The sequence below is a fragment of the Esox lucius genome, chromosome 14 (genome assembly GCF_011004845.1).
Source record: "Esox lucius isolate fEsoLuc1 chromosome 14, fEsoLuc1.pri, whole genome shotgun sequence".
NCBI classification, from domain to species: domain Eukaryota; kingdom Metazoa; phylum Chordata; class Actinopteri; order Esociformes; family Esocidae; genus Esox; species Esox lucius.
The window spans coordinates 3,154,174-3,298,352 of record NC_047582.1 but is presented as its reverse complement, the minus strand read 5'-3'; the positions used below and the strand labels follow the sequence as shown (position 1 = coordinate 3,298,352).

General features: G+C 41.4%; 3 protein-coding genes and 1 long non-coding RNA gene across 10 annotated transcripts in view; 2 read left to right on the top strand and 2 right to left on the bottom strand.

The window, feature by feature from the left end:
* The first annotated feature begins 41,245 nt into the window (after positions 1-41,245).
* On the top strand, positions 41,246-42,302 carry LOC117595575. Of its 3 annotated transcripts, none has more exons than XR_004576822.1 (4): positions 41,246-41,287; positions 41,371-41,454; positions 41,605-41,823; positions 42,212-42,302. It is a non-coding gene; the product is annotated as an uncharacterized LOC117595575 (long non-coding RNA). The 3 variants fall into 3 exon arrangements; XR_004576821.1 differs by lacking the exon at positions 42,212-42,302 and adding an exon at positions 41,980-42,067; XR_004576820.1 differs by lacking the exon at positions 42,212-42,302 and having other exon boundaries at positions 41,605-41,936.
* A 16,556-nt stretch (positions 42,303-58,858) lies between these two features.
* Positions 58,859-103,466, bottom strand: znf532 (zinc finger protein 532). 5 transcript variants are annotated; one of them, XM_029125148.2, is made up of 16 exons: positions 101,869-101,895; positions 100,473-100,523; positions 85,466-86,510; positions 76,579-77,007; positions 74,287-74,532; positions 73,818-74,053; positions 73,532-73,695; positions 72,896-73,239; positions 72,523-72,704; positions 71,853-72,029; positions 70,973-71,135; positions 69,289-69,588; positions 68,878-68,990; positions 68,422-68,563; positions 59,225-64,492; positions 58,859-58,894 (listed from the first exon to the last, which is right to left on the bottom strand). In XM_029125148.2, the coding sequence occupies exons 3-15, from the start codon at positions 86,483-86,485 to the stop codon at positions 63,995-63,997; spliced, it is 4,014 nt and encodes a 1,337-aa protein (XP_028980981.2). In that variant the 5' UTR covers positions 86,486-86,510; positions 100,473-100,523; positions 101,869-101,895; the 3' UTR covers positions 58,859-58,894; positions 59,225-63,994. The 5 variants fall into 5 exon arrangements, with proteins under 5 accessions (XP_028980981.2, XP_019909201.2, XP_012992447.2 ...); XM_020053642.3 differs by lacking the exons at positions 100,473-100,523; positions 101,869-101,895 and adding an exon at positions 103,017-103,131; XM_013136993.4 differs by lacking the exons at positions 100,473-100,523; positions 101,869-101,895 and adding an exon at positions 103,381-103,466 and having other exon boundaries at positions 58,860-58,894.
* Positions 103,467-133,139: 29,673 nt separating this feature from the next.
* On the top strand, positions 133,140-134,495 carry grp (gastrin-releasing peptide). The gene is made up of 4 exons (XM_010868917.3): positions 133,140-133,273; positions 133,377-133,525; positions 133,857-134,116; positions 134,239-134,495. The coding sequence occupies exons 1-4, from the start codon at positions 133,158-133,160 to the stop codon at positions 134,257-134,259; spliced, it is 546 nt and encodes a 181-aa protein (XP_010867219.3). The 5' UTR covers positions 133,140-133,157; the 3' UTR covers positions 134,260-134,495.
* Positions 134,496-144,007: 9,512 nt separating this feature from the next.
* Positions 144,008-144,179, bottom strand: part of rx3 (retinal homeobox gene 3) — a 3,144-nt gene continuing 2,972 nt past the window's right edge. Inside the window, exon 3 of the mRNA XM_010868918.3 lies at positions 144,008-144,179. This exon is cut by the window's right edge and continues 899 nt beyond it. The gene's annotated coding sequence lies outside the window, so the exon portion shown is untranslated.

The following is a 144,179-nucleotide window of genomic DNA, read 5'->3' as shown; positions in this document are numbered from 1 at the left end:
GCACGTCTGGATGATTTTGAGTTTTGTTTTTTGCTTCACACATTTAATGGGATTTTTGAGTATGCAGATGTGCTTTTTGCAATACTACAGAGCAAAACATTGGATGTACAATTCTGTCTGTCAAGGGTGAATGAGTTTTGTGAGACCATTGAGCGAGAGAGGGGCCGATTTGATCAGATCTATGAAGCCACTGTGCGCATCGCAGGCGCTCCGAGCGCACGGAGAGGGCCAGCACAAGGAGACCTTCGTGCACACTACCACCAACTCCACAGCACTGTTCTGGACAACATTCTTTGCCAGATACGAAATAGATTTCAAGACCACGAAAAATTCATGTTTCTCTCCCTCCTCGACCCCCAGCAGTTTCAGACATACCGGAAAAAATTCCCGCAGGCAGCCTTCACCAGCTTGACACAGAGTCACGGAACACTGTTCGATCTGTCCCGGCTAAAAACAGAACTGACTGTAACGTATGCCATGACAGACTTTGAAGGCAAAAGTACAGCTGATCTCCTTCATTTCCTTCAGCAGAAAAATCTGTGTGAGAGCATGGGGCAGCTACACACATTGGAATGTTTGGCGCTGACTATCCCTGTGTCCACTGCTTCTGTCGAGCGGACATTCTCAGGCCTAAAGAGAATTAAAACGTATGCCAGAAATAAGACTGGACAGACTCGACTTTCAGCATTAGCCTCCATGGCGATAGAAAGGGACTTATTGTTGGATCTGAAACGTGCAAATAACCTGTACAACAATGTAATTGAAGTCTTCTTGAGAAAAGAAAGGAGAATGGATTTTGTGTACATATAATCAGTTTTGGTGAGTAGGCTATAATGCATTTTATTTAGCCTACATTTGTTTATACAGCGAGTCAACTTTTGGCTAACCTGCGCCCCGTTTTTGCCCCATTTTTTTCGGTGCTGAATATGATTTCTTTTTTATTGTGAATTTATTATCGAAAAATATTTTTTCTTATTTTCATATATTATTTAAAACATTTTCATATTATCAAAATCGATTTTATTTTTTTTTAATGAAAAATACTTTGTATATATCACCTGAAAGAAATGTACTATATTTTAATTGTTCAAAAGAAACATTTGGTAAACTTTTTTAAGAACAATTTATGCTTTTGCGTTTTCTTTCGTAGAATTTGCACAAAAAAACACACTTTGCCTTCATTTAAAATTTAATTTAATTTAAAACAATTCCGTGGTCGGAGAATTCAAACGGTAGCTACTAAAAAATGCACGGAAAACTGAGAGCGGATGCTTCTGCTAGAGATGATGTATGTGGCGCTGCTGTGGCTGCTTGATGGTTGCATAGCAACGACAGACGCCATGGGAGCGCAAGCTCTTTTCTTTTCTTTTCTTTTTAAAGAAAGCGGCGCATTTTTAGATGCGATATGTGAACGGCCCCTAGGGTTTCTTGCTTTAGTAATGGCATTCATTCTCGCTGCGTGAGAGATACCATCTGTGATGCAACAGCCTGTTGTACTGCGTTTACGGTATAATATTGATAGTTTAAAGTCGTGGCGTAATAATGATGGTAACGTTAGCCTATTAAGAGATGGATTAATTCGGGTAGGACCCTACTGAAGGCCTAGGTGTGAAATGCACGCTCCGCCACTGGTTACATCAATACCCTATTTGTTCATTAGTCAATTTACCATTTTAGAATTTAAACTCCATTAACGAGTATCAGGCGTTGGTTTTAAAACAAAAGTATTATCCCAGTTATCATTGGTAACTATAAATAAGAGAAACTATATTATGTAACCAAACTCAATTCAGCATTTAAAATACATAAATTTTTTATTGTGGGGAGTATACTCGCTTTAGCTGTATTACCCTTTTTTTAAGGCTATGACTATATTGGATTCAAATTCAGTCCTCATGGGACACAGCGTGTCTCCTTAAAGTCTATCACCATGTGGATTCATTCATTCTACCACTTATACAATATATAAGGAGAGCGAAAACACAATAAGTTAACCTTTTGTAAGAAAACCATGAGACTATTTTACCAGATTAGAAAATCTCTGTACCAAATTCTAATTCATCATAGGTTTCAGACATACCCACATGTGCTAGAGAACAGCTCAGCACGCAACAGTCGGGTACCACGTGGTGGGCCTTGGTTAAGGCCCACCTACATTGTCATGAGACCCCCCTTGAGGCCTTTACAGTTTTAAACATTATCATCAACCCAATAAATACGTTTGACTCAAAATTACATGAGTACACATGACAAAGCACAACAAAACAGGCTATTTCGAATGCCTATTAAAACATGCTATATAACATTCAAGTGCTTCTCAAACTACATATAATATTCAATTAAATAAGCTTGGCTATTACCGAGGAAGGTGATCAGGATTCCTTGAAAAGTTCCAGCTTCATCTAGTGGTTAGGTACGATACATTTTAGGAAATAAACATTTAAGAACTCTGAATCAATGATTATGAAAGCTCACAGGATCCAATAAAAGAGACTCCATCTTGAGACTACTGTCGTTAGGCCAGGTAGTCAAACACTATGAATCTTCGTCCATTATTATTGTCTCCTTTCTCGGCCATCTTAACTTTCCTTTGTCTTCTCTCTTCGTATGTACCACACTCTCCATCTGTCCATATATAACTTCCTCGGAATCCATCTTGTTTTGCCGGAAAACTTTCTTTTTCTTTCTGTCCATTTCGACACCAGGCATTGTTGTTTAGGATCCTTTTCGTTCTTGATGGTATCCTATTCGCGCCATGACTTTTAAACATGAACGCATCATGTGCGTCAGAGGCTGCAGTCCTCTTGTTGTACTTGTACAACTGGACGGCATTATATTTTTACTTGTACAAGTCACTGTATAATCGCCGAAAAATACTATATCACACTCTAATCCTCAAAAGGAAAATGTAGTGTCATCATACTATGGCGACACGAAATACAGTTCAGCACTGAAACACACCGGTCAACGCCCCAACAAATTGAGACGGACTGTCTGCACACGCAGACAGATTCCACGCAATAAAAATCAGCCTAGTCGGGTCGTCATAGGGCTTGTTTGACAAACTAAGGCTTTTTGCAATCTTGACAGTTCGTTCTATGGCATAGTTTTACGACTCACTGTTCAGTTGTTTTCAGCAACCAGTAACCAGGAAAAACAACTTCTTCTTCGCGATTGCAAATCGAGCCCCTAAGCTCTCCAGCCGAAGTTCAGAAGAATCGTTAAAACATATCAATCCGGGTCACGGCACCGTCGTGTTAGAAATCAGCCGTTTCGTATAGTGGTTGTAATAATTATAGCATACCCATTTGTCAAGGGAGAGAGAAATTAGATTATTTACTGCAGCATTAGAATGTGTTGTTCATGAGGTTACAGACCTGGTCTTCCTTACACAACCTCAATCTCATCTCACTCAATTTCTTCTCCCTGTAATGTTGGTTACAAGCTGATATATACATTGATATATACCTAGCAAAGATCAGGTTTCCAAGACAGTAACCTTCATGCCAAATGGTCAATGTAACATTCCCGGGGTTAGTAGAGCACAACCTACAGAGAGATAATCTAAACAGAGAGGTTTCTGTTGTTCTCATTATCTAGGCACATTCACCTACAATGAAACATACATACACATTGTAATTGTTAATGCTCAGATTCCAAACTATGTGCAGATGATAACGCACATCCCCCAGCCCCATAAGACAAAACTAATCTTTACAGCGTACCGACCTAACCTTTATGTCCACGCCATTTAACATGAGTTTCTCTTGAAAGAAGACATCACTATGTACAGGGCCGATCATTTCGAATGTTGTACTACTCGCTGAATAAGGCAGCCCTTTTCAGATGTCCTTGTTTATCTCCTGCAGGGTCCGTAACATCCATGTGGCCTGCAAAAAAAATATTTTAAAGTATCACTTCCATAATACTCTCTATAACAGTCCTGTAAGGTATGTGTTACTCTTCTGACTAATTAAATTATCACCCAAAGAGATGTCCACTTGTGAAAATAGGGTGGCTATTGGATAGTTGATAACACCAACACATGCTCTGGCATTAATATTAGTTCCGTCCGGTTTAGTGACTTTTACACGTAAGTACAGCAAAGTATTGTTCAGATCAATGTCATCTTCACCATTTCCAGCAATAAAGAGCTGCGTCTGATATTGCTGATAGGGTTGGTATTTTTAAAGTATGTCTTTTTTTCAATAAAAGTCTAATTGAAGGGGACTCTGTTTCCATACATACAGTGTAGGAGTTCCATCTTTAAAAACATTTTTAATCAGTCTTGGGTTGTTCCCTTTGTGTGTCCTCCGAGTGGTATGTTTTCTTTTAACAGCAGCTCTTGTTTTTGTCTCAATCTTCCGTTTTTTACTCTTTGGCAGTCTCCTCCTTGGGTGGTCTCTTTTTTAACACCTCGAGTCACCTCGATCCATCCTGCTGTTTAGTTTGGCGCACCATGACGTTGATGACTACCTCGCCTACTACATTCCTCAACGCATTTTTCAAATGTGGTTTTGTAATTGAGAAAACATGATTCAACAAAGGTGTAGCCATCTGGAAAAGCCCTCGGAAAAGGCCCCCTAGCCCCGCCACACACATTACTGCACTACCATGATAACCCGGGAAACCGTTGCCGGCTGCATCTTATAGTCTAAATGATTGACTGAATGGTCTGAAGTGTAAGCTTTCCCACTACGAATGAAACCAACTGATCAGATTTTTCTTCAATATATATCTCATAAACTGATTCTTGCTAAGAGGTACGTAGTGTGGCTTGTGGTATGTCATTGTGACAACTTTGTCTTTTTCCCCTGTAATATGTACAGTTCTCAACAGCGGGACATGGCTGTCCCCAACTCTTTGATAATCAATTAAATCTGTGTTGATGTATAGGGTGGGGGAATGGTCCGTACCACAGGACGTACCACCATTTGCCTGGTTTTAAGCCTAATATCTGTTCCAAATTTGTACTACATTTTTAACTAAAATGGGGCTCGCCTTTTAGAAACATTCTATTTTTAAATTCATCATACCCCGCCCATACACCATGTGGTTTTATATAAATGTTGAGCTCTGCCTCTAGTTTTCCTATGCCGTTGTAATAACCGGTGTTGAGTTCATATTTCCAAGTTTTGTCATGTTTTGAGTCATGTAGTTCAAATGCGTTTTCACCCCATGTAAAAGTCTTCCACGTATGCCGGTATTGGAATTCTATCAAAGATACTTCACCTTTCAAATCTATACCTTTGGCAAATTTTGTGGTACAGCTCAAACTCTAATTGTTTGGATAGACATGCCTCGACTAGTTACTGGGTAGCATTATGTAGAAACCGCCATCACCAATGCTGATCTTTAGTAAATGTAAATGACAAATCCTAGTGTTTTTACCCTGTTTGTAGGTCAAGGACTTGCTCCGATGCTATCCAACTGTTGAATTTCTCAGGCCAATCAAGCCATTTCACATGACTCATGTTCTTTCCTTTCTGTACTTTCTCATCCAAAACTGCTTCCACTTTAAAAGTTTTATCCTTAGCCACAATTATTTTCAATAATTCCTGTTCATAAAAGGTCCCGACGATCACATCACCATCGTAATCTTTTATTCAATACACCCTAGGAATGCATTATGTTATTGTAAAATATTCATCTGTGTACCCTTTTTCATAACCCTTGGTAAACGCCCCTCCTAACTTTGAGAGTCTCTCAGTATCTCCAACTCGGAACTTATAACCTTTATTTCCATTTCTCATCATTGTTGTGCCATACAGGTTCTTGGGAACTTGTCCAACATTTTCTTCACAAACGTCAAAAGCGTCATCTTAATAGACCGATGGTAGCTATGATTGTAACCATGAACCAAATCTTTAATCACATCAATATAACGATGTGTATTGGCAGCCGTGAGATACTGCCACTTGAATTGTTTTATTAAATCTCTCAAAGATGCTCGCTTTGACATCATTTCCTGTAGCAAAATGTTTTATGTTGTACTTCTTCATTAACAATTCAAAATGTGAATTAAAAAACTCCTTCCCCTTGTCGGTTGGACTTATTTGGGGGTTCTTCCTACTTTTAATGTCTTCAAATGGCCACTTTACCTCGATAGCACTTTTATTTCCAAACACACAAGTCCAGGCGTATTCTTTATATTCAATTAAATTCAATAAATGTATTGCCATGTCAACAAGTTGATAGGAATTTGTCTTGGTACAACTCTCAAACATAAAAACAAAAACTTAAAAGACAAACATCATAACATTAGACCAAAACCCTGCAGACAAAAGACAATACCCCACGGCAATGAAGAGCACAGTTGATAGAGTGCTGCAAATAATCAATGCAAATTCAGATGCCTAATAGCCAAAGAGTAAGTGCTGTCTCTAAAACGTGATGTAGAAGTCTTAATACTCACTATATCTTCTTCCTGATGGTAGGAGATTAAATAGATAGTGATCAGGATGAGAGTGGTCCGCTATGATGTTTTTAGCCTTCCTGATTATTCTGGTGGAGAAAAGAGAAGAAAGTGAAGGCTATGCGTACCACTCTTTCCATCCTGATTTTGTCCTGAGCGGTTGTGTGACCGTACCAGACAAGCATGGAAAAAGTAAGCATGCTTTCAATAGTTGACCTGTAAAAGTGGGTCATGGCAACTCGACTGACTCTAAACTTTTTGAGCTGCCGCAGAGAGTGGAGTCGCTGGTGAGCTTTACTGATCTTAATATTAGTGTTGAGCTCCCATGATAAAGATTCCTGGATTGTGATCCCAAGGAACTGGAATGAAGTGACCCTCTCCACCTCCACCCCATTAATGGAGAGCGTAGGGAGGGGAATATGGGTCCTTCTAAAATCCACTACCAGTTCCTTGGTTTTAGGAATGTTAAGTATCAAGTTAAAACTTTCGCACCATTTCACCAGCCCCTCCACTTCTCTGCGGTAGTCATACTCATCTTCGTTAGTAATAAGACCAACTACAGATGTATCATCAGCAAACTTAAACAACAAAACTGAACTGGTGTGTGATTGACAGAATTGTGTGTATAAAGAATACAAAAGTGGGGAAAGAACGCAGCCCTGAGGGGCGCCTGTGTTCAAGATTTTTGACTGTGAGACGTAATCACCAATTTTAACAACTTGCTTCCTACCACATAGAAAGTTGAAAATCCATTTGCAAAGTGATGTTCTAACACCTAGCTCCTGTAGAGTGTGAATCAACTTTACAGGGACAATGGTGTTGAACGCAGAGCTAAAATCCACAAAGAGGACACATACATATGTAGATCTTAACTCCAGATGTTGAAGGATAGAGTGCAAGCAGAGTGAAACTGCATCGTCAACACTCCTATTAGCTCTATAAGCAAATTGGTGAGGGTCAAATTAAATACTAGACAGGTGTTTACATATCAGACGCTCAAACCCTTTCATAATGACAGAGGTCAAGGCCACAGGCCTATAATCATTAAGACCCAAGATTCCACTTTTCTTTGGAACTGGTATGATCACAGCAGATTTAAAACAAACAGGCACAATACCAATTTGCAGAGACCAGTGTTAATTGATCGGCACAGTGTCTTAAAGTAGCAGTCGTTATGCCGTCATTCCCCGGCGCCTTCTTGATGTTCTGCTGACGGAGCAAGATTCTTACATCATGCCCAGAAATAGTGAGTGGAGGGTCACCCAGCTCTCTATAACAAGGGGAGGGGGGGGCTGGTGACTTCCACTGTCAAAACGACAGAAGAAGTCTTTAAGCCTCCCAGGCAGAGAGGGGTCATTTACTGGAACATGGTGTTTAATCTTATAATCAGTAATGTCCTGCAGCCCACGCCAGACACCTTTGATGTCATTTGCATATAGTTTATTTTCAAGCTTAACTTTATAGGAGGCCTTGGATTTCAACACAGCTCGCTGAAATTCATATTTCAGTAGTTTGTATTGTACCATATAACCACTCCTAAAAGCCAGTTTTTTCTTACATAGCACTCTCACTGCATTATTAAACCAGGGCTTACTGTTATTAAAGACATAAACAGCTCTTGTAGGAATACAAACACTCTCACAGAATTGAATATAGGATGTAACGGTATCAGTAAAGATGTTAATATCCTGACCATCAGACCAGAAGTTACTCCATAACTTCTGGTCTGAAGTGGTTTCGCCACTTTTAGTCTCTGGCGATATTTTGGAATAAGAAAAATAGTGTCATGGTCTAATACACCCAAGGGGGCCCTGGCCACAGCATGATATGCCTCAGAAATAGAAGAATAGCATTGATTCAGTGTTTTATCCTTCCTAGTAGTGATCTGGATTTGTGGTTTGTATCTGGGGAGTGCCTTCCTCAAGGAGACATGATTGAAATCTCCCAGCACAAACATGGCAGCGTCGGGATTATTGTGTTCTACCTCTGTGATATTATACACAAGTTGCTGCAGAGCAGCCATAGCAGAGGCGTCCGGGGGGATATAAATAACCATCAGGACAACAGACGAAAACTCTCGAGGCAAGTAGAAAGGCTTACACATCACAGTGAGAGACTACAACTCTGGAGAGCAGATTTGTGACAAGTTTTTGCAGTCCGAACACCAGTTGCTATTGATGTAACAGCCAACCCCACCTCCACGTAGTTTTTTTGAGCATGCAGTGCGGTCTGTGTGATGTAAAGAAAAACCGGCTAGTTGTAACATGGAGTCTGGGAAACTTTCCACCAACCAGGTTTCCGACAGGCAGATAGCGACGGCGTCCCTGAAGTCTCTCTGTGTCCGAATGAGCATAGAAAGTTCATCTATTTTGTTCGCCAGGGAACGGACATTAGAAAGAATCAGGCTTGGTAGAGCAGAGCGGAAGATGCGATGCCTCAACCGAACAAGAGCGCCACCCCTCGCGCCCCGCTTTCGAGTCACCCAGCACTGTTTAAGCCGCTCCTTGTGTGTTTGGAAATCCGGCGGTTGGTCAAGCAGAAAAACGGGCATGCTATCCCGAACATGAAGTAGTGCAGATCTGTCATATTGAATAATACCAAAGCTGGGTTCTGGAAACATGCAGGACAACACCAGACAAACAAACAAAACAGAGAGTAGTACCGAGTCGGCATTGAGCGGCGCCATATTGGAAGAAACATGTCTTATACATGTTAACATAAATTTCATGTTATCGTTTTCCGCACTATAAGCACTCATGTCGATCAAATCCAGTTGAAATTGAAAATATATATCGTGGACAATAACTCTGTTTCTCTGAAAATTAATAGCTACAGGCCTGTGTAGCGTGTATGTATCCTGAGCCAATAGCCAATCATATGCAACACAATTTTTGAGGATCTACCTGGTTTTCTCCAAGTATACTCTTTTACGCACGTAAGCCCCAGGGTTTGACAGTTCATAGTAAATACTTTTCATAATCTGTTCAGACATCGTAGAGCATTGGGTCAGTAATGAGAAGTATGTTAGATTTTGTCCATTTTTGATCCATGAACAAAATTAATGCAACCGGAAGTCAGGGGAGAGACATCTTTATTCAGCATGAGGCTATGATGTTAACCTTCCATAGTTCTTTCATTTTCTCTCCAGTACTTACACAGTTAACACAGTCTTTTATGCCAGGACACATGGGAGGCGGTCAATGGTCATAACCAACCATTACACACTCCAATAACCTCCAATCATCCTACAAAAGACCCTTGTATGGTATTTTCCAACCTATGATCAATGGGCCTATCCATAGAGCCTATGTCAGTCACATGGGCAATTCCTAGCAGGAGGTATGGACAAGATGTGTGGGGCCCATCAGTAACAGGCGTCACTCCCTATCTATCGTAGTCAGCACATCTGTGTTGGGTTAAGTTGCCAATTTCCTTTCAAGTAAAATGTGACATTTTATTGAAGTCTTTGGAGTTACACGTCATCTAAGAATTTCAGAAGAGTTACACAAACATTCAGATTTCTGCTGATTAGAAAATCTGTAAACATTTAAAAAATACAATCTACATCCAAAGCTTCATTACTCAGCAAGTCTCCTTGTTTTTGTCGCACCAAGACTCAAATGCGTTGCATACAGCATGTATTCATCCCTATTCTCACTCAGTCTCTGTGTGATCTTTGGCTCCGACTTGAGATGGTGCAGAAAGTTCTTAGCTGCCATGTGAACTTCGGTCAGCGGTGCTTGAAAACCAGATGCATTCAAAGCCTTGACCAGCATGTTTCAGTCACGGTGCTAAAACTGTCTCCACAATGTCATCATAATGGGTCTCAAAAAAATAATCAGGCAGGTCGAGACAAGAATGTCATGTCTGGCTCGGGTGGTCCAATGCACATTCGATGCATGCTTTGTGGAGAATGGCTGCAACAATGTGTTTCAGGATCATACCCAATGTTGCTTTGATGATCATTAAAACCTGAGGTGCAAGGCTTTTGTCTCTTGTGTGATAACCTTTGTCAGTATTTGAAAGGTATGATAGATTAAGTTTATTGGTGGGTATAACGATGGAATTGTGCTGTCAGGGTCTGGGACACCATAGCAGGGTTCATCGTTGTCATTCAGGGTGTCACACAGCCAGTCCTCAGCAATTGGTTCTTCAAACTCTGGTTGGTTGCATTCTTGGAACATGTTTTGTAAAGTCTGTCGGCTGCTTGATAGTCAAAGGCGGTCTGTCGGTTTTTTGCTGTGTTGAGGAATGTGTTAGCTTAAGGCAGGGCTTCAGGGTTGTACCAGTGAACTGCTGAAACCCTAATGAACCCGAACAAACAAACAAACAATAATAATAATAATATGAACAATTATAAGAGGGTTCCAGCAACTTTGTTGCATGGCCCCCTAACTAGGAGTGTTATTTGCTAAATTTAATAGCCAGGACACAAAAACCTGCCCATGAGAAATCATGGTAATAACCACATTTGAATAAAGTAAGATTTGAAAAGATGCCACTGAGAGGGATGCAGTGAATAGATTAAATGTTTAAGTAACGTCAGCTTTACCAGCTCAGCTCCCAAAAAAACAGACTGAAGGGTTCGCTTGGAATAATACTTGATGCAAGGAACATTTCTATTGTGCAAGGATTAAAGGTTGATTATTAAACATTTCTCATATTTGCAATGCACATGGGTGTCAAGGTACAGTGAGGTTCAGCGCCACCTTGCCGTGCATCCCCTGTTCCCGTCACTCACAAACACATCATGGCTGTAGTGATAGTATAGTTTGCTATACAGGCACTAACCACTAGGTGTTAGTATTATTACACTTACCTGCAGAAGATACAGACAGGAAGTTAGAAGAGCACATGTGTTATTGTTGTTCCTGCTCATGACCTGAAAGTAAAATAAAAGATAAGTTTGATTACAAACAGTTTCTTCATTGAGATAAGAAACATTACAATGGCTGCTGCCCGCTGAGGACTGGCCGCCGCCCTCTCCTGTCCCGGCCACTCCGCCACTCTATCCTGTCTCGGCCGCTCCGCCACCCTGGTCTGTCCTGGCTGCTCTGCCCCGCCCCCCTCCCTAGGGCCGGGGTTCGTGTTTGCCCATCTGGTAGCTGGGCCTTTGGGGGGGGTACTGTCACGGTACGTTGAGGTTCAGCACCAAGGTGCCGTGCATCCCCTGTTCCCGTCACTCACAAACACATCCTGGACTTGTTTCGTGTAACATGTCTTATATCATTCACACCAGGTCCCAATAATTTCATTAGTATGTGTTTAAATGTTTCCCCTCTGCTCCCCACACTTGTCGGTCATTGTTGTTGACTTGTTCCATGTCTCCGTTTGCATGTTCACAAGTACGTGGTGTTTCGTTCTGCTGTTTGAATTTGCTAAACAGCCTTAACAAGTACCTTGTATAACCTCACCCATAACACCTGGTTCATAGATTGCTGAAAATGTTTTAAACACAGGGTAACATGTAGGGACACAACGTATCTCCACGAAGAACCCTTGCACATGACCAATGATATGACAGAACAGTAGAACGTCTTGGAACATCAACAGTAGTGGATGGAAGCTGTTTATACATTTTCTTGCAATCATCAGTCAATATATGTAAGGGCACAAAAACTTTGAATGACTTTCTCAGCAGAAAATGCAGGCGTGATGATATTTATCATTATAATAAGAAACACACACTTTATGAACTTGTTACAGACTTGAAGATTGCTTGTAATTCAATGATGCACCTGTTAATTCAAATTACCCTTGAGTTTTGCCCTACGCAGTGATTTCCTGAAGCATAGTTTAAGGGCACAAGCTAATGAAATGATAAAAAAATCCAAGAGCATTCTCTTGTCTGGGACTGCGCTTTTCAGGTTATGTTGGGCCATAACATCCAGCGACCTCTGTTGCACAGTACCTCCACAAACAGGAAGTGATGTCCCACAGCAACAGGAATGAAGTCAGAAGCAGCAGACCTGCTCTCCAATGTTGTACATTTGCCACTCATATCACCTGGATGTTTGTATATCCTGTGTTGCAGTGACCATTTTCCATAACCTCTATGATGGTAAATCCATCAAATGTAACTTTTTTTGAAGTAGGTAGTGAGACAAAATTATCTTGGCACAATTAGCAGTTTATTTGTTTTTTGGCAAAGAGAGAGGTATCGGAGTTTACAGAATAAACTATAAGACATATCTGGGGTCAGTTGGAAAATACTTATACAAGAGTGGGTGGGGGTAAGAATCTTCATTGTCGTACTACAAAAACAACATATGTTCCCTATCCTTCCTGTTTTCAGTATGTCCATGTGTTGACAAGTCCATGTCCCTATGTTTTCCTTCCCCTCAGGAACAGAAAGGGCTTCTCCACCAACACAGTCAGCACGTAGCCAATCACCAGGGTCAGGATCAGGTGACCCAGGAACAGATAAAGCTGAAGGATTTCAGAAAACAACACTGTATAGTCAGAAGGCAAAAGGGGCAGGTCACCCAAATATCTAAAGCATAAGTTACACTTAATTTCAAGGCTTTCATAACATATTTATAAGCCTTAACACAACTGTGTTATTTAGTAATTATATAGCTACCTTAGAAGGAAAGTCTTCAATCTAAACAAAGTTAATACTTTATCTGTAATTACATTATAACTATATAAGACTTTCTAAAAGATGCCAGACTGAGCAGCATTGTGTTGATCCAATTCTAGGACTGAAAACAACATTGCCAGAGTTTTATTGGATGAGAGTCCAGGATGGGCAAGAGTAGACAGGTTTTGAAAGGGGTAGTTGTTTATTGCTTTTGCCTGGCGGCAGTAGCACAATTTTAAGTGCCCACTGACTAAAACCTGAAGGTGTAGTACAGCCAGCCCTTTAGTCTTAATTTCACGGTTAAAGGTTTGTGAGACTGTATGTGAATTAAGTTATATGCAACCCATTAAGGACAACTTTTATATTTCTGTATTGTATACCCATTCTTCTCCAATCTTATTTTCTCCAGCATCATATATGGTAGCTGTTTATTTCCTGATATCATTATGCTTGGTAAAAATATATTTTTTAAGAAGGCTCTTCTGCTACTATTAAAACAAAACTCACAAAGTTCATATCAGTGTAATGAATTGGAGTCTCCTGATTTCCATTGTACAGTATGATGAGAATTGGGTGGATCAGATAGCAGGCAAAGCTGACGTTGGACAGAGGAACCCATAGGCTGAGAGACAGGATTTTGTTGATGAATCCTGGAGTGACAGAGACCAAAGACAATTTACTGTGGACTGTGTCTGAAGTATTAAAGACTGTTCTTCCATATTACCTGACATAAAACCTCTGGCCACACTGTAAAAAGTAAAGCGAGTTTGAGGAGAATACACATCAATGAAAACTGACAGAAGAAATCGCAAGACGGTTTAAATGGGGTACTCAGGTACTTGTAACAATTTTGTAGAAAGAAAATATTAAAAATATAACTTAAAGAATGACTTGCAAATGTCTTCTAGTTATTGGTGCTTGTGTGTATGCTAGTAGTACAGTAAAAATATGGCCTTTTCGTTTTAACTTAAGAAAGTTATAAGGGTGGTGATATTGTAAGGTATACTTAGGACAGGGTATGAATCCCTATGGGTCCAGATATTTTCTTGGTCAGGTTACAAGGTCAGCAAATGCATTCAGTCCTAGTTTTTGTTCTTTGCCAAGCATGTGATAGATATCTGGGTGCTGCCAGATGTCCTGGCTCACCTCCATAACCTTCCTCGCAGGCCAGTGTTATCCAGGTTACTGCTAGGGCCCAGAGAGGACGATGAAGCCCCTGGTAGAGGGCGTGTGGAGCAGATGGTTGGAGCGGGACATGCCTGAGAATATAGGCCAATCCCACCAACACTGCCATAACTGACAGAGAGCAGAACCAACCTAGTGTAGCCTGCCACTGAAAAATCAATCATAATTTAGATTTGTGTTGTAGAAAATACGTATGCATTCATAAAGGTTTTATGACATTAAATAAGACTGAACAAATGTATCTGTAATGAAGACTTCGTACATGTATACATATGCAACGTTTGAAAGCAGGTACATTAGCTAACTAAATTGTAATTTTAAGTTAATAAATAAATAATTACTGGATGTTTTAAAATGTGTCCTTTCTTGGTTGTCATGTATATCCCTGTCAGGATGCCAATCAAATATGGCCCATATCTGGTATAAGGTTTGTTGTAGTAATACTGGAAGTAGTGCTCATACTTTCTGGAAAATATACAACAGACAAAAATAATCAACATGAAATATGAATGGCTGAAGGAATAGAATAGAATCAATTCCATTTCATGTCAGCAATTACAGGAAGTGCTAACATTGAAATGATACTGTGAATGATCCTGCATAGCGCATATTGGATCATTTTGGTGAAAAATATACTCTTATCTTACAGTGTGGTAGGCTGGTGAACTGGGAGTTTCAGGATAGCAGTAAGTAAGGCACTGATCACGCATGACAGAACCAGAAGCACTGCAGACACACCAACTAGCAAACCTTTGTGCCTGTTGGACCAGAGAGTGGGTTAAAAAACACAAAGGGGTGTCTCTGATTAACTTCTCTGAATAGTTGTTCATGAGAACGCACAAATGACATATATAAACATGTGTACATACACCACATACACACACCACATTGTGAGCACAGCATAACAATGTTTCCAGTAAGAAATACTTACAGTCTATAGAGGTAGATCACAAAAGGGGTAGTGGCATAGAACTGGAAGTCCACAGACAGGTACCAGGTCCAGGGAGCACACTAAAATACCAAAATAGAATACTGCAGATAGACCCATGGTAGTCTTTTGTGGCTTTAATAACAGCATTGGTCTAATAACACATACACTACATATATTAAAGAATAAAATGCCTCACTATATCAGTAACAGTGAAGAGGTTGTTGATCAGCAGTAGGTTGGACCACCAATACTTCTTGCAGTTGATGATTTGATCTTCAGTAATGAACCAAAATGCACCTCTTTGGACCACAGATAAGAGGCCGATAACCAGGCACACAATGAAAACGTGCAGTGGTTGGATTCTAAATTGACAGAAACAAAAGAAATACCAAACAAAGGACAATACTGTAGTTGGAGTCTGTTGCAATACCTTGTTGAGATTCAGATATGGATGCTGGGATAATGCAAACCTTTTATGAAGAGAGTAAATTCACCTTTTGAACCTCTTGAACAGAAAGCTGGCCACCAGACCTGGATTCAGTTTGCCCCCTGCTCTCTGGATGGAGCCAAGTAGGGACCGGGCACTCAGAATACCCCTGGGGTTTTGACCAGACAGGGACACTTAAAAGCAGTAGAGAGCAACTCTGACAACTTGTCTGTAAGTAAATACGAAATCAACTGAGCAATGGGACCAGTTTGCCAGGCACAGATTAAGCCTGTTCCTTAATTAAAAGTATACCTAATGGGGAATCTCTTTACCCCCTTTTTTACCAAATCCAATTATATGTTTGCCCCGCCCCAATAGCAACAACTTGCTCAGACACGTTTTGGGTTTTCCGTACTCTTTTTCCAATCAGGAAGTCATACTAAGCACAATTACACATACCTAGATTTTTGTTGGTGTAATGATGCTGTGTCAAACAACATACATACACAGTGGTCATACAATTGTATAGAAATTATAGTGAGATAATAGGATATGAGTGTGTTTAAAGTTCCATCCATCCATCTTCTTCCGCTTATCCGGGGCCGGGTCGCGGGGGCAGCAGTCTAAGCAGGGATGCCCAGACTTCCCTCTCCCCAGACACTTCCTCTAGCTCTTCTGGGGGGACACCGAGGCGTTCCCAGGCCAGCCGGGAGACATAGTCCCTCCAGCGTGTCCTAGGTCTTCCCAGGGGTCTCCTCCCGGTGGGACGGGACCGGAACACCTTCCCAGGAAGGCGTTCCGGAGGCATCCGAAACAGATGCCCAAGCCACCTCAGCTGACCCCTCTCGATGTGGAGGAGCAGCGGCTCTACTCTGAGCTCCTCCCGGGTGACCGAGCTTCTCACCCTATCTCTAAGGGATCGCCCAGCCACCCTGCGGAGAAAGCTCATTTCAGCCTACGGCAATTGGTGTTTGAGTTTCTAATTAAAATAAAACTGCCATTTTGAAAGCTACACTGTCTTCCTTCCATTACCTTTACTAAATAGGCGTATATTACATTGTTCCGTTGTTGGAATTCTAAACTGACGAACAGAAAAAGATTTGGAGAATATTTACCTCTTTTTTTTTACCCTGTTTTCTGTCTTAATCTGCCAAAAGCCCACACCACTTAGTGTTAGTACCCAAATAGTACCCAGGCGCTAATCACCCCTCACTGAATGCATGATGTCAATGGATGAATGCCCGATACACCCAGATTAATTAAAACTTAATTAGGCTATTTTTGTAACATAATAGAAATTATATAGGCTACTTATCACGTGGGTTACCGTTTTACAATAGGAAATTCGACCCATTGTGTAGGCTAATTCATCAAATGTAAATCAAAAATGTAAATCTACATTATTTTAGGAGGGAAAGAGAAACTAAATCGCACACACATCCTATTGACTCTCTTTTAATTTTCTCAGTTTATTTTACTGAAGATTAATATTCTAGAAATGTATTAAGCTAAATAATTATCCACAAAACAAAATTCCAACAATATCTCATCTTTTTTAAATAAGTTATGCCTTTGAAATCAACAAGATAGCCCCACTACAACCCCCGGGAGAGACCTGCAAAGACATGCTGTTCACAGCCTATTCATTTCGGACCTCGTCTTTTTCTAATAACTCCTCTCTGTTTTTCGAAAACGTATTCATGTCACCTATATAAAAATATTATATTCCAGTAATCTATGGACCAGAGCTATGCATTTGTGTTGAACTCAACTCGATAGCCCCACTACAAACCCCAGGAGACGCGCTGTTCACACCCTATTCACTTCGGACCACGTCTTTTTCTATGTATTCTATTTTTAGTAGTTTTTTTGCAAACATATCTTTATTGAATTTTACAACACATTTAACAAAAGAACAAACCTAGTCCTCTTAAATACAAATATAACTTACTCACAACCCTCCCCTCCACAATAACCCTGGCAGTTTTCTCTTCGTTGGGCAGAGAATAATTGTCTACATAAATACCCAATATACATATTATCGGGCTTAAAGATATAGGGGTAGTCTTAAATAGAGATATATAATGAGTAACTTTCTTCCAAAACGTTTGCACCTCAACACATTCCCATACACAATGAAAAAATGTGCCTTGGTAAATATTGCATTTAAAACACAAGTCCGGAATATTAGGGTTACATTTATTTAATCTTACAGGAGTGATATAAGTTCTCATTATCCAGTTATATTGTAGTCGTCTTAAACAAGTATTTATAGTTTGAGTTTGTGCTTTTAAACATATTGTACCCCACTCATCCAATGAAATGTCTTTATTTAAATCTTGCCTCCATTCTTGTCTTTTATTTTCAGAATTTTCTTTATGATTCTGTATCAGTATATTATATAATTGGGTAATTCGCCCTTTACTGAAACATTCTTGTGTGGAAAAGGTTTCCAGTGTAGAAAATGAAGGGAGTTGCACAGGTTTCTTTAATTTTGAAAAAATTTTACTTCTAAGCTGTAGGTTCTTTTTTTTTTATTCCGGGGTTTATTTAACTTTGATACCAGATTGTCAAATGACATTAAAATATTGTCTTCATATAAGTCCATCAATTGAACAATTCCTTTATTCAACCATAGTTTAAACCCCATATCATTTTTAGCTGGAGTGAAATATTAATTCCCCCAAATCAGGGAAAAGCGAGACAGCAAGGGGGCCTCTCTGAGAAATGTATGTACTTCGTACCAGATCATAATGGTATTTTTTACAAATGGATTTTCTGTTTTCCGTTTTAGTTCTTTAAGGGGTGCTGAATGTAAAAAGTGTCAAGCCTTTTGCAGCCAACATTTCAACCTGTAACCAAGGCAAATTGGTAACCAAGGCAAACTGGAGAACCAGGACATCGCAGCCCTCATTTGAGCAGCCCAATAATACCACAATAAATTTGGTAATTGAAGCCCCCCCTGTCATAGGGCAAATATAGAAGGGAAAGTCGAAATATAGGCTTCCTGTTGTTCCAGATAAAATTAGAAAGAAGTTTGCTCACTTTCTTAAAAAAGCAGGAGGAGGGGCAAGTGGTAACGATTGAAAGACATATAAAAACCTTGGCAATCCGTTCATCTTAATCACATTTATTCTTCCCATTAAAGACAGGGGCAGCATCATCCATCTAGTCCTCTCCTCAGACACCTTCGCCATTAAAGGTTCATAGTTGGCTGAGTGCATCTATTTTAGGGGTTATTTTAATTCCTAAGTAATCAAAACCATTAATAGCATTAACAAACGGATGCACTACTTTTGGATTAATTCTCTCTTGTTCATTTAGAAACATGATTGATGACTTGTCTTTATTTATTTTAAACCAGAAAAAATACAGAACATGCCCATAAGCTCTTAAAGGGAAGGTTTCGATTTTCCAAGCTCTGATAGAAACACTATGGTATCATCAGCATATAAGGCAATACGGTGTTCTAAAACTGCTGTATGAATACCACAAATTATTGGGTGGGATCTAATTGCTAGCGGTTCCATGGATAATACAAAGAGTAAAGGCGAAAGCAGCGAGCCCTGTCTGGAACCACGACTTAATTTAAATGGTTGTGAGATAAAATTGTTAGTAAGTACCTCTGCAGTAGAATCAACTAATAGAATTTCCATCCATCTACGGAAATTGTCACCCAGACCAAACCGTTCCAGAACCTCCAACAAGTACGGCCATTCAAGTCTGTCGAATGCCTTTTCGGCATCAAGAGACAGGATGGCCGTATCAGGAGCACCGTCCCCGGAATGCACCAAATTAAGTACCCTCCTAACATTGTGGAACCCCTGACGATTCTTAACAAAGCCACACTGGTCTGAATGTAGCAGCAGAGACAGGACTTTCTCAAGCCTCATTCCCAAGGCTTTGGCAATAATTTTTGCATCAGTATTCAAACGTGAAATAGGTCTATACGACCCACATTCTAAAGGTGACTTTCCTGGCTTCAAAATAAGAGTGATCAGGGCACTTTTCAACAAGAGAGGAAGAGAACCTCGCTGAAAAGCTTCTACATACATATCTAGTAACGGGCCTATTAATTTATATTTGATTTCCTTATAAATATCTATTGGGAGTCCATCTGGACCCGCCGCCTTTCCGCCACTCATTTTAAGACTAGCATTAGAAACTTCTTCTAATTCCAATTCCCTATCTAGCTCAAGTTTTGTTGCTTCGGAAATAGAGGGAATATCCAATCCATCCAAAAATTTATTTTGAGTAATGGTGCTTGTAGGAAATTCAGTATGATACAGAGATTTGTAAAACGATACAAATGTACCATTAATCTCACCCGGATCAGTTGTAATTTCTCCTCTCCCATTTCTAATTTAATTAATAGCTTTTTCTGATGTTAATTTCTTAAGTTGCCAGGCCAGCAGTTTACTGGGTTTCTCACCCTGATCATAAAAAGTTTGTTTTAGTCTTAATATACTGCTTTCAGCTTTTAGTGTTGAAAGTTCCTCGTATTCAGCTTTTAAAGCTAATAATTTTTGCTTAGTTTGTACAGATTTATCTAGGTTCAATATTTTGTCTAAATCTCTAATTTCAGCATCTAACTCACGCATCTTTTGTCTATCTTTGTTAATGTTGGAACTAGTATAACTAATCATTTGACCTCTAATAAATGCCTTAAAGGCTTCCCATCTAATGGCAGCCGAGTTTGATCTGTATTTATTGAAAAATACAAGTCTATCTGTTCCCAAACAAATTTAATGAAATCTGAGTTTTGCAACCATCTAGGCTGCAAACGCCATCTAAGGGAACTTTTAATTGCTTGAGTGTCTAAATAAAATAATGAGGTGGGGTAATGATCCGACAAAACCGCACTATCGTATATACAACTTTCTATATTAGGCAATAATGAAACAGAAATTAAGAAGTAATCTATATGAGATGAGGTTTTAGATAAAGAAGAGAAACATGAGTATTCCCTTTTTAATGGATTTAGTGATCTCCAAGGGTCGTATAGATTTAAATCTTTCATGGCTTGTCTTATTGTCCTTCTACTTTGAGAGTGAGAACTATCCAGGCCTGAAGAACGGTCAAGCAACGGGTCAAGAGTGCAATTGAAATCACCTGCCACTATCACTGTTCCAGGTAGCGAGGCAATCAATAAGAAAAGATTCTCAAAAAAAGCAGGATTATCATTGTTTGGGGCATAAATATTAACCAAATTAACTATTTGACTCATATAAGTTCCCTGCACTATCAGGTATCTACCAGCCTTGTCTGTAATGTTCTTATTTACTTGGAAGGGTACAGACTTATGGATCATCACCATAACTCCCCTTGAATGAGAAGAAAAACATGAAGCCAAGACCTGACCTGGCCATCTTCTTTGTACCTTTTGGAGTTCCACATTAAGTAAATGAGTTTCCTGAAGGAATACTATAGAGAATTCCAATTGCTTAATCCTCGCGATAGTTTAATTATTTTAATAATCCCCCTTACATTCCAAGAGGTGAGTTTAAGCTTCTTTATCTGTGAGATTTTGCTTTAATTTAAGACCATATAAAGTAAATAATAATTTGATGTGGAAGTTAGCCAAGAAATCAGACAATCTAAGAAACTAGTATAGAAAATATAGAAACAAATGAATAACTCAAAAACCTGCCATGAACACCCCCCATTAGCTGTTATCCAGAACTGAACAGCCTGCCCCCTCCCCCCTTTATCAACTTGGGATATAGTTATGTCTCCATACCGATCCAATATTAACAAGGGAGCAGTTAAAACAAACCAAGTGCTTATTAAGATCAATAAAAACAAAACCATAAGACAATCAAAAAGTGTGTGTGACCTGGCATTTGAATTACTAAAAAATAATAAAATAAAAAATAAATGTATGTTAAAGTAAGAACCTACCCGTCTGTGAATAGAAGAAGTGCACAAAAATATATAACTCTGAGCCTCGTCGTTCTCGCTAGGATTCAGATAAGGAAAAAATCTGACAAGTGGCCTTTTAGGTTCTGTCCACTCCACCTGTACTTTGTATTCCCTGCAAAAACATATCCGCCTCAACTGGGTCCTCAAACTCACGGGTCTGTCCATCAATAGTCTGGCGGAGCTTGGCTGGGTAAACTATTCCATAATTGACGTTCATGGATCTCAACTGTTGTTTAACTCCGTCAAAACGCCTTCTTTGACGGTGAAGATCCGCGGATAAATCGGGGGAAAATCTGACTTCATGATCTCCATACATGATCTTGCCTTTAATCCTCGCTAGTCTCATCACCCTGACTTTATCTTCATGATCAGCACTCTTGGAGGAAATTATCGTCTGGATTGTGAACCGCCAGGTAGTCTGTGCGCTCTCTCGATGATGGACGGCGCGGGAAAAGTAGCCGGGCCCAGCACCTCAGGTAACCATTTTTCTAAGAAGGACAAGTCTTAGGTTTGATCTTCGAGAGCAGTTTTCTAGATCGTCTAGTTTGTGTGAAAGAGAGGCTAGACGCATAACCACCCCTTCCATTTTGCCCTTCTCTTTAGAAACCGTGTCTTCTACGTTGCTAATTCGCTCTTCGGCCATATCCATGCGTCCCGAGAAGTCTCTAACATCCTTTTTTACCTCATGAATCGCGTTAAGAACGCCATCTATTTTTGTCGCAAAGTCACTTCTCATCATGTCCAGCTTTTGGATCACATCCATATTCTGGACAGTGTCGGTACAACTTTCCTCAGGTTGGGAAGCACTGCATGCGTTTCCTGATGAGCTAGCTACACTGCTAGCATCCCCCTCATCATCCTGGTCCTTGCATGGCGAGGAGTCTGAATTATGTTTTATTTTTGGTTCTTATTTCACCTCAGGAAATTAGTGAAAAATAAAATAAACTTGCACAAAAAGACTGATAATATACAGGATTTTCAATAAATAATGCCAGGAGCACACCAAAAGACATGCACTCTGCTCGGAGTCATAACCACGCCCCTTTTTAGTAGTTTTGATGAGACCAAGCGTGCCGCACAAGCCCTGAAAAGTGAAGCCAAAACGTCTCAATCGCCCCCTGGTGAGTGGTCCCAGTATAGGTCATAAACCCCGCCCTCCCCATGTTATTCAATGGGACGCGAGACCAACTAAACAATTAAATTACCCTTCAAATATATTTTTTCCGAAGCTGGTTTGTGTCATTTACTGTAGTTTGTATTACGCTAATGTAAATTCAAGAGTTTGTTTTTAAAATAAGTTTGTTTTTAGTTAGTTAATTAATGCTCTAAAAACGGTGGTGTGACGTCGTGATTCACAGCTGTGATTGACAGCTATCTGAGCCGAGGAGCCACTGAATCTTCGGAGGACTGAGGAGATTGGAACTTTACATTTAATCTCTAAATTTCTATAATTGATATAATTTCACACGGACATAATGGGTTGTTCTGCAGTACATTGTGCTAACCGATCTGGCATTTCCAATCGATCTTTGAATTTTTTTCGGTAAGTTAAATTTACAAGCTATTTAATTAGTAAATAAATGTAATGGGCTAGCTAACGTTAGCTAAAAGACAACAAGCCTCGTTAATAGCCATGTTAATAGCTAGCAGGTGATCGTTAGCTAGAAGTTACCTATTCTAAATTAAGGTTAAACATGATGTAAGTTAGGCTATAACATATCGTCTAGGTTTAACAAGCAAAGGTTGTACTGTACTTGGACTTGCGATTGATTACGGTATGCGCATTCTGCGAGGGAGAGTGAGGGCGGGGCACAGGGGTGGGGCCGTTGATTTCGCGGCTTTACGGCTTTACTTCCTTCTCGCTATTGCGCATAACTACTGCGCATAACTACTGCGCAGAACTGGTCCCAAGATCGCTATCTGCGCAGACGCAAGTCCAAGATGTCAGCGCCGTATCAGGACACTGGTGGCTTCATTTTTCACCAATGGAAAAGAGCGAAAGGGCGTCGTCCATTATTTATACAGTCTATGGATGAGACCTTCAATATAACCACATTCTTGTATTTTTGTCTTTTAATTTTTTTTATTAACCATTTAAAACAAACTATTCTATGTAGTTTGATTATGACACAGTAGATGAACTGATGCTCTGGCTGGTTGGTGATGCTGCATAGGAGAATGTCCATGCTAATAGGAAAGATTCATATGCTAATGATGCCAAACGGCGTTAGGCTCTATAGGGGGTAAAAAAGGCCTGGCGGTTGTAGTGTTAAGACCTATGGTCAGTTTAAGTGGGCACAGATTAAGCCTATTCCTAGAATGGAAATCTCTAAACAAAAAAAATTACTCCAGGACTGGGCTCAATCTGTGCCCATAATACCAGGCCCTAAAATGCTACAGATCTAAGAGAGGAAACCTTTTGTTTCTTGGGGGATTAGAAAAATAATGATGAATTTGAACATTGGAGGGCCTGCCAATAGCTTTACAGGGATTTCAGCTCAATGAGATCAGGAATTCACCTCTGATGATGCCTCTCCACTCCATGGGCAATTCTGGCCAATTAGGTAGCGGCACTGTCAAGACGTATAGTACATGTAATTATCAGTTTGACTATCTGAAAAACGCTTTAGATCACAGTGCCACCTGGAAGCCCTGGTGAATCTGTTTTGAAGATACTTTTATTCATTGATTTGGCTTAATCTGAGTCTGGGAAACAAGTCCTAGATACATTCTCACCCTAGCAGGAGAAATGTATCCACAGCCAGATAGACAGGTCCACTGAAGGAAAATATATAAAGAGGGTTGTTCTCCACCATCTTCATCCATCTTTTATTGTTATCTGTCATTAAAAAAAGAGAATGTTAACAGTTTACCCAAAACTAATTCATGCATCCAATTCATAATCCCATTCATTTGAACTGTAGTTCAGACTTGATTGTTACATAGTGTTTTGTACTGTGAAAATCTGAGAGACTATTTCCAGACCTAGGTTGTTCCAGGCACTGAACTGGACAGTGTGACCACAGATAATCCAGAGGAGACTGAGGATGCGGATCCCATTCAGGGAGGGGTAGGCTCCCACTGGGCTAAATGTAGAAAGGACCCCCTGACTGCTGCTCTGGAGGGAGAAGGACTGCAGGCACGAGATCACCCAACCTGTGGAAGGCAGCATAGGTTTGGGTAAGGACACAACACATCAACCCAAAAGCAATACAAGATTGACAGTGGCATCTTTTAGAAGTAAAACATTGGTGTTGAATCTACTCAATAACATTATAGCAATAGTTTACACACAGCATCATTATGTAGACGTCCTGTTTTTGAGTAAAATAGATTAATTATTATAATAAATAATTAATGTACACTACCATTCAAATGTTTGGGATCAAACTACAAATTAAACTTTTCAAAAGAAAAGCAAATTTTTTGTCCATTAAAATAACATCAAATTGATCAGAAATACAGTGTTAATATTGTAAATGACTATTGTAGCTGGAAATGACAGATTTTTATGGAATATCTACATAGGCGGATCTACAGAGGCCCATTATCAGCAACCATCACTCCTGTGTTCCAATGGCATATTGTGTTTGGTAATCCAAGTTTAGCATTTATGTTAGCACTGCAGAAATAAAGCAATGAAACAGGCCTTCTCTAGGCAAGTTCAGTATCTTCAGCCACAACGTTGAGATTCGTATTTTGTGGGTACTAATTATGGAGGATTTGGGAGGCATCTGTTTCTCAAACTAGACAACTCTAATGTATTTGTAATGTATTTGTCCTGTTGCTTAGCACCGTGGCCTCCCACTCTTCCTTCTATTCTGGTTAGAGACAGTGTGCGCTGTTCTGGAAAGTACGTTTTTTTAGATTTTCTTGCATGGAATAGCCTTCATTTCTCAGAGCAAGAATAGACAGACGACTTTCAGAAGAAAGTTCTTTGTTTATGGCCATTCTGAAACTGTAATCAGTTTTATTTATTCTTTAATCACCACAACAATTTTCAGCTGTACTATTAATTGCAAAAGGGGTTTCTAATGATCAAATAGGGCCTTTTAAATGCTAAACTTGGATTAGCAAACACAATGTGCCATTGGAACACAGGACTGATGGAAAACAAGGACATTTATAAGTGACACCAAGGAACATTTTCTAAAGGAAAATATGTGAGTTGGATTTTTTTACTTTTTTAATCAAATATAATCATCAAAGTACTTACTGTCATCTTTCTCATCCTCTGTGTAATGGTCCAATTGGCTGACCTCTTGTCCAGAGAGGCTGTTGTTAACACCTTCGCCTCTGAGAGTGTCATTGGACATCAGACACCCATAGTGGTTAGGGTCCCTGATTTTGAGAGAAGCGGACTCTTTTGCAGGACTGACCTCTCTGTTTCTCCGCCACCTAATAATGGCCACGTACAGGGTCGCAGCCAAGGGGACTGCAGCCAGTGCACAGCACACAAACCTTATGGACAGATGCAGACTGATGTTGACATCCCAAATTACTTCAACTTCTGGACTGAAGTTGTAGGCCTGTCTGGAGTAATGTTCTCCAGGTCGCTTTGGATCATCACTGAATGTTATTCTATGATCTAAGTCTTATACGTTCAAATAAAAATATAAAGATGAACATATACATATGTTCACATTTACATATACAGCTATGGAAAAAATTAAGAGATCACTGCAAAATTATTTGTTTCTCTGGTTTTACTATTCATAGGTATGTGTTTGAGTAAAATGAACTGTTTTGTTTTATTCTATAAACTACTGACAATATTACTCCCAAATTCCAAATAAAAATGTTGTTATTTAGAGTAATTATTTAGAGTAAATAACAACTGGTCAAAATAACAAACAAAAAAAGCATTGTTTTCAGAGCTCAAATAATGCATAATAATTTTGCAACAACAAAATACTAATGTTTTAACTTAGGAAGAATTTTGTGGAATAACCCTGATTTTTTATCACAGCTTTCATGCCTCTTGGCATGTTCTCCACCAGTCTGTCACATTGCTGTTGCGTTTACGCAACTCCTGGCTCGGCTTTGTTTGATGGCTTGTGACCATCCATCTTCCTCTTGATAAAATTCCAGAGGTTTTCAATGGGGTTCAGGTCTGGTGATCCTCCATCCACACCTTTGTGGAATCTGAGCATTAACAATTACAATATGAATGTACGTTTCATTGGAAGTGAATGTGCCTAGATAATGAGAACAACAGAAACCTCTCTGTTTAGATTATCTCTCTGTATGTTGCGCTCTGATATCCTCAGGAATGTTTACATTGACCATTTGGAATTACTGTCTTGCTAGGTAGAGACACCCTTCAATGTATATATCAACTTGTAACCAACATTACAGTGAGAAGAGATGGAGTGAGATGAGATTGAGGTTGTGTAAGGATGACCAGGTCCGTAACCTCATGAACAAGACTATCTAATGCTGCAATAAATAACTGAATGACTCTCTCCCTTGACAACCGGCTATACGATAATTATTTCAACCACTATACAAAACGTCTGATTTCTAACCCCTTGTGGCATGGAGCATTGCCCTGCTGGAAAAACAATTCTCAATGTTGGGGAACATTGTCCGAGCAGAAGGAAGCAGGTTTTCTTCCAGGATAACCTTGTACTTGGCATGATTCATGCATCCTTCACTTGCTTGCTGAAGCATCCCCAGATCATCACCGATCCTCCACCAAATGTCACAGTGGGTGCGAGACCCTGTGGCGTGTAGGCCTCTCCAGGTCTCCATCTAACCATTAGACGACCAGGTGTTGGGCAAAGCTGAAAATGTCACTTGTCAGAGAATATGACCTTACTCCATTCCTCTACGGTCCAATCCTTATTGTCTTTTGCAAACTTCATCCTGGCTCTTCTTTGCTTCTCATTGATGAAGGGCTTTTTTCTGTCTTTGCATGACTTGTCCCTGCCCCTAGGAGCCTGTTTCGAACCATCCTCGCCCCGCACTTCACCGCAGCTGCTGTTTACTATTCTTTTTGTAGGTCACTTAATGTCATCTTACGGTTGTTGAGTGCCATTCGAATTAGTTGACGGTCATCTTGGTCAGTGGACAGTCGTTTTCGCCCTCTGCCAATCTGTAGATTTGTTGTCCCCAATGTCTGTTGCTTAACCATGTTTATTATGAACCGCCATCTTTGAAATTTTAAGGATGGAAGCAACCTGATGCTCACTGTATTCCTCTGCCAGTAAAGCCAGAAATGAACCCTTCTTTTCCTCACTCAATGCTTTTCTTTTCAACAATTTTCTCATGCTGAATAGTCATTTTTCATTCAAATTACCTTTGATGTACTACTTGCCCTGTTGTTGCCATCTAGCACGTCCTATTGCAAGAAGATAGTGATGACCACAGCAGTGGTTTTTATACTTTTCCTTGTTAAATTAGATTTGGTTCGGGTAATCACCTAATTAAGTAAAATGAGGGGTGCCTGTGTTGGAATTTAACAGACAACGGAATGGAATGGATGCCATACATGTAGAGATGCTGATTTAAGAGTGGTCTCTTAATTTTTTCCAGAGCTGTATACATATACAGTTGTGCTCAAATATTTGCATACCCTGGGATAATATATCTAACATTTGTAAAGAAAACAAGTGAGCACATGTCTTTTATTTCTTATGGGATTCACATGCAACTGTAGGTCATAACAGAATGGCACAATCATAAAACAAAACATGGTAACAAAGAAAAACATGAACTGACCCCTATTCCAAAGTCTGTATACCCTTAGTTCTTAATACTGTATATTGCCCCCTTTAGCATCAATAACAGCGTGCAGTCTATTGTAATAGTTGTCTTTGAAGCCCCAAATTTTTGCAGGTGGTATTGCTGGCCATTTGTCTTGGCAAAATGCCTCCAGGTCATGCAAAGTCTTTGGTCATCTTGCATGAACCGCACGTTTGAGATCTCCCCAGAGTGGCTCGATGATATTAAGGTCAGGTGACGGTGATGGCCAGCAGAAACATTCACAGTGGGAATGGTATTCTATTCATTGTTGACCCCTCTCCAAACATAGCACTTACGGTTTTGACCATAAAGCTCGGTTTTGGTTTTGTCACTCCAAATTACAGTGTGCCAGAAGCTGTGAGGCATGTCAAGGTGTTGTCGAGCATATTGTAACCAGGATTTTTTGTGGCATTGGCGCAGTAAGGCTTCTTTCTGGCAACTTAACCATGCAGCTCATTTTTATTCAAGTATCGTCATATTGTGCTCCTTGGAACAACCATACCATCTTTTTCCAGAGCAGCCTGTATATCTCCTGAGGTTACCTGTGGGTTTTTCTTTGTATCCCAAACAATTAATCTGGCAGTTTTGGCTGAAATCTTTCTCGGTCTACCTGACCGTGGCTTGGTATCAAGAGATCCCCGAATCCACTTCTTAACTTAAAAAGGAGCCAAACAACTATGTGATAAGAAATGGCTACTTAAATTAAAGACAATGTTTTTGCATGATCAGTCATATTTTCAAAATCAATTCCAAAATGTCACAACGTCTGCCAGGGTATGCAAACTTATGAGCACAAATGTATACACACATATACATATATACAGTGGTACAACAAACAACAAAACCGGTCAAATGTTTTGAACACCCCCATTTTTCAGTTTTAATTTTTTTTAGTTCACTGAATTTACCTGAATTGGTAACATGGTAAGATGTAAACTGCTAGAGGTTAGGTTTCTAAATTCTGCAAAATATTCTACATTTCAGTGTTATAAAAAAACACTGTTCGAATTAAGCAAGTCTCAGTTTCAACTGTGATGAGCTGCAGGTTTTACTGCCATGGAGCATGGAGCAACGACAGTGGACTACAGAAGACAGGAAGGTCTTATGGACCGATTGAAATCTTCCGTTCATCCCTCAGGGTTTTTTTACCCCATTGAGTAGACGAAAGGATCATTCCTAAGTGTGTGACACTAGCTGTCAAATATGGAGGACGAAGTGTGATGTTCTGGGGATCTTTTGCTGGATCTAGAGGTGACTTGCACAGAGTGAGTGGCACCCTGAACCAAAACAGCTACCACAGCATTTTGCAGTGCCATACCCTCTGGTCTACGCCTAGTTGGTCAGGAGTTCTTCCTACAGCAAGATAATGACCCAAAACATACCTCCAGGCCTATATCAAAACTGCCTTAGAAGAAATTAACTAGACGGCTTTAAATCATTAAATGGCCAGTACAATCATGGTACCTGCGGGTCCTTAAAAATTCTTACATTTGTTTATCTAAATAAAAGGCCTTGAAAAGTCTTAAATATATATATATATATATATATATATATATATATATATATATATATATATATATATATTTAAAGTTCTTAAAAAGTATTTATTAAGTTCTGTTAGCATTGTGAAGAGGTGATGCAAGAAATAATGTGTGGTTTATGAATTCATTTTAGCTCAGGTCGGGTGCAGAAAGCAACCATGATTTCATTCAGAATGTTAGATGTTAGCAAGACTTTTATGGCGATTGGCTGCTTTTCTTCCAACCCCGTTGTTTATGAGGTAGATTGTTAGCTAGTACCAAGCTAGGTAATTTAACTAGTTACATAGTAGACATTGGCTGTTAAACTTCCCACATATACCACGGGAAAGTGCAAATTCAATCATAAGTTGTTGGACAACAGCAACTTAGCTTTGTGAAATCTTTTAAATCTGTTTAAGGGAAAGAAAACGAAGCCCACTGTGTTTTTTGCAAGAAGTCTTTCAAATTTGGCACCACAGGATTTACATTTGTGGAATCCCTTATGAAGTGTGAGAAACACACAAACAAACGTTATTTTTCAGTTCTGTTTGGTTGTATCACAGACGACAGTCCCATGAAGTACATCCAGTAACATTATTGTTAGCAGTAGGCTTACTGCTCTAACAACAGTGGATGCAGGTACTTACATCCGGGCTGTGGTATGCGGGCTGTGGTAACTGAACCATGAGAAAATTCTGCCCACCATGTGTACACCAATGCGGGGGTTTGAACATGATAGCTACCATAGCTGAGTTTGCGTTGGTTACCATAGAAATAGCAGTACAATGGTGAAGCTATGTTTGGGATATTGTCTAAAAATTACAATGTTGTATGTTTTTGTAAATTAAATAAAAATGTAAGACAACTAAATGAAATTATGTACTTGGCTAGGTAAGCATATGTAGCTAATTGGGGAAGGCATAGTTATGTTTGTTTAGTTCCACTAGAAGGCATTGTCCTAAGTAGAAATTTTAGGCATGCAAGGTGTTATGGGATTGCTCCTGAACAATGGGTTGGGAAACCTGTGCTAACCTCTGACTGTGGTGGCCAACTATTGTGGGTCTAATGCTGATTTGTTTGGTAAATATTTTTTATAATATATTAAGCCATGAAAATGTGTGAATTTCAAATAAAAACTGGAAAAACTGATGTGCTCTAAAACGTTTGACCAGAATTGTATAATATATAGTAGATTAGGGGTGCAACGGTACGGTACATTCGGGTCACAGTTTGGTGCATTTTCAGTACAGTGCCCAAATTTATTACGTTTTTAGGTTATTTGGCAAAAGATGCAACACAAATTCAGTGTTAATATATAATGCCTGATAAGAACACAATCTAAAATAGTGCTGTATGTAAGCATGCCACACACATTAACACATTGTTTTGTTCAGGGGATACTGTGGTGATTGTACCTGGAGGATTCAACATTTTAGTTAATCAAAACCACGACTTGCCAATGGACAACTAGCTATTCCTCCTCAAGTTCAGCTCACAAAACAACAGTGCCAACAATTATTTTCAAACCCGATTCCAAAAAAATTGGGACACTGTACAATTGCGAATAAAAACATGCAATGATGTGGAAGTTTCAAATTACAATATTTTATTCAGAATACAACATAGATGACATATCAAATGTTTAAACTGAGAAAATGTGTCACTTTAAGGGGAAAATATGTTGATTTTAAATTTCCTGGCATCAACACATCTCAAAAAAGTTGGGACAAGGCCATGTTTACCACTGTGTGGCATCCCCTCTTCTTTTTATAATAGACTGCAAACATCTGGGGACTGAGGAGACAAGTTGCTCAAGTTTATGAATAGGAATGTTGTCCCATTCTTGTCTAATACAGGCTTCTAGTTGCTCAACTGACTTAGGTCTTCTTTGTCGCACCTTCCTCTTTATGATGCACCAAATGTTTTCTATGGGTGAAAAATCTGGACTGCAGGCTGGCCATTTCAGTACCCGGATCCTTCTATGCAGCCATGACATTGTAATTGATGCAGTATGTGGTCTGGCATTGTCATGTTGGAAAATGCAAGGTCTTCCCTGAAAGAGACGACGTCTGGATGGGAGCATATGTTGTTCTAGAACTTGGATATAACTGTCAGCATTGATGGTGCATTTCCAGATGTGTAGGCTGCCCATGCCACACGCACTCATGCAACCCCATACCATCAGAGATGCAGGCTTCTGAACTGAGTGCTGATAACAACTTGGGTTGTCCTTGTCCTCTTTAGTTCTGATGACATGGCGTCCCAGTTTTCCAAAATGAACTTCAAATTTTGAACACTTTTCCACTTCGCCACAGTCCATTATAAATTATCCTTGGCCCAGAGAAAACGCCTGCGCTTCTGGATCCTGTTTAGATACGGCTTCTTTTTTGACCTATAGAATTTTAGCCGGCAACGGTGAATGGCACGGTGGATTATGTTCACCGACAATATTTTCTGGAAGTATTCCTGAGCCCATGTTGTGATTTCCATTACAGTATCATTCCTGTATCTGATGCAGTGCTGTCTGAGGGCCCAAAGATCACGGGCATCCAGTATGGTTTTCCGGCCTTGACACTTACGCACAGAGATTGTTCCAGATTCTCTGAATCTTGGGATGATATCATGCACTGTAGATGATGATAACTTCAAACTCTTTGCAATTTTTCCCTGAGAAACTCCTTTCAGATATTGCTCCACAATTTTTCGCCGCAGCATTGGGGGAATTGGTGATCCTCTGCCCATCTTGACTTCTGAGAGACACTGCCACTCTGAGAGGCTCTTTTTATACCCAATCATGTTGCCAGTTGACATAATAAGTTGCAAATTGGTCGTCCAGCTGATCCTTATCTGTACATTTAACTTTTCCGGCCTCTTATTGCTACCTGTACCAACATTTTTGGAATGTGTAGCTCTCATGAAATCCAAAATGAGCCAATATTTGGCATGACATTACAAAATGTCTCACTTTCACCATTCGATATGTTATCTATATTCTATTGTGAATTAAATATAAGTTTATGAGATTTGTAAATTATTCCATTCCTTTTTTACTCACAATTTGTACAGTGTCCCAACTTTTTTGGAATCGGGTTTATATTTTCAATTACGAAGTGCGCGAAGGCTTAATTTTTTTTCATAATAATCTGATTTATTCAAGAGGGATTCAACACAGCTTAGCTAACAATTTTTTTTGAACCCAAAAAATTTTGTTCACGTGCTAACCGCAGAGTCCCTTATACCGCACTGTTACAAATATGAGTACTGTTAATGCCCTAACAGTTATATTAGTTGTATATCTATAAGTATACTGTATGTATCCCATCTACGCAGATTCAATATGGTGATTATTTTTAAGTTTGGACTCACAAGCAGGTGACAACAGACAGGTCTGGGGTACCAGTACGCAACAGACACTGGGTCATTAACAGGCCTTGAGCGGACTGGGTCAGCAGGATGGACGGTACTGGAGGGATCAGGGACATCTTACCCTGCTTGAAAATGTCTGGGATCACAGACACAATGTCCAGTTTTGAATTATGTTTAGCTTATAAATGCTTCATAAGCACTACATAGACATGACAAAGCATTTATGCATTTGTACCATTATTTATAAATGGTTCAGTAACATGTAATAATCACCATTGTCAAATGTGACACAACCTGCTATTTCCAATATGACAAACCAGTGCTTTATAAAGGGTGGATTACCCACTGGTTGGATTGGGCGGATTACACAGAGTTGGTCTTATAACACAAACCCATGAGATGCCTGAGTGTTATTAAAAACAAAAGCAAATGGTCAATATGTCTCCTATAGTTTTTGTTTTAGTCTCTTGTTTTCTGTATTGCTAATACTGAATTTAGGAGATAAAATATACCCACATTGTCTTCCAATCAACTGATGTACATGAATGGTTCAGTTCAAAAATAATTTTAAAGTCATTTATAAAGTTACCCAAAAAGTTGGGATCAGATTAAACCAAGCGTGCCGCACAAGCCCTGAAAAGTGAAGCCAAAACGTCTCAATCGCCCCCTGGTGAGTGGTCCCAGTATAGGTCATAAACCCCGCCCTCCCCATGTTATTCAATGGGACGCGAGACCAACTAAACAATTAAATTACCCTTCAAATATATTTTTTCCGAAGCTGGTTTCTGTCATTTACTGTAGTTTGTATCACGCTAATGTAAATTCAAGAGTTTGTTTTTAAAATAAGTTTGTTTTTAGTTAGTTATTTAATGCTCTAAAAACGGTGGTGTGACGTCGTGATTCACAGCTGTGATTGACAGCTATCTGAGCCGAGGAGCCACTGAATCTTCGGAGGACTGAGGAGATTGGAGCTTTACATTTAATCTCTACATTTCTATAATTGATATAATTTCACTCGGACATAATGGGTTGTTCTGCAGTACATTGTGCTAACCGATCTGGCATTTCCAATCGATCTTAAAAAAAATTTCGGTAAGTTAAATTTATAAGCTATTTAATTAGTAAATAAATGTAATGGGCTAGCTAACGTTAGCTAAAAGACAACAAGCCTCGTTAATAGCCATGTTAATAGCTAGCAGGTGATCGTTAGCTAGAAGTTACCAATTCTTTTTGTATTAGGCCTATTCTAAATTAAGGTTAAACATGATGTAAGTTAGGCTATAACATATCGTCTAGGTTTAACAAGCTAAGGTTGTACTGTACTTGGACTTGCGATTGATTACGGTATGCGCATTCTGCGAGGGAGAGTGAGAGCGGGGCACAGGGGTGGGGCCGTTGATTTCGCGGCTTTACGGCTTTACTTCCTTCTCGCTACTGCGCATAACTACTGCGCAGAACTGGTCCCAAGATCACTATCTGCGCAGACGCAAGTCCAAGATGTCAGCGCCGTATCAGGACACTGGTGGCTTCATTTTTCACCAATGGAAAAGAGCGAAAGGGCGTCGTCCATTATATATACAGTCTATGGATTAAACACACAGATAACTGACAATTTGCATATAAGAAAAATTTTATAAAAGAGTTATTGAAACAGAGGACACACACCACTGTAATTTAAAACCAAACAATACTGAATTCCTATTCCTCTCTTGAATTGTACAGTCATATACTTCCAATACATTTGGGAATGTATTGGTGTAAGGACAATGTCGGAAACTTGCTTGATGAATTTCTAAATGAATGAGAGGGAATAATACATGTACAGTATCTCACAAAAGTGAGTACACTTTGCAAATATATGGTTATATCTTTTCATGTGACAACACTGAAGAAATTACAATTAGTGTACACACTGAGTGTACAGCCTGTATAACAGTGTAAAAAATGAGCTGCACAGTCTGGTTGCCAGAAAGAAGCCTTTACTGTGCCAATGCCACAAAAAGCCCGGTTACAATATGCCCGACAACACCTTGACACACCTCACAGCTTCTGGCACACTGTAATTTGGAGTGACGAGAACAGAATACAGCTTTATGGTCATAACCATAAGCATTATGTTTGGAGAGGGGTCAACAAGGCCTATAGTGAAAAGAATACCATCCCCACTGTGAAGCATGGCGGTGGTTCACTGATGTTTTGGGGATGTGTGAGCTCTAAAGGTACGGGAATCTTGTGAAAATGTATGGCAAGATTAATGCAGCATGTTGTCAGAAAATACTGGCAGACAATTTGTATTCTTCTGCAGGAAAGCTGCACATGGGACGCTCTTGGGATTTCTAGCACAACAATGACCCTAAGCACAAGGCCAAGTTGACCATCCAGTGGTTGCAGCAGAAAAAGGTGAAGGTTCTGGAGTGGCCATCACAGTCACCTGACCATTGATATCATCAAGCCACTCTAGGGAGATCTCAAATGTGCAGTTCATGCAAGATGACCAAGGACTTTGCATGTCCTGGAGGCATATTGCCAAGACAAATGGCCAGCTATACCACCTGCAAGAATTTGGGGCCTCATAGCAATTGCAAAAGACTGCACACTGTTATTGATGCTAAATGGGGCAATACACAGTATTAAGAACTAAGGGTATGCAGACTTTTGAACTGGGGACAATTTTTTTCTTTGTTGCCATGTTTTTTTTTAATGATTGTGCCATTCTGTTATGACCTACAGTTGAATGTAAATCCCAGATTAAATAAAAGACGTGTTTTGCCTGCACACTAATGTTTTTTTTTTTAAATGGTACATGTATTACCAATCCTCCAAGGGTATGAAAACTTTTGAGCACTATTGTAAATTCCTAATAGTCAATGAATTAATGTAAAAAAATATTTTAATACATAAAGGGTGTATTACAATTACCATACAAGTAACAAAGATACATTTTCTCTGGAGATTCAAGATCAAAGATGCAGGCAGAAGCAAGGAAAATGCAAGAGAAAGCTTTCCCAAACCCCACTCTGGTTTACATCACAAAACTAATAGTGCAGGTGTTGGTTTACTGACCTAAGGATAACAAAACTAATCCTGAAGAATAGACACTTTATCAATTGGAGACACATTCCGATCTGTTCTGGGGTCATCTCATACAGTAAGACAGGTGGTGTTATCTTGAGATGCAAGCAATCTAGGCAATAGTAAGCAAACCTTTGGTCCCTACATTCACACCTAACATAAACAACTGTTAACCATTAAAATTCCAATGATTGCCTAGTAGGACAGAAATGTTGTACATAAGTATACATGTCTATACTAAATGTTGAAGAATCATTGAATATGTAAATAAACATTGAATTTAAATTTTTCGGTTCCATCACCTTTGACGGTGAAGCAGACATTAGGCCAACACACACATTAAGTAAGTAAAGTTGTTTTTGCAATGCAGCACTCTCCCACTTACAACCAAAGTCATTTTAACATCCTAATGTGATGCACACATTTCGCAGGCAGATCTCAGTCATATTCATATGCTGATTTCAATATCAACAAATGCGGTACACTACATTATGGTACACTTTTTATTTAAGACCTTTATTTAAATTTCAGTAGTAGGTTGCAGAAAAGTGGACACGAGTCACATGACTTGGACTTGAATGTGACCCAAGTCACATATTTTGCAACTCGACAACAACATAATGCCTACGACTTGTCAATTAACTTGGACTTGAGCTTTATGACTCAAGAGAATTAGAAAAAACTTTTAGATTTTCCCAGCACCTTCCTCTCATCCTCGCTCACCTCCGTCTGCTCACGCTGCCGCATAATCACAGACCTAGTGTTCAATGTTTTCAGAGAACATATAACCCCTTTGTTGTTGCATTCTGACTGATTACAGAATTTTTTTGTATCATCCCTTAATTAGCCTTCAAATTACAAGTTTAAAAGACTGTGGTTTTGATGAAACAGGGCACATACAGGTGCATCTCATTATTTTTTTATATTAATCTATTCTTTCACCAACAAAGACCCAAGATGCTTATAGGAATCCATGTCTTTACCTGTGTTGACATTGGGCCAGCATTTTATTGCCTAGGATATTTTTGAAATAAGCAAAGTGTATTCTGTGGAAAGGACAAACTTTACTCTAGTCAAACATTTACTTTAGTCCAACTGTAAAAAAGCATGTGGTTTTGATGAAACAGGGCACATACAGGTGCATCTCATAATTTTTTTATATTGTGCAAATTTTTTTTTATTTTATTTCAATCTTGATGATTACGGCCTACACCTCTTGGAAAATCCCGTATCTCAAAATATTAGAATAAAATGAATAATACATAAATTTCGACCTGAGAAGAGCTCTAACCAGCTAATTAACTAAAACACCTGCAAAGGTTTCCTAGATATGTTCATTTATGCACTCAATACTTGGGGCTCATTTTGCATGAATTACCGCATCAGTATGGCATGGCATAGAGGCAATCAGCCTGTGGCACTGCTGAGGTTTTATGGAAGCCCAGGTTGCTTTAATAGCGCCCTTCAGCTCATCTATGTTGTTGGGTCTGCTGTAACAAATTTTCCTCTTGACAATACCCTCAGATTCTCTATGGGGTTCAGGTCAGGCGAGTTGGCTGGCCAATCAAGCACAGTAATACCATGGGCATCAAACCAATAACCAGTCATTTTGGCACTGTGGGCAGGTGCAAAGTCCTGCAGGAAAAGGAAATCAGCTTCTTCATAAAGCTCGTCAGCAGATGGAAGCATGAAGTGCTCTAAAATCTCCTCGTAGATGGTTGCATTGACTCTGGACTTGATAAAATACAGCGGACCAACACCAGCAGATGACATGGCACCCCAAATCATCACTGACTGTGGAAACTTCACAATGAACTTCAAGCAACTTTGATTCTGTGCCTCTCCACTCTTCCTCCAGACTCTGGGACCTTGATTTCCAAATGATATGCAAAATGTACTTTCAACTGAAGAGAGGACCTTGGACCACTGAGCAACGGTACAATTATTTTTCTCCTACGCCCAGCTAAGAGGCTTCTGATGTTCTCTCTGGATCAGGAGTGGCTTGACCCTAGGAATGCGACATCTGTAGCCCATTTCTTGGACACGTCTGTGCATGGTGGCTCTTGATGACTCCAGCCTCAGTCCACTCCTTGTGAAGCTCCCCCAAGTTCTTGAACCGGCTTTGTTTGACAATACTCTCAAGTCTGTGGTCATCCCTGTTGCTTGTGCACATTTTCCTACCACACTTTTCCCTTCCAGTAAACTTTCCATGAATATGCTTTGTTTCAGCACTCTGCAAACACCCAGCCCTTCCAGCAATGACCTTCTGTGAGTAGTTAGTGTAGGGTATATTGTGTCAGAATGGTGATTTATGGCCCTGGGGGGCGGGACTTCCATATTGATGTGACAGGTGGGCGGGACATCCGGTTTGCATGGGTGGGACTTCCGGTATGACGTATGTTAGGGTGGGGCGTCCTGTATGACGTATGTTAGGGTGGGACTTCCTGTATGACGTATGTTAGGGTGGGACTTCAGGAGTGACGTATGCATGTCCGGTGACTTTGTGATTTATGATTACATTGATGTGTCAGTGTTTGATGTTTTACAACGCCTGATGTTTGGTGTTAAACAAAATTCCAATGCCTTGTGGTACAGATGTAAACTTCCATGTTTTTGCAATGTGGTTGTAACATGGTGTTTTTCCACAAACACAGAGTTACATGTGAGAGACGTGTTTTTCTGTAAGATATAAAGAAGGGGATGGGACAGGACTTACGAGTTCGGATAGTTTTCAGCCCAATATTCATTTTAACAAGAGATGGGCTTCAAGGTTATATCTGCCCAGTAGTAATGGTCCCTAAATAACCACTAAGACAAACTGTAGTATATGCAGGTTGGAAACCATACCGTATCTCACGGTTTGAAGTCCAACACAGAATTACAGCAAATTAACATCACATGAGCAATGCTTTTATTTTGAAAGAGCATCCATGGCCCAGGGCCAACCACACATTTCGCAAAGGTAGATTGTGTCGTGGTTGGGGTTTTTTAAAATATTGTTATAAATAAAAACAAGTGTATGTATGAGCAATGTTGAGTTTTGTAATAAAAATTGTTAAGTCAGCATTAACTTCTAAGTTGCATTATATGGCAAAACGTTACAAAGTTACCAGCAAGGTCGCGTATAAATTTGCATGAACAACGGGGAATCGCCCAGATAGCAAAAAATATCCGCAAGGCTTCTTTTTGCCGCCGGCCCTTAGCTGTCAGCTATAGGTGCGTCCTGCTGGCGGGGATGAAACGTTTGCCGCCGAATACGTCACTCCCATTTCTTGCGAGATTTTTTGACTGCTTCATTTTCTCTGGCGGTTGCCTGGGTCTAAAAACCGCGGTCCTTCGGCGGCAAGACGCTTTTAAATAGGCTACTCTCAAAATCGACCGGCCATGTTGGTTTGGACACATTCGCATCAGTTCATCGCTTAATCGCGAGTTACAGTCTGCTAGCTAGCGAAGTCATCGACTACCATCGTTTAAGTAAGTACATGTTTCCTTTTTGTGTAACGCAATATTATGTTGACATTGTTTTTAGTTTATATATTTAAAATGTGTAGTCATCTTTGTTCTGGCCTAACTAGCTAAAGTAGCCTTGTTAACGCAATGTTGTTAGTACATGTTGAATTTTAACGAGCTATAATAGGTAGCAAAAGCTTTACATCTAGAAAACACTAAAATTTAAACTTAGTCTTTCTTACAAAAATAACGATGTATATATGTTGTTTAAATTATTTTGTTTGCCTGAACAAGTATGCTGCTAGTCCAGTAGCTAGAGTAAGTGTTAGCTAGCACATGCTGTTTTGCCTTTGTTACAGTACACACTGTGGCTAGCATGTTTTGTGCTGTGTTGCTACTGTACTGGATTTAAGGCGATTGTGATTTCTAATTCTCTGAACTGCTGTACGTTTTATGTTTGAGGAACATTGTGTTCACTTGAATCACAACACCCAATGAATACATTTTATTTTTAACAATTTCACTGTTCCACATTTGGCTGATAATGTTTCCCCCCCACAGCATAGCTACTGTATATTCCTAACGTTAACAATCCGGTTTTGTTGCAGATACCTTGGCCAGAGCATAACCGATTATCTTCACCCAAGAGACCTACTGTTGGTCAATCGTTTTGGTTTTAAAGGTAAATACATTGTTAGTCACAATGTTTAGTTACTGGGCCAAAAGGAAAATAATAATGAAAAGAGTTGAGAGGGACAAACAGGACATTCACTTGAATCACTACATTCTACAGAAGTTGCATCGATACCAGAAAACCAGGAAAATGTTGAGCCATCTGTAGACTTCAGAGTTGGTATGTAAAATGTATTGCTGTGATGCTTAATTTGTGATCCTGTAACTAAACTGTACACTTTGTTAGATTTTCAAATTTCTGTTCCCTCTTTCTCAGAACCAGGTTTCTCCCTAGTAATCCAGACTCCACTTCAGAGCCAAGAGTTTGAGTACAAGTAAGTGATGTTATTTGTGATGTTTTTTGTCTTGGAAGCTATTGCTTCTATTTAAGATTAGGAATCCTTTTATCCATAATCTGTTTTTCTTTAGGGCACTTGACTTTCTGGATAAAAGGTGTGGAGGTGTGCTTTGCACAGTTCAATTATTGTTTCATTACTGAATATGCAATCTCTGCAGTGAAATTAAAGCTGTTATGTTTTTTCCCCCAGTTCGTCAAGTACTAAACTTTACACCCCCAGCAGAAAATGTACCCTGGCAGCAAATGGGTGAAAAGGCTGGAGGTATGTAATACATTGCGCTAAACTGTTACATTTAAGTCCAATTCATTACATGTATGCAATAACTTCAAACATATTTTTACGTCAATGATTATCAATAGGAGAAAGTCATCGCTCCGTTATTGGCCCTTGGACTCCCCTGGCATCGCATGTACAGCATGAAGTTTTCAGCAATGAAGGTATATTCTAGGCCTATGTCCTAATGTCCAGTTTTTTAACAGTTTTGAAAATAACTGTGCCTTTAGTTTTCCAGAACGAGAACCAAGCCCTGAGGGAGGAGAACCAAGCCCTGAGGGAGGAGAACCAAGCCCTGAGGGAGGAGAACCAAGCCCTGAGGGAGGAGAACCATGCCCTGAGGGAGGGGAGCCATGCACGAGCAGGTGAGAACATGCACTCTTTCTTTAATTTTACTTTTTTGTGTGTAATGTAGGTTCAGAATGACCATATGCCTTTCATTTTGTAGCTTCGGGTGACAGCGGCTCGCTTCAAGAGCAGGTGAAGCTATTTGGGACAACGCTGAAGATGTTTGCTCGCACTGGGCAATCAGGTACAACTTGCAAACAACACCTGTGGTTGTTGATTTAATTCCCACTGGGTCCACATGTACGTGTATTAGACCTAGGTATAAATGTCATTGTTTAGTAATTGAGGGACCAGGACTGACTACTTTATTCTTTTATTCTGGGAACCCCTGTAGGTGCAGATCAGACCCTAGTGCTGCGACGTCTTGGAGAGTTTGGCGATGTTGTGCGTAGCATGGAAAACAAAATGGACATTATGCTGCAACATTTCAGTGCCAATGTGTCTGTTGGAGAGCTATCCCTGCCAGGGGATGTTACTCCCCCTAGACACCCAGGAAGATTTGGTGTTTCTTGACAGCATTTTGAGGGAGGATAAAGAGCTCCAGGAACGATTTGTAAGTGTGTTGCTTTCGTTTATAAGGCCGTAGGGTAATCTAAAAAGTCAAATTAAGTTTGTACACTGTATATTCTACAGTCTAAATCCACAGCCTGTCACATTTTATATTTATGTATGAGAAGCTTGCGAGAAATGTAATTTAACACATTTTCAGCTTCGGTTTTTGGCTATCAAATGTGGGAGGGACCTGAAGACAACAGTGTGGAGAATGCTTCAGAGTATTTTCTCTAATAACCTTGCCGTTAATAAAACCTGGACTGGTATAGGGGATAAAACCTGTTTTAGAGACCTGTTCCTGAAGACCATTGTTCAAAGTAATTTTTTTAAGTAGATGCCCTTATGCCTTATGCCATTCAAATGTAATGACAGATCTGTATTTTCTACAGGGGCCCTCCGAAAGAACCCGGCAACCCAGGATGCCACTGATGAGGCGGTCCAGGTTAACGTTACACGTTACCTGAAAGGAGCATCAGACTGTGAAGGAGGAAAAAGCCGCCCAGCTGAGAAGGACCCACAGCCAACCCCTTAAAACTAGGCTGACTACTGACACCCCAGCATCCCTGTACTGGAACACTTTCTTTATCCTGCAGTCAGTAACATCAAGAAGCCAGAAGTGCCAGACTACACTCACCAAACCTACCCTGTTTTTTTTTTATTAACTTTAGTATTGGCTTATTTCATTCCATCTTAACGATTCTATTATAGTTTGTAAATCCTATTTCATACCTGTTACTTGATATTGCGCATTAACTAGTACCAACATTCTACTTTCATTTCATCACTATGCTTAACTGTTATTCAATTAATAATAGCTTGGAAATACTATTTCGTACCTCTGATACTTGATATTGCACAGTACCTGGTACCAAATATTCTACTTACTCTGTTTTTAACATCAGCATTTTTCATTCCATCACAGTGCTTAACTGTTATTCTATTGTTAAATATAGCTTGTAAATCCTTGTGCCACAGGTCAGCATTGCAGTTATAATGGTCTGTTCTACTACTGTTTTTACCTCTGTATTTTTATATATGTATATCAAGTTTTGTTTATCACAGATACAAGAGACACATCTTAATGCAGCATGGTGTAAATATTGTGCTCCAGGTCAGCAATGCCATTATAATGGAATATTCTACTCTAGAGCTTTACTCAATGGCTTGAAAATGTGATGTTCTACCTCGTTTTATTTGGTATCCTGCACATTCTTTGGTACCAAATATCCTCATTACTTGTTATGTTTACTGGTAATTATTTTCATCCCAGAGCTGACCTCTATATTATTAACAATGATTGTGTTTGTGTTATAATTTGCTTGTATGGCTGTTCTTTTTTTTTTTAACCAACATTTTATTGGAAACCTGCATGTTCTGTGTGTATTTATGTTTATTTTTTTCTGCCTATTATTTATTTCAGTGATCTGACACATCTTGTTTGAATGACAGTTACTGTACTTTGAAATGTGGAATTAAAACACCAAATGGAAATTTGTCTGGTTTGATCAATCATTATTCTCGATAAACTGCATGCTATAAATATTAAATATATATATATAAAAGCGGCAGATCGCTCGAAAACCTTTTGTATAACGGCGGTGGAAAGGCGGTTGGACCACGGGCCGGACGCAGAACACAGGCGGTAGGAGTGCGACTGCCGCTTTTAAAAAGCGTCTGCCGCCGGCGGAAAGCTGGCAAACGTGTTTGCGATTTAGACATTCTGACGCTTCTACTGTCTTTGGAGGACCGCCGACTCATTGCTATCTGGGCGTTGACAGGTAAGGATAGGTTATTTCAGGTAATTAAAACATTCGTAAAGGCGTCTTTTGAAATTGTACAACAGAGATCAACGCAAGATTGTTTTCTACACATTGGTAGAAATGTTTAATAATAGGCAAACGTTGGTTAAAAAAAAATACTATAGTATTTGTTAGTATGGGGTTATGCTGTCACTTCCGGGTGAAGATGTGCTGTATTCTCTTAATGAACAACTCGTGAAATCTGATTTTGTATTGCTGCATTATGGTCCTGTGTTTGTTAAATGTTGAACTGAATAATATCGATATGGTGACAATAGCAAGCGTTTATATGTAAGCAGATGAGTTTATCGTTAATATTAATAATTATATGACGTGTGTCACGGCTGAGCCGCGAAAATTAACGAGAACGGCTACCAGACGTGATATAGCAATATATTTGGTTGCCAAGTGGCTACAAAAATCAGAACTAAATAGTTAAGTTTTATCCTGAATTTGTATCATTGCAGCATGTAGAGTTCTAACACAATTTGAATCTAACGTGAAGAACGATGACATGTAACCAATGACAAAGTTAAGAGGCGTGACTTGCTGGAGGAGCCCCGGCTGCGACGTGAAGACAGTAATTGAACCCCGCAGCATCCGCAAAAGACAGCTGGTGTTTCAAGCCGGGTGTATATCGTTTCTGTTGTAAGTACAAGTTATTTTATTTGAAGTAATTTATTTGAATTGTGATGCAACTTTTTAAGAATTTGTAAATCAATTTTACGATTGCGCAATCCATTCATTTTAGCTGTCTTTCATATTGCCTGTTTAAATCTCCGGTTTAGGTTGAGTGGATTTGAACACCGACCGTGTTTGGTAAACACATTTTTGGATCTCCAAATCTTGGTAAGTAGACTTTTGACATTATTGTTAATCAGCTTTAATTACCTGTATACGCTTGTTAATCCTATTTGTATTTAGTTCAAGTGACCGGCATCTGCGTCAGTTGGACTGGGTGGTCAGACTGTGATCTTACACAACCTGAGCAGATACTTTGTGTAAGTTTAATTATTTACAGACATTTTTAGTCTTGTTCTAAAGTGTTATTAACAATTATGACTATGCATACTGACCCTTGGTACAACATTCTATATTCCAACAGATTGAGGACAGCCGGGTGATGATACAATTACATTACCACGATGGGGTCAGTTACAGACACCCTTCCTTGTGGCTGCACAGCGTGAGGGGATTTTTGTTTTCTTTCAGGCTTGAAAGCTGAAGGTAATACAGCCAACTCTTCAAAACTGCGCTGTATGTAAATGTATGTTTGAGTTAGAATATTTAAATCTGAAAAGTGGATTGTTATTTACACGTTAAACCAGAGAAATGGCGAAAGATAATGCTAACGACAGTCCAGACACGGAACAGCCAACAACCTTTACAAATAATCAATCGACCATACCCCAAAATACAAATGAACCAACCGCTACTTTGTTACACAGCGATGCGCACAATAATCCTCAGATACAAGGCTTGTTAACCGAGCTTAGTAGCCCCCATTTTTCACACGATCTAGTTGACACTCCTTCGAGCTCTCTGATGCAAACTCAGTGCAGTGATGGCGATGTTAGAGTTATACAGCGTAATGCGTTTGACAATGTTGAATTACGACAGTTTATAAATTTACAAAATACTGGTGAAGTTGGTGATTTTGGTACATTCTACACAAGTATTATGGCAGGCTTGGATACTTTGATTGTTAGAGCCTCAGACTTTGTACAAGGGCCCGGTGATCGTCTGCAGATTGAGTTGATTGGTGAATCTCTGATAGATCCCGTACATGTGACCATGAGAGCGGATGAATATAATGAACGCACGTTTGGTAATTTACTTGAAAGTGTTATGCAGAGTAATACGGAGCTTATGATTGATGAATCACTAGAACTGGTGGTACAAATTGTCAAAAACCGTGAGGGTGGTGCCCCACGACGTAAAGCTCAAACATTGTTGATAGATCAGATTATCAATAAAAAAAAGAAGACATTTATATGTGGCTGTGAATAATGATTCTACGTGTTTTTCTGTTTGTTTGATGGGTATGTTGAACCCGCAGTACACATATCCCGAGGCCCTGGTTAGTGGTCGTGAGCTACATAAGGGGGCTGGTTTAGCGTTAGATGAATGTGTGTCATTCACAGATATTGTTCGGTTTGAAGAAATTACAGGGTGTAAAATTGTTGTCTTTCACCGAACACGGGATGGTCACTTTACCAAGTTTCAAAACAGCAAGGAAACCCACCCTAGAACTGTCTTTATGTACTTACATGATAACCATTTCTACGGTATCATGAATCTGAAGGGTTTTCTGGGTGTGTCTTATGTTTGTGACTGGTGCTATACCGGTTTCAACACACGTGGTGATCATGGTTGTAAACATAGCTGTAGTGTCTGTCTTCATAAAGATTGTCATACCCAACCCCGTAACACAAAGCAGTGCCCTGACTGTAAAAGGATATGTTATTCAGATTTTTGTTATAGCCAGCATAAACGTTTGAAGCACCATAAAAGTGTGGATCGTTGGGTTAGCAGGTGTGACCAGAAGAAATACTGTGTCGATTGTGGTCGCTATTACAATGTCAGTATTACCAACTATAAAGCACACCGGTGCATTGCTAACATGTGCCCCAATTGTAATGTGGATCTGGCTTTTGAAATGAATCATCAGTGTTTTATAAAACCCTCCAACCCCGAGGACCCCAGTGAGCGCTACATATTTTATGATTTTGAGACTATTGCCAATCCGGTGAATGGTGTACACACTGCAAATTTTGTGTGTGCAATAAGCTTTGATAACAAGATGTGGTGTTCAGCCGGAGATGGTTGTGTCACTGCTTTTTTTCAAAAGTTTAGGCAACCGAAATATAATGACTACACATTTATAGCACACAACTCTAAAGGTTTCGATGGTTACATCTTGATGCAGTACCTTGCTAACAATGGTATTGGCACGACACTTATTGCTAATGGTAGCAAGCTCATGATTTTTACAGACAGCACATTCAATCAGAGATTCATTGCTTTCTACCTATGAAGCTGTCAGCCTTGCCACGTGCTATGGGTTTTAAGGATTCGAAAAAAGGCTACTTTCCTTACAAATTTAACATCAAGAAGAATGAGAACTATGTTGGCCCCCATCCGGAACCGCATTACTATGGCGTGAATACCATGATGGCTAAAGAAAAAGATGAGTTTTTGCAATGGTATGCACTTGTTTCCGCAGACCCCTTTGTCATGCAGGATGAAATAAAGGCTTACTGCGTGAATGATGTGGTCATCTTGAGAGAGGGTTGTATGCGCTACAGACTCGAGTTCCTGGAGTGTGGTGGTGTTGACCCATTCCGGTCAATTACGATTGCTTCGGCTTGCATGAAAGTCTTTTGCAACAGATTCCTCACCAAGGACACCATTGCATTGGTCCCCTCAGACAACTACAACCGTTGTCAGAAGACATTCTCAAACAGCTCAATACAGTGGCTTGAATATGTGGCCTCCGATAAGAATATATCAATACAGCACGCCCTGAATAGGGGTGAAGTGAAAATCGGTCCCTACTACGTTGATGGTTATGCTGAACGTGATGGTTTTAGCACGGTCTATGAATTTCTAGGTTGTTTCTGGCACGGTCACCCAAAGTGTCATTGTTCAACCAGCATCAATCCAATGACAAAGATTCAGTATGGGTTGATGCACCAGCAATGGTTGACAAAGCTAGAGGCTTTGAAAGAACAACACAACGTACATGTTCAATACATATGGGAGTGTGAGTGGAACCGGCTTAAAAACACATCCGCAGATGTCAAAGCTTTCTTGAAGACCTTTGGTTCTCCAGAGCGCCTTGACCCTCGGGATGCTCTTTTTGGTGGTCGTACTAATGCGATTCATCTGAAGTTTACGGCTCGAGAAGGGGAGACTATTCAGTATAACGATGTCTGTAGTCTTTACCCATTCTGCAACAAGACAAAGACTTATCCGATTGGGCATCCAGACATAATCTTTCGAGATTTCAAACCCCTAGACACTTACTTTGGTATTGTTAAGGCTACAGTGTGTCCACCGAAAGGCCTTTATCACCCCGTTTTACCACACAGGGTTGGCGGTAAGCTGTTCTTTCCATTGTGTAGATTATGTGCAGAGTCTGAAAACCAGGTAACTGATTGTTCACATACTGATTCAGAAAGATCTTTAACCGGTACCTGGGTTTCTATTGAGCTGGTTAAAGCTGTTGAGAAAGGTTATCGCATTGTGGAAATATTTGAAATCTGGGATTTCACCAGGACATCAGATGATCTTTTTGCAGATTACATGAGAACATTCCTGAAGCACAAGCAGGAAGCTAGTGGCTTCCCACCATCTGTGGTTGACGATGAGGCTAAAGACCGGTATATCCGTGAATATCATGAAAAGGAGGGTGTGCAGCTTGACAAGGAAAACATTGTTGTAAACAGTGCTAGGCGATCTTTACCTAAATTGGCAATGAATAGTCTTTGGGGTAAGATGGGTGAGCGGACTAACCTTATGAACACAATGTTAATTACAGATCCGGAGGAGTTTAGCCACTACCTTTTTTCCAGTGAAATAGATGTTGGTTATTTCTCGTTCATCTCAGACACTGTTGCGATGGTACAGTGGCGTTACACAAAACAGACACCAATCAAACCACGTAACGGCAACATATTTATTGCCGCGTTCACAACAGCTTATGCTAGACTCGAGTTGTATTCACTCTTGGAAAAGTTGGATAGACGTGTACTCTACACAGACACTGATTCCGTGATCTTTGTCACACGCCATGGGGATTGGGTCCCCCCACTGGGCCCGTTCTTGGGTGACTTGACCGATGAGTTACCGGATGGTGACAGCATAGCTCAATTTGTTAGTGGTGGGCCAAAGACATATGGTTACAAAACCGTTAAAGGTCTGACCTGTCTCAAAGCAAAAGGCATTACGCTCAACAGCTACAACACAACCATTGTTAATTTGGAGACGCTGACACGACTGGTTGACAACTTTGTACGGGGTGAGGGCGGTGATGATGATCATGTCCTTGCTAATGCAGACACAATTGCTAGAGATAAAAGAACATTCACGTTGAAAAACCGAGTAGTGTCTAAGCGTTTCAGAGTTGTGTACAACAAGCGTGTACTGCTCCCTGATTACAGCACAAGGCCTTATGGGTACTAAACCACAGTCTAGGATGGATAGCGGTTTTGACCCGCGACTACAACACCCGTTCAGCTGTGTCATTAGTGGCCCCAGTAACTCTGGTAAAACATATTTTGTGAAGATGTTGTTGGATAATGCAGAGGTTGTATTCTCCAAAGAAATTCAAAATATCGTCTGGGTTTATTCATGTTGGCAACCGCTGTATGACGAACTGTTGAAAGTAAGGGAGATACATTTCATAGAAGGTCTACCAACATCGCTGTGTGATGACAATCTGCTACCGATTCAGAAAAACAACCTTTTAATTATTGACGATTTAATGAAAAGTGCATCAGAGAGTTTGGAGATGGAGCGAGTTTTCACACAATATTCACACCACCGTAACCTGAGTGCAATTTACCTCGTCCAAAACATGTTTGTTAAAGGCAAATCTAGTAGAACTATTAACTTGAACACAAACTACCTCATCTTGTTTAAAAACCCCCGCGACAATCAGCAGATTAGTATTTTAGGCAGACAGATATACCCCGGTCTTTCTCGATTCTTCATGGAGAGTTTTAAAGATGCAACACATCCGCCTTTTGGTTATTTACTTATTGACTTTAAAGCTACAACACCAGAAGACTACCGTCTGAGAACAGGGTTATTTTCAGGGGATTGGCCTGTCGTGTACGTTCCTAAGAAAGTTTGATCATGTCTAAACGCATTCGTAGAAATTTACCACTTTTGAAAATGATATTTAAGGCACCGGCAAGTCAACGAAAAGTTATTTTAGAATCAGCATCCACCGACCTCATTCTATCACTCTGTGAAATAGCGCTTAATCTAAGGCGCGGTAATATACCCTTAACCGAGTCGCAGCTCCGAAAAGTAAAGAGACAAAAAGCCCAAATTATATACATGTCTAGAAAGAACACTTCAGTTGCACGGAAAAGAAAAACCATCAACCAATCTGGAGGTTTTCTACTGCCGTTACTAAGCGTTGCAGTTCCATTCTTAACCAGTCTAATTGCATCGAGACAGGGTTAAACAACATGGAGCATGCTCAGAAAATGTTTCTGGTGCCACAACATCAGTTGGAAAACTGCGGGTTTCAAAACGACTAGCACCGATGTAAGACAATCTGTTGAGAATGATTTGGACTCATCGATTCGCAATATACTGTTGAAGCCTGATATGGATTTACATGAGAAAGCTAAAAGATACTCTGCCATTTTACAAAGATTTTTGACTGTTGTGCGCCAGGGGGAGCTTGATACAAACACACTGACTTTAAGTCTACCCGGGTCTGAGACAGGGTCTGATGTAGTAAACGTGACTGAGAATAAGCAAACTGTTGACCAAAATGTTGACCTTGTTGATGAAATTTTGGATAATGTGCCTGTGAAGCGTAGAAAGAATGTTGAATATATTCTTAATAGAATGCACAGGTCTAAAGATTTGACTTCATGGAATTCAAATGGTGAATTTGTTTTCAAAGGAGAGATAATCAAGGGCTCGCACCTATTGGATCTTGTTAAAAGTGTGACAGCTACCAATAAAATTGCTGACGATAGAAGACCGTTGGGGTGGGGTGTGTTTTTAGAGGCCATGGCATGTCTCAACATGCCTTTTACAACTATTCCAAATGCGCATGTAAGACGCAAAATCAATTTGTATAAACAAAAGTCTGGTGACACAATGGTTGATTTAGCCACACCACCAGCAACTGGTTTTCAAACAACCAAAGCTTTCTTTGAACCTCATACCACGGACCCCGCAAAATGGCTTCCATTTTAATGTGTTTTTATTTTATTTGTGATACATTGTATGTTTGTTTTATCTTGAATAAATGTTGTATGAAAAATATGTAAACATTGATGTGGTTTTACAAATGTTTTTATTTTTTAATAATAAATTTGACATACACGTGATTGGCTTTTCTATTTCTTCAACAACCATGGCACAAATTAAACGTTTCACAAGATTGAGCATGTTGTATGCAATTAAACATTTGCTTATCACGCTTACTCTGGTACATCTTAGCTACAAACTTTGAGACTAGGGCATCATTTTCTCGTAAATCATCAGCATAAAAAGACATAAAATCTTTATAACTCAAACCTTTTGTCATTAGAAAGAGAGAACAAACAATGCTGTCCACACGTGGTTGAAACCAGGTCCTGTACTTGTTTTGAACTGTATTCCACATTCTCACAGGTTTTCAGAAAGGCCTTGATTGACTTGGGAAAATATGTAAAATCCGGGGGGTTTCCAAAACTGTCATAAAACCTTCCAATGCCATCATCCGTTATGTAAATAGCCAGCCAGTGCTCCCCAGGTTGATTGCTTGGGTGTGTATTAACAATCATCATTGATGCAACATCTCGGACAGGCACCCTAGGTAGTTGGTCACTTGCCAGCACACCATAGAAATGGGTCCTAGATGAAAATTGGTTCACCACACTGGTCAACTCTGCGGTATTCATTTCCACACAGTTCTCCTAATAGTAGTCAACCATGACTTGTCGCCGGTTTGACACTTCGATAATGGAGTCAAAGATTGAATAAACAACTAAATTAATTGTGTGGGGTAGTGGTTGTCTAAACCTCATCTCAAGTCGTACATTCCCTGACTTGATCAAGGATATGTGCTGACCACATTCCTCGTCTGGCGCGCAGTTGAATGCATAAAGGGCATAGCCGTGTAAGAAGTCCGACCTGTCAATAGCCAAGGCTTGGTCCTTTAGGTGTTTTCCTGAAGCTAAGGCCAATTGGTAAAATTCACGAACTGCTGACCCTGTTGTGTAATTTGGTTGGAATGGTTTGCTAGGAAATTGCTGACCATCTACATACATAGCCATAAACTCCAAATTATAATGTTTGAAATTAAATGGATTCTTTGTGTAACTTCCGGTAAAACTGTCATTGTCCACCAATCCGATTACAATACATTTTGGCAGAGGTCCTAAAAATAGGTTTTCCTGGTTACAAACACGACCCCCAGCCAGTAAACTAAATGTCTTCATACACACTCTTTCAATTGGGTACTTGGCATTGGTTGAGAGTAGCGCTTGAGCGTGTCCAAGTTTCACGGCTGGCGAAACAGACACTTTCTTGACAAATAGTGATGCTGATAGTATATGCAAACGATAACGCACATCCCCGACCCCCATAAGGCAGAACTCATCTTTACCGCGCACCATCCTAACCTTTATGTCAACGCCATTTAACATAAGTTTCTCTTGAAAGAAGATATCGCTATGAACAGGGCCGATCATTTCAAATGTTGTGCTATCCGCCGAATAGGCGGCCCTTTTCGTAAGTCCATCGTTCTCGCCTGCAGGGTCCGTAACATCCATGTGACCTGCGGCATCCTTGTAAAACAACCCAGCTGAAAACTGTGTCTTTAATGTATCACATCCATAATTCAGAATGCTCTCTATAACGGCTCTGTAGGGGTATGTGTTGCTACTCTGGCTAATTAAACGATCACCCAAGGAGACGTCCACTTGTGAAAATAGGGTGGCTATTGGATAGTTGATAACCCCAACACGTGCTCCGGCATCAATATTAGTTCCGTCCGGTTTAGTGACTTTTACACGTAGGTACAGCAAAGTATTGTTTAGATCAACGTAGTCTTCGCCATTCCCGGCAATAAAGAACTCCAGAGGGGCTGTGTCTGATATTGCTGATAGGGTCGGTATTTCAATGTATGTATTTTTCTCAATAGATGTCTGTGTGAATGGAACTGTGAATAAATCCAACTCTGTCTTCATACATTCGCCAGACATACGGTGTAGGAGTGCCATCTCTATCTAAAATATATTCTTAATCAGATTTGTTGTGTTCCCTTTGAGTGTCCTCCGGGGTGTATGTCCTCTTTTAACCTTGGCTCTTGTTTTTGTCTCATTCTTGCGTTTTTTACTCTTGGGTAGGCTCCGCCTACCAGGTGGTGTCTTTCTAACACCTCGAGACATAACCATCAATCCAGAACCGTCCTGCTGTTTTGTTTGTCGTGACATAACACTGTTGACAACATCGCCAACTATATTCCTAGCCGCACTCTTCAGATGTGGTTTTGCTATGGAGAACCCGCGCTTCAACAAAGGTATTGCCATCCGGAAAAGCCCTCGGAAAAGGCCCCCTAGACCGGCCCCATACATTGCTGAGCTACCATGATACCCTGGTAAACCGTTACCGGCCTGTGTTGTGTAGTATTCAACATACCTTTGAGGATCATCATAGAGCTTCTGCGGCTGCATCTTAAACTCTAAAAGATTGTTTGATGGGTCTGAAGTGTAATTTTGCAATCACCTTCCCCACTACAAATGAAACCAGCTGGTTTTGATCAGATTTTACTTCAATACAGATCTCATCAAATTGTCTCTTACTAAGAGGTACGTAGTGTGGCTTGTCGTACGTCACTGTGACAACTTCGTTCTTTCTCCCTGTAATATGTACAGTTCGCAGCAGTGGGACATGACTGTCACCAACGCATTGATAATCAATTATATCTGTGTAGATGTATAGGGTGTTAAACCCCGCCAGAATATCTGTGGGGTATGTTCCGTACCATGTGGCAGACCACCGCTCGCCTGGTTTTAACCCCAATATCTGTTCCAGTTTTGCACTAAATTTCAAACTAAACTGGGGCTCACCTTTTAGAAACACTCTATTTTTAAATTCATCGTACCCCACTGATAAACCATGTGTTTTTATATGACTGTTGAGCTCTATCACTAGTTTTAATATGCTGCTGTAATAACCGGTGTCGAGTTCATATTTCCAAGTTTTGTCGTTTTTCAAGTCAAGTACTTCAAATGCGTTTTCGCCCCGTGTAAAAGTTTTCCACGTATGCGGGTATTGGAACTCTATCAAAGATACTTCCCAATCGCCTTTCAAATCTATACCTTTGGCAAATTTAGTGGTATAGCACGAACTCGTGTTGCTTGGATAGACATGTCTCGATGAGTTACTGGGCAGCGTTATGTAGAAGCCACCGTCACCCATGCTGATCGCAGTCAATGTAAATGACGTGATCCTGTAAATCCTGGAGTTTTATCCAGTTTCTAGGTCAACCACTTGTTCCGATGGTATCCAGCTGTTGAATTTCTCAGGCCAACCTAGCCACTTCACAAGACACATTTTCCTCCCTTTCTGTACTTTCTCATTCAAAACTGCTTCCACTTTAAAAGTTTTATCCTTGGCCACGATTATTTTCAGCAATTCCTGTTCATAAAAGGTCCCAACTATCACATCACCATCGTAATCTTTTATTCTATATACAGGAGGTACCCGAGGAATGCATTCTGTTATTGTAAAATATTCATCTGTGTACCCTTTTTCATAGCCTTTTGTAAACGCACCTCTCAGCTTTGAGAGTCTCACAGTATCCCCAACCTGGAACTTGTAGCTTTGATTACCATTTCTCGTTAATGTTGTGCCATACAGGTTCTTGAGAACTAATCTAACATTTTCTTCACAAACGTCAGCAGGCTTCATCTTAATAGACCGATGGTAGCTATGGTTGTACCCACGAACTAAATCTTGAATAACCTCAACATAGCGGTGAGTGTTGGCTGCTGTCAGATACCTCCACATTCGTGATTTAATTGTTTTATTAAACCTCTCAACGATACTCGCTTTGACATCATTTCCTGTAGCAAAATGTTTTATGTTGTACTTCTTCACCAACATTTCAAAATGTGAATTAAAAAACTCCTTCCCCTTGTCCGTTTGGACTTTTTGTGGTGTTCTTCCTTCTTTTAATATGTCTTCAAATGCTCGCTTTACCTCTATAGCGCTTTTATTTCTCAGCACGCGAATCCATGCGTATTTGCTTAATACATCTATGCATGTTAACATAAATTTCATGTTATCGTTTTCCACGCTGTAAGCACTCATGTCAACCAAATCCAGCTGAAATTGTGAATTTATATCATGAACAATAACTCTATTTCTTTTAAAATGTATAGCTACAGGCCTGTGTAGCGTGTATGCATCCTGGGCAAGCAGCCAGTCATCGGCCTCACCATTTTTGAGGATCTCCCCGGTTTTTTCCAAGTATGCTCTTTTCAAACCCTCTCTACCCACATAAGCACCAGGGTTTGCCGGGTCATAGTAAATACTTTTCATAACCTGTTCAGACATCGTAGAGTGTTTGAGCAATAATGAGAATTAATACATGTTTAACAATGTTTTATTTGAGTTTTCGAAATTACACAACCAATATATTCAGAAAAGTTACACGAACATTCAGATTTCTCATAGTCTTTGTTTATATACATGTTAACATGAGAACTGAACCCTGGCCTTAGACAACAGACTCTTTGCTTTCATCACACCATGACCCCGCTGCGTCGCATACAACATCCTCATTAAATTTGTCCATGTACTCATCCCTGTTCTCACTCAGTCTCTGTGTGATGTTCGGCTCCAACTTGAGCTCGTGCAGAAAGTTCTCAGCGGCCTCGTGAACATCAGTCATCGGTGTGTGAAAACCAGATGCGTTCAAAGCCTTGACCAACACATGTTTCAGTCGCGGTGTTAAAACTGTCGCCACAATGTCATCATAATGGGCCTCAAAAAAATACTCAGGCGGTTCGAGACATGAATGTCTTGTCTGGCTCGGGTGGTCCACTTCGCATCCGATGCATGCTTTGTGTAGAATGGCCCCAACAACGTTTTCCAGAATCATACCCATTGTTGCTTTGATGATCTTTAAAATTTTTGGTGCAAGTTGTTTGTCCATTTTGTGATAACTCTTGTTAGCATTTGAAAGGTATGACAGGTTAAGAGGACCTAGTTGATCACCAACCCTGTCAATCCAATGGTAGTTTCTTGTTGGGTATGGCGGTGGAATCGAGCTGTCTGGGTCAGGGGTTCCGTAGAAGGCTTCAGCGTTGTCATCCCAGGCGTCACACAGCCAGTCCTCAGCCTTGGGTTCTTCAATCACCGCTTGGTTGTAATCTTGAGACATGTTTCGTAAAATCTTCCGACTGCTTGAATGTCACCGGCGGTCTGTCGGTTTTTATGCTGTGCTGATGAAGGTGTTGGCTTAAGGCGGGGCTTCGGGGTCTTAGGTCAGTCGATCAGTCCGCAGTCACAAACTAACCCGCTGATATTTTACGGAAATAACTCCAATCTGACAGAGTCATACTCTTTCAGCCCCTCGACAACTTTAAACAGTACATCTACTGTATTATGTGGGGCTTGTTTTGGCCCCAAATAAAACACTTTTCGAAAGGTGGCCCATAAACTGGCATTAAAAACCATTTGATCAGTCACACCAGCCTTAAACACTTGGCCTTCGGGTAATTCATAAAATGCAACCTCTGGTTGCTCTGGGTTGAAGATGTATCCCCCGATCCTACCATCGTCCAATTTCCACTCCTGTGCCACCATATCCGGGTGTAATTGATGGATTCGGGTTAAACTCTGCATCGGTTTCTTCGGGGCTGGCATGTTGATTGCATCTCTGCGGTCCATTAGCAATTTCTTACCAAATCGCTGAGCTGCGTTTAAGCTGTTTGCTTTCACCGGTGTTTCACCCAAAACATTGATAGCAGCACAATCCTCCATGTTATGTAATGTGTAGGTAAGTTCGCTCAGGCAAGACTGAATGACCAACCCCGATGTCGGCGTGGTTTAAATACACATACCCCGCCAGTCAACCCATAAAACATGAAAGGTTAACAAACACCGTTTGTATGCCAGCTGTTGCAACACTTGTCAGAAGATAAAACACCAGGGTTTTATATTTGTCGAACACCATTTGCTGTACACCAAACAACTTACCGCTGACACAACACTTATTTACTGCCTGGGAATTTAACATTCCGGAACCCTAAGCCCCATTTGTTAATCATCAAACATAGCCCACCTGTTATAACACTAGTCTGGTTTGCTCATCAGGCGTTGTAAAACATCAAACACTGACACATCAATGTAATCATAAATCACAAAGTCACCGGACATGCATACGTCACTCCTGAAGTCCCACCCTAACATACGTCATACAGGAAGTCCCACCCTAACATACGTCATACAGGAAGTCCCACCCTAACATACGTCATACCGGAAGTCCCACCCTAACATACGTCATAACGGAAGTCCCACCCATGCAAACCGGATGTCCCGCCCACCTGTCACATCAATATGGAAGTCCCGCCCCCCAGGGCCATAAATCACCATTCTGACACAATATACCCTACACTAACTACTTCTGTGTCTTACCCTCCTCATGGAGGGTGTCAATGAGTGTCTTCTAGACAACTGTCAAGTCAGCAGTTGTCAAGTTAAGCTCCCTGCCACCCATGTTAGCTCCAAAAATGTAAATTCTTTGGCAGTTCTTAAACCTTTAGGACTGCCACTTAATCTATTCTTTCACCAACAAAGACCCAAGATGCTTATAGGAATCCATGTCTTTACCTGTGTTGACATTGGGCCAGCATTTCATTGCCTAGGATATTTTTGAAATAAGCGAAGTGTATTCTGTGGAAAGGACAAACTTTACTCTAGTCAAACATTTACTTTAGTCCAACTGTAAAAAAGACTGTGGGGATGTGCGGACCACCATCTCCACTCGCCATCTATTAACTTCAAGGTCATCTCATGACAGCAGTAAAATATCTGTTGGTTTCCAGTATGTTTAGCTAATATGAAACTTTTTTACTATGTGTGATTGCCAAACAAACCTTGGCCAATACCATGGAGTAGATGGACTGAAATAAAAGCTGAACAGATTGCAACTGTATAATAAATTAACTTAAAATGTTAATTTAAATTTGGTTCATCATCCACATTATAGTTGAAAGGGAAATGAGGTTACATGAAATAACCGCACGACGTGCCAAACTGTAGTGTAGTGATAACTACAGGACAAATCACAGCTCCCCAACAAAAAATAAAAAAACTTAATTGCAATGTATCTGGTTATTCATCCATAATACCCATGCTAGCAATATGTCAAGCTCTATTATCAGATTTGGGATCTGCATACCAATACATTATAACCAAAATTATAAAGGCTCAGCTTGTCCACCTTCCTTACCATACTATGTACTACTGGTGCTTGCCTCCTAGCTAAACTGTTCAACTCTAGTGGAACGTTTTGTAGTAGGCTAGTTACATTTTAACAGCTAAGCAAGTTGAGAAAGTTATTAATGCGTACTGCGGCCACAAAAAAGGATTTTGTGTAGTCTATTTCATGTAGCTTGACATTTATCTCTGCATGGTATACTCTAACATTCACCCTATGAGAAACTAGATTGAACTGGAAAGGAATGAAAATCCACATCAGAAATTGTAAATGTTAGAGACTCGTTGTGGTAGTTGTCAATAAGGAAACTTGACTCTTGCACAGCACTGTTAGTTTGGTTCCAGAAGAAAGACACATCCAATTTCCTCATGTTGAGGGCTGTTATTATTGGGTACCTTTAAGCCTCAATCAAATATGAAAATGAAAGCCTATATTAATCAGTGCGTATTCCACTTTTATAAACCACAACCTAATGTCATATTTGATATGGCGTTTATGTCACACAACATGACATACAGTCTTAGTTGATTTGTAACACATTAATGCAGTGCTTATGAAGTTATCATGAAGCATTTATAAGCTAAACATAATAATGTTTAAGATTACATTAGTAACAGTTGATTATATAATAAATATAACATTTGTTATCAAGAGGTTAATAAATACTTAATGAAGATATTATATATAATAATCTGCAATAAATAGGTATAATACTTTGGAGGCATAGACAAATGCACTTACCATAAACTACTAGTGTCTCCACCTCCTCTTCCATACAGGAATCCGGGACACAGATGCCAACAAAGTACTGGAGCGGGACCTGAATTTAAAAATAAAACATACATTTGGAATAATGTGAAGCAACACATTTATGACAGTATAAGTTAGATGTAGTTACTAATACATTAAAATCACAGTTAATACTGAAATAAGGGTGAATTTCCTAACCTGTTTAAGGAAGACTTGGCAGTACTGTCCTGTAAAAGAGGGTCCTTGGACGGACAGACACTCCTGAAGTGACCCAGGTCTGTTCACATTTCCCCCCTTCACATCACTACTCATCTTTCCAAACGCATCGTACACTGTTCCCCAAATACAACATCTGAGTGACAAATTTGTGTTCACCAAACTACATGTTCTCTTTGTACACTGAGCACAAACAAAAATATTTAGTTGTATTTCTATATATTAATTGAATAGGTTCATAACAGATATCTAATCAATTAAAATCATCCATTTATTAAATCTTTAAAAATGATATGATTAGCCACACTATTAGAGTGACAGGAAGGATGTGACATATTTCAGGTTAAAATCACCCTTTCAATGTCAAACTCCTTTAATGAAGAGTCAAATCTTTCTTAATTCTCAATGTTTAATAGAACAATAAAAATTTAAATACAATAACTTACTTAAAGCAGCATATTCACTGGGCTGATCCTTTTTTAGCTCTGATAGAAAAGTCCTGGTGTCCTGTTTGCATTTCTCAGAGACATTCATGGCAAATAAGGCTCTTGCAGCACATAGTGCTAAAAAGAGGACGGTCCCATACATTGGCAGCATCTTATGGATAGCATCCTTCCTTTATGACTGGGACCTTTAAATAACATTTGGAGTTTCTTGATCACAAAGGAAGATATGACGACTTCTGATCCAGTTATATGCAGCTTGACTAATCAGTGTGGTAAAGGTATGGCTTGACATGTGTATGGCCAATCACATCGCACTTCAAAAACAATTACACATTTTGGACAGGAAATTAGTGTTCATTGTGTAGTGAATGTCAGATGTGACTCATAATGGGGAGGCAGGGTAACCTAGGGGTCAAGAGTGTTAGACCAGTAAATTATAGGTGGGTGGTTCTAATCCCCAAACCGACAAGGTGATAAACTCTGTCCCAGAAAAAGACAGTTAACCCTAATTGCTCCTAGGTTGTTGCTTAAATATATATATATATTTTTTAAAGCATTTGATTGTATTTGGCATAGAGTTCCTTTCTACAAATGTATTGAAAGCTGTGTTGGAGTAAGACAAAAGTGTATAAATCTATGCATACATACAGTATACGTGCAAGAAAACTATCATCTCCTTAAATAATCTGCACTGTTCACAAATGGATTGACAGGTATGAAGTCAATGAGGTGGTAGCTCATTGTCTCATAATTATGTCTCAACATTGAGATGAGATAGAAATAGAGCGGGCAATTTTAATGCATTTCTCTAAGAGGAGCTGATGTCTGATCAGTTGACATCAGGTCACACCTTAGGCAGAGTTCAACATTTATTTTAGACATCAGGAACTGCTTCAACACAAACATTGGACATACTGTATCTAACAAACAAACAAACAGCAGCAAGACACATTCTAATAAAGAGATAAAAGACCAGCAACAGTTTTTCTCATGCACGTGTAGCTCTATGCAAATTGTACATACTTTCATAGTATAAAAGAGTTACTGCTAAAAACATTGTAATTTTAGAAAATACAGACATGGCATGAAAAAAATTAAATAAAGGAAAACTAATAGAAATAAATCCCCTAATTTTTCTGGTTAATTTTCTATTTTTAAAAACAAATCTTCAAATGTAAGGATACTGAAATTAGAACATGTTTTCAAATTCCAGTCTCACAATAGCATTGACATTCTTTAACAAATAGGCAAGTATTTCCCAATTTATTGGTTTGTTTACACACAATGTGCAGAGAAATGCATTGGCACTTTACCTCTGAAGGGTACACTGAGGCTATGTTTACACAGGCAGCCTTATCTGATTTTGTTTCAGTTAATGTCCTTCTGGTCAATCAGATCAGCTCTGAAAAATACTAATGTGACTGGTCAAAAGACTAATTAGTGTAAAAGCCACAAAAATATATCTGCCTGTGTAATCTCAGCCGTAGCGATCAAGAAACCCATAATCATATCTATTAGGCTGTATTTGCACAGCCTACCACAATTCTGATATTTTTCCAATGATTGGTCTTCTGACTAATTACATACATTTTTTTTTTACTTTTTTCACATCTTCTCAGAGCTGATTGGTCAAAAGACAAATAAGTAAAAAAAAATAGGTATAGAAAGTCAGCAAATCTTTGTTGATCTTTTGTTGCCTTAAAGCCTTAAATTAAGACATAAAATTAGACTTTTTCTGGCTTCATTCAGATACATATCTAAGTGATATTTGACAGAAAAAATTTAAACAGTAAAATACCTATCTGGATAAGTGAACAATTCCCCTTCGCATTGCAATTGTGAACTTGCTGTGGTATTACCAACCACATTCCAGATCACAAATCAAGCTAATTAGCTTACATCTATGATCAACTGTAGCAATTGTGTTTAGTTCTGAATAAAAGCAGTTGTTCATCAAGGATTCCACTGCTTAATAGTACAATTCAAAGCAAATAATCCATTATGGGCAGAAAGGTACTTTCAAAAGATCTATAAGATGAAGTTGTGGAAAGGCACAAGTCAGGGGAGGGATATAAAAAGATACCTTGTACCACAGTTAAGAACATTATTAAGAAGTGGAATGCGAATGGCACCACCCATAGATCTGGTCTGGCATAGATCTGGCCTTCCCTCCAAAGTGGATGACCAGACAAGGAGGAGACTGATCAGAGAGGCTACCAAGAAGCCAATGGCAAATGTGAAGGAACTTCAGGCCTTTAAGGCAAAGACTGGTGAATGTGTGCATTTGGCCACTATATCACAAGCACTCCACCACTCTAGCATCTATGGGAGGGTGGCAAGAACAAAATACTCCTCAAAAAAGGCAATATTATGTCTCGATTGATCTTTGCCAAAAAGCACATTGTATATTCCGAGACTTGACTGAGCTTGAACAATTCTGCAAGGAAGAATGGGCAACTAATGCACTGTCCAGGTGTACAAAGTTACTAGACGTATTCAAAGAGACTTATGGCTGTAATTCAAGCAAAAATGGTTCCACTAAGTATTAACTCAGGGCGGTGTTCAATAATCCAAATATTTTACTGTTTTAATTTCAATAAATGTTCAGACTTTCTAAAGAGTATTTTTCACTTGGATATGGTGGGTAGATAAAGTCAGAAAAAGTCTGATTTTATGTTTTCATTTCAGACTGTAAGGCGAACATTTTGAAAGGGAGTGGTGACTTTTTATACGCACTGTATACGTCACCTTGAATAGGGCTGTCTGTGGATATGAAGCAAAGGAAAGTATAATCTAGTTCATTTTGCCAAAAGAAAAGGTGGTTATTAGTAAAGGCTGAAGTCTACATACTGTATTCTGTGTATGTATGCAAAGATGCGCAGTTGTTATCATAACTCACATATAACAAAAACTGAGCTGCCCGAGAAGATGGCAAAAGACAAGACAGGCATACATTCTGAAACTCAAAGGCTGTGTTTACAACAGGAGTTGGAACCATTTCAGGGAAAATAACCCAAAAGTGAAATGAGAACCGGTTAATCATATTTTATATTTCTATTAATTTTTTCAGTCATACAAGATTTGAGTTCTGGTGCTGCAGAACACAAAAAGCTAGAGCTAGTGTTGGTGATGAGCCAACTCAGACTTTTTAACTTTCCCTATACAACTTCATTGTATTTATCTGGCCAGTAGATTTTATATAAAGTAATTATATAACACAGTGAAGTAGTGTTTATACTATCCTAAACTCATAATGCCCATCATATCATGATGCCCAGGGTTTCAAGCCAGTCCTCCTTCATTCTCCACAAGCAAAATGTCAATTACATTTTGCGCCTCTACACTTCGTCTGTCCATCAAGCATGATTGTATTATTATAGAACAACAATAGTAAAATAGCGGTGCTGTGCAGAACTAATCAACTGGAAAATAATTTTGGTTCCAACCCTGGTTCATACTGTTACCCATGAATAGATTTTCATTCAATATATTTCTTCAATATCTATAAAAAAAAGTACGAGTAGAACAATCTGATTAAATGTCCAGACAGGATGCGGATTAAGAATCTAGTTTGTATCATGATTCAAATCCATTTAAGCTACATTTTGACAGACAGCTCAGTGTAGATTTTTTCCTCCAACTAATTTCCCACCAAAATCTTTCTCAGTCATTTTCAGAACTTAACTGACTGATCAACATGGTAATTTGTGAAGAAATGAATTCTGAATTGGGCTGCTTTAGTAAACGCACATGAAGTTTGTATAAACTGGAATCAAAAGAACAGATTCCATACCATTTAATGCTCTTTATATTAGGCCAACAACCAGATAGACAGCTAAATTGGGCTGCCTGTGTAAACAATGCCAATGTGACTTTGTCTTAAAATGGAGAAATGCGTAAAATGGCCTAATAACTTTAGAGAATACAAATTCAGATATTTTATGTCACAACTTGGTTTTTACCAATCAGACCAGACCTGGAAAAGATCTAAAAATGTAAAAAGATCTGATGTTATTAGTCAAAAGAACAATTAGTAATTTCAAAAATCTGAATTTGGCCACCTATCTATGCTCAGCCAAACAGAAACTCCTGGTAAGTCTCTGAACTGATTGTCCCAATAATATGAACAGAATTAGGGGCAAATCCAGTCAACTCTATTATTCTTGAACTGAACTTACATAATTGAAGCAGAAATGGCCCTATCCTGACCACATGATTAAGTAATGCAGAGATAAAGCATTTATAACCTGGTCCCATATCAGTTTGTGGTTTATAGCCAAGAACTTAAAAAACACAAACAGATATGAAAGCAGACTCCATTGACATTTAGCAGCATTTGTGATAAAGAACACTGCCAGTATTTGAGGATTAATCTCCCATATTATAAACATTTATACAGTATCTACCATATTCCCATACTATTCAGAAGACAACACTCTTTTAAAATAAAGATTTTTCTATAAAATATCTATCCAACATCCATAGAAACATCTATTTTGTAAAGTGTACAAAATGTTATCTGAAATACACATAAATCAACTTAAATATATTACATATTTTAAAACACATTAGAAATGTGTGTAAATATACTGTATATATTGTGTATATACTGTACATTTTATTTATGTAGGTGGAGGAAAAGTGTCATTTTTGTACTTTTGATTTCACAATGTTTTGAGGCTAATCTTTTCAGAAGCAACATTCTGTTAGACACAACAGTGATTCAGTAACACAGTATTGTTACAGAATGCCAATTAAGTCTCTCCCTGTCTATTTCTCAGTTGCATTCAGTCTCTTTGACTTTATAAAGGCCATGCCATGTGTTCTCATGTGTGTATTCAAGCTCCCTTCAGTCTCAAACATCTTTCCACACACTTTACACTTAGTCTCAGGCATCCCGTCATCTATTCGGTCCCCCGACCCTGGATCCATCTGGTTCTCATCGGTCGCCGAGGTTCCATTACGTCTGGCCAGTTCCCGAGGCTCCTTCTGTTTGTGGACTATGAAGAGGTGCCGGGCCAAGGAGTGAGGTGAGGTGTAGCAGAGACCACACTCCCTGCACTGGAAGGATGATCCATTGGACTTGTGCTGTGGGATGTGGTCGTGAAATGTGACAAGGTCCTCAGTGGTAAAGCAGCACACGGCACACTTGTGCACTTTAAACACGTGGACCTTAAGCTTCTTCAGGGGTTGGGTGGGTGTTGAGCCCTTAGAGCAGGGAACAGGGGGTCCCTCCTCATCCTGCTGCTTCCGCTTGGGGCTTAGGGCCTGCAGGGGGAGACAGATACATGTTAAATATGTTCCTATAACTTCCACATTGCGGAGAATGCAGACAAAATAATGCAATTCAAGCGTAAACAGTGTGGAACTTTTCACTAGCTGCATAACTTTACTGTTGTGAAAAATGTTGAAGCGAGATTTTATTGAATTTATGAATCTACATTAACAGCAGAGTTTATGTTTAAGTTTATATTTACTCACTGCAGCCACAGGAGCAAAGCTATCGGGGGTGCAGGGGGGTGCAGGAGCTTGCACCCCGGCCCGGCATCACCGCTCTATGCAAATGCACAGGACAGTGTAGCCAGAAATTGAGAGCTCACTCCAGCAGATCTATCTTTATAGTAGAAATGTGATAATGGACTTATCATAACCCACCGTCCCCACGGTTAAATCCACGATGCAAGTTGCTGTAGGGTAAAAAAAACGTGCTTAAGGGAGTGTGGATTACGGGTGGATAGGCCATACTATTCCTCTGAAGTAAACTACATTTTAGGTGCCAGCTCCGACCTCTGTCGTGAAGCGCTTCATCTAAACAACGCTATGTGAACTGTTATGTTACAGCAGCATTTTATTATATTTGAGGTATTAGTTGGTTGCAGGCATCAGGATTTCACTTTATCCATATAGTCTGGAGGTTGCGGATGGCTTTTTTGGAATTATAGGCCTGACCAGCACTCCACTACTGCCTAGGGTGTTCATATGGAGGTGTGATACTAAAATATCACCCACATTATAGGGCCCTATTAACCCATTTAATCCAATCGATCAAAATTGTGACCGTAAAAAACATTTTCTGCTTTAACATTTTACTGATGTATCAATGCATTTCCAGCAATGAGAAAGAAGCTGTCAGATGGGTCAGATATGCACTACAAGGGGGAGACAGGCCATCTGCCAGCCAGGTTGTTGAATGCAAGAGCTGAACTTATTTAAACAGATCATGACAGGAACAATGTTTTCAGTGACAATGACCTCCCAAGCAACTGTATCTATGTATGGTTGAACTCTTTACATTCTATGGGATACTTATCACATCTGGGTACAGCTCTGTTCCAAGAGGACACATGAACTGGTCACTTGACAGTGAATGCATTTCAAATGCAATGTGGAGAAATTGCTTTGATTAAATAATGGCCTCAGTTCATGTGGTTGACAACTCAAAGATCACTGATGACCCATTTTATAAGGTTAGGCCCCTTGTTTCCTAGCTCAATCAGTTATACAAAGTCATGCCATTTCAGGAATGGCTGTCAGTGGATGAGAGCATGTTGCCATACTATGCAATTCATAAGAGGTAAACCAATCTGTTACAAGCAATGGAGCATTGCCTCATCCAGTATCACATGGAGCCATATGGTGGATTGGGTCAGGGACCCAGTGTCGTTCTTGGTCTTGCAAAACAAGTTCAGGTGCCTCAAGGTTGCAAGTTCTTTCATGACAACCACTTCACTTCGCTTGCACTCATCAGTGAAATGACAAAAAGAGGATATGGGAACTCTGGTACGATGAGGCAAAATTGTCTGATATCCTATTCAAGCCACAGAAGAACTTCATGAAGTTACCCCGGGGAACTTCTGAGTTTCTGACCCAAGGAGTTGCTGGTCCGTTGGAAAGACAGTAACATTGTCAGAGTGGCAGAGTGGCAACAAACATGGAGGAGAAGTACAGTGAGAACAAGGAGCAACATGCCTTTGACAAAGTCCCTCAACCAAAATGCATCAAAACTTTGGCACAAAACGACTATGCCACGGAAGATCTCTACTGGGTGCTATTGTTGAAGATCAGGCAAGATATGAGAAAGCTTCTCACTGGCCAATCAACATCACAGATGTCATCATTGTGACAAACTTTTTTGGAAAATAAGTTAAACTGTATGACAGAAGGTCTGACTGATCATAATTCAAAATAGGGATGCACAAACTAATCGTGCACTTGGTCCTGAAGTCTACCTCTATGATACACACTGCTCAAAAACATTAAGGGAAAATGTAATCATCACAGCATAACACCAAGTCAGTTAAACTCCAGGGATATCAATCTGTCCAGTTAGGAAGCATAAAGCGATTTTGAATCAGTGTCTCCTGTTTTGGTGAAAATGAAAGTGACAACAGGTGCACTGGAGGGGAAACACCAATACAACCCCCAAAAACTGAAAAGGAACAGGAGGAGCACTGCCAGAGTCCTACAAAATGACCTCCAGCAGGTTAGTGGGGTGCAAGTTTCTGACCAACCTGTCAGAAACAGACACCATGAGGGTGGCATGAGGGACCTGCTCTAGTGGGACCTGTGCTCACAGCCCAGCACCGTGCAGCTTAATTGGCATTTGCCAGAGGACACCAGAATTGGCAGGTCCGGCGTTGGCGCCCTGTTCTCTTCACAGTGAAAGAGTCTGGAGTCGCTGTGGTGAACATTATACTGCCTGCATCATCGTCCAGCATGACTGGTTTGGTGAGGGGTCAGTGATGGTCTGGCGGGTCGTTCAGACCTCCACTTACTAGCCAACGGTACCCTGACTGCTGGTAGGTACCGGGATGAAATCCTCAGACCCATCGTCAGATCTTACGCTGGTGCAATGGGCCCTGGGTTCCACCTGGGGCAGGACAATGGCCGGCCTCATGTGGCCCGAGTGTGTAGGCAGTTCCTGGATGACGAAGGCATTGATGCCATTGACTGGCCCTCACGTTCCCCAGACCTGAATCCAAGTGAGAACCTCTGGGACATTATATAATGATGCAGTTCAGTGTAGGCCTCTATTATATTTATTTTGTTCAGTGTAGGCCTGTATTTGAATGCATATTCTACAGGCTATCTCTACCCTAAAATTTACCAGCATGGTCTATGTGAATGAATTACACGACTGCTATACAGTTGCTAGTGAACGTTACACTAAAATGTCACAATGACAATGTTTCAATACATGTTGCACCAAAGATACAAAGTCACAATGTATGTTACAATAAAGTAACAATGTGGGGGGGGGGGGGGGGGCGCACTGTCAGGTCCTGGCTATGAGGAGGCCCCTAGCCATCTAGGCATCTCTGTGCTGCCGCTTTTTGCTTTCCACAATTAGAAGCAGCTGTACATCATTGCCTCTAATTGTGGACCCTATATTAGTTGAGTTTGTCCACACCGGTGTGTGAATCATTGTTTTTGCCTTTTGTGCTTTTTCTTGTGGTTGTACCTTGCCTCTGTTTTGTTGTTTTTGCAAGCCTAAAGTAAAAGTGAATGTCTTGCTACCACTCTGCGCCTGTGTCCTGCCTCCTCAACCGTGAAAGAGAGTATTTTAGTGGCAATGCTGGGGACTGCCAGTGGCAGCGTTTCATGTGTTAATAATTGGGCTGGGATATATATGAATTTTGATGACTGTGTAAGAGAAAAATGTCAATTCAGTATACAACACATTATCCCAACGGTCACAGTTGTGACCAACCATAAAACACACTTTCACCTATTTTTCCATTAAAAAAAAAGATTAAAGATTTCAAAGGGTTACTAATGACACATCATTTTGATATTGTCATGTCTGGGAAATATTCAGGATGAAATGTTTTAAAGGAAGGTTTCTGTGACAATTAAACATTAAAGAGTTTATAGCCATTATTTATCTGGAAAGGAATGTTTGTATTCTTAAACTTTGACTGCATATTGACTTAAAAAGTTAGTTGTTACATTTGACTGTAAATCTTAACAGTACTACTTATATCTCAGAATAAATTAAATTAAATAAAAAATATAGATTATTTGAAAAAATTATACCATCAAGTGACAAATTTCAAGCCAATTTCTGTTTTTCATTGAACAACCCCATGCCATGACAGTAAGAATACATGTTTTTAGATAACACTTTATAGTAAGGTTTAAAATAAGGTACTTTCATAAAAGTAAAACCTTTTGAGATTTTTGTTCAGTTAATGTACCTTGACAGGAGGGGTTTTCTCTGTGTTAGTTGAGTCTGGTGCCACCTTCCCCTCAGGGTCTTTGATGCCACCATGCATCAGCTGGATGTGCTTGTCCAGCATTATGCGCTTAGTGAATGTTCGATTGTGGTCCGGACAGTGACTGTGGAGTCAGAGAGAGTTCTTGAATAAGAGGCTAGACAAATAAAATGCTAAATTTACTTCACATGATTGTATGCAAATCTGTGTCAACTGTATGCTGGTAAAAAAACACTCCATAACTTTAAGTACTGTATGTTTCTCTGTATAGTAGCTAATGTGCTTGTAACAAGCCGCCAAAAAAATCTATCCAAAAATAAGTTACATTGAAGTAATTTTGCAGACATTCTTACCCAGAGGGACTTAAGATTATTGAGATCTTCAATATTGACACGTGTGGGAATTTAACCTGCATGCTCTACCAACTGGGCTACTTACGGGCAAAAGTAAACCTTGCGCAGCCCCTTGTGCTTGATCCTGTTATGTCGACACAAGCTGTGGGAGGAGCTGAATGACTTGTCACATTGTCGACATGGATGTTTCTTCAGTTGCTAAATTCAAAGAGGGAGATGAAAAAGAACATTCAAATATTTGTTTGATTTTTTAGTGCGTCCTTTTCATATGTGCTTGGGAATCAGGGATATTTTTAAATGGTCAACTAAGATTGGGCTTCTGCATTTAGCCCAACCGCTCTGAATTGAAGATGTGCAGGGTGATGCACCATGAGCACCCAGGGACAGCCTGCACAGCCTTACACAGTGACAGAACAACAGATTTTTCAACATGCTGGCTTGTGGCAACATTTTTGTTATACCTGCTATCCTTTTCAGGTATGTAATTAAATTTTACCTTGCCATGCTCCCGTCTCATGTGTGCTACAAACACCTCTCTCTGGGTGAAGAGACGGTCACAGTCCTCACACGTCCAGCCAGGGGCTGGAGGCTTCTTGGAGGCTGAGGTGGTGGTGTTTTGAGCCTTTTTCAGTGGTGTAGAAGAGGTCTTCTTATCCCCCCAATTCAGACCATTGACGGTTTTGGGAATGTTGGTGTTGGGGCTAGAGGACATGGGGTTGGTGGGTTTGGTACTGAGTGGCAAGTTGATACCTAGATTAGGGGGACCCTCAATGGTCTTTAGGGTGCCATGCATGGCCTGCAGGGGAATAAAATAACTTACGTTCACTGACAGTTATGGACAGCACAAGAGCAATGTTTATTGATGAATGATTATTGACAGTAGTAATGAATTTCAAGCAATTAAGCATTGACTTGACATACACTCACCTAAAGGATTATTAGGAACACCAGTTAAATTTCTCATTAATGCAATTATCTAATCGACCAATCACATGGCAATTGCTTCAATGCATTTAGGGGTGTGGTCCTGGTCAAGACAATCTCCTGAACTCCAAACTGAATGTCAGAATGGGAAAGAAAGGTGATTTAAGCAATTTTGAGCGTGGCATGGTTGTTGGTGCCAGACGGGCCGGTCTGAGTATTTCACAATCTGCTCAGTTACTGGGATTTTCACGCACAACCATTTCTAGGGTTTACAAAGAATGGTGTGTGGCAGTCCTGTGGGCGAAAATGCCTTGTTGATGCTAGAGGTCAGAGGAGAATAGGACCACTGATTCAAGCTGATAGAAGAGCAACTTTGACTGAAATAACCACTTGTTACAACCGAGGTATGCAGCAAAGCATTTGTGAAGACACAACACGCACAACCTTAAAGCGGATGGGCTACAACAGCAGAAGACCCCACCGGGTACCACTCATCTCCTCTACAAATAGGAAAAAGGGTCTACAATTTGCACGAGCTCACCAAAATTGGACAGTTGAAAACTGGAAGAATGTTGCCTGGTCTGATGAGTCTCTATTTCTGTTGAGACATTCAGATGGTAGAGTCAGAATTTGGCTTAAACAGAATAAGAACATGGATCCATCATGCCTTGTTACCACTGTGCAGGCTGCTGGTGGTGGTGTAATGGTGTGGGGGATGTTTTCTTGGCACACTTTAGGCCTCTTAGTGCCAATTGGGCATTGTTTAAATGCCACAGCCTACCTGAGCATTGTTTCTGACCATGCCCATCCCTTTATGACCACCATGTACCCATCCTCTGATGGCTACTTCCAGCAGGATAATGCACCATGTCACAAAGCTCGAATCATTTCAAATTGGTTTCTTGAACATGACAATGAGTTCACTGTACTGAAATGGCCCCCACAGTCACCAGATCTCAACCCAATAGAGCATCTTTGGGATGTGGTGGAACAGGAGCTTCGTGCCCTGGATGTGCATCCCACAAATCTCCATCAACTGCAAGATGCTATCCTATCAATATGGGCCAACATTTCTAAAGAATGCTTTCAGCACCTTGTTGAATCAATGCCACGTAGAATTAAGGCAGTTCTGAAGACGAAAGGGGGTCAAACACAGTATTAGTATGGTGTTCCTAATAATCCTTTAGGTGAGGGTATTTTCTTACTGCTTTTTTCTGCCTTTAGCAGAGTAGAAGACAATTGTAGATATACATTACCTTGATGTGGTCCAACATTAGCTGTTTCTGAGCATAGTGCATGGAGCAGTCTGGACATTTGAAGACAGACACTTTGTGGTTGGCAATGTGTTGGTCAAAGTGGGACTGAAGCAGAGTCTGCTGGGTGAACACTGTATCGCACATGGAACACTTGTAGATTAACCTGGAAGATGAAGAATAAGACAATATATGTTGGATAAAGACTACATTTCTTCAGTTTATCAGAAAATTTATTAAATTAATAATTGTTTTTAAGAACTGTAACATTGCATTGTACACTGCACCTATTCTTGCCCATGAAGACATTATAAACGTAATAATTTTCATAATTGGAGTTAAGTATTTATTTTAACACAATATGCCAGTTCAAAAGGTGTGGCACACTTTTGAGCCACAACGTTTGTCAGCATACTTTCTGTATGAGGCATTACCAATCACCTGCTATGGAGCATGGTAATGTATTATGTGTCTGTGGTCTTTCATAAGATAGTCTTGACAAACAAAGTGATGAGAAGGTCATTCTGGTGGAAAAAATAACATGAGTCTGTGTGTCTAATTCTTTGGAAACCATGGAGAATTAAATCTGTTCTAACAGGAAAACAATTTGGACACATTATATGGTAAAGAATTAGGGTTGTAAATGTAATCAAGACTCAGTGATATAAAGAGTGGAAAATAACAAAATAGGACAGAACTTAATCAATGCTATATCATGGAATATGCTCAGTTCTTCAGTATAGTTCAGAAAAACGTCTAGGATAATATTCATTTTAGATATAAGAACTTACAAAATTACAAACAGCATATTAGAACACATGAGTTGCAAGAATCTTTACAAAAGTAATTGGGTCAAAATGTTTAAGAATCCAAAAACTATTACTTGGGCTCGCCTATCTTGACCCCAGGGTGCTGTGTGTATCCATGGGATTGTGTGCCTGGGGCAGACTTGAAGGCCATGGGGCAAATGGGGCACTTATAGAAGATCTCACAGTGAGAACTCTGGATGTGAGTCTTCAGAGCAGTCACATCAGCGTAGATGACGCTACAATGGACACAGCTGCCGAGGTAGAAAGAAGAAAACACATGACTTTTTTAATCAACACTGGATGTCCGTTTCACATTTTTCTTCACATTTTTTACCCTTTTTACTCCACTCTCAATTTTGTCCTTTAATAGTCCTTGATATGGTAGTCCTGCTCAATCTGTAGTGTCATGGAAAAGGTTCCGAATAGTTATGTAAATAACATATTACATTTTGCACCAAGATCTAAACATGTGTTTCTATGCTGTCATTATGGGATAATGTGTGTAGATTAATACCCAAAAATATTAAAACAATTATAAATTAAGTCCATGACAACAAAATGTGGAGAACATGACAGGGTCTGATAATAAGGCACTGTGCCATATTTTTACCAAATTGGTGAAGATATCATCTTACTGCTTACAAATAAAAATCTATACAGTGAAAAGAAGTAACCAAGGGAAAAAGCTTTAAAGAAAATGTTCCTCAGTAAACAAGAAGGGATGTTGTCTAGTTTCAGACTGACCGGTATCCCACTCTGCGGGTATAGTGGAGACAATTCCTAGTCACATGGGACTGGAAATGGACGGAGCGGCAGATAGCTCCACATTCAGGACAGATGTAAGGAGACTTATGTTGGTGGATGCGTTGGTGGGATGCAAAGCTGCACCCATTTGGTAGCAGCATTTGGCAGATGGTGCAGGTTTTCTGGAGACATAAAAAAGAAACAGATATTTAGACATTCTACATTGACCCATGATTCAATTAAATGAAACATTAGTCAATACAAAATGTATGAAATATGTTATGAGTTAAGGTGTGCTGACACTATAACAACATCTATTTGTCCGTGCACCCTTGAATTAATGGACATGTGCGTGCACATGCATTCTCCACACCTGTCCGCTGGACTCTGACGCCTGCTGATAATGTATTGCTAGAGAGTTCTCATCCTGGAACATCTCACTGCACTCTAAACACTTAAGACTTGTTCGGCAGAGTCGAGACGTGTCCTCATCAAGGGGCATGGCTGCAACTGGAGGAGCGTTGGAGGGGGCACAGATCACTGCTGCCTGGGCCTGGGTACCAATGCCTTTCACTGGTTGTTGGCTGGTGGAGCTGTGGGTAAATCCAGTGGACGTGTTGTTGGTGATGGTGGTGGAGGATACTGGAGGTGATGTAGTGATCATCTGGTCTGCAGGGATGGGTTTGAGGATGAGATGAGAACACTGCATAACCACCCCTTTATGGAGGAGAGAAGTGTAAACAAAAGGTCAAAAGAATGTTTTGGTTACACACATTTCAATTACATTTTTGTAATTTAGCATATCAATGCTTAGAGTTACAATAACAGTCAACTGATTCACAAGGATAGAAGAACATGCTTGTCAAACTTGCAGGCTTGGGTATTCAATCTTGCAACCATTTAGATACTTGTCAGATGGTCTAAGTGCTAGAATATCTGCTGCCCCATTAAAGAATATCAATGGCAGAGAATGCTTTATACATTTAATATACTGTGTGAAGAAATACACCTTTGTCCTTGTGTCCCCGGGCGTGGGACAGCAGGCTACACTTGTTGTAGAACACCAGGTTCTTGGCACAGTGGTTGCAGGTGACCTCGATGCGGACACTGCGGCGATCATAGTGCTGAGTTAAGCTCCTTTCCAGGGCAAATGAGTCCCCACACTCCAGACACCTGGAGGTCAAATGTCAATGTTTTTATTCATCCGTTCTGCACTTACCAATTTATGAGAACTGTTCACTACAATTTCTCTGCATCAAACTGGTAGCCTTTTTGTTTGTATAACTAAGAGTTACCTGTAGCCACGGGAGGGCAGAGAGATGCAGGCAGATGAGGGGGGACTGAGGTTGGGAACATATACAGGGACAGGGTTGATGCTGCTCAGCACCTTATTGAAGGCCTCCACCACAGAGCTCTGGGAGCTGGCTAGAACCTGGACCCTGGAGACCCCCTTCTTCTGGGCCTGGACCTGGGTAGCCAGCAGGGCCTGCTTTACTGGCTGCTGCCCCTGAGTCTTAGAGCTGGAGAGCACCTGATGAAACAAACATTTAGAGTAAAAATTTCTTGGTTTAAAATATTTTTACTGAACACACATGAATAAAAGACAAAGTGCAGATACCATGAAAAAGATAAAAGCGCATGTTATTTATTTACTGGAATGTTTTTATTATTATACTGTTTTATTGTTTTTTCTAGTGGGTAAGTGTATGACAATAAGTCCAGATTTATCATTGGGTTTGAAAATAAACTGAACTAAACCCAAACCTGGTGGAGTTCAGACACCGATGTGGTCTTAGTCTGTTGGAGCAGGTTGAAGTTGGTGAGGTGAACAGTCTTTGGCACGGTAAATTTGGCGTTGGCCAGGCTAGATGCGGGCACCATGACGGTCTGCTGTTGTTGGTGGATGGCGTTCGCCGCCTTGAGGATGGCGTTACTGGCGCTCTGCACTGATGCTGCTGGGATCACTGTGGCTTTGACAGTGGTGTTGTTGGCCAGCTTCAGGTTAATTACCTGAGTGGGTGGACAAGGGAATCGAATGTGAATAATTTCATATATGGTACATATATTGTTCAAAGAAAATACAAATTCTTAATAAAAAAGAAACTATCTTCTTAATAATGTATATAACTAAACAGCTCAGAATATATATTAAGACTTAAGTAAGAATATGAACCTATTTTGGTTATCTATCAAATCAGAAATGTACTGATGGCAGAAGGCAACAAACAGCATTGGAAAGAAGTTCAACAATATAAGATCTTATATGAGAATTCAGTATTCAGGACAGTACCGACCCCTTGACATTCTTTGCCATTTTTACTTCTTTTACAATTGATTACATTTATTTTTCTTACAATCAATCTATACACAATACCCCATAATGTAAATTCGTGAAAAGAAAATATTTGCCAATTTATAAAAATGTCTAACTTAAATAACCCATGTACATAAGAATTCAGACCCTTTGCCAGGACACACCAAATTGAGCTCAGATGCATTCTGTGTCCTTGGATCATCCTTCAGATGTTACTAGAACTTTATTAGATTTTTGGCGAATTCTTTTGATTGAATGTAATTGAGAAAGACACACACCTGTTTATAAAAGGTCCCACATTTCATAGTGCATGTAGGGAAAAAATTAAGTCATGAAGTCTCTGTTGACTTCCAACATAAAATTGTGTGGAGGCAATGATCTAGGAAAGGTTATAAAAAATTGCTAAAGCATTGAAAATTCTGAGGAACACATCATTGTGAAGTGGAAGAAGTTTGGAACCACAAAGACACTTCCTATCGCTGGCTATGCAGCTAAACTGCTGTAAGTGACAGGGAACAAGGGCCTTAGTCAGAGAGATGACCAAAAAGGAATATTCTTTAAAACAGACACATGCCTGAAAAATCCTAACTCAACCATAAGGGCAATAATTATGAAGTGTTATGAACTTGCCTGGAAGGGGAAGGGTATTTTGAAGAGTGAGGAGGACGATTCGGGGGTGTGTTTTGCAAAGCCATACCTCCAAATCTCATAATCTTCTTGGAGGTTTGGAAAGGTTTATTTAAAAAAAAAAAATTCAATGGAGCAAGGGCTCTGATTGCTTATTTGTATAGGACATTACATTTAAAGAAACCTCCCCCCACACAAATTGCTCCTGACCAGAGAGAAAAAAAACATATTGCAGAGAATTATTTGAAAGATTGCAGAAAATGGATAAAAACTGATCACTGATCGAGAGTTGCAGAAGTTGGTGAAATCTCTAAAACTACAATAAAATATAACTTCCATGCAAACATTCTATTTGGACATCTTGCAAAAGAGAAATCCTTTATGCTCATCAAGATATAAAACTTTAACTTAATATCACTGCCACTTTGATTGAAAACTGGGTCTGTGATCAGACCAGACAAAAATAGAGCTTTGTGACCAAAACCACCAGGTGGAACATAACCTAATCCCCACTGTATGGTGGATATGTTGTATTGGGGGTTGTTTTGCTTGGGAAAGATTTTAGGATTTATGGCAGTATGGACTGCATCATGTGATGTCTGCTTTTACCAGGTAGCCTAACTGGGTTTTTGTTTAATGTTTCAGAAGGACAATGATACAGAGCATTGCTCACACATAAAAAATGTAGCACGGATCCACACACAAAGGAACTAACCACACAAACCACATTTGACAATCTCCATCCCCTTCCCCTGACCTAAACTACATTGAGGTCAAGACAAGACCGAGGGCTCTAAAGGATATGAAGAAATTATGTATGGATGAGTGGTCTCAGATCCTTTTTTATAGAGCACGTTTATTGAAAAAATATTTATTGATTAGGAATTATTTGTTTTTAATTAACAATATTCCCTCAGTCATATGTTAGATAATACTCATATTCTGTTGTTGTGTTCATTTTTACCAAGGGAGCCAGTTCTGGAAGGCTCTGTATATGCACATTATATTTATTTAGTGGTGTCATATGTTTATTTTCTTAATAGAATTTGGCTGGCTGTATCAGAAGACAGCTATTAAAAAGTATAACAAAAAAAGTGTTAAATGTTTGTTGTTACCTGGGTACCTGCCGTCTTGACTGCTGACACAGGCAGGAATGCAGTTGCTACAGGTTTGATGGTCATTTGCTTTGCAATCTCCATAGCTGTACCTCCTGTGGTGGGCAAGGAGGAAGGCCGCAACGAGGTTGGGGAGGAAAGGAGGGAGGAGACCATGATTGACGCAGCAGAGACAGACACTAAATCCCCTCTCTTTGGGCCTTCAGGATCAAGCTCACTTTGGGCCAGCTGTGGGAGTACTCTGGTGACAGTTCTTTTAATCTGCCCAGAAGAGGTCTTGATTGTTTTGATCCGGACTTTAGGGATGACAGGTATGGAGGGGGAGGAGGCGGATGGGTAGGAGGGGGAACGGGACCCTCTACTACTGCCCTCGCTGGTGGCTGGGCTACTTGGACTCTCTGGGTGTTTGGACAGCAGCCTTCGGGCCACCTAAGAAAGGATAGAGTAGGAATGCCTTTATTGTTCTCGAAGGAAAATGTGTTAATGACTGAAAGTTTATTGCTGTATACAAGTAGACAAATAGTTGTCAACAAACCTCCAACAGAAATAATCATGTTAGAGTGCAAAGGAAAGCAGCATTTGTGGCATAAGTAAATGTAAGTGGACAGCCAATAGGGCTGAAAGTAATTTGAGCAGGCGTTGCTAATTGATTTCAATTGACTTCATTAAGAGCAAAGGGGCTATTTAAGAAATACTGTTCAAAGCATAGCAGACCTACCTGTTTAAAAGATTCAGTAATGCCATCAATAGATTTGTCAAATCTAAACCCTTCAGTGCCTTCACCAAAGGGGTAGTTCACAATGTTTTTGATAGTTTCATTATCACTTTTTATGTGATTGTAATCCTTTTTGGAACACACGCTCTGAAAGAGTCTTTAACAACTACAAATGAGTGGATGGCTGGGCTTATTTTTGGCATTTGGAACAAAGGATCTCAAACAATTTATAGACACAAAGTGGTAGCCCATTTGAAGTCTCAGTTTTCTGATATTATTGTAACGTCCTAGGTGGACAGAATGAGCCAGAGGCACAGGAGTGGTTCTCAATCAGTTAAATTAATAACTAAAACTGAATGCCAGAACAGAGTCCAGCAAGATGCTAACACAGGGAATTCTAATCTGCAGGTCACAGGTGCTCCCCAAACAACATGAAGGCCCCAAAAACTAACTAACCCCCAGCCAAAACTCCCCTTAATAAAGGCTCCTACCCGGCTCCTACCCAACCAGGTAAGTCCAGCCCTCAGAACAATCTGTAACTTTCTTAGTCCAGGGTTGCCACATTACGTTCGTACAAAACTTCCATATCAAGTTTAGATGTAGATGGGAGAGCCAAGTGTAACACTCACACTTCTTTGCTAAAGAGAAAGGTGTGGAACTTTTTATATGAAAACAAATTCCCGTCCAGCACAAAAGAACATTACAAATATGGATAGAAATCTGATTCTACTATGAAAGATCTACTTTGCCCCCATTACTCCTGTTAATATCTATTGCCAAAAGAAAGATAATCTCAATTCATCGATTTATCCTTCTCCGGGTATGCTCTTAAGTTTGACTTTTAGTAGTAAATTCATTTATACAAATTAGAAAATTGCCTTTCTATTTGATGTGCCAAGGGTCTCTAACCCGACTAGCAGAGAATACTCTCATGTCCATAATGTTTACACACAAACTTTGACTTTACTACTTTCTTCTGGATGCCTCTCAGAGCCAGTGGAATGTAGTTAAAAGCCAAAATAGCACCCTAGCATTCCAGTTGTCTAGAAAAAACCAGCTGGCCCGCAAATAAAATTAATAAATACTGCTGCACTCAGCAGATTCGAACCTGAGTCTCCCACATGAAAGGCATTGTCTTTAATAACTACACCACAGCAATAAATAGATACCCAATGGCTAGACACCATTAAGGATTGAGTTAAACTCACTAATTTCTTACTAATTTTATCTATACCAAAAGCGTCTATGAACTGTAGGGCGTTTGCCACTGGCCGTTTTAACAGCGTATAAGCCAGTAATAGGCTTTACCAGTATCTACTAACTTACTTACTTACTGGAATAGTCATAGTCAAGAATTGAGCAATTGCTAACAAGACTGAACTTCACACTGCCAAAGCTATTTCATTTCATGGCATAACAACGTACTTTTTTCTTTCATTCGTGAATTACATTGAGACAAAATAACTATCAATAAATATGACGATACGTTTTTCATCAAGTGAAAAGACGAGAGAATCGTGAAATCTAACAGAAATAGGCACAATACCGTATAAGCTTAAACAGTTTTAGTTGTAGACAGCTAATTTTCTGTCTATCCAGACCCAAAAAGCATGCCTGGGTGCGTACTTCGAAAATCCACACAGTTTTATTGCGGGCCGCAGTCATTGTTCTCACTAGATTCAAACTCAGGTATTCCATATGAGAGGCACTGTCTTTAACCACTACGCCACAGCACTACAACTTCAACAGTCGCTAGACACCATTGAGCATTGTGTGAAACTGACTAATGTTTCTTATTAAGTTTACCTCCACCACAAATAGCATCTGTGAACTGTATGGCTTTTGCTACTTGCCGTTTTAACAGCTTATTAGCCAGTAATAGGCTTACTAGTATCTACTTCCTAAGAATAGTCATGAGAATTGAGCAATTGTTAACGAGAATGCAGATGAACTTTTCCATGCCAGAAACAGTTGCAATATAACCGTAAACTGTTTTATTTCAGGCTTACTATAATGTAGATACGGGAGGTTATAGCCAGCGAAGTTTTAGTCTACACGAATAATTCATAATGCATACTTTGTTTTGACTGTGAGGAGATACAAACGCGGGACCTATAGTTTGCAAGTCCGCTTCTCTAACCACTAAGGGGTACTCAATCAATCAGTCAGTCACTCACTCAGTAAGAGACATTCGCTCTTCGTGGCCGGCTACGCTTACGCATTCCACCAACAAAAGAAAGCCATATTAAAATAATGTTGGTCATCCAACTATGAAGAAACACAAAACAATAACCACTCTGAGATATGATTACAATCAGATTCTCACAGGAAAAAGTGGTAAATCCTTTCTCTATACCAAAGTAAAATATGTTGAAATTTGTGACAAACCATTAGTCAGTCCACTATGTACAATTAAAAGTGGCCTCATTATCCACAGTTTTAAATCGGTGAAGAGTATAGGGAACTACACTCTTCTTCCAAGGATATCAATGACAGTTTCCCTTTATATACTCTATGTCTACAGCAGACCCCAGGCCTGCAGAACGTCCAAGAGGAATGTTATCCCCACTCCATCAGCTAAGAGAACGCTAATTTCCTAAATGCCGAGAACTCTCTGGTAGAAATGTACAATAAACAATCCAAACCATAAAGGAGCATTTAACCCTGGGAGACTCTCATTTGGTTGGCACAATGTTTAATGTTTCTAGGTCAGTGAGATTTGTTTCAAACATAATTAGTTAGAAAGAGAGCAGGAACTGGCGATGGAAATATATATGTCTAACATTCTTAAATATCCTAAAATTCGGGAAATGTGGATCCTTCTGTGCTGGCTTAACGATGCCAACAGGTTATGTGTAGTCTACTAGCCATGGCCAATATTGTGCTCTGGGTCAGCCAAAAAAGCAATTAGTTACAGTTGCAATTATGAAATAAATAATGATATTGTCTACCCCTCTTTGCAGCCAGTCAGTTAACGTAATGGGTTCATATCCCTCCAAGAACTGCCACCTTAACGTGGTGGAGGGGTTTGAGTACCCGAGTGACCCTAGGAGCTATGTTGTCTGGGGCTATATGCCCCTGGTAGGGTCTCCCAAGGCAAACAGGTCTTAGGCGACGGGTCAGACTAAGAGCGGTTCAAAACCCCTTAATGAAGAATAAAATTTTGAGTACCGTGACGTCGCCCGGTATGGCGCAGCCGGGGCCCCACCCCGGAGCCAGGCCCGGGGTTGGGGCTCGAATGCGAGCGCCTGGTGGCCGGGCCTTCCCCCATGGGGCCCGGCCGGGCTCAGCCCGAACGGGTGACGTGGGGCCGCCCTCCCGTGGGCTCACCACCCACAGGAGGGACCATAAGGGGCCGGTGCAAAGAGGATCGGGCGGCAGTCGAAGGCAGGGGCCTAGACAACCCGATCTCTGGACACAGAAACTGGCTCTAGGGACGTGGAATGTCACCTCGCTGGCGGGGAAGGAGCCTGAGTTAGTGCGTGAGGTTGAGAGGTTCCGATTAGAGGTAGTCGGGATCACCTCTACGCACGGCTTGGGCTCTGGAACCACACTCCTTGAGAGAGGATGGACTCTTCACCACTCTGGAGTTGCCCATGGTGAGAGGCGGCGGGCTGGTGTGGGTTTGCTCATAGCTCCCCAGCTCTGCCGCCATGTGTTGGAGTTTACCCCGGTGAACGAGAGGGTCGTTTCCCTGCGCCTACGGGTCGGGGATAGGTCTCTCACTGTTGTTTGTGCCTACGGGCCGAACCGCAGTGCAGAGTACCCGACCTTCTTGGAGTCTCTGGGAGGGGTGCTGGAAAGTGCTCCGACTGGGGACTCTATTGTTCTACTGGGGGACTTCAACGCCCACGTGGGCAACGACAGTGACACCTGGAGGGGCGTGATTGGGAGGAACGGCCCCCCTGATCTGAACCCGAGTGGTGTTCAGTTATTGGACTTCTGTGCTAGTCACAGTTTGTCCATAACGAACACCATGTTCAAGCATAAGGGTGTCCATCAGTGCACGTGGCACCAGGACACCCTAGGCCGCAGGTCGATGATCGACTTTGTTGTCGTCTCATCTGACCTGCGGCCGTATGTCTTGGACACTCGGGTGAAGAGAGGGGCGGAGCTGTCAACTGATCACCACCTGGTGGTGTGTTGGATCCGATGGTGGGGGAGGAAGCTGGACAGACTCGGCAGGCCCAAGCGTACTGTAAGGGTCTGCTGGGAACGTCTGGCCGAGTCTCCTGTCAGAGAGATCTTTAACTCCCACCTCCGGCAGAGCTTCGACTGGATCCCGAGGGAGGTTGGAGATATTGAGTCCGAGTGGACCATGTTCTCCACCGCCATTGTCGAAGCGGCCGCTCGGAGCTGTGGCCGTAAGGTCTCCGGTGCCTGTCGAGGCGGCAATCCCCGAACCCGGTGGTGGACACCGGAAGTAAGGGATGCCGTCAAGCTGAAGAAGGAGTCCTATCAGGCCTGGTTGGCTTGTGGGACTCCTGAGGCAGCTGACGGGTACCGACAGGCCAAGCGGGCTGCAGCCCGGGTGGTTGTGGAGGCAAAAACTCGGGCCTGGGAGGAGTTCGGTGAGGCCATGGAGAAGGACTATCGGCTGGCCTCGAAGAGATTCTGGCAAACCATCCGGCGCCTCAGGAGAGGGAAACAGTGCCCTACCAACGCTGTTTACAGTAGAGGTGGGCAGCTGTTGACCTCAACTGAGGATGTCGTCGGGCGGTGGAAGGAGTACTTCGAGGATCTCCTCAATCCCGCTGACATGTCTTCCATTGAGGAAGCAGAGGATGAGGGCTCAGTGGTGGACTCGTCCATCACCCGGGCTGAAGTCACAGAGGTGGTCAAGAAACTCCTCGGTGGCAAGGCACCGGGGGTGGATGAGATCCGCCCTGAGTACCTCAAGTCTCTGGATGTTGTGGGGCTGTCTTGGTTGACACGCCTGTGCAACATCGCGTGGCGGTCGGGGACAGTGCCTCTGGGATGGCAGACCGGGGTGGTGGTCCCTCTTTTTAAGAAGGGGGACCGGAGGGTGTGTTCCAACTATAGGGGGATCACACTTCTCAGCCTCCCCGGGAAAGTCTATGCCAGGGTTCTGGAGAGGAGAATACGGCCGATAGTAGAACCTCGGATTCAGGAGGAACAGTGTGGTTTTCGTCCGGGCCGTGGAACACTGGACCAGCTCTATACCCTCTACGGGGTGTTGGAGGGTTCATGGGAGTTTGCCCAACCAATCCACATGTGTTTTGTGGATTTGGAGAAGGCATTCGACTGTGTCCCTCGCGGCATCTTGTGGAGGGTGCTTGGGGAATATGGGGTCCTGGGTCCTTTGCTAAGGGCTGTCAGGTCCCTATACAACCGAAGCAGGAGCTTGGTCCGCATTGCCGGCAGTAAGTCAGACTTGTTCCCAGTGCATGTTGGACTCCGGCAGGGCTGCCCTTTGTCACCGGTTCTGTTTGTAATTTTTATGGACAGAATTTCTAGGCGCAGCCAGGGGCCGGAGGGTGTCAGGTTTGGGGACCACACGATTTCGTCTCTGCTCTTTGCAGATGATGTTGTCGTGTTGGCCCCTTCTAACCAGGACCTTCAGCATGCACTGGGACGGTTTGCAGCCGAGTGTGAAGCGGTGGGGATGAAAATCAGTACCTCCAAATCCGAGGCCATGGTCCTCAGTCGGAAAAGGGTGGCTTGCCCACTTCAGGTTGGTGGAGAGTGCCTGCCTCAAGTGGAGGAGTTTAAGTATCTAGGGGTCTTGTTCACGAGTGAGGGAAGGATGGAACGGGAGATTGACAGACGGATCGGTGCAGCTTCTGCAGTAATGCAGTCGATGTATCGGTCTGTCGTGGTGAAGAAAGAGCTGAGCCGCAAGGCGAAGCTCTCGATTTACCAGTCAATCTACGTTCCTACTCTCACCTATGGTCATGAGCTTTGGGTCATGACCGAAAGGACAAGATCCCGGATACAGGCGGCCGAAATGAGTTTTCTCCGCAGGGTGGCTGGGCGATCCCTTAGAGATAGGGTGAGAAGCTCGGTCACCCGGGAGGAGCTCAGAGTAGAGCCGTTGCTCCTCCACATCGAGAGGGGTCAGCTGAGGTGGCTTGGGCATCTTTTTCGGATGCCTCCGGAACGCCTTCCTGGGAAGGTGTTCCGGTCCCATCCCACCGGGAGGAGACCCCGGGGAAGACCTAGGACACGCTGGAGGGACTATGTCTCCCGGCTGGCCTGGGAACGCCTCGGTGTCCCCCCGGAAGAGCTAGAGGAAGTGTCTGGGGAGAGGGAAGTCTGGGCATCCCTGCTTAGACTGCTGCCCCCGCGACCCGGCCCCGGATAAGCGGTAGAAGATGGATGGATGGATGGTTCATATTTCATCTTAACTTGATTACATTCAACAGCAAAAGGTACATAAGTTAAAATCAATTGAAAATAGTTGCGCACACTAGCAAAAAGGAGTCACTTCCACGTAGGCTGGATGAAGCAGTTATTATAATTGTTCAGTGATGTAGGTTTCATTATACATGATTGGGCCATGCCCCCACACCACATTTGGAAAATGGCATTTTGTTCACCCAAATTCTTATCAACAGAACTCTATAATAAGAGAGGCTCATACTCTATGCATTAGAATGGTGTGGAGGCAGGACGGTAAGCAATTGCATAATTCGAAATTTGTAATTCAGACTAGGGGACTGTGATTACCTATGATCCGCTGCAATAGTTTACTTTCATAAGTATAATTTATATAATGTATTGCTCTGTTCTCTATTTACTTGTGAATTAGTTATCATGTAAACCACAAATATATTTCCATCTTAATATTTAGTTAAGAAATGTAATTTATATTTTCTGTAACTCATTTGTAGCACATTCTGGTCAGTTTTTTTAATCCACCAATTATATTGAATATATTGTTTTCCTCCCTAAATTACTTTATTTTCCCATTAATCCTGTTACTTAGGACATCTTGAAGTGAATGTAAGGTAATTTCATTCTTTAAGATATATTTGAATGCTTTATACACTGCTCCAATAAGTTAAGGGAGCACCTAAATCACATATCAGGTCTTGATGACAGAAATATATAAATATATATACATATATAAATTATATATATAAATTAAGGGGTTTATACATAGGACCCATTTTGACCTTTGAATTGCTGATGGAAACCTAAGGCTTTCCCAGAAATAAGCCTATCCCTAGCTTCAGCCCTAAGTTGCTTGACCTACCCCCCCTTTTTATTTTTTGTTTTGTTAGCTACCATTTGTCTCATTGCTCTATCTGTAGTTGTTTGTTAAGTATGTATTGTAAAGCATCTTTGGGTCTTTGGTGCTATATACATTTTATGTATTATTATTATTATTATTTCCCAGAAATATATTTTTCCAATCCCTACAGATTAGAGACTAGTTTAGAAAAATCTTTCTGCATTTGAAAATGCATGAGCTTTTGTAGGACACTGTCACTGTTTGGCAGATTATCTGTTGGTTAATCTGTCAAACCCCCCCAACTGATGTAATCCAGGCAATGTGGGAGGAGAAACTAAGCAGTGATATCTCCATCGCATGTCCATAGCAGAATGAGAGAATAGCTTGGAATAAATGTGCACATTTTCTGTTAAATTCAGCCATTTTCTTATAAAACTCCACATTTTACTTTTATAAAACCAAATTACACAGGTTCTTTCCAGTTACCTCTTCATCTACCAGCTGTTGGTCTGGAATATATGAGATCCTTATGAGTCTCCACAGGAGTCTCTGAGACCCTGAAGAGACTGAAAATTAAACAAGAGCAAATAATAACAGATTTCTTACAGAATCAGTTATTATTTGCAGAAAATAATGTTCATGTTTTGGAAAAAGAAAGATCTGTATATACGTATACTGTGTGACCAGGAGACTGGGAAGAAGGCTGCAGACTGAGCCATAAGAAGGGTTTGAACCACCGTCACCAGGTGGCATATGTGGTCCAGAGTTGAGACCTTCTACTTAAGACCCTGGCACTTCTTTCTGAAACATTCAACACATTAATAAGTCGTGTTCTTTCAATGCACTCATCTTGTTGCAAATAGTTACAGTTATAGTATATATAGTTATAGTAAGCATTCTACTGTGCTATTTACAGCAGCTGTATCCAGTAAATGTGGCCAATAAACCTAAGAGTTGGTAGACACAATCCATACCTCCAGGGCTGAGGGTGATTCCTGGTCTGGGGGCTTATCCACTAGTGGAACCCTGGGGCTCTCCCTCTGCCTGGTGTCCTTGGGAGATTCTCTTGATTCTCTTTTGTTGGGAAGGGTGGTTAGTGAGTTTCTCTGGGTGGTAGGGAGAGACTCAGAGACAACAGAGTGAGTAGTGTCTGCCGTGGTGGCTTTCTTTGCACTAAGTGCTGCTATCGCAGCGATGCAAGAGGACAGTTTGGCTGATGACTTGGCTTGCTTGGCCTGAGAGAAACTAGAGGACACAGACTGGGAACAAGGGTCCCCAGCCTCATTCCGCAATCCCTCCTGGGGCCTGGATGCCTCTTTGGCTGGTTTAGGGGAGTCAAACAAGTTGGGGTTACTGGTACCTAAAGTGTTATTGTTGTTATTGTTTTTATCAAGTTTAGACCTATCACTCGCTCCATTTGTGCCAGGCATGGTTGTGCTATGAGGTTCTACCAGTATGGATTTTTGGGTCTGCTGCTCATCTTTCTTGGTAGTGGCAGGTAACCCTGTCAGAGGGTTTGTTCTAAAACATGGCAGACTGCATTGCTTCACCCTGTCCAGTGGGTCGTCCACTTCAATCTTATCATCGTCATCAAACTCCTCAGCACTGGAAATAGGACTAAATTGATTGAAGGTAGAGTGAGAGCTGATAGCCAATGCATGATGAGTCTCAGCAGCTTTCAGAGTCTTACTGGAGAGGAAGCCATTGTGAAGTCTGTTGTGGTTGCCTATAGTGGTTGGGTGAGCCTGGACCTCCTTCTCTGTGTCTCCATTGGCATCCATTTTGTGGACATTCTTGACAATGACGCTGACTCCCACATCTGGAGTTCCAGAAGGGAGTTGTTCCTCATCCTCATGTGGTATGCTGGGGTGTTTGAGCTGACCTTCATGGGGTTCCTCGTGACCTGACTCAATGGCTGCTTTCGGGTCAACCATGTCTGGGATGTCAAAGGCTGCCAGCAAGTCGTCAAAGTCAGGGGTCTTCATATCGCCCATGATCTTGGTGTGATGATTTAAGAACCTGGAGAAAACAATGAAAACTGAAAATAATCATTTTTTTATTTATATAAATATTTAGCATATACACAAAATAGCACACAATAAGCCTGTCAATTGCCAGAGAACTCAGGCTACAATATGATCACAAAATGTAGGTGCCGATGTGTGTATACAGTGCCCTCCAGAATTCTTCCGCTCAGCTATTGTGAAGTTTTTTCTGGCAGAAGCAACAAGGTGTTGTTTTAAAATCTCTTGGTACTTGACGCCACTATAATCAGTTTACCAAGGCATTTGGAAGCAAAACATCACCTAAAACTTCACAGTGGGGGTCATTTTTGTCTGCATGACCAATTTGTCTTTTTACACCAAAACCTATGGTATTTGTGGCCAAAAGCAAAAAAATTAAGTTATGTAAATATATCTGATCTGACCATAGAACCCAGTTCCAATCAAACTTCCAATGACATTTAGCAAAATCCAAATGTTGAAGTTTATGTTTTGATGAGCAGAGGCATTATTCTGGTATCCAAATAACTTGTTGCCATAGCGTTGGATTCTTGGTGAGCCAGGATTCAATCACTTCAATCTAAATGTGATCCTTGGAGAATAATTTCCCTAATACTGGATGTGGGTACATTCAGGTATAATAGATTTTATAGCCATTGTCAAATGTATATAAATAAACAAAATATTGTGTGTTCTCTATATTGAGAGATGAAAAGGGAATTTAGCGCATGTGTCACCTCATATATATATACACTACAGTAAACCAGATATATACAAATATATTCAAGCAATAAGGTGTGGGAGGGTGTGGTGTATGGTCAGTATACAACGGCTAAGAGCTGTTCTTAGGCACAATGTATTGTGGAGTACCTGAAAACATCACGGTAACGCTATTATCAAACACTGAACAAAATTATAAACGCAACACTTTAGTTTTTGCCTCCATTTATCTTGAGCTGAACTCAAAGATCTAAGCCTTTCTCTATGTACACAAAAGGCCTATTTCTCTCAAATATTGTTCACAAATCTGTCTAAATCTGTGTTAGTGAGATAATCCATCTACCTCACAGGTGTTGCATATAAAGATGCTGATTAGACAGCATGATTATTGCACAGGTGTGCCTTAGGCTGGCCAAAATAAAAGGCCACTCTAAAATGTGCAGTTCCATCACACAGCACAAGGCCACAGATGTCACAAGTTTTGAGGGAGCATGCATTTGGCATGTTGACTGCAGGAATGTCCACCAGAGATGTTGCCCGTGAATTGAATGTTGACTCCTGAGGTCTGCTCAGGGCCTAAAATTCCTAGGGGGCTCAGGTCCACTCATGGAACTGGAGTGACAGAACTCTGGTAACTAGCATTCTATTTCGTGGAGCTCCACCTCCTAGTGGTCTGGGCAGAGCTTTGTGCTGCCGAGATGTATTCCCTGACAGACACAATACACCCACAGGTAATCAGATGAAATCTGGCCAACACCAAGCACGGTCATATCCCACCAAAGAAATGTGCACACTCTGGCATTAGTCAAGTCCACAGCAAACGCAATGCCTATCAACAGATATGTGGGCAGCCATGTGTGAACCCTGTAATTGGTTACAAGCACCAACAGACAATTCACACAAATAATTTCCAAAACAAGGAGACAACAGGATAAAACAAGATATCCATTGAAGTATCATACAACACCTGTCTCACATCTCAAACCATCTCCTTGGTATTGGAGATTTTGATGTATACTTATGTAATCAATATAATCAATTAATGTATCAATCACACTCATACAACTAATCAGTATGGTAATCTGTATAATCATCAATATACAATGTGTCCTACATAATCACCAATATGTGTCCTACAATGGAAGTAATCAGAGCACCATTGGATGTATTAGATTTGAGGGCCTGAGGGCCCTGTTATTTTATGGAGTTTTCAAGGCCTGCGCCACCAATATTAAACAATGATGGTTTGTTGGGTGACTTCCTGATATGATAAGAAATAACGGTGGCGGGTCAAAGAAGATCCACCCAAAGAATTAGCATAGTGGGATGGCCAGGTAGTGTTATACAAGATGGTGTTGAATAAAATTGGGTGTCCGATGTTGGAAAGGCAGTTGTTCTGCAGACCGACTCTGCTTTTTTGAATCTTCATTAAAGTCTATTTTGGATTCACAGGTTCCTGAGTCTTTGCATCTTTTTTGGAGATCTGATGTTTCTTCCACGACATTGGCTGCACAAAGGACAGACTGGGCGAGAGAACCCTAGGAAATATCCACAAGGTAGTATTTGATAAAAGGGGACGTTGTCGACCATGATGCAGCCTCACAAAGATCCTCAACACTCACACCTCAAAAACAGCAGCAGAAGCAGCCATACCATGAATGGAATGTGCTCTTACTCCAAATATGACAGAATTCCTGAACGGAATGTCGCATGTCCCAACTTTTTAGGAGAGACGTTTTTAAGAAAAAAAATCTGGGATATTTTGTCTTTTTTGCATAAATGCCTTCTTGAAGATGTGAAAACTAAAACACTTGTTTAACCAGCGGAAAATACAGGACGTTTCCTTCCATTGGCTGAGATAATGAAGGGGCTGGACATGCTGATATACTGACTTCTGACTGGTCTATCAAGTAACTGGCTTTTCTCATAACGCGACTGCTTGTTCAGTAAATAATTTTTGGTCCTGGGATTTTCAAATATGGACACGTGCATTGCTACAGCTGAGAATCACATCGCTGCCCTGAATTGTGCTGGTGTTATCATCAAATCTGAAGTTGTAAGATAGGCCTACTACTTTCTGGAGTACAATGATGCCATGAATCAGAAGATGAATCAGAGGACGATGAGGAAATCCCAGACTTTGATACTGTTCAAAACGTATAGGCAAAATTGAGGCATTTCATTGCAGTGCCAATGGTGGAAAGAAAACACTAACTCCTCTTGTATAAAACAACTGTCTACAGATTACATTTACAATAAAAGGAAAACTATGCCATTTATGATAGCGACAATGAAAGATGCATAGATTCTTGGAGTATTGAATGCCTTGAGTGTGAACGGTAGTGATAAGACGCTTTGTAAACAAGGTCAACAGACTAAACATAAAGAACAAAGGACTTTGGATGTAATCAGAGGATATATAATTGTTTCAGACTGCCACAGAACATTCATACATGTATACATGCTACAAGTAACAAGCTACAGATTTTTACTTTTCAAAAGGTTGTCAAAGTCGTTTGTATTGCTAGTTATCTAGCTTTAGCTACTGTCATAACTGTTAACGTTAGCAAGCTAGGTGTCACGGTTGTGGGATGAAGAGGACACAGGCGCAGAGTAGAGGTAGGTAAGGTAATCCATTTAATACAAAATAAAGAATGCAGGACTCCAACAAAACAAAAAGCAGCAACCAGTGACATGGGTATTCCTTACACAGGATAAACAAAACCAAAATGAACCACGCCTTGGGGCCTACAAACTAAACTTAAATAGGGTCCCCAATTGGAGGCAATGACTAACACCTGCCTCCAATTGGGGAAACCAAAAAAAGGAGTAGAGGTGGCTAAAGGCCACCTCCTGTCCTGTCCTGGCTATGCCCCGAGCCCAGCGCAGAGATGGCTAGGGGCACAGCCAGGACGTGACAGTACCCCCCCCCAAAGGCGCGGGCTCCCGACCGCAAGACCGGGACGACCACACCCGGACCGGCGGAGGCTCAGCGCCCGGAGCCGCCGGCACAGGCCGGGGAGGCGGAGCCGCAGGGACAGGCCAGGGAGGCAGAGGGTCAGGAGACGGGAGAGCCGGCGGAGGGACAGGAACCGGCAGGAGAGCCGGCGGCGGGTCGACAGCCGGCGGAGAAGCAGGAGCCGGGGGAACCGGCGGAGGGTCGACAGCCGGCGGCAGAGCAGGAGCCGGGGGAGCCGGTGGAGGAATAGGAGACGGGGAAACCGGCGGAGGGTCAGGAGCCGGCGGAAGAGCCGGCGGAGGAGCAGGAGACGGGGGAGCCGGCGGGGGAATAGGAGCCGGCGGAGGAGCAGGAGCCGGGGGAGGCGGCGGAGGGTCCGGAGCCGGCGGGAGAGCCGGCGGAGGAGTAGGAGACGGGGGAGCCGGCGGGGGGAATAGGAGCAGGCAGAGGAATAGGAGACGGGGGAGCCGGCGGGGGAATAGGAGCCGGTGGAGGAGCAGGAGCCGGGGAAGCCGGCGGAGGGTCCGGAGCCGGCGGGAGAGCCGACGGAGGAGTAGGAGCCGGGGGAGCCGGCGGAGGAATAGGAGCCGGCAGAGGAATAGGAGACGGGGGAGCCGGCGGAGGAATAGGAGCCGGCGGCAGGTCGGCAGCCGGCGGAGGAGCAGGAGCCGGGGGAGCCGGCGGAGGGTCCGGAGCCGGCGGTAGAGCCGGCGGAGGAGTAGGAGCCGGGGGAGCCGGCGGAGGCATAGGAGACAGGGGAGCCGGCGGAGGAATAGGAGCCGGCAGCAGGTCGGCAGCCGGCGGAGGAGCAGGAGCCGGGGGAGCCGGCGGAGGGTTGACGGCCGGCGGGGGAGCAGGAGCCGGCGGAGGAGCAGGAGCCGGGGGAGCCGGCGGAGGGTCCGGAGCCGGCGGGAGAGCCGGCGGAGGAGTAGGAGCCGGGGGAGCCGGCGGAGGAATAGGAGCCGGCAGAGGAATAGGAGACGGGGGAGCCGGCGGAGGAATAGGAGCCGGCGGCAGGTCGGCAGCCGGCGGAGGAGCAGGAGCCGGGGGAGCCGGCGGAGGGTCCGGAGCCGGCGGAAGAGCCGGCGGAGGAGTAGGAGCCGGGGGAGCCGGCGGAGGCATAGGAGACAGGGGAGCCGGCGGAGGAATAGGAGCCGGCAGCAGGTCGGCAGCCGGCGGAGGAGCAGGAGCCGGGGGAGCCGGCGGAGGGTTGACGGCCGGCGGGGGGAGCAGGAGCCGGCGGAGGAGCAGGAGCCGGGGGAGCCGGCGGAGGGTCAGAACCCTGTGGGAGAGCCGGCGAAGGAGCCGGAGACAGGGAAGCCGGCGGAGGGTCAGGGAGAGCCGGCGGAGGGTCAGGGAGAGCCGGGACAGGCGAGGGCGCCGCTGAGGCCGGGACAGGCGAGGGCGCCGCTGAGGCCGGGACAGGTGAGGGCGCCGCTGAGGCCGGGACAGGCGAGGGCGCCGTAGGACGATGCGGGGGCTCCTGGGCAGGTGAAGGCGCTGCGGGACAAGGCGGCCAGTCCACCGCGGGCTCGGGCGGCGGCCAGTCATCCGCGGCCTCGTGCGGCGGCGGCCAGTCATCCGCGGCCTCGGGCGGCCAGTCAACCGCTGGCTCGGGCGGCGGCGGCCAGTCATCCACGGCCCCGGGCGGCGGCGACCAGTCATCCGCTGGCTCGGGCGGCGGCGGCCAGTCATCCGCGGGCCCGGGCGGCGGCGGCGGCCAGTCATCCGCGGGCCCGGGCGGCGGCGGCCAGTCATCCGCGGGCCCGGGCGGCGGCCAGTCCACGGCGGGTCCTGGCGGCGGCGAAAACAGGGCAGCGGGAGGAGCTGGCGGCTGAGGCCACTGGGCAGCGGGTGGAGCTGGCGGCTGAGGCCACTGGGCAGCGGGAGGAGCTGGCGGCTGAGGCCACTGGGCAGCGGGTGGAGCTGGCGGCTGAGGCCACTGGGCAGCGGGTGGAGCTGGCGGCTGAGGCCACTGGGCAGCGGGTGGAGCTGGCGGCTGAGGCCACTGGGCAGCGGGAGGAGCTGGCGGCTGAGGCCACTGGGCAGCGGGAGGAGCTGGCGGCTGAGGCCACTGGGCAGCGGGAGGAGCTGGCGGCTGAGGCCACTGGGCAGCGGGTGGAGCTGGCGGCGGAGGCCACTGGGCAGCGGGAGGAGCTGGCGGCTGCGGCCACTGGGCAGCGGGAGGAGCTGGCGGCTGCGGCCACTGGGCAGCGGGGGGCGCTGGCAGCGCTGACTGCGTCTCCCAGGCAGCGGGGAACGCTGGCTGCGGCTCCCAAGCAGCGGGGGGCGCTGGCTGCGGCTCCCAAGCAGCGGGGGACGCTGGCTGCGGCTCCCAAGCAGCGGGGAGCGCTGGCTGCGGCTCCCAGGCAGCGGGGGACGCTGGCTGCGGCTCCCGGGCAGCAGGGGGCGCTGGCGGCGCTGGCTGCGGCTCCCAGGCAGCGGGGGGCGCTGGCGGCGCTGGCCGCGGCTCCCAGGCAGCGGGGGACGCTGGCTGCAGCTCCCAAGCAGCGGGGGGCGCTGGCTGCGACTCCCAAGCAGCAGGGGTTGCTGGCGGCGCTGGCTGCGGCTCCCAGGGAGCGGGGAGCGCTGGCTGCGGCTCCCGGGCAGCAGGGGGCGCTGGCTGCGGCTCCCAGGCAGCGGGGGGCGCTGGCTGCGGCTCCCAGGCAGCGGGGGGCGCTGGCGGCGCTGGCTGCGGCTCCCAGGGAGCGGGGAGCGCTGGCTGCGGCTCCCGGGCAGCGGGGGGCGCTGGCTGCGGCTCCCGGGCAGCGGGGGGCGCAGGCTGCGGCTTCCGGGCAGCGGGGGGCGCAGGCTGCGGCTTCCGGGCAGCGGGGGGCGCAGGCTGCGGCTTCCGGGCAGCGGGGGGCGCAGGCTGCGGCTCCCGGGCAGCGGGGGGCGCAGGCTGCGGCTCCCGGGCAGCGGGGGGCGCTGGCTGCGGCTCCCGGGCAGCGGGGGGCGCTGGCTGCGGCTCCCGGGCAGCGGGGGGCGCTGGCTGCGGCTCCCGGGCAGTGTGGGGCGCTGGCGGCGCCGGCTGCGGCTCCCGGGCAGCAGGGGGCGCTGGCTGCGAGAACCGGTATGGCGGGTCCCGATAGCCCCACCAGTCCTCACATCTCCCAACATCAGGGAAAGCCCTCATAGGCCCCCCCGGCGTTGTTGCCCGACGCCTAGGAGCTGGCACCGGGCAGGGCTGGGGCACCCGGACTACCCCACACGTGAGCACGGGTGGCACGGCCGCGTCCTTCCATTCCGCCTGCCCCCACAGCACCCCGCCAAGAAATTCTTGGGGCGGACACACGGAGGTTTGCTTACGTCGCCTCCGTCGACGTCTCCTCCGGGGTGGATGCTGTGGAGGCCCGGTGTGCCGCAGAGGACAGTAGGGGTTCTCCTCCTCCTCGGTGTCGCTGTCCGGCCAACCGAGGAGTTCCCCTACCGTCCATTTCTGCTGTGTCTCTTGGTGGTGGTTCATTCTGTCACGGTTGTGGGATGAAGAGGACACAGGCGCAGAGTAGAGGTAGGTAAGGTAATCCATTTAATACAAAATAAAGAATGCAGGACTCCAACAAAACAAAAAGCAGCAACCAGTGACATGGGTATTCCTTACACAGGATAAACAAAACCAAAATGAACCACGCCTTGGGGCCTACAAACTAAACTTAAATAGGGTCCCCAATTGGAGGCAATGACTAACACCTGCCTCCAATTGGGGAAACCAAAAAAAGGAGTAGAGGTGGCTAAAGGCCACCTCCTGTCCTGTCCTGGCTATGCCCCGAGCCCAGCGCAGAGATGGCTAGGGGCACAGCCAGGACGTGACACTAGGTAAAAACATTAACTTATCAGCTAGCTAACATTTCCTGGTTTCTAGCTTGTGTGTGATTATGCTTAGCTATTATGTTTGCACATTTACTGACGTTACTGTTAACATTAGCTAGCTACCTAACAACATTAACTTACCAACTAGCTACCATTTCCTGGGTTCTAGCTTGTGTGTGATTATGCTTAGCTACTATGTTTGCACATTTACTGACGTTACTGTTAACGTTAGCTAGCTAGCTAACAACATTAACCTCTTTTCTCATAACTAATTAGAGATTATCAACTTTTAAAGTAGCATACCTTTCCTATAACTTCATCAAACAGTATTGTATTATATAGATATAATTACAAAGCTCTGAATCTGGACCTTTATAAAATAAAAAGCCAAACAGAAATTTTGTGATAGGAACCCATTCAGGAATTCTGTCCCAAATATTGAATCTAAAAAGACAAAGGATGTCCCATCACCTCATAAGCCAATTCAATCGCTTACTTAAGCCAGTCAGCCAGCCACTGTATAGACAGTGCCTTAGCCAACGCTGAAGCACTGTAACACACGAATAGCTGAGGTATCACTTGGCTTTCTGCCGTGGGCACCACATAGTGTGCCTTAGCATACACTGGGCACAATGAATGGCGACGCTCCTCTCTCCCTCAAAATGAGGAGGAGAGAAATCCCAAAACTCAACTTTCTGTGACTTAAAAGAGCTCTTCACAGTCTCCGGCAAGACAGGATTGGGACACAGTAAAGCCCTGCTCAAATCTCCTGAAATTGAAAGACAGTCCTCGTGTGTTGAGAGAGTGCACAAATCACTCACTCGCTTAGCTGATGACAGCGTGAGTAGGAGAGCCATTTTCAACATGATCTCATTCATAGGCTCGAAAGGTGCCACACACATCGCACCAAGCAGTAAAGACAAATCCCATTGGGGAACTCTGGCACAAACCACAGGTCTCAGCCGGTGAGTTCCCAAAAGGAATTGAGTTCCAAAAACAGGCACTCTGCCAAAGCCTTTATGACAAGCTGAAATCATAGACAAGTACACCTTAATAAGAGAGTATTGTTCATTGAACAGATGTGGCAAAAACTCTAGAATCGAACTCACCTCACAACACACCGGATCTATACATAGTTTATACAACCCAAGCACCCTGAATCTTGCTGATCACAGCAGCCAATAGCCCATGGTACACTCGCATGTTCCTGTTAGGATCCAGGCCCACAATGGGTGGCCGATCACAGACCCCGCCCCATCTTCATAACACGTACACATTTTCTGGGTGCAGCATCCACTCGCCGCCCAAGGTCTGCCCAAGGTGACCCAGAATATGGGACACCTTCAATGAGCACATGTGCTCATAGGCCCAATTCCATTACTTGTCTGCCAGTTGATGGAGTAATGGAGACCTGACTCACCCTTGGCAATTGATGTAGGCAACTGTTGTCCGAACACACCAACACATCAGAATCCTGAATAATAGGAGCGAAGTGATGCAGGACCAACAGAACCGCTTTATTTGCATTCTCAACTAAGGCCACACACCACCTATCACTTGCCTCTGGAACGTCCCTCCCCAACCAGTCAGCGACGCATCCCTATAAGCCGGAATATAAGAGGAAACTCTGCCTAATGGGACTCTGCGTAACAGAGTGCGCTCATCTCTCCAATGGGCCAGATCTTGTTCTAGGTAGGCCGGGATCGACAACAGCCTTCGACGGTGATGGACCAAGTTCAGGTGAAGCCGAGTGAACCACTGTTGTGTCCTGCGCATGTGCAGTAGCCCCAGAGGAACCATGGGGTGTGCAGCTGACATGAGACCCAGCAGAGACATGACCACAAGTGCCGGCCAGCAAGCATCTCTCTGTGCGTCCGACACGTGCGCAACCATGGAGACAGTGTCCACCTGGAGACTCAGATAAACAACAGGGTGCTCTTTATCCAATTCACTACGAAACCCATGCATGACAGGTGTGCAAACAAGGTTGCAGTGTGTGTCATAGCCAATTTGGCTGAGCTTGCCAGAACCAGTAAATCGCCCAGGTACGCCAGCATTCCTCCTTTTCGTTGTAACGGCTATAACGCCACTCCTAGACACTTGGAGAACATGCGTGGACCCAGAGCATACCCAAAATGGATTATCTTGAACTCGTATGCAATTGTCTGAAAGGAAAAACATTTTCTGTAACACAGGGCTACTTGCACATGAAATTACATCTCCTCCAGGTCCACGCTCGTACAGAAATTGTTTGGCTGAACGCATGCCAGCAAACGTTTCGTAGTGAGCATTTGGAAGGGCTGTTTGGCTATGCTCCTATTGAGGATGTGTAAATAAAAAATCAGCTTTTCTGCCCCCATCTTCTTTGACACCAAAAAGGAAGGGGAATACAACCCCTCCTTCTCTCACCTGTAGGGCACCACGGTCACAGCATCCTTCACCAGTAGCTCCTTTATTCCTAATGAAATAGCTGCTGCTTTCTCCGAGGAGGCCAACACTGTCTCCACCACCCCCAAAAAAGGTTGGGGAGATTGAACTGCAGTGTGTAACCCACTCTCAACATTCAATCTAGCCAGCTGGACACAGAGGACCTCCTTTTCACCTCGCAATAGTGGAGAGCAATGTTCCCTTTAAGCTGCACGCTGCTGCAATCGCGCACACCTCGCACATTCTCAGCACACAAGAAAATCTATGCAGCGCATAGACTCAGTGAGTGACAGGTGTCCAGCCAATGATACGATACGGTTCACTTACACTACGTAGCCAATCATAGCATTGACAGTGCTTATGTATGTGCCCTGCCCATACGCGCCGTGGCACCGTGCAGGTTAACTAGCTAACCCTCCTCTAGTCAACCCTGTCTCTGTTTGGACACCTTCTGGACCCACAGTGTGATGTTCTTTCACAGAGCCAGCACTGGAGTGATACCAGGAGCAACCGTCGTAGCAGCCACGGGTGGAGCCTGAGCCGGAACCGACGGAGCCGCCGCCTGTTGTCCTGTTGGAGGAACCTTGTCGGGCTGAAGAGGGAGCAGAAACAGTAGGCTTACAAAAAGGCGAAAAGAATGGAAAGTGCTGGTGAAAATCTTCCTCTCCACCTCCTTGCCAAAGCAAGTAACAGCCTCGGATACTTTCACTCCAAACAGCTACATGTGCCTCTGAGTAACCATGCTGTTAGCCATCACATGGCCAAAACAGACTGCAGAAGGTTGGGTAAGCTGCAGAATTGCCCCTGCCGACTTCACCACCTCCTCAATCTCATCCAGAGACATGGAGGAGCGGCTTGCGGATATCCTGGAGAGCAACTGCCTATGAGGGCAACAGAGTACACTTTCTCTGCGAACTGAGAAGTTACCCTATCATACTGAGATGGCAGGACTGGGTTCCTGGTTGCCGATCAAGCCCTGGTTCCGGGCAGCAGGTACGCTGCCAGTGGGGGCCTCGAGCTGAGGGATACCCTCGGACATGGCCTTCTCCCTACTATCCACGTGTGTGAAAGTTTGGAACCCTGTCACCGGGGTCTGCAGCTGAAGAGGGACATCCCAAGAGCCTGCCACATAGCTCTCCAATGAAGTCATAGCAGGGGTTGAAGGATCTTTCACTCTCTGCAGTTGGGCGTAAAACTCGCCCTCCCACACTCCCCCAAATGAGGGGGAGGGTGTCTGTTGATCTGTGTCAGCGGAAGAGAAAACACAGGGGGGCCCTCTCTGTGTCTACATCAGAGTTGCTGCCCTGAGACTGGTACATCCATAGAGGCATTGGAATCCGAAGCTCTAATGGAGACGGTGCCGTTGGGGCAGGAGAATTCTAGGAAAACGTGCCAACACGTACATAACACCTCCATGGCGGGGGGAGATGCAGGAGTCACTACTAAGAGCGTTACCTTGTTAGCGTGACAGGAACCCAGACACACTAAACAGCATTCAGGAGGCACGCCATCTGCTGCCAGGTGGTCGCAGGTGGTGAGTCTTGAAAAAGGCTGCAGGGATGGACATTTCCATTGTCACTGTTCTTGATCTCAAGGTACAGTGGGGAGAACAAGTATTTGATACACTGCCGATTTTGCAGGTTTTCCTACTTACAAAGCATGTAGAGGTCTGTAATTTTTATCATAGGTACTCTTCAACTGTGAGAGACGGAATCTAAAACAAAAATCCAGAAAATCACATTGTATGATTTTTAAATAATTAATTTGCATTTTATTGCATGACATAAGTATTTGATCACCTACCAACCAGTAAGAATTCTGGCTCTCACTGACCTGTTAGTTTTTCTTTAAGAAGCCCTCCTGTTCTTCACCTGTTTGAACTCGTTATCTATATAAATGACACCTGTCCAAACACTCAATCAAACAGACTCCAACCTCTCCACAATGGCCAAGACCAGAGAGCTGTGTAAGGACATCAGGGATAAAATTGTAGACCTGCACAAGGCAGGACAATAGGCATGCAGCTTGGTGAGAAGGCAACAACTGTTGGCGCAATTATTAGAAAATGGAAGAAGTTCAAAATGACTGTCAATCACCCTCGGTCTGGGGCTCCATGCAAGATCTCACCTCGTGGGGCATCAATGATCATTAGGAAGGGGAGGGATCAGCCCAGAACTACATGGCAGGACCTGGTCAATGACATGAAGAGAGCTGGGACCACAGTCTCAAAGAAAACCATTAGTAACACACTACGCCGTCATGGATTAAAATACTGCAGCGCACGCAAAGTCCCCCTGCTCAAACCAGCGCATGTCCAGGCCTGTCTGAAGTTTGCCAATGACCATCTGGATGATCCAGAGGAGGAATGGGAGAAGGTCATGTGGTCTGATGAGACAAAAATCGAGCTTTTTAGTCTAAACTCCACTCGCCGTGTTTGGAGGAAGAAAAAGGATGAGTACAACCCCAAGAACACCATCCCAACCGTGAAGCATGGAGGTGGAAACATCATTCTTTGGGGATGCATTTCTGCAAAGGGGACAGGACGACTGCACCGTATTGAAGGGAGGATGGATGGGGCCATGTATCACGAGATCTTGGCCAACAACCTCCTTCCCTCAGTAAGAGCATTGAAGATGGGTCGTGGCTGGGTCTTCCAGCATGACAACCACCCGAAACACACAGCCAGGGCAACTAAGGAGTGGCTCTGTAAGAAACATCTCAAGGTCCTTGAGTGACCTAGCCAGTCTCCAGACCTGAACCCAATAGAAAATCTTTGGAGGGAGCTCAAAGTCCCTATTGCCCAGCGACAGCCCCAAAAGCTGAAGGATCTGGAGAAGGTCTGTATGGAGGAGTGGGCCAAAATCCCTGCTGCAATGTGTGCAAACCTGGTCAAGAACTACAGGAAACATATGATCTCTGTAATTGCAAACAAAGATTTCTGTACCAAATATTAAGTTCTGCTTTTCCGATGTATCAAATACTTATGTCATGCAATAAAATGCAAATGAATTACTTAAAAATCATACAATATGATTTTCTGGGTTTTTGTTTTTGATTCCGTCACTCACAGTTGACGAGTACCTATGATAAAAATTACAGACTTCTACATGCTTTGTAAGTGGGAAAACCTGCAAAATCGGCAGTGTATCAAATACTTGTTCTCCCCACTGTAAGTCTTCCAAAACTGAGTCGGCTGAAGTAAAAGAGTGGATGACCGATGGGGTTGCTATTCTATTCTCACATGGTGCCAAGCCTGGACTTTAGGACTTGTAAACCAACTGAGGATGGCGTTATTGTGTATTTCATTTTACTACCAATTATTTTGTAACTGGATTACTAAATTGCGTTGTTTTTTTCCCTCCCTCCCCACCTGAGTCCCTCCTTAAGTCCTTGGTACCAAATGTATAGTGGAAACAGAAAAGTCTAGAGCCCACGTTAGCATACATCACCGGTGTGACCCTGGTGCCAGTGGAAACGTGGAGCTAAAAGAAGTATAAAACTATTCAAAAAAAAGAAACACAGCCCTTAATGAAGCAAACATCCTGGAACATTGGTGCAGGTACAGCAATAAGCAATAAGAGCAAAAATTATATTAGGATACATCATCAAAAATACTTTCCCAATATATAACTCATTTTATCCCCCATCATGACTATACACATTTATTAAATCAGAACGAACAACATGATAACATAAAATCCTCCAGATCCCTCTAGTGATGCCATTTGAGACCTCATGGAGTGCTACTGCAAACATTTCCTTCAATCATCATAATCATTCAGGACACATTTGGTCATCATGTGACATGTAAATTCACTACCTTTCCAAACTCTACTGAACTATATGACCAGTGTGATAATAAGAACCACATTTTGCTCTAATTTACTTATCAGCTGTTAAGTGCCGTAATCAATCCTTCTGAGAAATGAACAAAATAATCCAGGGCATTCAATCTTGCCATTCATTAAAACTTACTACATAATACATAACCTGTTGAATTATGCTAAATTGCAGTAGTTCATGCTTAATCAAATATAACAAAAAAGTAAAGGTTGTACATACTGTATGATGCATGCTTTGACACAAGTTCTCTTCGTAGTTATCCAATTTACACTAAAATAATAATAACAAAAAACAATTATTATTATTTGGGTGAGGATTGCCTACCCACACAGACAGTGAAAAAAGGTCAGCCAAATATGTGAACTTTAAGGGTGGTTTATGAAGGAAACATGTGGCAAGTACTGTATAGGCCTACAGGAGCATGACTCAGCAGTACTTGATGAGTTAGCTTACTTAATGAGAATGAGCTTACTTGATGATGAGAGATTATATAGCTTCATTAGTAAACAATTGTCTAAAATGTTACTGCACATTTTATTACCTGTTTATTTCCTATAGTTTTTCCGGAGCTGTATATATGTATGTATGTATATATATATATATGAGACCACTGCACCTTTTTCTTTCCTTTCCAAAAAAGTTGAAAAGGAAAGTTTTGAGTGAGGAAAACCTTCCATTTCAACGTTTTTGGAAAGGAAAGAAAAAGGTGCAGTATCTGAATTTTTTGTAGATATATATATATATATATATATATATATATATATATATATATATACATATATATATATATATATATATATATATATATTATGTGTATCTTTCCATTATTCCGCAAATAATGTTTCATGAATGTGTTTATTTTGAATGGCCTTCACCTATTTGGAACAGTTTGAAGGTTGATTTATCAATGTGCTGATATCATTCTAAAGAATGAATGCTTTGCTTACAATACAGTGCTTCTGAAACATGTCTGTATATGTAAGTGGTTTAATATTGCATGTTAATATTTGTATTAATCATTTTACATAAAAGGTTTCCTTAATAGGAGATGTGATGGAGCAGACAAATGGCTACAGCTATCATAGGCGCCTCAGCTTTGCACGTAGCATGTAGCCAGTGGGCTGTCTGCTGTCTCATCTCTGTAGCCCCGGCCACATCCATTTCACCTAACATCTGCACCCCCAGTCAGTGCATTAAATGGCCTCCTTATCCTTTTCTGGAGACATCGAGATAACCAGAGAGATAAGGTGATTAAGGAAGGAAAATGAAAGAAGTTTAAAGAGAAAAAAGGAAGAAAGGGCAAGAGAGAAAGGAAAAAGATGGCTGCTGCTGAGCTAACATGAAAAGCTGCAGTAGCAGAGAAAAAAGGCCTGTGAGTGAACATGGCCAATGAAAGCAAAGCTGCTTAACAGAAAATTAAAGGTTTCATGCAGAGAAACGCGTTGTACCTCATTTTATATACAAGTTACTGAACTCTGGATGATGCCCAGTTAACCCCTGTTTATTGAACATGCTTCCCCTTCCCACCAGCCCTTTCAAATGCACATCAACTAACATTAACCTACAAAGTGACACACAATAAGCACGAAAAACATGCAAATGGTCCACTCCTCACCCTGTGATCTGTAGCCAGCCTGTCTCCACTGCAGCCACTACTGTCTGTAGTCACAAAACCTTCCTTCCTTCCTGCCTTCTACCACACAGTCCCAACAATAACAACCACCCCCCTCTTCCTGCAAAAAAAAATATATATATACACTCCACTTCTCAAAGCAGGAAGGCTGGGCCCAACGAGAGGTAGGGTGGGTCACGTTACAATACATCCATAGAGGTGGAGATGGTGTGATCCAGCTCAGTCATCCATTTCCTCCTGTCCCGCACCAATCACCATAACCATCTCCAGCTGACTGACAATGACCCTGTGCTGTGAGACAGAGGGCTCCAGGGCTGTGCGGGATTGCATTATCGTCCCCTGTCTGAGAACTGCTCTCTCTCTGCGTGCAGCGAGGTAGCCAACCCTGCCCGCTGCCTTTCCCCAGCCACTGAGCATGGCTTACCCTCATCATGGTAGGAAAGTGCCTTGCTGCTGGTCTATAACTCCCTATTTTGGCCTCCATTAAGCAGTCAGGGCCGCTTTCTCCCTCCCTGTAGCACAGAGCCGTCATTGTTTCCTCAGCCCTTCGTCTGCTGCCTCAAACCGGTTTCAACCGGTTCCGGTCACCTCACATAAAGCCTTCTCCGCCGCAGTACAGCCACAGACACACACAGACCCACAGTAAGTGCTCACTTCTCAGGCTAATCAAAGAGCACTGATACTGCAGCATTATTACCTAAAATGTGGTGGACAGATATACGACATTTAGAAGTGCTATTTATCTGGAATGCAAAACCAAAGGTTTAAAGAGATCCTTGTCCAAAACAAAAATAATCCAGGTCATTACCCCAGCAACAAAAACAGCAAGGCCTCGCGTCCATTGGACAAACTATAACATCCTGCTCTCAGTTGTGCAATGGAGCAAAACACACACGCAGTTAGAAACCTAAACTTGTTTTCAATACAAATCAACAGGGAAGAAAAATTACACATCTCACAAGAAGATCATAATGAAGCCTGAATCTGGATGACGCTTAATATGCACAGCGTCAGGCTGAGAGCTGAAATTCCTTGGCTCGGATGACGACGTGCCACAGCGCTGAATGAAAATGGAGAGGGAGGAGGATGAAGCAGCCATGATGGAGTAATAGTAAACACCCAGTCTGTACCTGGCCTGTTGTCTGCATAAGCCCCTGTGTTTTTGTAGAGCACTCTGATGAGCTGATTTGGGTGCATTTGCCTGTCCTCTTCTGCTTTTAAATCCATGCCCATACGTCCCTAATCTTTGTTCCAACGAGGCTCATCTTTGTCAATTAGAATCAACAGCTTTTGCCTTGAAAATCTCTGCAGCCCCAAGCATCCCATTTGTATGGCTGCCTGGCTATCTTATCTCTGTCTTTATGTCAAAGGAAAACAAAGGCCCATCATCATGACACAGACACACTCTCCCTCTTTTTATGACACATAAACTAGACATGCAGAGACAAACACACACACACAAATAGTGGGGAGGAAAAGGAGATTGTGCCATACCCTTATGATCCCCTGATTCTGATTTTCCACTAAGAGAGGAGAAATCTTCCTGTTGAGGCCTGCTTCATGCACACAGTCAATCCAGACCAGCCCCCATCCGGCCAGCCCCCAATAAGTGCTTCTGCCTCGGCTCTGTGGCTGTAGGTCAGCCAGTCCGGGCTTCTCTCTCCAGACGAAGCCGAGCGCTGCATGGAAAAAGGGGGCAGTGTTCGACAGGCGAATCAGGCCTTTTGTCTATGCATCTATGTGCAGAGTTGGGTGGGGGGGGTGGGGGGGGCTGGAGAAGGGGAGTCTCTCTCCTGGCTTGCTCAGTTAAAGCAGGCAACAGCAGCTGGTGCAGGAAGGAGGAGTGGGTGGGTGGCTTGGAGGGGGGTGGGGAGAAAGAAACATGAGAAGATATACAGGGCACAAGAAGGTACCAAAAATCACATACTGCTGTTTCTTCATCAACTTTAACTGTAGACTATGTAAACAACAAAGCAGACACACCAAATGTAACATTCTAGTATAAGTCAATTTTTGAGATTGTGATGTACTTATTTCTGACCCAATACAAAAAGGGACCCATTTAGTAACTATACTGTTATTTTAAGACATTTTTCAGTTAAAGATAAATGCTGGATAAATGCTGGTTTAAAAAATTGTGTGAGCCTCAAAAGGCCCATGTGCCTATAGGTTGGGTCAATTATCCTTAAGCCAGAACCCATGTATATAAAAAACATTTACCATCCTTATTAGTCCTTTGTAGGTGACAAATTACCCCATTGCTTTTACAAAGTGAACTCCAAAATATTGGACAGTGATTACTTTGGTGGGCCCTGTATTCCAGAATTTTGGATTTTAAATAATTTAGTGACTCTGGAGATTAAGGTGATACTGTCCTCTAATATTTTTCATACATATTGGATGAACCATTCAGAAATTACAGAATATTGTTTACCTTTTGAATATCAATTATTTGGACCGATTAAAAGTATATGCAAGTAAATGCAACATTTTAGAACTTGCTTGGAACATCCAAATCTGCGACCCATAGATATGACCAGATGCTGGGTATCCAACCAAACAAAATAAGGATATTATACATACTATCTTTGACGGAGGACACTTAGTGGACACAGGGCAGATTAGCTTTCAGATCAGAAATGGTTTCAATTTTCTCGTTTGTTTAAGTGTAAGCACATCCCAGCTACTTATAATAATATACAGTTAAATCTGGAAATAATTGGACACTGACACACATTTTGTTATTTTGTCTGTTTACCAAAATATATTAAAGTTACAGTTATGGGTTTAAAGTGCAGCCTCTCAGCTTTAATTTGAGGGTATTCACATCTGAATTGGTGGAAGGGTTTAGCATTTACAGCTCTTTAATAGGGACCAAAAGTAATTGGACAATGGACTCAAAAGCTGTTGCATGGACAGGTGTGGGCTATTCCTTTGTAATTTCTTCATCAATTAAGCAGGCAAAAGGTCTGGAGTTCATTCCAGGTGTGGCATTCACATTTGGAAGCTGTTGCTGTGAACCCACAACATTCAGTCAAAGGAGCTCTCAATGTATGTGAAACAGGCCATCTTCAGGATGCAAAAAAAACAAATGCTTTCAGAGAGATAACAGGAACATTAAGAGCAGCAAAATCAAGAGTTTTTTACAATCTAAATGAAAAAGAACACACTGATGAGCTCTGCAAGACAAAAGGTCCTGGACGTCCACAGAAGACAAAAGTGATGGATAATCGTAGGATCCTTTCCATAGTAAAGAAAAAAAACTCACAACAACCAGCCAAGTGAAGAACACTCTCCAGGAGGTAGGCATATCTTTATCCGAGTCTATCATAGAGAGAAGACTTCGCAAGAGCAAAAGGGGTTCACCACAAGGTGCAAATCATTCATAAGCCAGATTTCGCCAAAAACATCTAAAAGCCAGCCCATTCCGGAACAGCATTCTTTGGACAGATGAAACTAAGATCAACCTGTACCAGAATGATGGGAATAAAAAAGCATGAAGAAGGATTGGAACGGCTCATGATCCAATGCATACCACATCATCTGTAAAACACGGTGGATGGCATGGGCATGCATGTCTTCCAATGACACTGGGTCACTAGTGTTTATTGATGATGTGACAGAAGACAGAAGCAGCAAGATTAATTCTGAAATGTATAGGGATGTACAGTATTGTCAGCTCAGATTCAGCCAAATTTCATCGAAGTGGATTGGACGGCGCTTCACTTTACAGAAGGACAATGACCCAAAACATAATGTGAAAGCAACCCAGGAGATTTTTAAGGCAAATAAGGGGAATATTCTGCAATGGCTGAGTCAATCACCTGATCTTTACCTGATTGAGCATGCGTTTCACTAGCTGAAGAGAACTTAAGGCAGAAAGATCCACAAACAAACAACTGAAGACCGCTGCAGTGAAAGCCTGGCAAAGCATCACAAAGGAGGAAACCCAGCATTTGGTGATGTCCATGCATTTCAGACTTGAAGCAGTCATTGCCTGCAAAGGATTCTTGACAAAGTATTAAAAATGAACATTTTGTTTATGATTGTGTTAATTTGTCCAATTACATTTGACCCTTGAAATAAGTGAACTGTGTATGAAAATGGTTGCAATTCCTAAACCTTACTTACAATATTTTTGTTCAACCTCTTGAATTAAAGCTGAAAATGTGCAGTTCAATTCTATCTCGTTTGATTCATTTCAAATCCATTGTGGTGGTGTACTAAGCCAATATTATGAAAATTGTGTCAATGTCCAAATATTTCCGTACCTAACAGTGTATAAAATTGTTAACCAGAAGATACAGACCTTTCTGAAACTATGCAGCATTACTTTTATGGTAGAAATGTACTGTAACGTGGGACACAAGCGCAGGACACAAGCACAGAGAAACACTAACAATACTTTTAATTCAAAGATTTACTATATAGCAAAAAGGCTTTACAGGACTCAAATAATCAAGGACAAAAAACAAAATGCAATGATGTGCAGATAATTTATGCCCTAGCGACACTTTTCCACTGCATGGTACCGGCTCGACTCTTCTCACCTCGCCTCTACTCGCTTTGGGAGCTTTTCCACTGCATGGTACCAGCAGTGGGCTTGCATTTTTTGCTTCCACTGGCCAAAAGTTAGGATAGTACCTGGTACCAGATAGTTTTTTTTAGCTCCGTCGAGGTTCCAAGCGAGCTGAGGCGATAATAAAAGGTGATGTGAAAACATGGAAGACTTCTGATTGGACAAGAGTGACTCAAAAGCTTGCAGCAAAGCAAAACATGCTTAGCCGTCCGGTGTCAGAGAATGATTTTATAAGATAAGAACGGCGCGTCTTTTGGGTCTGTCCCAGGAGTCCTTGCATAGAAATGGGTTAATTTTTGTGCCAGTGCATATGACCAGACTTGTAATTTGAGCCAGGATGGGTCCAGTGTTTATTTATAGTCCAGTGTTGCATACATTTTTGGCTGAGATTCTGTGTTGACAACATGAGAGGCAAACCACTCCGTAAAGTCTTCTCCAGCACATCCAAAAGACTTTCAATGGGACAAAGTGGCCAATTAATATGTTAAAATGATTCCTCATGCTCCCTGAACCAATCTTGCACAATGTGTGCCCAATGAATTCTGGAATTGTTGTCCTGGAATATGCCCATGGCATGAGTGGAGAAAAAATAAATTGATGGGATAACCTGGTCATTCAGTACATTCAGGTACTCAGCTGACTTAATTTTATTGCTGAGTTTAAACCAGACCAATTGAAGTAAACCCATATCATAACACTGCCACCAAAGGCTTGTACAATGAGCATTATGCATGATGGATGCATTTCTTTATGCACTCCATTTCTTACACTGACACGCCTATTGCTTTGGAATAGGGTAAATCTGGACTCATCAGTCCACAATACTTTTCTCAATTACCCCAGGGTCCAATCTTGACAGTTCAAAGTTGACATTTCACCACAATTCTTCCAGGTTATAATAATGCGTTTGACAGTTCTAACCCAATTCCCGTAATTCCAGCAATCTCCTTAGTTGTTTTTTTGCTTGATGCAGGCCAATAATTTCAACCTTCTGAAACACAGTAACATCTTTTACACAACCACAGGATACATCTTCTGACATGGTCTTTTAAGAAATGAGAAGCTACTCACTGCATAACTCCTCATTTAAATCCAAACAATTCTGTTTTTTCGGTCAGGCAGTGTATACTGTTGGAAGTTTGGGGTAACTTCAAAGTGAGATGAAGTAGCAATATGAGGCACTCACATCTGGACCTGGTTTTGCATTTAAGACTTGTCTGGCATGAAATAGACAAAGTACCAGCATACCTTGAAGAGGGTGCAATAACATCAGAAGTGGAGCTATATGCATCTGATATTATTGCATCCCAAACAGGTTATTGAGCCAATGACACCACTGCACATTAACAAAACCAATAGGCTATTGACTGTTTCCCGGGACTGTGCTAATGATCCGTTACTATTGAAGTAATTGTTTGAGAAGGATAAGTTCTTGTTCGGTCCCTTAATAAGGTCTGTATATAAGCAGCCCAAAAGCCTAAAAGTTTTTCAAGTTTAGGTTGACCATGCCAATTCAGTGCTGGCATTTATATATTCTATTTTCTTAGGGTTGAGCGTTTTGTTTTTCTCCCAGGTTTTAAAATGTGGTTGAATTTGGATGATGGACAATTAAAAACAATTCATGCATGTTCCTAAAAGAAATTAGGCCAATAGATAAAGAAACTAATTTGAACAGACTTGAGAGCGGACTTGAGAAATTGACTGAGCGGACTTGAGAAATTTACAGTTGCCAGGTAGGGGTAACTTCAAAGTGAGGTGAAGTAGCAGTATTAGGCACCCCAGAGTCAAAACCAGTAGGCCAGGGTTTGCTTTTGAGACTGTCTTGTCTGGTTTGACATAAACAAAGGTACAAATGCTGTATGTATGATTATTTTGCCTCTTTTAATCCCAGACAAAGTAAAGCGCATGGTGCCAAAGATAATGGAAATGTCATAATGGAATAACTGCGTTGTTTTTACAATAGAACTACCAAAACAGTCCTTTTGACAGTTATTTTGCAATGTAATAACTTTGTTGAAATGAAAACCATTTAACTATAGGACCCAGATTTTTCATGTGTTTATACTTTATTCTAAAAATGTTGTTATTAAAATAGCAAAACACAAAAGATTTCAGAGTTTTTCCTAGCTTGAATGGCCATAACTCATATTGACCATATGCATTAGGCTGTAGACAGTGTATAATTTCCATGTTTGCTTCCTTTTCCCACTCTTGAGAAGGCAGGTCACCAAATCAAAGGACACTTGACAAATGTCACAAGTTAGGCTACTGTGTGGTAGCTGCACATGAAAGGTAGAGATTACCTTTGTTGACTGAGTAATTGATCCACAATCATCAGTGAAATGTATGCATGTTGTTTGCCCCCAAAACAACCCGAAGCCTTGTTCCAATGAGCCCACTTAGAGGAAAATACTTTCATTACAAATTTACAGCATAACATTTTTACTCACTAAAACAAGTATTGCTTTCAAAATTTGTTTGTTTTCCTACTGTTAAGCGAGTTTTTTCCTGTAACTCAGATTAACCGTTTTGTCACAGTTTAGCCGGTACAGCCTGCTGTGTCGGTAGGTTCATGTTTCCCGTGCCTTTATGTTTCCCAGCCTTCACGAACACATCCGGGACTCGTTATTGTCTGATTACTCGTACCTGATTCCCGTTGTGTCATTATGTGTTTGTATAAAAGTGCCCTCTACTTGTCTTGAGGTGTTGTTTGTTCGTGCATATCCCTGGTGAGTGTCTGTTCATTTTGCTGTTATCCATCAGTGCTTTAGTTTGTACCAGTTTATGTTTTTGTATTCATTGTTCATTTAATTAAAAACGACATTCGACTGCAAGTAAGCCTTCCTCCACACATCCACCACGTGACAGTTTTGGCCATTTTGGGGTATTTGCATTTCATACATGTCAAAGCTTTCACACAATATGCTGTGATATTCATATTGGTGATGTTATTGGATCTTAAAATCCATGAAGAATGAATTTGTTTTTTACCAAAAAAAAATAGAGAATATCCATCTAATTTGTATCTGTAATTACAATAGCAGATTCTGTGGTTATCGATTTAACTAATACATTTTCACATTAATTATACTTAATTATACAATTTTACTTATCCTAACATTACAGATCCATTTGGTCTTATATTTTATATTGATAATTGAAGTGATATAATGAATGAACGCTGTGTGTGTGTGTGTGTGTGTGTGTGTGTGTGTGTGTGTGTGTGTGTGTGTGTGTGTGTGTGTGTGTGTGTGTGTGTGTGTGTGTGTGTGTGTGTGTGTGTCTCAGGTTTTGGCTATAGGTGTGGAAATGATGCCTGCTCTAAAGAATCCCTAAACATGCTGGCCTGTGATGTGATATTCTGAATGTGTCATTAAAAAAATGCTCAATTGCTTAAACACAAACTGGTTGATGTAGCACAAAAACCCATACCCTTATGTCATTCCCAAAAACACACAACTTTCCCATAAGTGTAAACATTATTCACATGTTTCCACACTTCAGTATTCAAAACCTTCCACAAAAGTGAACAAATAAATAATTCATTGAACTATATATTCATTCAGCAAACACATACTCTTAATATAATTAAATCAGGTCATCACAACCTAACCTCGAAGACCACACCTTTCTCCAGGTGCAAACACTAAGCCTTAAACATGTTGACACACTAATCAGAACAACCTAGTGGCATGTCCATGTGGTTTGGAATAATGGATCCTAACAATGCTGAAGTTGCAAGACAACAGAGAAGAGGACTAGGATGAGGCGGTGGAGAGTGTATAACCGTAACCCCTATGCCCAGCAGAACCTAAAAGAGTCAATGGTGGACGCCTGTGGTAATGTTTGTGGAGTCTATCAAGGGTTTTCTAAGACACACATTTCCCCTCAATGCCTGGAAAGAGTAAACAATGCGTGACGTTGATGAGATTTTATGGCCTGACCCAGACCTGAGACGATATGATAAGAACACTGATGCTGAGTAACCTGTACATTTCCTGCATTTGGAAATAAACCTTTTGGAAATTTGGTATTTTATTTCTTATGTTTTGTCAGTGTAGTATTCCCTTATCCACTAACATAATTTATTACAGTACTGTTTAGAATGTCTTTTGCCAGGGTATGCCTGAAAGTGTTATCTGGATAGTAAGTGCAGTGATTTTAAAAAGTTCCACAACATTTTGGTAGCAGTGTTCTGAATTAATCCCTCCAGTGTGAAACAAACAGTAATGTATTCTCTGTTTTTGACAGCTTGTTTGTTCTCTGAGGGCAAAGTTTGAATTGGGACAGAAGTTGTTTGTACTGTTTTTAGAATTGTGTGAAGCTTTGAGAAAATGTTGAGTTGTTTCCAATATCTAGCAGTTCTAAGCAGTCTGTGCATGCTGAAATGAATCATCAGAGTCTTGCTTGGCATTAGATAACAGACTGACATGAAATAGACAAACTAACAGCCTAACTTGATGGGGTGCAATTACATTATAAACGCAAATGTAATTATATGCTTAAATGTATTGATCACATTTGCACTTTTGTACTGCCTGTTTTTGTCTTGCAAAAACAGGCAGTACCCGGAGGAGTGCCTCCTCCGGGTAGGGAATGAGGAGTTACTCCAAGTAAAGGAGTTCAAGTATCTCAGGGTCTTGTTCGCGAGTGAGTGGACAATGGAGCGGGAGATTGGCCGGAGAATCGGAGCAGCGGGGACGGTATTGCATTCGCTTTACCGCACTGTTGTGACGAAAAGAAAGCTGAGTCGGAAGGCAAAGCTCTCGATATACCGGTACATTTTCGTTCTTACCCTCACCTATGGTCATGAAGGCTGGGTCATGATCCTGAGTACAAGCGGTTGAAATGGGTTTTCTCAGAAGGGTGGCTGGCTTCTCCCATAGGGATAGGGTGAGAAGCTCAGCCATCCGTGAGGTACTCAGAGTAGAGCCGCTGCTCCTTTGCATCGAAAGGAGCCAGTTGAGGTAGTTCGAGCATCTGGTAAGGATGACCCAGGACATCTCCCTAGGGAGGTGTTCCAGACACGTCCAGCTGGGAGGAGATCTCGGGGTAGGCCCAGGACTAGGTGGAGAGATTATATTTCGACACTGGCCTGGGAACGCCTCGGGATCCCCCAGTCAGAGCTGGCAAATGTGGCTCGGGAAAGGGAAGTTTGGGGTCCCCTGCTGGAGCTGCTGTCCCCGCGACCCGATACTGGAAAAGCTGATGAAGATGAGATGAGATGAAGTTTAGTGATGCACTGTAGCACCCCCCAAAAAATTATGGGTAAGTGTTTTGGCGGTTAAAGGCCTTTTAACTAAACATGTCTGTGCCAACAAAGAAGAAACTATAGTGTTGTTAGCCCCCCGGCGCAGCTCCTGCAGCCAGGCAAGATTTTTCTCTTGGTCACTGGGAAGAAATGCCGTCGACCAGTTAAACCTGAGTCCTTGGTAGAACCAACTGAGATTTTCAACAGGTTTTCTCCACTGGAGTCGGAGTCAAGGCCTGGAACATTAGTTATCGGCATTTACATTCCCCGCAGTATTAGACTAAAGACTCAGCCGGCGATCGTACATTGTTTACCGGGGGGCAGAGCCACCGACGTAGTCACAAATCTGGGGTTGGTGCTGGCAAGTATAGAGAGTACAGAGATATTGTGATTCACGCTCTACTTGGTAGAGTTTGTAGATAACAGGCTCTCTTTTTGGGACTCTCCCAGAAATAGATCCAGGCCTGATCTGCTGAGGAGCGACGGACTCCATCCTAGCTGGAGTGGTGCTCTTCTTTTAACTAGGAACATTGACAGGAGTCTCACTCCTATAACCTCACCATGAGATAGGTGCAGGTCAGCCAGCCTGCTAGCATAGTGGAGTCTGTCGATAGCATAGCCAGAGTAGTTAGTACAGTTTTGTGACTCGTTCTAGGCTGAGAAAAGTTAAACAAGGTAGTGCTAATAATAGCAACCTTATTAAGGTAAAGCCTTCCTCCACCTCGGTCACTAATAAAAATTACTATATCACTTCGCATCTCAAAATGGGACTCCTAAATGTTAGATCCCTTGCTCCAAAGGCAGTTGAAGTGAATTCATTAATCTCTGATCATAAACTAAATGTTATTGGCTTGTGTGAAACGTGGCTAAAGCCTGATGAATTCACTGCCTTAAATGAGGCCTCTCCTCCTGGCTATACTAGTGACCATATCCACTGTGCATCCCAAAAAGAAGGGGGTGTTGCTAATTATGACAGTAAATATAAATGTACTCTCAAACACATCACAGATTTTCATTCTTTTGAAGTTTTTCTCATGAAAGTTAACCAAGGCTGATAAATTGTTTTACATAGCTACTATTTACAGGCCCCCCTGGGTCATACACAATGTTCCTCAATGAGTTTTCAGAATTTGTGTCTAACGTTGTAGTCATGGCCAATAGTATTACAATATTTAGCGATTTCAATATTCATATGGAAAAGTCCAATGATCCTCTTCAAAAAGCCTTAAAAGCCATAATTGACTCAATGGATTTTATCCAACATGTCTCAGGTCCAACACATTGCCACAATCACACCTTAGATTTAGTCCTGTCACGAGAAATAGATATTGTAGATCTAATAATTTCCCCCCAAAATCCTGGATTATCGGATCACTGTCTTATTACATTTACCGTTAAAACAAGAAATCCACTTGCTCCGCAAACAATGGGTTTCAAAAGCCGTACTATAAATTCTCGTACTTCAAATAAATTCCTTGATATTCTTACAAGTTTGCTCATTAACGACGAATAAATCTGTAAACAATCAAATCGAGGATCTAAACTCAATACTGCGAAATACATTAGACACAGTTGCACCACTAAAAACAAAAGAAATACGCAACAAGAAACATGCTCCCTGATACACAGACAATACTAGAGCACTTAAGCAAGCCTCCAGAAAATTCGCTGGAAGCAAGCCTCCAGCGAAAGTGGCGCTCCACCAAGTTTGAAGTATTTGGACTAGCCTGGATAGACAGTAAACTACAATACCGAAATTCACTCACGTCTGCTCAATCAGCTTATTTCTCCAACCTGATTGAGGTGAACAAAAACAATCCAAAATGTCTCTTTTATACAGTTGCAAAGTCAACAAAAAAGCAAAGATTAGCAAGTGAAGTGGGTCTTCACTTTAGTTGTGATGAATACATGAACTACTTTGATGAAAAGATCATCACCATTAGAAAACAAATAACTGACTCCTCCTTAAATAGTTATGGTCCTCAAAATCTCAGTTGTCCTAAAAATGTCCTGAACCTCCCTGACCAGGTGTCAATGGGGACACTTGAATTTTTTGATACCGTATCGCTCAACACATTTACTACATTTGTAATGAATTCTACACCCACAAACTCTCAGCTAGACCCGATTCCAACAAAATTACTTAAGGACTTATTTCCTGTGCTAGGTCAGCCAGTGTTGAACATAATAAATTGCTCCCTTTCCTCCGGATGTGTACCAAACTCACTAAAAACAGCGGAATATAAACATCTTCTAAAAAAAATCTAATCTGGATCCCGACATATTAAACAATTATAAGCCAATATCTAACCTCCCGTTCCTCTCAAAAATCTTAGAAAAATGTGTTTCCCAACAACTGAATGCCTTCCTAAAGACAATAAACATTTATGAAATACTCCAGTCCGGTTTCAGATCCCATCATAGTACTGAGACTGCACTCATGAAGGTAACAAATAACCTTCTAATGGCCTCAGACAAAGGTTCTGCATCCGTCCTGTTGCTTCTTGACCATAGTGCTGTTTTGACACTGTTGATCACTTAGATAGACTGGAAACCCATATTGGGCTACGTGGACATGTTCTAGCCTGGTTTAAATCTTATTTATTTGAAAGATATCAGTTTGTTAGTGTGGATGGCATATCTTCTGACAAGTCAAAGTTATGCTTTGGTGTAATCCTCAAGGCTCGGTTCTGGGCCCATTATTGTTCTCACTATATATGCTGCCTCTGGGCGATGTAATCCGAAATCACAATGTAAACTTTCACTGTTATGCTGATGACACAGTTATATATTTCAATGAAGCATGGAGAAGCCCCTAAATTAGCTACTTTGGAAGCATGCGTTTCAGATATTAGGAAGTGGATGACAGAAAATGTCTTGCTCTTAAACTCAAGGAAAACAAAAATGCTTGTTTTAGGACCTAAGAAACAAAGAGCGTTGTTAGCAGATCTCACTGTGAACCTCGACTGCTGCATGGTCGTATCCCAAAAAACTGTAAAAAACCTTGGCGTTACCCTTGACTCTGACCTCTCCTTTGAAGAACATATAAAATACACTCACCAAAAGGATTATTAGGAAGACCTGTTAAATTTCTCATTAATGCAATTATCTAATCAACCAATCACATAGCAGTTGCTTCAATGCATTTAGGGGTGTGGTCCTGGTCAAGACAATCTCCTGAACTCCAAACTGAATGTCAGAATGGGAAAGAAAGGTGATTTAAGCAATTTTTAGCGTGGCATGGTTGTTGGTGCCAGAAGGGCCGGTCTGAGTATTTCACAATCTGCTCAGTTACTGGGATTTTCACGCACAACCATTTCTAGTGTTTACAAAGAATGGTGTGCGGCAGTCCTGTGGGCGAAAATGCCTTGTTGATGCTAGAGGTCAGAGGAGAATAGGACCACTGATTCAAGCTGATAGAAGAGCAACTTTGACTGAAATAACCACTTGTTACAACCGAGGTATGCAGCAAAGCATTTGTGAAGACACAACACGCACAACCTTAAGGCAGATGGGCTACAACAGCAGAAGACCCCACCGGGTACCACTAATCTCCTCTACAAATAGGAAAAAGAGGCTACAATTTGCACAAGCTCACCAAAATTGGACAGTTGAAGACTGGAAGAATGTTGCCTGGTCTGATGAGTCTCGATTTCTGTTGAGACATTCAGATGGTAGAGTCAGAATTTGGCGTAAACTGAATGAGAACATGGATCCATCATGCCTTGTTACCACTGTGCAGGCTGGTGGTGGTGGTGTAATGGTCTGGGGGATGTTTTCTTGGCACATTTTAGGCCCCTTAGTGCCAATTGGGCATTGTTTAAATGCCACGGCCTACCTGAGCATTGTTTCTGACCATGTCCATCCCTTTATGACCACCATGTACCCATCCTCTGATGGCTACTTCTAGCAGGATAATGCGCCATGTCACAAAGCTCGAATCATTTCAAATTGGTTTCTTGAACATGACAATGAGTTCACTGTACTGAAATGGCCCCCACAGTCACCAGATCTCAACCCAATAGAGCATCTTTGGGATGTGGTGGAATGGGAGCTTTGTGCCCTGGATGTGCATCCCACAAATCTCCATCAACTGCAAGATCCTGCTATCCTATCAATATGGGCCAACATTTCTAAAGAATGCTTTCAGCACCTTGTTGAATCAATGCCAAGTAGAATTAAGGCAGTTCTGAAGGCGAAAGGGGGTCAAACACAGTATTAGTATGGTGTTCCTAATAATCCTTTAGGTGAGTGTATGTCTCAAGAGTTGCTTATTTTCATCTTCAAAACATTGCAAAAATTAGAAACTTTCTATCAAAAACTGATGCAGAAAAATTAATCCATGCTTTCGTTACTTCTAGACTAGATTACTGTAATGCTCTTCTCTCTGGTTATCCAGACAAATGAATAAATAAACTTCAATAGTGCTGCACACGGCTGCTAGAATCTTAACTAGAACAAAAAAAATGTAACACATTACTCCTATCCTAGCGTCCTTACACTGGCTGCCTGTTAGGGTTAGGGCTGATTTTAAGGTTTTACTCTTAACCTATAAATCAATACATGGACTTGCTCCTACTTACCTTGCTGCAATGATCCAGCAATACATACCTACACGTAACCTACGATCGCAAGATTCAGGCCTTTTAATTGTACCTAGAATTTCTAAACAAACAGCTGGCGGCAGGGCCTTTTCTCATAGAGCTCCACTACTGTGGAATGATCTGCCAATTAAGGTTAGAAATGCAAACTCATCTCTACAGCACGGTTTATAATTAGGTGTAGCCTGGCCCAGGGGCGTGAAGGTGACCAGTAGGCTTGATACTGTCCACCCTTGCTGTTTTGCCAGGTGGGCTCTCGTCGCCACTGGGATGCCCTCCCTCCAATGCCTTTCAGGGGAAGAGTCACTGGCTTGTTGTTGACTCTCTGTTGCGCACTTGTGCAATTGGGCTGTACGCTGCTGGCAATACTCGGCCCTCATTCAGGGGGGTTGCGGTTGGTGGGTGTCCCTTTGGTTGATGCCTGGCAATGTGGGTGGATTGATTTCCTTCCTGTTGGGCCCTCTCCGGGGCCTCCCCCAGGTAGAGCCACAGTGTAGCCGGACCCCCCCGTCTCAGTCCTAAGGTCTTACGCTGCTATATTATTGTGCTGGGGGATATGAGGAATGCACTTTCTAACTTTTCTCAGTCTCCTCCAGTTTTACATTTTAGGAGGAGATGAGGTCCTGGTTCACACCTGCGGAGTACCTGGTTTGGGGGGCCCGTTGCTGTCCCTGTCCTTGTCCATCTGGTCATACTTTTGACCTAGTCTAAAATCAAATAGACTCTGGATTTAGCCCACATGCATTTAATAATTATTCCAATTTGACTCTTAATATCTCACCGGCACAGCCAGAAGAGGACTGGTCACCCCTCTGAGCCTGGGTCCTCTCTAGGTTTCTTCCTAAAATTCGGCCTTCTTAGGGAGTTTTTCCTAGCCACTGAAATCCAACACTACTGTTGTTTGCTCCTTGGGGTTTAAGGCTGGGTTTCTCTGTAAAGCAATTTGTGACAACTGCTATTGTAAAAAGGGCTTTATAAATACATTTGATTGATTGATTTCAGTCAAACTGCTAGAAGAATTATTCAGGATACAAAGAAAAACCTCCAGATAACCTCAGGAGAAATACAGGCTGCTCTGGAAAAAGACGGAGCACAATACGATGATACTTGAACAAAAATGAGCTGCATGGTGGAGTTGCCAGAAAGAAGCCTTGACATGCCTCACAGCTTCTGGCACACTGTAATTTGGAGTGATGAGACCAAAATAGAGCTTTATGGTGACAACCATAAGCGCTATGTTTGGAGAGGGGTCAACAAGGCCTATAGTGAACAGAATACCATCCACACTGTGAAGCATGGTGGTGGCTCACTGATGTTTTGGTGGTGTGTGAACTTTAAAGGCTCAGGGAATCTTGTGAAAATTGACGGCAAGATGAATGCAGCATGTTATCAGAAAATACTGGCAGATAATTTGCATTCTTCTGGACGAAAGCTGCGCATGGGATGCTCTTGGACTTTTTAGCATGACAATGACCCCAAAAACAAGGCCAAGTTGACCCTCCAGTGGTTACAGCCGAAAAAGGTAAAGGTCCTGGAGTGGCCATCACAGTCTCCTGACCTTAATATCATCAAACCACTCTGGGAATATCTCAAACGTGCGGCTCATGCAAGACAACCTAAGACTTTGCATGACCTGGATGCATTTTGCCAAGACAAATGGGCAGCAATACCACCTGCAAGAATTTGGGGCCTCATAGACAACTATTACAAGACTGCACGCTGTCACTGATGCTAAAGGGGGCAATACACAGTATTAAGAACCAATGGTATGCAGACTTTTGAACAGGGGTCAGTTCATTTACTTATTTTTTGCCATGTTTTGTTTTATGATTGTGAGATTATGTTATGGCCTACAGTTGTAGGGATATTTTCATAAAATGTTGTTATTTCACATTAACCTGATGAAGAGAAGACAGAACGTGTTATGTGATCACTTGTGTATTAATTGAGTGTTAATTGATAAAACATTTAACCAGGGCTCATATTATTTTCCCAAACAGTCAAATTGTTAGGAGAGAGTGAGGAACTGTACTCTTGCTCTGGCTTGACTACTGTTCTCATGGTCAGTGCAATGAGTGGTTGTTGTTATCTCATATTGAGAGCAGAAGGACCTGTGGGGGTAGTACACATCGTTAACAAGATCTTCAGTTTCTTGGCAATTTCTTGCATGGAATAGCCTTCATTTCTCAGAACTGAGGCGTTACTGGCCATTTTGAGGCTGTAATCAAACCCTCAAATGCTGATCCTAAATACACTGAATTAGTCTAAAGAAGGCCAGATTTATTGCTTCTTTAATCAGCACAACAGTTTTCAGCAGTGCTAACAGAAGGGTTTGCTAATGACCATTTAGACCTTTAAATTATAATCTTATCATAGTCATCAATAGTATATACTCATACTTATCAAAAACTGTTTACAACATAAACAATATCTAAACTGTATTTCTGATCAATTTGATGTGGTAAAGATGTTATTTTAAAGGAATAAATTTTTTTCAAAAACAAAGACATTTCTAAGTGACCACAATCTCTTGAATATTAGTGTGGATTTCGGATCCGATGAGGTTTCTTTCTGTATTTTACTGTTTTTCAAAGGTATAGGGCAGTAGGTAGGTCCAAAAGCAATGTGAATAATTTTTAATATACAGGTGCTGGTCATAAAATTAGAATATCATCAAAATGTTGGTTTATTTCAGTAATTCCATTCAAAAAGTGAAACTTGTATAATGTATACATTCATTCCACACAGACTGATATATTTCAAATACATATATTTTTTTATTTTGATGATTATAACTGACAACTAATGAAAACACCAAATTCAATATCTCAGAAAATGTCAATATTGTGAAAAGTTTCAATATTGAAGACACCTGGTGCCACACTCTAATCAGCTAATTAACCCAAAACACAGGTCTTTAAATGGTCTCTCAGTCTAGTTCTGTAGGCAAATTATGGGGAAGACTGCTGTCTTGACAGCTGTCCAAAAGACGACCATTGACAACTTGCACAAGGAGGGCAAGACACAAAAGGTCATAGCTAAAGAGGCTGGCTGTTCACAGAGCTATGTGTCCAAGCACATTAATAGAGAGGCGAAGGGAAGGAAAAGATGTGGTAGAAAAAAGTGTACAAGCAATAGGGATAACCGGACCCTGGAGAGGATTGTGAAACAAAACCCATTCAAAAATGTGGGGGAGATTCACAAAGAGTGGACTGCAGCTGGAGTCAGTGCTTCAAGAACCACCACGCACAGACGTATGCAAGACATGGGTTTCAGCTGTCGCATTCCTTGTGTCAAGCCACTCTTGAATAAGACACAGCATCAGAAGCGTCTCGCCTGGGCTAAAGACAAAAAGGACTGGACTGCTGCTGAGTTATATTCTCTGATGAAAGTAAATTTGCATTTCCTTTGGAAATCAAGGTCCCAGAATCTGGAGGAAGAGAGGAGGGGCACAGAATCCATGTTGCTTGAAATCCAGTGTAAAGTTTCCACAGTCAGTGATGGTTTGGGGTGCCATGTCATCTGCTGGTGTTGGTCCACTGTGTATTCTGAGGTCCAAGGTCAACGTTGCCGTCTACCAAGAAGTTTTAGAGCACTTCATGCTTCCTGCTGCTGACCAACTTTATGGAGATGCAGATTTCATTTTCCAACAGGACTTGGCACCTGCACACAGTGCCAAAGCTACCAGTACCTGGTTTAAGGACCATGGTATCCCTGTTCTTAATTGGCCAGCAAACTCGCCTGACCTTAACCCTATAGAAAATCTATGAGGTATTGTGAAGAGGAAGATGTGATACGCCAGACTCAACAATGCAGAAGAGCTGAAGGCCACTATCAGAGCAACCTGGGCTCTCATAACACCTGAGCAGTGCCACAGACTGATCGACTCCATGCCACGCCGCCTTGCTGCAGTAATTCAGGCAAAAGGAGCCCCAACTAAGTATTGAGTGCTGTACATGCTCATACTTTTCATGTTCATACTTTTCAGTTGGCCAACATTTCTAAAAATATTTTTTCTGTATTGGTCTTAAGTAATATTCAAATTTTCTGAGATACTGAATTTGGGATTTTCATTAGTTGTCAGTTATAATCATCACAATTAAAATAAATAAACATTTGAAATGTGTCAGTCTGTGTGTAATGAATGAATATAATATAAAAGTTTCACTTTTTGAATGGAATTACTGGAACAATGGAACAACTTTTTGATTATATTCAAATTTTACGACCAGCACCTGCACGTTGACTTTTCTGTATGTACTGTATTTTCTTATTTGTACAGTATATGTACTTCTCTGGATTTGATGTTGTTTGTGTATAGTTTTATTGTTTAAACATCCATGCCTTTGGTGCACTATCCTGCGATTCTTAGATTTGTTTCTGAAGTCTATATCTGATCATAAATCAAGTGTTTTGAATCCCCATGACTGTCTGAAAGCTATTATATAAGAGATAGTATACCATGGGTCTGAAAAAACATGTTTTTAAGGTTCTAATTGCATTAGTAACTGGCATATAATAGCAATAAGACATTGCAATAAGAATTGTGGTATACTGCCAAGGTTAAGGAAATGGAAGGGCGGGTATTTGTGACTTTGTAATTTTATTCCTTTCACTGTTGTTTACTGTGACAGTCAACAGAGGATTCATAATGGTCACTTATACCACCATAATTGCTTTTGACAGTTTGCTGCTGAAACCATCTTTTAAATGACACTTATTTCTTGTCAAAGATCCATTGTGATCATGACACTACCAGAAACCAGATTTGTTTTTTTACATTCTGTATCAAAGGATGAATTAAACATGTAACAGTAAAGTGTATTCACACAGTATGTCTATTAATCATCACAGTTTAACATCTAAAGTCCTTTAAGTTCTTCAAATTATTTACCTATATCTGACTACCTATATTGCATGTAAGTGGGGTTCCCTTATGACACATTTCTTGCCTGTAGTCCAGCAGATTATTGACTGTCTTTTCATAGTGTGAAGATTCACAAAATTGGGTGTTAATTTGAATATAATAAAATTCACCCAACACTACCATCTAGTGACCATGCTTCACCAATGCAGACAGTATTCTCCCAAAGCATCACACTCCCAAATTGGTCAGCAAATGGGAAATAGGTTTCCAATCAGTTAACTTGTTGTGACTTGGCCCGTTAAAATACTAAATGACTCAACCAGCAATCATTGAAAATTACAGCTATTGTCATGTGTGTATTTCTATCAATCTTGCCTGTATTTCTATTATGTGATAATTATCATATCATTTTTCAAAGACTGTGAATATATGGCAGGTAAATGACTTTTCAGGCCATTTAGATACAAATGTTTTTCCTCTTTTTATTTCACAGATATTTTACTAGGAAAGTCAATTGAGATCAATGGCCACAGCATACAATTGCAAGAGGAGAGAACAAACCAAACCATATAATGAAAGCGCTATATACAGTGGGAACATGGCTTTCAAGATTTACTCACAAGGGTATAAAGAAAAGTGTTGGGAAACGTTACTTTTCAAAGTAACTAATGACAGATACAAATTACAGTTCCCATAAAATAAGTTCCCATAAAATAAGTAGTTACTCTACTTAGTTACCTGCAGTAGAAAGTAAGGCATTAAGTTACTTAGTTACTTTAAGATAAGTCCTTTGATTCTATTTTCACGTGTTGGTCACTTAAGCCCACAAAGCACATATTTGATGGAACGTTGTGTAATTACGTAGTCAGGCATCGCATTGTCACTGTCACTCAACAGCATATACAGTGGGGAGAACAAGTATTTGATACACTGCCGATTTTGCAGGTTTTCCTACTTACAAAGCAGGTAGAAGTCAAATTTTTATCATAGGTACAGAATTTCAGCTCCCTCCAAAGATTTTCTATTGGGTTCAGGTCTGGAGACTGGCTAGGCCACTCGAGGACCTTGAGATGCTTCTTATGGAGCCACTCCTTATTTGCCCTGGCTGTGTGTTTCGGGTGGTTGTCATACTGGAAGACCCAGCCACAACCCATCTTCAATGCTCTTACTGAGGGAAGGAGGTTGTTGGCCAAGATCTCACGATACATGGCCCCATCCATCCTCCCCTCAATACGGTGCAGTCATCCTGTCCCCTTTGCAGAAATGCATCCCCAAATAATAATGTTTCCACCTCCATGCTTCACAGTTGGGATGGTGTTCTTGGGGTTGTACTCATCCTTCTTCTTCCTCCAAACACGGCAAGTGGAGTTTAGACCAAAAAGCTCTATTTTTGTCTCATCAGACCACATGACCTTCTCCCATTCCTCCTCTGGATCATCCAGATTGTCATTGGCAAACTTCAGACGGGCATGGGCATACGCTGGCTTGAGCAGGGGGACCTTGCGTGCACTGCAGTATTTTAAAGTGTTACTAATGGTTTTCTTTGAGACTGTGGTCCCAGCTCTCTTCAGGTCATTGACCAGGTCCTGCCGTGTAGTTCTGGGCTGATCCCTCACCTTGCTCATGATCATTGATGCTCCACGAGGTGTGATCTTGCATGGAGCAGGAATTCTTAGGTGATCAAATACTTTTGTCATGCAATAAAATGCTAATTAATTATTTAAAAATCATACAATGTGATTTTCAGGATTTTTGTTTTAGATTCCGTCTCTCACAGATGAAGATTACAGACTTCTACATGCTTTGTAAGTGGGAAAACCTGCAAAATCGGCAGTGTATCAAATACTTGTATTCCCCACTGTACCAAAGGACACTATATACAGCAAGATATACAGATTTGTTTGGTGTTCAGCAGGTGAATTGATTAGATTGAAGCTTAGTATGTTTTGGAAGGCCTAAAGTGTTTAAAAGGTCAAGTTTAAGAGGAAGAGCCTTTTGCAGTTTTTTCCAGTCTTTGGCGGTGGAGAATTAAAATGAATGATGGCTAAAGGAAATGTGGGTTTTAGGAGTGACGGTTTACAACTGGAATAGCAGATGTTGAGGAGGAATGAGCTGAGGAAGAGAAACACTCTCATTTTTGCCTCAAAGGAACTCAGGACTCTGACCTACAGGGAAATAAAATGTAAGCAAAACACCTGGTTACCTCTGCCAGAAGTGTGAAACTTGGCCTCACTGCAACTTAACACAAAATCTACAAAGAAATTGTAAAATAACCACAACCTCAATCTCAACTCTGTTTGTGTTAAGAAAAGATACATTAATGAGTGTATCATTAATGAGGCTATGTGGGTATCTTGTTTCTTAAAGAAATCACAAACAAAAATGAAAAACCTATCAACAATGAGCAACTCAAAGAAGCATATGGTGAAACATGCTCACGTCAGAGGTATAATCGACTCATTGTGGCCATACCAGATAAATGGAGATAGAAAATAAAAAATCTAGAAAGCAATGAATTTCCTGGTTGCCCATCAATGCATGGTTGTACATGGTTAAACCGAACATAAACCGTATCTAAACCCATCTATTTTGGTCAATACCTATAGTTTCAAGATTCTGGATTCAAGTTCAAGATTGGTTAATTTGTCCCAAAGTCACCATGGAAGTTAGTCTACAGATAATCATATTGGGAGACCTGAGAGGCAATGCTCTATCAGACAGATTAGGTTGTAAAGAATCATTGTAAGACAGAGAAATATATTGCTGCTGGTAATTACATTTTTATTGTCTACTGGGAAAGATGGTAGCCTCTTTGGAATCTAGAGGGATGGAATTAATTAATGAGTACAATAAAATGTGTGTGTATAAATAAGTGCATATGTGTACATGTACAGTGGATACAAAAAGTCTACACACCCCTGTTAAAATGCCAGGTTGTTGTGATGTAAAAGAATGAGACAAGGATAAATCATGTCAGAACTGAAATCATTGAGGGGTAAAAATACATTTTTGTATTTTCTCTCTGGAGACTGGTGCACCAACCTGTGTGCTAATTGATTTAGTTGTTTTCCTGGAGCATGGGCCCTCACGTCTACCGGGTATAAAAGCAAGGGACAATGCGACGCTTGTATAGTATTTTGTTTGTCTGTCTGTATTTTGTCTTTTTTTGTGTGAATGGGTGTAAATTATGCATTACAAAAAGGGAAAAAAGAGAAAGAGGCAAAAATTATGCTATTAATGACAGTATTCACCATTGACTTGTTTGAAATAAATGACTGATCAGCACAAAAAAAATATATATATATATTATGAGAGTACCAATGCTCAATTTATGGAAGCCATAGCTATCTCACCAACAACAAGTGTAGAGTCAGTTGATGTACTCCTAAATAATTTTAAAATCAAAATATTGAATGTCATGGATCGTGTTGCACCGGTAAAAGTAAAGAAAACTCTAAGCGAACAGAAAGCACCATGGAGAAACACCATGATGGTAATTGCCCAGAAAAGAGAATGTAGGAAAGCGGAATGTGGAGAAATACTATACTTCAAGTCCACTATGACATCTATAAATAAAGCCTTTGTAGCTTTAACTATGAGTTATGTAGAGCTATCCAGCAACATTTATCGGAAATGATCAATAAGGATATCAACAATACCCGCACTCTATTTGTCATGGTCGACAAGCTTACAAACCCAATAAAGCAAATCGCATCAGAACTCACCACTGTGAAACGTAATGAATTTGCGTGTTCCTTTAGTGAAAGAAATCGAAAGCATTAGACGGACCAACAGAACTACACAGTCAAACAATGACACTGTACCATCACTATGACCACGAAGACATAACCTGGTTATTATGTCGCAATTTAATACAATTGATCAAAAATCCCTAGAAGAAACAGTTCGACATCTTAAAGCTTCCACGTTGTCTCAACACACTGCCATCTGAGTTTTATAAAACTATTTTTAACTCTATAACAATGGATCTGCAAATAGTTAATGGCTCTCTGCAATCAGTCATTTGGGAGAGACTTGAGGTTTCACACGTTGCCATATCTGTAAGGTCTGTTCACAATTCCATCTCTCAACCCCCATCACCAGGATGACATATAGCCTCCAGATCCCAATCACAACAAACGCAGCACTCCTCCCAACTCCAAATCACCAAAATTCTAAGTCCGTTCAAGAGTTTGTGATAGCGTTCTAACGTTCTTTGATCCTAGCATGCCTTCCGTGTTGATGATGTAGCTTATCCTAGTCTGTATTATCGCAATATTTTTTGCTGTATTTTTGCTTTATATATTTCTTAATTCTTACTGCATATATGTCATGTGCCTTGTCACAATAATTTCATTGTGCAGGAGGATGCTGTGTTCTGTGCACTTGATAAATACACTTTCAACTTCTGGATTTCCTTTGGATTGACTTCTGCCTGATCACATCTTGACTACGCTGTTTGCCTGCTGCCTGAGTTTATGGTATAAAATGTAATTCTACCAGCTCTGCAATTGGAACAATATCTGCCTCTCCCAAGTTTGCCAACGAGACATACAGAATTTGTATTTTACAGAGCATTGTGACCCACAAAAGTCAGACAATATACAGCTCTGGAAAAAATTAAGAGACCACTGCATCTTATTCTTTACTTTTCAAATTGAACACTTTTGTTCCTCAATCAAAAGTTTCATTTTCAACTTTTTTGGAAAGGAAAGAAAAGGCTGCAGTGGTCTCTTAATTTCTTCCGGAGCCAGATTTTTTTTTTACAAACCATCCCTAAAGCCTCTATTAGAAAAGAGAACGCTGGATGCATCTATATTTAACAACTTTAGACCTGTATCAAATCTCCCTTTTATAGCCAAGATCATTGAGATTGAGGTTGTCTTCAATCAACTCAGCAATTTTGTCCCTTAGACAAAGGGACAATGCAACGCTTGATAAAAGCTCTGATTCTTTATATGATATACGGCTAGATACTGATTTGGATGAAATAACAGTTCTGGTTCTATTAGATCTAAGTGCATTTGACACTGTAGATCATAGAACACTTCTGGACAGGCTGGAAAATAGGGTAGGACTATCTGGGACAGTCCTTAATTGGTTCAGGTCTTATTGAGATGGCGTGGAATCACCACAGGCAATCATGAATCTGAAAGGGTGGCTACGACATGTGGAATTACCCAGGGATCAGTTCTCGGACTGCTTCTGTTTAATCTCTATATTCTACCTCTTGGCCAAATTCTACAGAACAACAACATTAACTACCATTATGATTCAAATATATACACTGAACAAAATTATAAATGCAACACTTTTGTTTTTGCCCCCATTTATCATGAACTGAACTCAAAGATCTAAGACTTTCTCCATGTACACAAAAGGCCTATTTCTCTCAAATATTGTTGGTTACCACATGGTCTGCGGTTGTGAGGCCGGTTGGATGTACTGCCAAATTCTCTGAAATGCCTTTGGAGACGGCTTATGGTTGAGAAATGAACATTCAATTCACGGGAAACAGGTCTGATGGACATTCCTACAGTCAGCATGCCAATTGCACGCTCCCTCAAAACATGCAACATCTGTGGCATTGTGCTGTGTGACAGAACTGCACATTTAAGAGTGTCCTTTTATTGTGGCCAGCCTAAGGCACACCTGTACAATAATCATGCTGTCTAATCAGCATCTTGATATGCCACACCTGTGAGGTGGATGGATTATGGATTAAGGAGAAGTGCTCACTAACACAGATTTACAAAGATTTGTGAACAATATTTGAGAGAAATAGGCATTTTGTGTACATGGAGAAAGTCTTAGATCTTTGAGAACAGCTCATGATAAATGGGGGCAAGTGTTGCATTTATAATTTTGTTCAGTGTATCTATGACTATAGCTCAGTACACTCACTGTGTCACTGTATAGAGCAAATAAATGCCTGGGTCAACCAAAATCGTCTACAATTGAAACAAGATAAAAGAGATTATTGTGTTTGGCAACAAAAATAAGAGAACTAGCATTAGTAAAGAGCTGGATTCTTGGGCCCTAAAAACCAGGGACCAAGTATGTAATCTTATTGACATTACAGGAAGTCTAAAGGTTGCTGTCACGACCCAGTTCTCATCAATGGCACTGAGGTAGAGCGTGTGTCCAGCTTCAAATTGTCCAGCGTCAATATCTCCAAGGACCTCAACACCTTAGCCCTGGTCAAAAAGTTGTAGCAGCGCCTGCACTTTTTGAGGAGGCTGAAGAATTCCCATCTGTCCTGATCAGTGACAATGACGAGTCAGCCTACAGGTCGGCATGGTGCGCTGACAAAAACCTGGCCCTCAACGCAAAGAAAACCAAGGAGCTCATTGTAGGAAACAGGAAGTCTAAAGGCTGCAGTCACGCCCCAGTTCTCATTGGTGGCACTGAAGTGGATTGTGTGTATAGCTTCAAATTCCTGGGTGTCTCCTGGACCCTCAACACCTCAGCCCCAGTCAGAAAGGCGTAGCACCGCCTGTACCTTTTGAGGAGGCTGAGGAAAGCCCCTCTGTACTCCAACATCCTTGTGAACTTTTACCGCTGCACAATCGAGACCATTCTGACTAACTGCGCCCCAGTGTGGTTTAGCAGTTGCTCCGTAGCCGACCTGGAAGGCCCTGCAACGGGGGCGAAAACTGCCCAGCACATCACTGGTGCCCAGCTCCCAGCCATTGTACACCTCCAGCGCAAGCGGTGTCTGCACAGGGCACACAGCATCATCAGGGACCCTTCACATCCATGCCACAAACTGTTTGCCCTCCTACCATTAAGTAGGTGGTATAGATCTTTGTTCCCGCACCAGCAGGCTCAAGAACAGTTTATTTCCATCTACTGTTACCCTGCTGAACTCTGTGGCCCATCACTATCCATACCCCTCTGCCTCTCAGGGACCTTGTTGCATCACTCCCTTTGTACTACTGGACTCTGACAATGCCTTGCAGTCTGATAATGGTAGTTTTCAGTTGTTACAGCTATGTGTTTTCCTCAAACCTCTCGGCTATCCCTGCATTTCAGTTGCACATGCACCTTTCATATTCAATTTGCCTTCCTTGCACGTTTAGATTCGCCATCGTACTTGCATTTTTCAGTTCTTACATGTAGATGTCTACCTTGGGGACCTCATTGCTGCTGTCTCTGCATCCCGGTTGCACATGCTACCTTACTCCTTCAATTTGCCTCGATTGCACATTTAGAATGCCTCTTAGAATTGTCATTTGTACCTGCACAACTATAAATTCTCACTTGTAACATACACTACACTTAATAATTGTAAATTTTCTGCCCTCCTCCATTTGCCTTAATTGCACATTTAGTATTGCAATTTGTACCGCATTTGTCTTCATTGCACATCTATACATTCCACATGTAATATACATATACAGTTGTGCTCATATGTTTGCATACCCTGGCAGACATTGTGATATTTTGGCTTTGATTTTGAAAATATGACTGATCATGCAAAAAAAAAAGAATTTAAGGATAGTGATCATATGAAGCCATTTATTATCACATAGTTGTTTGGCTCCTTTTTAAATCATAATGATAACAGAAATCACTCAAATGTCCCTGATCAAAAGTTTTACATACCCTTGAATGTTTGGCCTTGTTACAGATACACAAAGTAACACACGCAGGTGAAAATGGCAATTAAAGGTGAATTTCCCACACCTGTAGCTTTTTATATTGCAATCAGTGTCTGTGTATACATAGTCAATGAGTTTGTTAGCTCTCACATGGATGCACTGAGCAGGCTAGATACGGAGCCATGGGGAGCAGAAATGAACTGTCAAAAGACCTGCGTAACAAGGTAATGTAACTTTATAAAGATGGAAAAGAATATAAAAACATATCTAAAGCCTTGCAAATGCCAGTACTGTTCAATCACTTATTAAGAAGTGGGAAATTCGGGGATCTCTTGATCAGCATCTCTACATGTATGGCAGCCATTCCATTCCAGTGTCTGTTAAATTCTAACACAGGCACACATCATTTTACTTAATGAGGTACTGATTAGGTGATTACCTGAAACCAATCTAATTTATTGAGGAAAAGTATAAAAAACACTGCTGTGTTCATCACTATCCTCTTGCAATAGGACCAGCTGGATGGCAAAAACAGTGCAAGTGTCACGCCCTCCGCATCAGCCTCCTAATAGTCCGCGCCAGGCTTTTTCTCTCTCCTGTCTGTCCGTGTATGTTGGGCACCGGATCCGGGCTCCTGTACTCCAGTTCCTGCTTTCCCCCACTGCCTCTCAAGTCTCCACACCTGCTATTCATTCCCTCATCAGCCTGCCTATATATACCCTGGTTTACGTCCGTCCGGCGCTAGATCATTGTTATTCAATACTAGGTAGAAACGTTCACGGCCGCGCCAAACCATAGTTTGGGCACCCGTCCGGCGCTAGATCATTGTTATTCATTACTAGGTAGAAACGTTCACGGCCGCGCCAAACCATAGTTTGGGCACCCAGTTTAGTTGTTCCTTCCTACTAACCCTGTTTATCCCCGTTACCAAGATCCACCTTACCCAGTCTCCAGACATCTCCACCTGCCCACCTGTCAGCCACCTGCTCTGCCTACCCGCTGTCCTGTCTGCCTCGCCCTACATACCTACCTACCTGGCCAGCCCCAACCCCTCCGGCCTGGCCTCAGTAATTCCATCCCAGCCACCATTAAAACACCCTTTTTGTTTCTCTGATTGTGTCTGGTGTTGTGCGCTTGGGCCCACTCACGGCTCCCCCGTAACAGAAAGTAGTGCCTCAAAGGTAATTTGAATAAAGAAATGACTATTCAGCATGACAAAAGAGTTGAAAAGATAAGTTTTAAGAGAGGAAAAGAAGGGTTCAATTCTGGATTAATGGCAGAGGGATACATTGAGCATTAGATTGCTTCCATCCTGAAAATTTCAAAGATGGCGGTTCAAAAGAGCAAGGTCAAGCAACAGACATTGGAGACAACAAAGCTACAGACTGGCAGAGGGCGAAAACAACTGTCCACTAGTCAATTTTTCAGCTTTGCCCAACACCTGGTCGTCTAATGGTTAGATGGAGCCCTGGAGAGGCCTACAAACCACAGGGTCTCGAACCCACTGTGAAATTTGGTGGAGGATCAGTGATGATCTGGGGATGCATCAGCAAAGCTGGAATCGGGAAGATTTGTCTTTGTGAAGGACGCATGAATCAAGCCAAGTACAAGGTTATCCTGGAAGAACACCTGCTTCCTTCTGCTCTGACAAAGTTCCCCAACTCTGACAATTGGTTTTTCCATCAGGACAATGCTCCATGCCACACAGCCAGGTCAATCAAGGTGTGGATGGAGGACCACCAGATAAAGACCTTGTCATGGCCAGCCCAATCTCCAGACCTGAACCCCATTGAAAACCTCAGGAATTTGATCAAGAGGAAGATGGATGTTCACAAGCCATCAACAAAGCGAGCTACTTGAATTTATGTGCCAGGAATGGCATGAAATCACCTAACAGCAATGTGACAGACTGGTGGAGAGCATGCCAAGACACATGAAAGCTGTGATTAAAAATCATGGTCATTCCACTAAATATTGATTTCAGAAATGTTCCTAAGTAAAAACATTTGTATTTGTTGAAAAATGAATCTGTATTTGTTTTTTTTTGCATTTTTTGAGGTCTGAAAACAAAGCATTTTTTTTTGGTTATTTTGACCAGTTGTTATATAAATACTCTAAATTATTATTTAGAATTTGGGAGAAATGTGGTCAGTAGTTTATAGAATAAAACTAAACTGTTAATTTTACTCAAACACATACCTAATAGTAAAACCAGAGAAACTTAGTTTGCAGTGGTCTCTTAATATTGTACAGAGCCGGTATAAGTACCAATCTCCAAGGGTATTCAAACTTTGAGCACAACTGTACTTAATACTTGCCCTCTTCTGGTCAATTAATAAATACTAACTGCATTTCGTTGTACTGTACTTGTACAGTACATTTTAATCTAATATCTTACCAATCTGATCTTGAGTCTGCCTTAGTGGTTAGAGTCCCTTTGTTTTATTGATGTTTTTATTCTAGTATTGTTTTTATTCTATTGTATTTTTATATTTTTCTTTTTCTTTGTAAAGCACATTGAATTGCTTCAATGTATGAATTGTGGTATATAAATACATTTGCTTGCTTGCTTTTGAAATGTTGATCGCAGTCTCTGGACTTCCTTCCCATTGAAAACCTAAGGTTTGAATTGAAGAGCCAGTTCATAAACATATTATTATTATTGGAGGAATGGAAGATCTTCTCCAGTGTGTTTTCCAGTTTAAAGAAAAATGTTAGGAAAAGCTCAGTGCCATTATCCTTCCTGGGGGAGTGTTTAAAAAGTACTCAACAAGGGTTGTAATCATTTCACTTAATGTTTTGGAAAATTGTATTTGAGGTAAAGGATAAGTAGATATTTCTTTAATCAGTAATTCAGTACAGTGTAATACAGAATATTCCACATGTTGGGAAAATATAGCATAGCTCATAACACTTGTTGTTTATTTCATACATGCTTTTTGCTAATCTTTCTCAAGGGTGCCAATCATTTTGGACTATTGCATTATATATTTGAATCATCTCTTGACGAATCATCTCTTGACGATATATTTAAATATTTGAATTAGTTTTGATCATCTCTTGACGCTTAGACTGAAACAAAACTGACAATATGTGATTTGCTCAGATCTGACTAACTCATTATCTTTAAACAATACAATGCCTTAATAATTACCTCAAATTGTTCATTTGAAGCCTGACGTCTTTCCCTGTGACTAATTGCTACTTCTTGTTGGTTGTTCAATTGATGTCATCCACTGTGGTAGAAATGAGTACAAGGCCAAACACACTAACGTCCTGCAGGGCTTTCCTGATATGGGAAAAGTCCCCAGGCTGCACTCAACCTTATCCAGACCAAATGTTCCTACATCATGTATCTGGGAAAGGATAGTGGGTGGACTTATCTGTCAACACTGATTATCTTTACTCTTTCTCTACAATGATCTGTATGTCAATACATGAAATGAATGTGATCAGTCAAGTATGATTATTTCTCATGGAGGTAGAATCCATAATTAATTTAATAGCACAGCCACCCATTATTGTACTCGTTGTTGCTCTTTCCTATTAACTAAAGAAACAATAGTTGAATCCATAATATAATGTACGCATGGTAACCGGCATTTGGTTGTGTGTTCATTTATTCATCTTTGTGCACAAAGTATTGATAGAAGGCAATCTTTGTCTTTGTTTGCAAACTGGCAGCACATGAAGTACCATTTTCTAACACTTGCTTTTAGCTGTGTGTTCTTTACCTATCTCCATTGTGGCTACTTATTTGATTGGAAACCCTTTGTAAGACAAAATATATACAACCCTAAATCAGAGGTTAGTGTGTCACATGATGATATAGTTTAGTATTATTTAAATCCAGATGAACTGTAATTACTAAGCTGGCTATTCATGGTCAGTTTGTGTTTGAGTGTTGAGTGTATTTATATTAATTGTTTTAAATACATTTTAATCTATTTTGCTTTACTATATTCAAATCCATCCTATTTATCCAGTATTACATTTACAGACTATAACTGTTCAAATAAATAAGTCAATGAAATGGCCCATTACACTGGTCAGCAAATAGTGATGAAATAGAATGAGTCTTTATTTCTTACCACCTGCTAGAATAGCAAATTTGCAAGTATTATTACCAGAACTGTGACCCAAATAGAACTCTATTCCCTGCATAGTACAGTACTTTTGTTTGTTGAAAGGTATTGTACTAGTAAGGATTAGGGTGCCAGTGAGGCTGTTCAAACTCTGCAGAGGAACCAACCCATTAATGAAATGACGCTGACATCTCGTGCGAATGCAATCTCCACACACAATACCAGTGGTGCTTCATAATGGCAGGTTATCACAATTTGTCACTTTGAATCTTTCACTTAACATCATGGGTGTATTTTTACAAACCCAACTGACGTATACTGCGAGGGACAAGTTTCAATGTCGTCTACTTCAGAGCTGTATGACTTCGCAAACACGTCAAGACAAACTCCAGGATGGATGGTATGATAATAAATGAAGTGATTATGGAAGTCCACTAGTTGTGAATTTTAAAACTGGACAGGTATAAGGTCAATAACAATTAAACGACTGTATACTTCTTCAGCAGCATCATGGGTGATCTGTGCCGTACATGTACCTACAAAACATCCTTATGGATTCTTGTTAGTTTGTATCACTTTCATGTATGGTGCATTGTTCAGAGATCAGAAGCCAGTGGGACAGTGTACTCACGAGGGAATCACTGGGCCGTAGGTAAGATCTCCACTATTATGGAAAATGTACAGTATATAAAATAATTCTAAATAATTCAAGGACTTTTTTTGCCTTCTGATTTAATAATTGTAACCCAAATAGGATTTAATATGGAAAAACAACTGTTCGATATGTTTTCGATAATTATTTTATGGTTGTACAAAGAATTGGGTTGGAGAAATCCTGTTGTTATTGAAATGTTGCTCTGTAGACATGAAAATAATAAGTATCTGAATTGACTTAACTCTCAATGACATAATTGTACTCTACAAAAATCTGATTTCTGAAACTTCCAGTGCTTATCCATAAATTCTATATGTACATTTTTCAGGTCACTTGATGGGAAAAAAAAGCCTTGACAGTCTGTCTGGATCAGAGGAGAGCAACACTAGAGATGGCGACTATGTATATGTACAGTCTGCAGAGGAAGAAAAGCATTTGGATGAATATGTGCAGCCATCCAAGCTAGTACAAGCCTTCCTCAGGGCTCTGGGGGGACTGGAGAACCAGACTCAGAGACATAGACGGAGTCCCTTTCATCCGGAGCTCCCAAAGATGGTACAGAAGGACAGAGAGAGATACCACAAACAGGTCAGTAATTTAACCAGTGTCCCTTAGGTGACTGCTGTAAAATGCAAAATCTTCAAATACTTACAGGTTTTCCTGGTTCAGATAAGAGTGCTAAATTGTTTTCATGTATTTCCTCTCCATAGCGACTGGCTAGTGTCAGCTGAAGACAGACAGGCAGCTCTAGATTGCATCTCTTACTAGATGAATTACACTACACAAAGACTATAACAGTTTAAAGAATTGTATCCAGCACACCTGTTTCCAATATAACAGTGTATAACAGAGGACAATAATTACATATCTTTATCTACTATGTATTGTATGCTACTCAAAATACATTTCTTTCATCAACACTCATGTGTAAAGAACATTTAATAAATCTAAAATTATTGTGATAACTGCATTGTGTATAATTGTGTATTCATTTACATAAACAAATGTAGAAAAATGTATAGTACACAAAAGGTGGTTAGTGTATTATGAGAATTATAAAAATGGGACACTCATTAAGTCTTTTATTAAAATGTGTACCATTCTGGTAATTGTCAAATTTTCACAAATAAGTTCAATTTGTACAATGCTTATTTAAATATATATTAAACTTAATTTTTATCTGACAATTCTGGAAAAAGTGTGAAGGGAACAAATTCACCACAAGAAGGCAAACAAGATCGTACCACAGCTGGCTCCCAGTTATTATTATTTATTTTGATGTTTTCTCTCTTTTATTTAGTTACTTCTCTCTAACTAAATAACTCCCTGAAGTACAAATATTGAAATATGTTTTAATAATTAAGTTAGTTTTTTTTTTTTTTTTACATATATAGAGTTTTTCATTCAGCCAGCAATGAACGTATCTAACAAGCTGAGCTTGCGAGCCATAATGTGCATGCAGACAGGAAAATATGCATCCCAAATGTTACCATATTCCATATAGAGCGCATTGCTTTTGATCAGAGCCATTATGGTCTAATGTAATGTCCTATGTAGGAAATAGGGCAGCATTTGGAACATAGTTGGTGTATAATGAGAAACTCATGCCTCTCCTCTCAGCTGTCCCCAGACAACAATGGTTTCAATTATCTGCTCCAGACTTTCTCACAATGTGAAATGTTAATTGGAACAATTTCATTTGGTTAAGCGCATCCTGTTTCACTCTATCCACCAGGCAGGTTTTCCACTCTGTTTTTCTCCCCTTATTTGTTACAGATGAATAGTAGATAATGGTAGGTAATGGAAGAACAAACCACTTTGAGACACTGGCGTAGAAGTAATATGTGTGTGTGGGGGTGTGTTTACATGGACTAATGAGGAGGAAATTACTAAGTGTATTCTGCTTGTGTATTCTTATAAGAGTGAATTCTAATTATACTTTTGGAAAATCTTTAAATATAATTTCACTTTTAGAAAATGACCCATGATTTTGGTTTCACTTTATTTTGAGAGTCCCAATTTCCATCTGTAGATGTTCAATAGATAGTTCAATAGTATTACTAACAACAAACTTTCAGTTTGATAAACTATCTGTTGATAAGAAACTGCTTGCTGATGTCAGGGTTAGGTTTAGAATAAGGTTTAGTTTAAGGGTCATGAAAAAGGTTAAGGTTAGGGTAATTATTTAAAATGTTACTGATAGTAAGTTTATTATCTGTAGTGCAGCTACAGAAACACTTTTGGGACTCTCTCTGATTTCTCTGATTTTCATATGTTCAGAATGCCATTTTAGATCTTACAAGTGGCTTTGCCAAGTACTCAGACCCCAATATTTCTCTTTCTTTTTTTTCACTTTTAATTAAAAGTCTTGACTTTTGTTTTGCCATTAATATAAACACATCACATGATACCTCATAAAGTGAAAATATATTTTGTGACATTTGTGACAATTATTTTAAAATGTAAAACAGAAAGAACTAATGTATTCAGTATGCCTTGTCAATATAATTATAGCTCAGATGCATCCTGTGTCTTTTGATCATCTTTGAAAAGTCTCTAGAAATTTTAGTCTGCCTTTATTGAATTAAATTGATTGGAAATTATTTAATAAGGCAAACACCTGTCTATATAAGGTTGTGCCAAATTCAATTGATCTGACATGATTTAGAAAGGCAAACACCTGTCAATATAAGGTCCTCACTTCACAGTGCATGTCCAAGAAAGTCTCAACAGACCTTTTAAATGCTGTCAAGTCATAGGTCTGGGAAAGGTTGTAAAACAAAGTTCAGTGAGCTCCATCATAGTGAAATAGACAAAGTTTGGACCACCAATACTCTTCTGGCTGTCTGGCAGAAATAAGTAATTGGGTAAGAAGGGCCTTGGTCAGGTTGGTGAACAAGAACACATTGGTCACGTTAACAAAGGTGCAGAGATGGGAGAAATGGCCAGAAGGACAACCATAGCAGCAATACTTCATTAGTCAGGCCTTTATGGTACAGTAGGTTGGTTAGTTGGAAACCTGAGTATGGTGAAAGAAGGTACTGCTCAATACCTGGCTAATACCATCCTGACATGGTAGTGAGTGCCTTGTGCCATGGGGATGATTCTGTGTGCACAGCACCTCAGATTGGGACAAAGAGTCATCTTTAGGGGCAACAACAACCCAAAGCACCCAGCTGAGACACAACCACTGAAGTTGCTTTGGGACAAGTCCTTGAGTGGCCCAGCCAAAGCCCAGACTTGAAGCCCATCGATCATCTGTGGGGAGACCTGAAGATCACAGTTCACTGATGCTAACCATCTAGTCTGACAGAGCTTGAAATGAACTCCAATGAAGAATGAAAGAATCTGCTGCAGGAAATTTCGGAGGGAAATTCAAGTGTGCAAAGCCGCCAAAGCCGCTTCTACAATATACTGAATACATGAGTACATGAGATATTTAAATGTTTCCTTTATTAAAATTGATTGTCATAGTTTTTTATAACTTGTTTTCACTTCTCGTACATAACTGTATGTTGATTGATGGCCAAAATTTATCAATTGTAAATTAAGTCTATAATAAAATGAGGAGAAAATGAAGGGGTCAGACTTTTTTACATAGCCAATGTGGATTATTTTTCAGGACACACTGTTTGACAGCTTTGTCTTTCACCCTGGTCTAGAGAGGGACTAGTTTTATCTTGTTTTCATCTTCATTGTAAATCTCTAGTGGTGTCACAACATTTATTTTGATTGCCCTTGTTCTTGTAAATGTTTGTTTAAAAAATAGTTTTTATGTATTAACATTTTTTTTTTTATATATATATATTGGAAAACCAGGCGTAGGAGACATCATAACGTAACCATGCACTCATAACTCTATTGTCCACTAGAGGGAAGAGGCAACCATGTTCACTTTGTCTGTTACGCCACTCTTTGACTTGACATTTCAGTTCACAATAAGGGTGACTATAAAACCAGTTTATTTTATGTTTAAAATATTCAGTGAAAGCAAACTGAAAAGACAGAAATTCTGTGGTAATATATAAAGAGTGGTGGCCAAAGGTATTGCCATCCTTGCGTGATATTCTAGAAGAAAAGGTTTTAAAAAACAGCACCATGGAGAAAAAGAACAAAACCAGGGAATTGTATGGACAATCTCAAGGTTACAACTCCAGACACCTTGATGTTACTTTTTTCACCGTATGTAATGTTATGAAGATGTTTAAGGCCCATGCAATTGTAGCCAACCTGCTAGGATATGGCCGCAAGAGAAAAATGCCCACAAAATGCACACAAGTGAAGGATTGTTTACATTCAGCTTCCACACAGATTCAAGCTGACCTTCAGACACAGGGTATCAGGGGTGGACTGGGAAATGAATCCAGCCTTGGCACTGTAGCTACACTAGCTCACATCACAGCGTCCCCACAGATACCAGATACTGACAGTGCTCAATTACAGTTGTAATGCATTTCTTTTGAACTTCGTCATCTAAATAATATTGTCTACCTGTTCCCCCTGGCCACAGCTGTTCTCATTCTTATCCATGTGCAAAGTATTGGTGCAACATGTCATTCTTTTTTTTAAACGTTACTCTATTTTGATAGAGACACTCTTTTTGGCCCTTCCCTATTAAAAAGATCATGTTGTTTCAGGTCAAATACAAGTGATATAAACACATGTACTAAGGAAGATTGGTAAATTGTGCTAAAGGAAGTTTAAATGCGTGCAGAATCACCAACTGTTTATTATGATCCATTGTCTTTTTTTAAGATTAAGGAGAAGTAGCCTAACTGTCTGATCAGGTACCACTCCATTTGATGCACATTTGAACAACCTCAGCTAAGCCATCAGGTAATCAGGCCATCCCATCTTGTTATAGGCCCCGACGTTGCCCAATGGTTAGCCAAACGCTCAATACAGATTATTATTACAACAAACTGCCCATCCTGGTGAAAGATGGTTTTGCACCTCTGCCAGATTTGCCAGATGGCCAGTCCAGCATTTATTAGCACAAAATTGCCAGCAACACGTTTCAAAAAAGTTGGGACAGAGGCAACAAAAGACTGGAAAAGTTGTGTTATGCTAAAAACTTAAACCAGGTGGAATATCACACAACTAATTAGGTCAATTGGCAACAGGTCATTAACATGATTCAATATCAAAAGATCATTTCAAAGAGGATGGGTCTGTCAGCCACCTTCCATTCTTGAACCACCTTCCAGATCACAAATCAAGCAAATTGACTTCCATCTGTGATCAACTGTAGTGACTTTGATGAGTTCAGAATAACTGCAGTAGATCACAGCAGACTCCTCCTCTTAGTAGTGCAATTCAAAGCAAAGAATTCACTATGGTACTTTCGAAATATCTACGAGATAAAGTTGTGGAAAGGTACAAAGTCAGAAGATGAATATAAAAAGATTTCAAAGGCTTTTTCTATCCCTTGGAGCAGAGTTAAGACAATTATTAAAAAGTGGAGGGTATATGGTACCACCCAGCATGGATCAGGCCATCCCTCCAAAATGGATGATCGAGCTAGGAGGAGTTTGATATGAGAGGCTACCAAGACGCCAGTGACAACTTTGAAGGAATCGGCAAACAATGGTCAATGTGTACATGTGATGACAATATCACAAGCACACCACACATCTGAAAAAAACTGTCCTCAAAAAAGGCAACACAATTTCTCGTTTGAGCTTTGCCAAAAAGCACATTGTAGATTCCCAGGTCAAGTGGATAAAGGTGCTGTGGTCAGATGAGCCCAAATTGTCTGGCAAAACTCAAAACATCTTTCTAGCCAAAGATTTAAATGGACAGTGTAAAATACTGACTGATTCTTGAGGAGAACATGCAGCCATCTGCCAGGAAGTTGAAAATGGGATGATTTACTTTTCAACATGACAATGAGCCAAAGCACACCACTAAAGCAAGCGTGTGGTGGCTGAAGGACAAGAAGCTGAATGTTCTTGAGTGGCCTAGTCAGAGCCCCAACCTAAATCCCAATCTGTGGAATGACTCGAAAAGGGTAATCAATAAGCAGTCACCAAGCAGTTTGACTGAGCACCATGACTGAGCCACCATGCAATTATGCAAAGAAGGATAGGCAAATATTTCAGTCTAAGTGTGCTAAGTTTGTAGAGCGTATTCAAAGAGACTTGTGGCTGTAATTCAAGCAAAAGGTGTTTCTTGTTTTTATTGTTTTTCTATTTCAGTTTGTATGGCAACAACAGGTGAACATTTAGAAAGGGGGTGGTGACTTTCTATAAAAAGCTATAAATATTGTTGATCTTCAATGCTGCAGATACTTTTTGGTAACCTTAAATGTTGGACCTTATGTAGTCAGTTATGTGCCTTTTCAAATCATGTCCAATCAATAAAATTTACCAAAATTTGAATTGTGTATTTACTACATTCATGTCCAATCAATTGAATTTACCACAGTTTTGAATATCATAGGAAAAAGTCTTCATACTTAACATTAATGTGATATTTCAGTTAAATATTTTAGTTGGGAAACTGCATAAAATGCAAATAAAAACAGAACGCAATTATGTGCAAATCATTTATCCCTATATTTAATTGAAAATAGTATAATGTCAACATATCCAAGGTTGAAACTGAGAAATGTTATTGTTTTTGTAAAAATACATGTCCAATTAGAATTTGATTCCAGCAAAACTTTTTAAAGTTGTGATAGGGGCATGTTTACCACTGTGTTGCATCAGCTCCTCTTTTAACAATACTCAGTGAATGTTTGGGAACTGAGGAGACCAATTGTTTGAAAGTGAAATGTATTCCCATTCTTGCTTGAAATAGGATTTCAGCTGCTCAACAGTTCAGGGTCTCCTTTTACAGTGGGGAGAACAAATATTTGATACACCCGATTTTGCAGGTTTTCCCACTTACAAAGCATGTAGAAGTCTGTAAATTTGTGAGAGACGGAATCTAAAACAAATATTTCTGAAAATCACATTGTATGATTTTTAAGTAATTAATTTGCATTTTTTTGCATGACATAAGTTTTTGATGCATCAGAAAAGCAGAACTTCATATTTGGTAGAGAAACGTTTGTTTGCAGTTACAGAGATCATACATTTCCTGAAGTTCTTGACCAGGTTTGCACACAATGCAGCAGGGATTTTGGCCCACTACTCCATACAGACCTTCTCCAGATCCTTCAGGTTTCGGGGCTGTCGCTGGGCAATACAGACTTTCAGCTCCCTCCAAAGATTTTCTATTGGGTTCAGGTCTGGAGACTGGCTAGGCCACTCCAAGACCTTTAGATGCTCCTTACGGAGCCACTCCTTGCCCTGGCTGTGTGTTTCGGGTTTTTGTCATGCTGGAAGACCCAGCCACGACCCATCTTCAATGCTCTTACTGAGGGAGGGGGTTGTTGGTCAAAATCTCGCGATACATGGCCCCATCCATCCTCCCCTCAATACGGTGAAGTCATCCTGTCCCCTTTGCAGAAAAGCATCCCCAAAGAATGATGTTTCCACCATGCTTCACAATTGGTATGGTGTTCTTGGGGTTGTACTCATCCTTCTTCCTCCAAACATGGCAAGTGGAGTTTAGACCAAAAAGCTCCCATTCCTCCTCTAGATCATCCAGAGGGTCATTGTCAAACTTCCGACGGGCCTGGACATGCGCTGGCTTGAGCGTGTGTTGCAGGATTGTAATGTGTTACTAATGGTTTTCTTAGAGACTGTGGTCCCAGCTCTCTTCAGGTCATTGACCAGTTCCTGCCGTGTAGTTCTGGGCTGATCTCTCACTTTCCTCATGATCATTGATGCCCCACGAGGTGAGATCTTGCATGGAGCCCCAGACCGAGGGAGACTGACCGTCATCTTGAACTTCTTCCATTTTCTAATAATGATGCCAACAGTTGTTGCCTTCTCACCAAGCTGCTTGCCTATTGTCCTGTAGCCCATCCTAGCTTTGTGCAGGTATACAATTTTATCCCTGATGTCCTTACACAGCTCTCTGGTCTTGGCCATTGTGGAGAGGTTGGAGTCTGTTTGATTGAGTGTGTGGACAGGTGTCTTTTTATACAGGTAACGAGTTCAAACAGGTGCAGTTAATACAGGTAATGAGTGGAGAACAGGAGGGCTTCTTTAAGAAAAACTAACAGGTCTGTGAGAGACAGAATTCTTACTGGTTGGTAGGTGATCAAATACATTTCAGTATAACATTTCAAATTAATTATTTAAAAATCATACAATGTGATTTTCTGGATTTTTGTCTCTCACAGTTGAAGTGTACCTATGATAAAAATTACAGACCTCTAAGTAGGAAAACCTGCAAAATCGGCTGTGTATCAAATACTTTCTCCCCACTGTACGTATTTTTCGTTTCATTATGTGTCCAATGTTTTCAATGGGTGACAGTTCTGGACTGCAGGCAAGCCAGTTTAGCATCCAGACTCATGTACTGCGGATCCATGCTGTTATAATAAATTCCAAATATGTTCTGGCATTGTCTTACTGAAATAAGCAAGGCTTTCACCCAGGGAAGGCGCCAGTGCTTTTGGATCCTGTTTATGTCTGCTTTCTTCCTTGCATGGTAGAGTTTTAACTTGCATTTGTGGATGCAGTGACAAACTGTGTTTACAGATAATGGTTTTCGGAAGTGTTCCTGAGCCCATGCAGTGATTTCCACTACAGAATGGGCCCTAAGATCACGGTAATCCAATATTGGTTTTCAGCCTTGTCCCTTGTGTACAGAGATTTCTCTGGATTCTCAGAATCTTTTAATGATATTGTCTACTATAGATGATGAGTTCCCCAAATTCATGCAATTTTACATTGTGAAACGTTATTCTTAAATTGTTACACTATTTGCCCACACAGTCTTTCAGAGTGGTGAACCACACCCCATCCTCACTTCTGACAGACCCATTCTCTCTGGAATTATCTTTTAATACCCAATCATGTTACTGACCTGTTGCCAAATGACCTAATTAGTTGTGTGATATTTCACCAGGTTTAGTGTTTTAGCATTACACAACATTTCAAGTCCTTTGTTGCCTCTGTCCCAACTTTTTTGAAACATGTTGCTGGCATCAAATTCAAAGTTGGCATATATTTTCAAGAAACAATAACATTACTCCGTTTCAACATTTGATTTGTTGTCTTTGTACTATTTTCTATTGAATATAATGTTTAAATGGTTTGCACCTGATTGCATTCTGTTTTTATTTACCTTTAACGCAGTGTCCCAACTTTTTTGGAAACAGGGTTGTACTAGATTTGAAAAAAAAATCTCATCACCTGTTTTTACATTGCTATTATGGGGTATTGTGCATAGATAATGAGACAAAAACGATTTAATCTATTTTAGAATAAGGCTGATAAATCAACAGAAACAAAGACTACTACATTTTTTATTTTACTACTAAAATGTGCATCCAACCATACTGTCATTGATGCACTGCTGACAAATTCCTTGATTGGAAAATATACAAAGGCCTTGAGAATTTCCTCAGGGAGCAAACTGTTACTGTATCTGTATGCCTATATTGAAGATATTTTTTGGGAATAGTTTTTACATTATTTGTTAGATATAATGGGGAAAGATAACTATACGTACGTAGGAAAGGCTATGGCTGAGAGCGCTGGACCACTATAAATCCAAAAGTATAACATGGTTTTTGTCCATTTCAGTTAAGGAAAATCACTTTTATTATCAAAAGGATATCACTTTAAAAATCTTTTAAAAAGACTGATTGCTGGAGAATTAAGCATTTTGGGCCTCTCTTTCAGAAAATAATAAATTATCCAAAATGTATCATGGCTGTTATCATTGTTCTATGATATCCTTTGTGTTATAACTCCCACTGATGGCACAAGGTTATGATAATACCAAAAACTACTTGAAGGAATCCATAATGGCGCAGCCCTCTTAAACAATACATCATAGTGCTGAGGTTCCACTAAACCCGGAGTTCAATCCAAGGGTCTCACACAGAAGGTAGCGACCAGGAGGTTCCAATTGCTTAATACGTCTGTCGTCCAGAAATGTAGATTGGCAGAAGAGTCCTTAACTCTTCTTTTTTTGTGGGTCCTTGTAGTGGGTTGGTTGCCTACTAACTGACTGAGGTTGACAGTTTGAACAGTTTCCTCCAAAGTGTTTGTTAGACTGACTAGCAAGGCTTGGTGGGTTATGTATAGAAAAATGCATGACCTGAACTTTGACTTGAGATGAATCGTTCATATCATATCCTCAACGGAATGATACAAAATTGAGAGAAATGGGGATGGAATTGCTGAAACAAATAGATAACAAATATTTAAATCCATTAAGCTACCATTTTCAATGAGAAGATGTACTATAAGAGATTAAACAATAGTATATACTGTAAAATACATTTTACTGTCATGCCCAAATGCCACCATAATTCAAGTATGACTCAAATACACATATGTATGTAATGGGTGATATGAAAATAGACTTGAGAATTGCCAAATAAATTAGTCTACATATTGCCAGCTTGGATGATTGTTGTACATACAGAATGGATGGTTTATTTTCATAAAATCCTTAACGTACAGACAAGCACTGATTACAACAAATGGACATTTTGTCATGTAAATTTGCAAAGTGAAGAGCACAAAATAAAAGGAGAATTAAAGAAAGGTATCTAAAAAAAAGCTTGTAAACAATAATA

Excerpts from the sequence above, each read along its gene's own strand:
- grp (XM_010868917.3), top strand. The coding sequence starts at position 133,158 with ATGGGTGTATTTTTACAAACCCAACTGACGTATACTGCGAGGGACAAG. Across the intron at positions 133,274-133,376 it reads GACAAACTCCAGGATGGATG|CAGCATCATGGGTGATCTGT; the intron begins GTATGATAATAA and ends ATACTTCTTCAG. Across the intron at positions 133,526-133,856 it reads AGGGAATCACTGGGCCGTAG|GTCACTTGATGGGAAAAAAA; the intron begins GTAAGATCTCCA and ends TACATTTTTCAG.
- znf532 (XM_013136993.4), bottom strand. The coding sequence starts at position 86,485 with ATGGGCGATATGAAGACCCCTGACTTTGACGACTTGCTGGCAGCCTTT. Across the intron at positions 68,991-69,288 it reads TGAGACGGGAGCATGGCAAG|CAACTGAAGAAACATCCATG; the intron begins GTAAAATTTAAT and ends CTTTGAATTTAG. Across the intron at positions 64,493-68,421 it reads AGAAAACCCCTCCTGTCAAG|GCCCTAAGCCCCAAGCGGAA; the intron begins GTACATTAACTG and ends CTCCCCCTGCAG.